This window comes from Salarias fasciatus, chromosome 19, assembly GCF_902148845.1.
Source record: "Salarias fasciatus chromosome 19, fSalaFa1.1, whole genome shotgun sequence".
Lineage (NCBI taxonomy): Eukaryota > Metazoa > Chordata > Actinopteri > Blenniiformes > Blenniidae > Salarias > Salarias fasciatus.
In genome coordinates, this window is record NC_043763.1 from 15,715,404 (window position 1) to 15,856,546 (window position 141,143).

The 141,143-nt window shown below is 42.9% G+C and overlaps 11 protein-coding genes and 1 pseudogene across 12 annotated transcripts in view; 1 reads left to right on the forward strand and 11 right to left on the reverse strand.

Annotated features, from left to right (window-relative positions):
- The window catches only part of eif4eb (eukaryotic translation initiation factor 4eb), a 6,288-nt gene extending 4,719 nt beyond the window's left edge, over positions 1 to 1,569 (reverse strand). Inside the window, exons 1-2 of the mRNA XM_030116612.1 lie at positions 1,399 to 1,569; positions 299 to 402 (exon numbers count right to left, since the gene is read on the reverse strand). Coding sequence (XP_029972472.1) covers positions 299 to 402; positions 1,399 to 1,563 — 269 coding nt within the window. The 5' untranslated portion in view covers positions 1,564 to 1,569. The remainder of the gene's footprint in view (positions 1 to 298; positions 403 to 1,398) is intronic.
- metap1 (methionyl aminopeptidase 1) lies at positions 1,530 to 14,544 on the forward strand. The gene is made up of 11 exons (XM_030116610.1): positions 1,530 to 1,678; positions 3,187 to 3,238; positions 3,370 to 3,479; positions 4,338 to 4,398; positions 8,737 to 8,828; positions 8,910 to 8,993; positions 9,779 to 9,917; positions 10,587 to 10,718; positions 12,281 to 12,424; positions 12,511 to 12,576; positions 13,117 to 14,544. Exons 1-11 carry the CDS (start codon positions 1,562 to 1,564, stop codon positions 13,281 to 13,283), a joined length of 1,164 nt encoding a protein of 387 aa, XP_029972470.1. The 5' UTR covers positions 1,530 to 1,561; the 3' UTR covers positions 13,284 to 14,544.
- Positions 14,545 to 15,832: 1,288 nt separating this feature from the next.
- LOC115406517 (alcohol dehydrogenase class-3 chain L) lies at positions 15,833 to 20,424 on the reverse strand. The gene is made up of 9 exons (XM_030116611.1): positions 20,296 to 20,424; positions 19,775 to 19,876; positions 19,303 to 19,444; positions 18,807 to 18,894; positions 18,511 to 18,730; positions 17,730 to 17,990; positions 17,458 to 17,593; positions 16,421 to 16,559; positions 15,833 to 16,178 (listed from the first exon to the last, which is right to left on the reverse strand). The coding sequence occupies exons 1-9, from the start codon at positions 20,311 to 20,313 to the stop codon at positions 16,154 to 16,156; spliced, it is 1,131 nt and encodes a 376-aa protein (XP_029972471.1). The 5' UTR covers positions 20,314 to 20,424; the 3' UTR covers positions 15,833 to 16,153.
- Positions 20,425 to 21,518: 1,094 nt separating this feature from the next.
- Positions 21,519 to 27,081, reverse strand: LOC115407324 (alcohol dehydrogenase 1-like). The gene is made up of 9 exons (XM_030117712.1): positions 26,996 to 27,081; positions 25,701 to 25,802; positions 25,360 to 25,501; positions 24,970 to 25,057; positions 24,512 to 24,731; positions 24,116 to 24,376; positions 23,741 to 23,873; positions 23,522 to 23,660; positions 21,519 to 23,413 (listed from the first exon to the last, which is right to left on the reverse strand). Exons 1-9 carry the CDS (start codon positions 27,011 to 27,013, stop codon positions 23,380 to 23,382), a joined length of 1,137 nt encoding a protein of 378 aa, XP_029973572.1. The 5' UTR covers positions 27,014 to 27,081; the 3' UTR covers positions 21,519 to 23,379.
- An 8,649-nt stretch (positions 27,082 to 35,730) lies between these two features.
- On the reverse strand, positions 35,731 to 41,519 carry LOC115407326 (alcohol dehydrogenase 1-like). Its single transcript, XM_030117714.1, has 9 exons — positions 41,449 to 41,519; positions 39,630 to 39,731; positions 39,369 to 39,510; positions 38,982 to 39,069; positions 38,524 to 38,743; positions 38,116 to 38,376; positions 36,204 to 36,336; positions 35,985 to 36,123; positions 35,731 to 35,874 (listed from the first exon to the last, which is right to left on the reverse strand). Exons 1-9 carry the CDS (start codon positions 41,464 to 41,466, stop codon positions 35,841 to 35,843), a joined length of 1,137 nt encoding a protein of 378 aa, XP_029973574.1. The 5' UTR covers positions 41,467 to 41,519; the 3' UTR covers positions 35,731 to 35,840.
- Positions 41,520 to 45,484: 3,965 nt separating this feature from the next.
- Positions 45,485 to 63,612, reverse strand: LOC115407327 (alcohol dehydrogenase 1-like). 2 transcript variants are annotated; one of them, XM_030117717.1, is made up of 10 exons: positions 63,595 to 63,612; positions 62,353 to 62,454; positions 62,091 to 62,232; positions 61,553 to 61,638; positions 59,478 to 59,495; positions 48,683 to 48,883; positions 46,787 to 47,047; positions 46,001 to 46,133; positions 45,782 to 45,920; positions 45,485 to 45,674 (listed from the first exon to the last, which is right to left on the reverse strand). In XM_030117717.1, the coding sequence occupies exons 1-10, from the start codon at positions 63,610 to 63,612 to the stop codon at positions 45,641 to 45,643; spliced, it is 1,134 nt and encodes a 377-aa protein (XP_029973577.1). In that variant the 3' UTR covers positions 45,485 to 45,640. The 2 variants fall into 2 exon arrangements, with proteins under 2 accessions (XP_029973577.1, XP_029973576.1); XM_030117716.1 differs by lacking the exon at positions 59,478 to 59,495 and having other exon boundaries at positions 48,683 to 48,902; positions 61,551 to 61,638.
- Positions 63,613 to 65,243: 1,631 nt separating this feature from the next.
- Positions 65,244 to 68,685, reverse strand: LOC115407142 (alcohol dehydrogenase 1-like). The gene is made up of 9 exons (XM_030117501.1): positions 68,668 to 68,685; positions 67,619 to 67,720; positions 67,311 to 67,452; positions 66,859 to 66,946; positions 66,481 to 66,700; positions 66,096 to 66,356; positions 65,770 to 65,902; positions 65,511 to 65,649; positions 65,244 to 65,280 (listed from the first exon to the last, which is right to left on the reverse strand). The coding sequence occupies exons 1-9, from the start codon at positions 68,683 to 68,685 to the stop codon at positions 65,244 to 65,246; spliced, it is 1,140 nt and encodes a 379-aa protein (XP_029973361.1).
- A 1,514-nt stretch (positions 68,686 to 70,199) lies between these two features.
- Positions 70,200 to 73,884, reverse strand: LOC115407321 (alcohol dehydrogenase 1-like). Its single transcript, XM_030117710.1, has 9 exons — positions 73,751 to 73,884; positions 72,319 to 72,420; positions 72,030 to 72,171; positions 71,747 to 71,834; positions 71,358 to 71,577; positions 71,014 to 71,274; positions 70,741 to 70,873; positions 70,491 to 70,629; positions 70,200 to 70,382 (listed from the first exon to the last, which is right to left on the reverse strand). The coding sequence occupies exons 1-9, from the start codon at positions 73,766 to 73,768 to the stop codon at positions 70,349 to 70,351; spliced, it is 1,137 nt and encodes a 378-aa protein (XP_029973570.1). The 5' UTR covers positions 73,769 to 73,884; the 3' UTR covers positions 70,200 to 70,348.
- Positions 73,885 to 78,908: 5,024 nt separating this feature from the next.
- On the reverse strand, positions 78,909 to 82,065 carry LOC115407322 (alcohol dehydrogenase 1-like). Its single transcript, XM_030117711.1, has 9 exons — positions 82,035 to 82,065; positions 80,885 to 80,986; positions 80,622 to 80,763; positions 80,431 to 80,518; positions 80,108 to 80,327; positions 79,744 to 80,004; positions 79,538 to 79,670; positions 79,154 to 79,292; positions 78,909 to 79,068 (listed from the first exon to the last, which is right to left on the reverse strand). The coding sequence occupies exons 1-9, from the start codon at positions 82,050 to 82,052 to the stop codon at positions 79,035 to 79,037; spliced, it is 1,137 nt and encodes a 378-aa protein (XP_029973571.1). The 5' UTR covers positions 82,053 to 82,065; the 3' UTR covers positions 78,909 to 79,034.
- A 1,610-nt stretch (positions 82,066 to 83,675) lies between these two features.
- On the reverse strand, positions 83,676 to 86,880 carry LOC115407325 (alcohol dehydrogenase 1-like). The gene is made up of 9 exons (XM_030117713.1): positions 86,846 to 86,880; positions 85,491 to 85,592; positions 85,242 to 85,383; positions 85,021 to 85,108; positions 84,713 to 84,932; positions 84,346 to 84,606; positions 84,129 to 84,261; positions 83,907 to 84,045; positions 83,676 to 83,812 (listed from the first exon to the last, which is right to left on the reverse strand). The coding sequence occupies exons 1-9, from the start codon at positions 86,861 to 86,863 to the stop codon at positions 83,779 to 83,781; spliced, it is 1,137 nt and encodes a 378-aa protein (XP_029973573.1). The 5' UTR covers positions 86,864 to 86,880; the 3' UTR covers positions 83,676 to 83,778.
- Positions 86,881 to 91,154: 4,274 nt separating this feature from the next.
- On the reverse strand, positions 91,155 to 95,108 carry LOC115407328 (alcohol dehydrogenase 1-like; annotated as a pseudogene).
- An 880-nt stretch (positions 95,109 to 95,988) lies between these two features.
- LOC115407320 (serine palmitoyltransferase 2-like) lies at positions 95,989 to 114,583 on the reverse strand. Its single transcript, XM_030117709.1, has 12 exons — positions 114,244 to 114,583; positions 111,350 to 111,544; positions 110,468 to 110,622; positions 109,865 to 110,013; positions 109,182 to 109,306; positions 108,301 to 108,394; positions 106,812 to 106,917; positions 106,322 to 106,541; positions 104,870 to 104,996; positions 103,675 to 103,810; positions 102,475 to 102,604; positions 95,989 to 99,283 (listed from the first exon to the last, which is right to left on the reverse strand). The coding sequence occupies exons 1-12, from the start codon at positions 114,379 to 114,381 to the stop codon at positions 99,164 to 99,166; spliced, it is 1,695 nt and encodes a 564-aa protein (XP_029973569.1). The 5' UTR covers positions 114,382 to 114,583; the 3' UTR covers positions 95,989 to 99,163.
- Between the last annotated feature and the right edge of the window lie 26,560 nt (positions 114,584 to 141,143).

Below are 141,143 nucleotides of genomic sequence, written 5' to 3' on the forward strand. Positions count from 1 at the left end.
TTACAAAAATGACTCTGTTAATCACAAGGGTTGCTGATCCCTGCCCCAGAGGTTACATGAGTTCCCAAATAGAGAATGTGCAGATTTTTCAGGCTCAATAAAGAGGAGGTGTTGGGTTTAAAAAAAAAAAAAAGGTTGGGGATCACTAGTCTGCTGAGGTGCACAGAGCTACCATTGATCCTCTGAGAGAGAGTGAGAGAGAGAGAGAGAGAGACCTTTGAACAGGCTGTATCTTTGGGACTGGCTGCTGTTTGTATTGTGATGCCCAAATGAAAGCAGCGGATGTGCAGAAGCTGACCTGTTCTGGAGGGGGTGCTTGATGTAGGCCTCTGGGTTCACTATCTCCTGTCCGCTCTCCCCAGCTCCATCCTCCTCAGGCTGGGGTGGACTGGGTTGATTTTCCTAGAAGGTGGGGGAAGGGGAACAGAGGAGAATAGGAGGGGGCAGTAAACAGTGAGAACATGGAGGATTTTTTGTGTCCTGCAGCTGCTACATCCAGCTCAGAGGTTTTCACCCACAACCAGGGTTGAGCCATGTGGCTGCTAACTTCAGTGGGGACGAAGATTAAAACTACACAAGAGAATGAGTGAATTTACAAAGTTATTGTTGTGTATTTTTAATCTCAAATCTGACATTATAAATCCCTTAAATAATCGCAAAATCCTCGTAAAAACGAACTGTTTGGCATAAAAGTCAAACATCTGTAAGGCATTTAAATGAAATGTGGAGGAGTCTATCAAGCTAACTTCAGTTAACAGTGCCTCTGTTTGTTTAGGGTTTCTGTGCCTTTATCCCAACGAAAACTTGTGAAACCCTATTTAATTCGGCTTGTGAAACACCTTAACTTACACGCCACAAAAGGTACATTTAAGTGAAAATCGCCGTGTAACCTCGCTGCTGAGACAGCTACATGTACGCTGTAGAGGTCAGCAGGGGCCAGTCTCCACCACTGACAGCTTCAATTCACCCTCAAACTACAGAGTGACCGATTTATTACGCAAAATCACACACGCCGAACTTTAGGTAAGTCATTATAAAACATAAAGGTCTTGGAAATAAGCTTCTCGACGACAGCGTCGCCACATAATCTTAGATTAACGCTAAACAGGCTGAATGTCTGAGTGCAGTTCTGCCCGGTGGCTCCCCTCGGCAAGCTGTAACGTCAGCCTTAAAGTTGGGACATCTCCGTATAAGCATTCCTCTTTTACGCCCGGGTCGTGGCACAGCAGACCTAACTAAAAACTCCCCGAAAGAGCGCACACACACCCGACAGCCGCTAACAATCTACCGGAGGCCGAGGCTGGACGTCAGCCGTCAACTTTAAACACGACATCGCCCCGTATTTAAAGCGAGAAGCGCCCCATATGTTTTGACATGTTATTTGCAGAAAGTGCTCACCGGTTCGGCGGTCGCCATCTTACAAATCTCTGTTAGGAAAGTTTCCGCTGATTGGCCGGAGCCGGGTCGACGTGACGGGGCCCCGCCGCGCACATGCGCCGTGCGCCGGCCGCTGGATGGCCGGCTGCTCGGCGGCGGCTCCACCCCTCCCGCAGACGAAGGCATGGCGAGCACCGAGGCTAGAAGGGAGTGTGAGACAGAGGGCTGCAGCAAGGACGCCAAACTCCAGTGTCCCACATGTATCAAGCTCGGTATCCAGGGCTCCTATTTCTGCTCACAGGTACCGCCGCCCCGCTCGGTTCGGACCGGTTCGCGGCCGTTTAGCCGCAGACCCGGGCCCTCATCACGAGGCTGCTAACTGGTTGCCATGCTAGGTGGACATGTGTGCGCGAGGAGCCGCCTCACAGCGACGAGCCGGGCGTTTATCAAAACTCAACTTTGCATGTTGTGTCGCGACATGTTTATTTAAAGTAAGGTGGAAATGGGCTGAATGTGGGCCTGTGTGTGCAGACTGCAGGCCGGGGGAAAGCGTTTAGCTTAGCCGACTTGCTAAAAAAAAAAAGATAACCCGGCTTTAAAAGTAGTGTTGCTGTCAGTGTGTGAATTAACATGTAGCTATCTGCTGCAGGAAAATCATGGGTTTCGAGGTATTTCGCTTAATGTCATCCTCTTTAACCCCCGCACTTGAACTTACTTTGTCAGCTCATGCAGAAATCTGCCCTAGAAGTACTTTGATCAGTCTTCTCAACAGTCCTTGATTTAGTCCAAACTGACAGTGCATGTATTTAACTCGACCTGTGAGTGTGTGCAGACTGCAGGAAGTTGCCAAAGTTCCCCTTGAAAAGGTGTCAGGTGCAGTTTTAGTCCTGGAAGCATGCATATTTAAACATGTGCAAGTTAACTCCTTGTATACAGTTTGCACAGGTGCATTCAGAGTTAATATTTGCTTGCTACGCTTGGGTTGCTCATTCTGTTGTAATGACAACTAGACCTCCTAAACTAGACTTGTCAGTTGAAATCGAAGGAGCCTTTTGAATGAGAAGTTCATGAGAAATTCTGCAAGAACTGCACCTTAGCTCACATGTTAACACAAGAATTTTCTTTACATGCTGTTTTACAATTAAATCGTGTTTCTAATAATTGTGTATTTGTGAGTTTAACATGAGTAACGGATTTAATTAAGTGAATTTTTTTATTTAAAATTTGAATTCCTCATGGCATCCATATGGTATTTCTCTCTCTATACCTTCACAATACTGTCAAGACACATTCTGACTGGTGTTTCTGAGCATCATAACTTGGGTGACCGTTTTACTTTACTTCTCTTATGAAACCAGCATTTCTGGCTCTAGTAGTGGTAGCTGTGGCTGCAGTTTTGGCTTTGCAACTTGACCATGTTGCTCCCCCCTTCTGCCGCTCGCTGTCCATGCAGTTACCAACACTTTAGCGACCGCTATGGTCTGATGAGTCTCCTAAAGTTCTGTCCGTAATATTCACCATTAACACATTTTTAAGGGATCTTGATTGATGCGTGTAACTGTAATCTAGTCAAAATAAGCCCTCTCTGGAGGGCCCATGTCAGATCTCCTCCCCATGGTCATAGAAGATTATATAATATCCCTAATGATGGTAAAACCGCTGTGTTGCTCTGGCACTGCAAAAAATCTGATCATATCACTCAAAAACTAAGCAGTGTCGGTTCATATTTAGATTACGAGTCGGTTGGATCGTTTTCAGCTTCAGTAGAAACAGAGTGAGAATTTCACTGCTGGCAATTTTCTTTTCCAGGAATGTTTCAAGGGAAGCTGGCAGTCTCACAAGTTGCTGCACAAAAAAGCCAGTAAGTATCGCCCGACGATGTCTGTGGCTTTATGTGCAGCTGTAGAAACTGTTTTCCATATTCATTTGAAGGCTGTGCAAGATATTTTTACAACCCTGTTGTTTATTTATTTATTTTCCCCTCCCGAATAGAGGAAGACAAGAACCAGAATGAATCTAAAAACTGTGTGGAGAGAGACATCAACACAGACCCATGGCCGGGCTACCGCTACACTGGGAAGCTACGTCCTCACTATCCTCTGGTAGGTTTGTCTTTTAAACTCATTTTTAAAGTAACGTCATGGTAAGGGGGAGGAATTTTACCTCCAGGTAGGGGAGTTTTAACACTCTTGGGATCCAAACGCAGGATGAAAGGAGGGATTGTACAGTAATCCAGTAACTGTTGTGCAGAAGACAAAGCTGTTTCCCAGTAATTGAAAGAATTGATCGATTAACTTGCACTCATGGAGCACTTTTCATGCAGCATAAAAAGCTGTGCGTGGTAAAGGCTCAGAGGATGCTGTTGTGGACACATGCAGTTCACTCCAAGTGAAAAATCCACAGTTTCGGTGTCTAATTTGGACGAATCCGGATGGTGTCCAATCGATGTGCACTGGGCATTTCTAGCTGAGACACGACTCCAAGGTCACCTCAGGACACACACGCCGGAGAGATTTAATCACTCGGTCGGTTTGGTAATGGCTCTTCGTATTGCCACCCTAATCCCATGAGGAGTACGTGAGGAAGAAGATGGATGGGCGGGTGAAAATTGAATTTAAATGGACTTTACTAATACAACACGTTCTGACTGCTTCAGCGGTCTGGACTCGCTTTACATGATCTGGCACTTTCATCCATTCACACGTACGTTTTTACGTTTTTACGTTCCTTCATGGGAACAGCAGTTCGTTAATTTCAGCACACTTTGTCATAACTACAGGTGGTGTTGTCATAACTACAGGTGGCGATTAGAAACTGGGCGAATACTGTGTGTGTGAAAATCCTTGTAATAGCATTAAAAGTCATATATTGTGATTTGCTGCAGGGTTTTTTTTCTTCTGTGCCGCTCTGATCAAGGTGAATTCAGTGGTGTGACCTGTCTGTCTCGGCCTTCTTTGCAGACTCCCATGAGGCTGGTCCCGGGTGACATCCAAAGACCCGACTATGCTGATCATCCCAGAGGTAACAGGTTATCCTCATTTCACGTCTTCCCCTAAAGCCACTGCCACCGTTTTTTTTATCTGCATCCAGTCCAGCGATATTATTGATTAAAAAACATTTCATTTTAACACATGCAAAAGGAGAATCACTCTTTATACTGTAAGTACTTCAAGTCTCAGTTTTTTTTTTTTCTTCCTTTTTGCTGATAGAGGTGTGATTTCATTTTGCCTGCTCAATAGAGCCGCATTCCGCTTTACCTCCTGAAATATCATTTTTGATTAATATTGGTTGGGTTCAGTTCAATTTGTTTTTAGATTTAATTCAATATGTGTTTGTTCAGCTGCAGTTATTCTGAATGAATCCATTCTTCCTAAAAATTTATAGAATTAACTTTGTGCCAATCTTTTATGCTGCTCTTCAGTTCATTATCTGTTGCAGATTAGTCCATTTAGTTTCTGTGGTTCCTCTAATCGTCCAACTTGTGGGACATTTGCCCCGAGCGAATGGCCATTCGAAGATATTTGTGGCTGGTTAAGAAGCACATAATGTGGTTCATTGTGTCTGCATGTGTGTTTTGTTTTTTTCCTCACTTTCTCTTCATCAGATAGGTTTTCTTTTTCACACAAAGCCAACATGTTTGGAGAGAAAAGCCAGATTTATTTTTTTCTTTTTTACATCAGGTCCGACAGCAGATGAATGTGAAAATCCTCGCTGTCTTTATGGGGAAAAATGCTTAAAACGCTGCAGTCATCAGTTAACCGGTACCATATGCCATCCAACAACACAACAATGGACTATTACAGGCTTGTGTTTTTTGGTACACAGGCTAATGAGCTGGTTTGGAGTTTTACAACATTTTTTTTTTTTCAAGTTTCTTGTAATTTGCTGGTTTTATAATCCAGTGTCACCCAAAGCAAAAGTTGTTCTCGGTTGCCACACAAATGACTCTTTCCCTCTCACATCCATAACGGGCGTCAGAAGTGTTCTGACTTGGATGTTTCTGCTTTAATATGCTGTTTGTCTGATGGTGTTGCAGAGCCGCTAAAGGTTTACCGAAAAACGTTTTATAAACTGAAACGTTGTGTAATTTCCCTGTGTTCTCAGTACTGATTTCGGCATCTACTCTGAACTAAACTCTGAAAGGTCGTTTTCGTGTAGGTGGCCAAATTCGTGAGCGTCACACGAGCAAAGAGCACATTGAAACTATCACAGCTGCAGCGGGCGAGCAGCCCATGAGGCGGATTCACCAGGAGGCTCAACCTGTCACAGTACAGTCCGGCGGTCGGGACAATGCACTCATCCATGCGTGTGTTTTCTATCACGTTTGCATGAATACACAGATGAGTCGATTAGCGTGTCGTCAGCCCGAGAGCGCCGCGCCGACAGGACAGTACGGTCGGCCCCGTGGGCCTCGCCGAGCTCAGATTAACACCCGGGCTCCTTCGTGTTGCAGGGTGAATAAATGTCTGCTTGACTTCGCAGCTGTGTTTTCGTTTCACAGCCGGCGATTTGCAGCTCGTGTGTTTCAATCAGTGTGGTTTGTCCAAGAAGCTGGAAGTTGTTTACAGATGCGAGACCACGTGTTTTCCGTGCGTGGTGTATTAAGGTGTCAACTTTAAAAGGTTTTTCTGTCGAAGCATTAATTAAGCCCTTTCAAAAACAGTTTATTGAAAACTGGTATGAATGACTGAAAATTAAACTTCACAGGCAGGCATGTGGTGGGATAATAGCTCTACTGTAATAAGGTAATAAACAAAACTTTTCTGAAACCAAAATGCAAAAACGATGCGTTTTCACTTGAAAAAATGTTGTGTAGATAAGGCCTGAATTTTTCAGGAACTTATTCAACCTGATTACTCTGAAAAGCAAAGCGCGAACCTCCTTTGTAGCGTCAGGTGCAAGGTGCCTTGTACTTTAGCAGCATTTGATATCCAGTGAGGTTGTTGAGAAATGTGTTGAAAAGACTTTAAGTGGCTCTTAATGCTCAGATTTTAGATTTCTTAAGAAATAAAGAACCTTTGCAAAGTCTGCCAACCTTGCACCTTCATCTTTCATTTTACTTAACTGTCTCAGTATGATCTGTGCTTTTAAAGAATGGTTTTATTTAGGAAAAAGGTAAAAATGAAGATAAATATCAAACAATTTACATATAGAATAGTTGCTGTTGAAGACCCACCCCTGTCAGATAAATCCTCTGCAAAAATCATATCCTGATCGCATCTATTCACTGCTCATACAGTATGTTGCTTTAAAGGTAAGGACTCACAGAATATGATTTTTTTTCCCCCTAGAGTGTTTATTTTAAAGCACTGGTTGAACAGCACTGTAATATCTCTGGTTGATCTGTGCCCGCTGTTGGTGCTGGAATTATTGAAGTGAAAAGTAAACCCGCTGACAGGTCTGCAGTCGCGCTGCGTTTCTTTATCGCCCGTCTACTTCTTTTTTTATGTAAACAATCACACATTGTGATCATTCTAACCTGCCTTAATATACATGTATTTTCTCTGGGCAAGTCATTCACTGTGCAACCATGGCAACCTCCACATCCCTGTCATCAGGCTGCATAGATCCTTATTCAGGTAGTCATGGTTACAGTCTCTTTTCACTCTCCTGTGATGCATAGTCGGTGAGTGAAGCATAATTGTAGCAGGCTGATGTTTCCCAACACATCCTAATCTCCATGCTCACCTGGAGCTGTTCTCTTTCTCAACCGCGGATGCCACCGTGACGTTTGCAACTCATAGAAAAGCACAAAAAAAATTGCATGGAGATTTTATTTTTGCACGTTTTTGCGTCCCTCGAGAGCGAGTGCATCAAAGCATCAGTAAGTCGAATTGACTGTTGCACTCCGCACTGTAGGCTCCGGGGGGTTAAAGAAGGGCTTTATTGAACTTGTACACAAATCGGTCTCATGTCTATGTTGCTAAGCAACAGTGCGTGTTCATCCAGCATTCATCTTGCGGAGTTAATAAATTATACATCATTGAATTGTTGATGACGCCCGTGTTTTGACCAACAAGTGTCTGTGTGCACTTTCCAGAGTAATAATAAGAACGCCGGGATCTGGTTGAGTCCACAGCGGTCGGCTTCGATTGATAAGGCGGCTTCCTGCGCTCAGCCCCACGCTCTCTGCCGTTCTCTAATAGCGCCCGCCCCTGTCTGTTCTCCCGAGTCCACAGTGTGAGCGTCATTAGAGCTTGCCTCAGCTCAGGTGCTGCAGCTTGTAGTGTCGTCTCTGCAGGAGCAGCTAGTTACCCGCAGCAGCAGCAGCAGCTTTGATATATTTGTTAGATTCTCAGGATTCGAGCAGGAAAACACTGCATTAAACTCCTCTATGAAAACACTTTGTGCTCAATCTGTTGGCACTCTGCGCTTTCAGGTCTGGTTTGCAAACTAAAAATGTTTAAATTTGGTTGGCGACAAGAGTGAAGAGTTAGAACATCATAATTTGATGATTCCAGTTCCTCCATACAATCAGGTCTGAGCATTTTGGGAGGAAACCCAAAGAGAAGATAACATGCAAGCTTAAATTATAAAATACTTTTTCACTGCCACAGCATTGCCAAAAGTACTTTATATTCTTATTTACATTCACACATCTACACACTGACGCACACTCAGTCCACCCATCGGGAGCAATTTGGGTTTCGGTGTCACACTCGCTTGGATTAAACCTGCAATTTGAGGACCGAACGATGCTCTACCAACTGAGCCAAAGAATGTTAACAACTTTTGAACCTATTAAAGAAATTACTGTTTGAAGTTCAAGTTTCCATGCCAACCAGGATCGTCCTCAAGCCCACAGCACAAGTAGGGACCAGGATAAGTGTTACTGTGCTCCTCACGTAACTCCTTGACATCTACAGTCCTTTAAATTTCCCTCTGATGAGACGAGAAAAATAATGTTGGCGTCACAAACAAAAAGAAATCGGCAGCTTTCTCAGTAGACTAGGCACCAGTAGTAGACTTTAGCCCTGCTTCATGTCTGAAAGACGTTTTTTTTGAGTGACTGAATGAGCTGTTTGCAGTTAAATTAACTGTGTACTGTTTGACCTGTTGAAGCTGCCAGGAGTCAGACACCACAGAAGGTAAAAGTTAACACAAAGGATGAATTCAGATGCCGTCTTACAGCGTATTCATTAGAACCAGCTAAAAGTTGAAATGTTAAGATTTGAACCGCCACCTGTGATGGAAGCTCATATTGAATCTGGAGGATGTAAATCCACCTGCGAGCATGTAAAAACCGATAGACTGACAGCAGCTGCTTCTGAAAGGGATGTAGCGGAGCGAGCTCATCAGCTTCGCTGGGTATTGACATGTGAGTGACGTTCGGTGTCTGTCCTTGTTTGCCTCCCGCAGGAATGTCTGAGTCGGAGCAGTTCTTGAAGGGGACGTCACAAATCAAGATCCTTCCCCCCGAGGACATCGAAGGCATGAGAATCGTGTGCAAGGTAGCGCCAGCTGCGGCTCCCCCGCCGTTAGTTTTGCTTTCTATTGCAGGTCGGTTTTTTGACACGTGTGTTTTTCTGCAGCTGGCGCGAGAAGTTCTGGACATCGCCGCTCTGTTGGTGAAGCCAGGTGTTACCACAGAGGAAATCGATCATGCAGTTCACCTGGTGTGTATACAGATGACACATAATGCATGAAAAAAATGATATTTTGCTGCAGTTAAAATGTGGGAAATCTCAGCGCAGAAAAACAGCACGTGCTGCAGTTCTTTTGGGAAACACTCCCACAGTGCAAAGCACAATCCACATGCTGTGTAGGGGGAAAAAAAAGCCATTAGAATCCAAAACAAATCCATAAACAACAAGCAAGACAAATCCTCAGTATGCATTTACAATTAATAACATGTCCCCGACTTATCAGTGTCTACACAAACCAGCAATCCCTTAAATATCCACTGAGCTTATGAGAATATTTATTACGCAGCAGCCTGAAATGCCTCAGCAAGAGGCCAGGAGGCTCTGCTGCTGCTGCTGCTGCATGCACGTCCGCGGTATTAGGATCTAAACAGGAGTGCACGGCAGAATAAGCTGCTTGGTATGGGCAAAGAGGATTTTGGAAAGTTTTTCTTGTTGCAGTCCTGTTCTCAGCTCTGCTACTCATTCCATAAATGTATATTCATAACAATTTGGACACCATTCAAAGAGAAGCGCTGTGGCACCACAGAAATAATGAACAGACAATCATCTACTTTCAGTGTTTTTGATAAATGAGTTCACACTGAAGAGATTAGAAACTTTAGGCTTGTGCTGACTTTTGACTTTCTATTCAACTTTGAATCACGCTGCTGAAGGTGTGGAATTACTTTTCACAAGAGGCGGAGTTTAACATTGTTCCTGTCAGCGTGTCTGGAAAGAAGAATTTTCACTCTTAACTGTGATCTTTGTTATTTCAGGCCTGCACAGCCAGAAACTGCTACCCCTCCCCTCTCAACTACTATAACTTCCCCAAGTCCTGCTGTACGTCCGTCAATGAAGTGATCTGCCACGGGATCCCCGACAGAAGACCCCTGCAAGAAGGAGACATCCTCAACGGTGCGCTCATCACACGACACACCCTCTCATCTCCCTGACGGCTCTATGGATGAAACTGGAAACTGCATTTTGAAAGCTTCCAGCCTTTTTATTTTATTTTTTTTCCCTGTCCAGTCATATTCTCAGTGTCCGACCAGCTCCTCGGAATAGTTACACTAAGTTTGGAAGATGGGGGAATGTTTTATTAATGAGAGTAGGGGGAAAGAACAAGTTCTCTTCCATGACAAATGGTTGTCCCAGCATCCTGAAAGAGTGTCAGCAGGAGTTTGGCCAATTTTAGCCTCTTTATGAATATTTCTGCGAAGGCGATGTCTTCCATCCGCCACTCCCCTCAGAGCGTCTGATGGAGCACTTGCCAGCAAGTCATCTCTCGCTGCGTGGCCCGACAAGACAAATAGTTTCATTAACCTTTACCAGTGGGGCTTTTGCTAGTCACATCGTCTGCTCTCTGTATTCTGGATTATAAGGGAAGAAAAATCCCCTGTTAGCTCATTAGTAGGTAATTTTCTCCAGATTTTTTTTTCCTTCTCTATTGAACATTATATTTGACCTTGTGAATGTTTTCTGGGAACCCGCTACGGGCAGGTTGTTCACCGCCGGTGTTAAACACAGCAGAATGTAGGTTGAACACAATGATTCTGACACACTCTTCTTCCCACGCTCACACAGTGGACATCACCGTCTACCACAACGGTTTCCATGGCGACCTCAACGAAACCTTTTTCGTCGGCGACGTGGAAGAAGGGGCAAAGAAGCTGGTTCAGACTACATACGAATGCCTTATGCAAGCCATCGACTCCGGTAGGCAGCAGCGGCTCGACAGACAGACGTGGGTGCTTTGTCCGCCGGCTCCGTGCGCGGCTCGTCCTTTTACTTACCTCCGCTAAATCACCGTCATCGGTGTGTGTGTGACGTCTGAGACGTGAGTAATGTATACACAAAAGCTGAAGTACTGAGGAGCGGACGTTAATTTGAAAGTGACGGAGCCCGAACGTCACACAACAAAAGATTATTACACAGAAAGTGATGCATATTCAGCCACCAGTGAGTGTAAATCCTAGTTTGAACAAAGCACAGCCATTATGATTTTTAATGCTTTTGAGTCATTCAGCTCCGGTATCCGATGCAGCTTTGCTGCCTCAACACTTCAGGATGTTGCTGATAAGTGTGTAATAATAACCGACGGGGTCAGTGCAAAGGTTTTGCTTAGTAACACACTCCGATGACTGCCAAACAGCTGACGGTCACCAGAGGAGGTGTGTTATGAGCTTCTGGAGTCATGAGACTTGAATTGTGCGGTTCTCTTCAGAAATGTTCCGTTGGGCGGCATTGAGCGTCTTACAGTCACTGGCAAACCGAGTTATTGTGGGTCGAATCTCGAAACCCCTTCAACTCCCCAACTGCTCAGGTTGCTTTAAAAGTGGCACCTGGAGTGAAACCTGTAGCAAATCGAGCAGCTGGATCACATCACTGAACACAAACCCAGAAGGGAAAGACGAAACCGTTGTAACGGAATCTGATGCGTGTATTCCAGCACAGTCCAGCAAGATGACACAACGTGATTCCACACAAAACACGACTTCAACACCTGACTGAAGCAAAACATTGTGTGTGAAGCCAAGAGGCAGCGTTAAAACAGCATTTTTAGAAAGGGGATTTTGACTTGCTCTTGGTAAAATATTATATCATTGAATCATGATAAATAGTGGAACCAGTAATCATTATGAAAATATTGCTGTAAAATCTTAAAAATCATTAAAATTCTTTGCTGAAGCCCAGACAAACAAAATACATCGGGAAAAGTATGAGAGCTGTGTGCCCAAAGCCGAAAGGCTTCTTTGTTATTTACCTCTTAATTAGGGACCGAGCTTCTTCGGGCAAGGACCTTATTGTATTTCCGCTTTGTTTTAGTTTCCCACAGAACTGGTGAAGAAGACTTGTGTTGTTATGGATTTATAAACTGTAATCAGTATTTTAACACCTTGCCACCTTTGAAACTGATGCTGTTGCATAATTTGTCCACCAGAGAGCACTTAGACATTCAATTTAATTGGGATTAGGAAATCCTGAAACAATAAAGGTGTTTGTTTGTTGTTGATTTTTTTTTTAAATGTTGTATTGGGAAAATTCTTTGATTAGCAGAAAATTGAAAATTCATATTTTTTTTTTTTTGGATGACTGAAGAAAGCCAAATAGTTTGATTAGAAGGAAGCTGCCTGCAGTGTAAATGTCTGTTAAAACAGGATTGTTTCTTTGCTTGAAATGTTAAAAACAAGTCAAATGAGTCCCGTAATTTTATTTCCCCCCACCTAATCATTCAAACTGAGTTCACTTTTACAGACCCTGTCCTTCTCCCCCAACAGTGAAGCCGGGTATCCGCTACAGGGAGCTGGGGAACATCATCCAGAAGCACGCCCAGGCCAACGGCTTCTCGGTGGTGAGGAGCTACTGCGGCCACGGCATCCACAGACTGTTCCACACCGCTCCCAACGTGCCACACTACGCCAGTGAGTGACGGCGACGGAGTCCGGGTTTGTTTTTTTTAACGCGTCCCGACAGACGTGTGATTGTTCTGCTCTTCTCCGTTTCACAGAAAACAAAGCGGTCGGAGTCATGAAGCCGGGTCACGTGTTCACCATCGAGCCCATGATATGCGAAGGTGAGAATCCCCGTCGCGTCGGATAACGAACACGGCGACGATTCCTCTGAATCTGTAAGACGGAGCATTAATTAAAAACTAGTCCACAGGCAGTATAACAAGAACTGAGCATGATCCTCATATATTAATGTATTTTTTCCCTCCTAATCCTGGATGATTAGTGGTGTTTATTTGGCTTTTTTGGGGAATTTGCTTTCCCTGTCTTTAGTTTAACTGACCAAAGCAGGATTCACACGGATTTCTCAGAAGACAAACAAACAAATACCCGTCTCAAAGTTTGTTAGTCGGCCAAAGCTCGCTTGGAGCCAAAAAAAAAAAAAAAAAAAAACCCCGGTCACATTCACACTCCCAGCTTAGATTTTTGAGACGAGCCGAGGCTGTTTGGCAGCGATGATCGGGATTTACAGGATTAAATGGCACCGAGAGCCAGTCGTGCTTTAAACCAGGTCATTATAGATTTAAACAGCACTTCACACCACGCAGGTATCCGGTCAGGTGCGTTACCACGTCTGTGTTTAATTGATGGCGTTTTTCGCTCAGGCGGCTGGCAGGATGAGACGTGGCCCGACGGCTGGACGGCGGTGACCAGAGACGGGAAGCGCTCGGCCCAGTTCGAACACACTCTGCTGGTGACGGAGACCGGCTGCGAGATCCTCACCCGCCGCCTGGAGGACAACGGACAGGCTCATTTCCTGAGCCAAATGTAGGCTGGACCGGAACGCACCAAGGACTGGACTTACTCAGACACACACACACACGCACACACACCCAGCACACACTTACGTACACACTCACACGCGCGCGATTGAAATCATGAGGCACCGCTCTTAGAGTTCAGTGTCACTGCTGCTCTCGTGATCCTTGGATTAAATATTGGTTCCTCAAAATAAATGGAAGTACTTGAATGTGTCTTATATCAGATGTGGATTTGCTTTATTAGTGAAAACTGTATCCTCTGGAGGAAATATCAAAGTATTTATGAGATTTAGGTTCCGCTCAGTGGTCAGGCTGGACATCAGACCTGTGTTCTGGCTGGTATCACTCTGCGTTCATGGCAGATTCGACTGGCACGCCACGCTTTGCTTCCGTTCTCCCAGCCTCTCCTAACTTAATCGCACGTTTTATTCATTTACCGGAGGAAGACTGAGCCGAGTCAGCAATACCAAGAGTCACAGGAGGATTCCGGCGAAGCAGTGTCGACAAGACTCAGCAGTTAGCAACTCAAGATTTAGACAGAAAATCTGAGGTCGCATGTGAAGCTCAAGCAGCTCCCCTGGATATCTGCAGCACTCCTGCCACACAGCAGCACGCCGGTGCAGAAAGTGTAAAAACACTCGCATTAGCACGTTGTTTATGGTACGACACGCCAAAACAGCTAAAAGAAAAAAAAAAAAAAAAAAAAGCAACTCGGTGTGTACAAAATGTTTTCTGACTTGCAGTGTTAGTTTAGCTCATCTTGAACTAAAGACACACCCAGACTGTCCTGAGAGCTAATTGATCCTGAGCAGCAGTGTTTTTACAAGTTCCAGCATGTGACTTTCAGTGTTAGTTCACTAGACCCCCCCCCAAAGTGTTTATATTAGCAGTCCAGCTGAGTTCCTCTTATAGGAACGTGTTCTTAATCAGCTGCAGCTGTTTGACAGCGTTTCTGCGGATATCCAGGCGGAGGAATCACTACGTAGTTACTAATCGCTGCACTTCTCAGTCCCGCTTTGAGGGAAAACCTCTGCGTTGTCCCAGTCTCCAACAGCCCTGGTGTAGCAGAAATCAGCCTTAACATGTGAATTTGAGAATAGAAGCATCGCCGGACGTCTCAAAGCATGTGAACCGGTGTCCCTCCTCTTCCCCTAAAAACTAAGCAAGAGGGCGCAGCAGTGGTTATCTCTACTGCTCAGAGCAGTAATGTGATTTCAGTTTCTCTGCCATCTTTGTATTTCTTCTAACGGAGTAATAAATGACTCTTCTGTAGCTGCTTGTGGTTGACTTTGTCCTTGAGGAGACTGCGATTTGCGCGGACTTCATTTCTCTAGAAATGAAGCCATTTCATTGATTGCACCAGATACGCACAACTATTGCCAGCTTTATAGTTTAATTGGCTACAGCTTAACAGCTAGCAAGTTGATAAGGCTGGTGTCAAATTACAGACATTATCAGCTTGTGATAGTCAACATAGCTTTTTATCCTGGATGACATATTGAGCTTTCCTCTGTGTGACAAACTAATAGAAACGAATAAATCCTAAAAATAAATCAAAGGGATTTTCTGATGAATGTGGACTGAACAGGTTTGATAACCTTCAAAAGTAAAAGTAAAACCCCTGTATTAAAGCGTTGTTGTTTTGCATTTACACTTTAACCAAAAAAAAAAAAGACTAACGTTCAATGCTCGGCCTTCTCTGCTTTTCCCCTTTACCAATAACCGTAAAGCTCTGCTGGCAACACTTCATAGGCTCAGATTATTTGGCAAGTTAACCTGTTCGATAAGCCAGCAATACTCTATCCAAGTATAATTCACTGGTAATAAAACGAAAGAAAGTTCATATATAATCAAATGGATTATTTCCTTTCCTGCCCTGCTATTAAAGATTCTCTTGTCACCACTGGTCCTTCTTGTGGGAGTTGTGCACCATCAGCCTCTGGTGAAATGCAGGTATAAACCACAAAATATCTCAAAACATTTCAGACTAATATATCTAACATACATCCCAGTTTCACTATGAGTGAGCTGAACTGGGAAAGTTGCGTAGAAATAAACTTTGAAGTTTAATGTTTTTGTTAAGGTGCAGAACCAAATAATTTTCCAGAAAATATAAAAAAATACAAAAATACGGTTGTCAGAGCTGGAAGAGGAAGGCCTTTGTGAGTTCAGAAATCATGTGCGGTTAAATAAACCCATCCATCTCCAACCCCTCAGTTCTTTGTGATCTCATTGTTCTTCCTCAACCAGATGCGCCGTCTGTTCGCCTCGGAGAAATCCGAACGGGCTCCACTACCACAAAAAGTGCGTAGGAGGAGGGATGACCGTGCTCTTCTGGGGTTCGTACTGTTCCTGAACCAAGCTGTTGTGAAACCCAGCTGTTGACCTGTTTATATCACATGTGTTGCAGTGAATTCCCCAACCCGGTGACAATTTAAACCAACTATTCACATCTGACTCTTCAAAGCCAGTGTGAACTTTCACCTCTCACATAGGTTTAGAACCAAATGTGCAAAATGTTCAGCTCCCACTGGGACATGAATTTGAGGATACTGAGTATCAAAACACTGTGAACTTCATGTGCAGCACAGTATAATCTGACTTCTGTGGCCGCACTGTTCCCAAAAAATGGATCCCTCAGCAGTTGCGGTTGTACGATATTATTATTCATTCACTCAAGATCAAAGAACGTTTCTGAATAATCCTGTTTGGTTTTCTGTTTCGTCCTCTCAGTTTTCTCCCAGTGAGTACTGTATACGCTTCTCTCTGACAGCACATTGTCCCAATAAGACAAACACTTGGGGAATTGAAAGATTTATTAAAGTGAGGCGAATAAACGTGTAAACAGCGCAGCAGATTGTCACGCTCTGCTCCTCCGTGTCTAGAGCTGAAGGACGACGCGGATGCTGAAAACAAGAGGAGAAAGCAAATGTCAGTTTTTAACAGCCCCAAATCCTTTACGCTAAAAGAAAAAGAATATATATTAGGCAAAGGCCGCTGTGCGATCCATCTTATCTCAGTTTTGTCCTCGACAGAGGGCGAAAGTGATTTTTGTGTGAACACAACCCAAATCCGGAGGGATGCTGCAGCATTAACCACTTTAACATAACAAACCGGCATGAGAGAGGAGATGAAATCCAGGATTTACCATTTCCCAGCGTGCATGAGATCGAACCCATTGGTGATCTTCTCAAAGGGCAGGATGTGAGTCACAAACTCGTCCACTTTCAGCTTCTTCTGCATGTATTCATCCACCAGTTTGGGGACACTGTCCACGCTTTTGTAACCTGTGAAAAAAATAACACAACCTCTTAAGTGGAATAATGCAATAACTTGAGCCAAATGTACACAGCTTGCAACAAAAGCTTTTAGCAAGTTTTTAAACTATTAGCAAGTAACTACAATTTGGACTTTATTGCATTGAAAAAAACCTTATTATTGCATTACTGACTGTCACAAGATCCTTCAGAGGAGGGGAGTGGTGATTGTTTTGTTTTTTTTTTCTGCCAGGTCAAGGGGTAATTAATAACAGTAAGCAAAGTCCGACTGCACCCGAGATAAATACTATCAGAGTTGCTTCTCATCTTACAACAAAGTATCATATAATTACTGCTTTACCCGATAAACCTGCTGAAGAAATCAGCTTAATTGGAATTTAGACCTCTGCAAATGGGAAAAAAACAGAAAAAAATTCTAAATCTAATAGTTTTCTGTTGGATTTTTTTTTTCTTTTTTTTTTTTTTTTCTGAAATTTTCCAAACTGCAGTTTGCATGTCAGGCCAGTAGCTGGTGCTTCGTTCTTATAGGCACCATTGCATGTGGAGAACAGTATGTGTAAACGTGTCGCTGCATGTGAGCCAGATGAGGGCGTGGTGAATGTATGCTTTGTCCGAGAGCCACTGTTCAGTTCAGAAGAGGGAGCCGCACAAACAGCGCTCTGGATTCCTCCATTGTTACTGTCGACTGACTGCTGCAGGACTCAGAGCTTCAGGAAAGTTGAATTGAGACAGAAACTGGGAGGGAAACGTTTGGAAAACAGTGGAAAACCTTTTCAAAAAGTTAAAATTTCATTGGGTCTGAACTTTCTTGACATATAAACAAACAGTGAAAACAACAAGAATCTGACTGTTATGAACCATCTTAAACTGGCATCTCTGACCATTCAGAGTGGTTAAACTGAAATACCTCCGAAGGCGGTGCCTTTCCAGGTGCGTCCGGTCACCAGCTGGAACGGCCGGGTGGAGATCTCTTGCCCTGCAGCAGCCACTCCGATAATGACGCTGGTGCCCCATCCTTTATGGCAGGCCTCCAGAGCTGCCCTCTGCCACCCGGAGACAACATCGCCGCACCGTCACCTCGCGCAGGAACACACTCACCAACGCAAATATCGCTGCACTCGAGAGTTTAGTCCACGTTCAGCGTGTTGATTTGATTTCCTTCATTTCGGACGAACTCACCATGATCGCCACGTTGCCTACGCATTCAAAGGAGTAGTCCACGCCTCCGTCTGTCATCTCCACCAGCACCTCCTGGATGGGCTTGCTGTGGTCTTTCGGGTTCACCAGGTCTGTGGCCCCAAACTCGCGAGCGGTTTTAAACTTGTCGGGATTGAGATCGATGCCGATGATCCTGCCGGCCCCGGCCGCTTTGCAGCCCATTATCGCGGCGAGGCCCAGAGCCCCGAGGCCGAACACGGCGCAGGTGGAGCCCGCCTCCACCTGCAGGGTGGAGGTGAGTGATGAGTGACAGGCACGTGTAGATATATAGGATAAATATTCATGGTACTTAAGCATTAGGTAGTATTTTAGTCCATCTTCAGTCAAGTAATGAAATCAATGTTGAGCAAATCGAGCCACTAATTTCAAACTCATGATGACACCTTAACAAATTCAATAGGATCCTCATAAGTAATGTTTAATTAATTTCCTTTCCTGTCGTGATTTTTTTGTTAGAATGCATGCTGTGTAAAGGCCAACGCAGCCAGTAGAAGTCAGCCTCCGGGCATGATAAATTACACGACTCCCATTAATTGCGAAGATACTTTGATATGGACCCAAAGGGACATTAAATATGTGACTTTGTTGTTCTCTTGTCAGAAGCATTAGCTGTAAAGTACACACACATTGATACTGACACTGAGACACCTCATGGAGTGGGGGACACTCTCGGACTAAAGGTCGGCTGCTTTGTTTTTGTATAAATGCAGATTAATGAGACGAGTGTGAGAGATTAACTAACCTTGGCAGTGTTGAGAGCAGCCCCGTAGCCTGTGGAGATGCCACAGCCCAGCAGACACACTTTTTCCAGAGGAGCCCTCTGGTCTACTTTGGCCAGAGAAATATCAGCAACCACAGTGTATTCGGAGAAGGTGCTGCAGCCCATGAAGTGGAAGAGGCTCTGTCCTTTGCAGGAGAAGCGAGTGGTCCCATCAGGCATTAGGCCTTTGCCCTGAGTGAGCCTACAGGACAGGACACACACTTTCAGAATTGTTTCCCGCATGAATAAAGCAGACAGGCGCACTCCGCTTCCTCTACCTGATCTTTTGACATAAATTGGTTTTGGGATTCTTGCAGAACTTGCACTCTCCACACTGTGGGACGTACAAGGGTATGACCGTGTCGCCTGAACAAAAAAAGCACATTGTCACAGGCTTATCGCTTACATTTCAGAGATCCTTGAACTCAGTAGGTACGGCATGCACACGATTATCATCTGATTATTCAGTCAGTCAGTAGATTTATGCAGGCGGATATCAGGAGGATAAGACTGTTGATGTGTGTTTGAAACACTGTTGATTTCATGTAGTTTTCATGCAGAGCGGCCTCCAGAGTTTCATCAGAATGGTTTGAAAAATATCTCAGGAGCCAGAGAGCTGATGCCACAGAAATGTGGAGTGAAATCAGATTACTTCCAACATTTCATGGAGTCTGCTAGACACTGAAAACCCAAGCCTGTTTGAGAGTCTCTAACCAGTTTTACTGGTTATGAAGCGCTCGTCTCTGTGCTTGCGAGAGGAGGAAAAAGAAGAACCTGGCTTAAACTTGGTGACTCCCTCTCCCACGCTCTCCACGGTGCCGGCTCCCTCGTGTCCCAGCACCACGGGGAAGACTCCCTCGGGGTCTGAGCCGCTCAGCGTGTAGGAGTCAGTGTGACAAATCCCCGTGGCTGCGATCTGAAACAAAGGACCGCGATCTGAAATCCATTTTCCCTCTGATGTACAAAAGGTTGTTCCGCCCTGTTGTTGCTCAGGGCAAATTAAATATACAGCGCTAAAGCAGGGGTTTGTTCTGACTACAGGTGGGAGGTGAAAAGTACACAGAGTACAGCGTCGTGCCTGATTACATGTATAGTTCATACAAACCTTCCAGATAAGGCTTTAGTGAGGAGTGAGTCAGGATATAAAGACGACATACAAGCAACGACAGCTTTCCATATATTTGAGGACAGCGAAGAAACTGTTGCTTGTCACTTGACGCATCCCTCCGATGTTAGAGTTCAGTACCTTGATGCGGACCTCGCCGGCTTTTGGAGGTTCCACCTCCACCTCCTCCATCACCAGGGGTTTCCCCGGGCCCCATGCCACAGCTGCTTTGCACCGAATCACCTAGAACAAGCATCCCAAACGCTTCAGCCGGTCAGTCAGAGCTCAGAAATCCTCTCTGGAAGCAGTTCCATCAGCACGTGGATCGTTTAGCTTTTCAACAAACTGTAAAGGACTGAACTTTGACCTTCTTGAGGTCAAAAAGAATAATGCCCAGCATGTTGCAGCAATGAAACAGATGCAACAGATCACAGTAAATAACACTGATTCCAAAAATCACACATAAAATTCTTTATAACCTGGTTGTGAAAACGAGGGGAAGCCTACTGTCTGTCTTTCCATTTACTGTAAACATGAACTCCACTCTGTAAACACTTGACTGAGCAGAGATGATCTTGGCAGTCATCGCAGCGTTTTCACACACTAAAATCAATCAAACATTCACAAAAGAAAACAACAAACAGATGTAGCAATGTGCCTACCTTCCCTGCGGTCGCCATGCTGTTCCACAGCCACAAGCCGACTCCAGGGTTAGACAGGAAGGTTGCTCTTATCAGTGTTTAGACCACTCACACAGAGGGACCCTGCCCCTTCCCAGAGTGCTCTCTCTCTCACGTTCCCTCCTCAGGAAGACACACAGGAACACACTTACAGACATGTGTTCTATTGTGTTCCAGGAGTTTTTTTTTCTTCCTTTATTTAAAGGCAGTCAAGGGTATCTGAAGAAATAATAGATTCGTGACAAGTTTATTCTACAGAAAATATGAATACATATAGGTTTCTCAGGGAAAGGAAAGCCCATCCCCGGTTATATAAGAGATACCAATGCCCCCTGTAGGAGAAACAATGTAGCTCTATTAGAGCCAAGCATGGAAGTCAAGGGCGCAGCATGTTGCTCAAAGAAAAAGTTATTTGATAAAGGTTGAGATGTTATACATTAAAAAAAAAAAATAATGAAAAATTAATAAATGAAAGAGGAAGAAGAAATACTGGAAATTTCCTGAGAAGAAACAGAGTATGCCGAGCAGGAAGGAAAGTTTGCCAACAACTGGAGTATAATTTTAAAGATATTTGTACTGCAAAAGAGATGAATACAAATATGATTAAACAGCTGCTTTTGTAGTATTAGAATAATTTTTCAAATCACAATAGATTGCAACTTTTAGAAGACACTTTTAATTCATGAGGTCCTGTAAAACATACGCAATGAAATACAGCATACATTTTATTTAATAAGAATTTCTTGTAAATAATAGTTTGTTTGTTTTTTTTTTCAGAGTTTATGGAGTGATATAGTGGTTGCAGGTGAAGTAAACACAGGTGCAGGACAACCATTACCAATAACCACTCAGAATTTACTGATTGATCAGACTTGAATGATAACTGATTTACTCAGAAGTTTTTTTAATTTAAGAAATTTTCTTTCTTTTCATACTTTAACAACTTAATGTCAAGATGGCTGACACCATTGTTGGTAAAAGAAACTCATTTTACTATCTAAAAGGGAAATCAAGAGTACAGGAACGCAGACAGACTGACAAACAGAACACAGAAGAAAAGCTCATTATAGGCTAAAGCCACCAGGTGACGACAATCACACACTCAGGCACAGGTGAAATACATGGGGGGAGGGGGACCAGGGAGCCTGGAATGAGAGACAGATCAAGCTTCACAAAGAACACCAAAGATTAACCCAGACACTTAATTCAATTATAAAACTTTATTCAGGAACCAGAGAAGTAAAGCAGTTGAAATACTGCCGTGTACACAACATCGTAACTCTTAATTGTCATCATATGCTATTTTTTGATCTACTAGTATTCAGACTCCAATTCAAAGTAGTGATGAAAGAGACGAGCTGCAATAAAGAGCAGTAATTATTAACGATGACTGTATTCAAATCGTCATTTTTTTAGATATAAGTACAGTACATTCAGCAAATGTTGAGCAGTTAGTATCTTTTAGAATGTGAGTCATCACAGTGACGTGAGTAAAAACGTTAATCTTGATTATAATCATGTTCTATCATGTCTGGTGGCCTGTTCTGTGTAATAAAGCGTTGCATGTACATATAGAATGGCGTCTGGTGTCTGGAGACAAGTCACTGCATGTGAGCCAGATGAGGGTGTGGTGAATGTACACTTTGTACTGTTCAGTCATGGAAAGTGGAAAGTGTGCTCTTTTGGATTACAAAAAAAAAAAAAAACTGACGACTATATCGACAATGGGGTGTGTGTGTGTGTGTGTGTGTGCGCTAAAGGAAAATAGAGTCCCTTTTGTGTGTCTTTTTTTCGTTGAAGGTTATTTTGCCATACTCTCCACACACTTTGTTTTCTTTTTATCAAGTCACTGAGACTGAATAGTCGATGAAAAAAATAGAAAAAACTAACAAATATTCTTATTTTAGTCCAGTCGCAGACATTTTTAGACCAAAAGATTTAAATAGTAGACTACATCATGTTAGGTGAGAACATGCTATACACTTGACTAAATGCACTCAGGACATCATGATGTTGTTACCAGCAGAGATCTCTTAAAATCAAAGCAAATATCTGGACACACAAACTGCAAAATCCATGGTATGAATAATACAAATGCACACTCGTATACTATGGCTGAGTTGGCAAAGCGGGTCATATCTCAGGTGAAAGTTTTCAGGTTCAGTCCTCCATATGTTGAAGTGTCCTTGAGCATTTGGGTGTGTATAAATGAGTGTACCATTGCAAGCCATCTTTACGACTGTTAATCAGTGGGAAAATACGATATAAGCTACATCCATCATTTGCCTGTCACAGTTTTTTTCATTGCCAATGACAGCGAGGGAAAACACGAGATACAGAGACGAGACCGGATTATTGATCTAACCACTGCTAATGCTTTTACATCCTTGGACTTGTGACCTTTCTATGTTGTACTGTACTTCTGTTTTCACTTATTATTGGCTGTGATAAGCTCCAACTGGAGGAGCTCGCGTCTGGATGAAATGGTTGTATACGATGAATGAAAGGACGGATGGCCTGTGTTAACTTTCTAATTAACGACTGACCTGTTCATGGCTGTATCCTGCCTTTCACCAACTGTTGGCTGTAATGGGCTCCAGGCCCTTGAAGCAGATAAAGGAAACATGTTCTTTCTTCTCTATCTTTCTCCAGTATAATGAGATGTGAAACTTGGCATAACTGTTGTTAGGCATGTAAGCCATCATTGTGAGTTTCATTTTTTCCAAATGAGTAAATGACAGAAAATTGGTGGTACATAGAAGAATACCATCAGTCTCAGCCAGACACGGTCAACTGTGGAGCCGCAGGCCACATACGGCCTTTGTACCTATTAATTGCAATCTTTGACAAATTACAGTATTAATATCAAGGAAAAAAATCAAATAGGAAATTAAAATTAGTGACACACAATTATTCTGTTTCATTTAATCACCAAATATGATTCTGGTCAAACGGAATGTGGTCGTCTTGTAGTAACAATGAGAAGTTGCCCATTTCCTGTCAAAGCCTCAGTCGTCCCATTTAGAACGGAGTATTGACAGAAGGTCCAGATTGAGAAGGTTTTGCTCATTCTGGAGAAATCCTCATCACAGTCCGGATGCTGTGCAACAAAAAAGGAGCAAAAAATTAGCACAATGGCACTTGTATTTGACTGGAGTTACTCTTGTGATTTTCTGACATGAGAAAACAATATAATAAAAGTCCTCACCTCTTCCCCTGCTTCAACAGTTCAATGGCATCGTTGATTTCATTCAAGGTCAAGTTGTGACTGATGAACTCGTCCACCTTTATCTTCTTGTCCATGTAGGCTTTGACCATCTGCTGCACGCCGTCCTTACTCTTAAACCCTGGGACACAGAATGTATGTGAGGCTGCAGAACTCATGAGCAATTCATGACAATGTAATGATGATTTGGGTTGTTCTCACCTCCGAAAACCGAGCCAGTCCATGTTCGTCCCAACAGAAGCTGAATGGGTCGGGCAGAGAAGTCGTGCACGTTTGTGAGGCCGACAATCACGCTGACGCCCCAACCTCTCACACAAGACTCCAAGGCACTGCGCTACATGGAGGAGGAGCACAACGTCAGCTGACTCAAACACGTCTTTAACATATGCTGAGATTAACCGAACGAATCACACAAAACTCTCTAATTTGATTTCATCTTCTGTTGTTATCAATGTGAAAATAAGTATTTTCTTTAACAATGATAATAATATGTATGAATAATGCTGACTTTTTTGTTGTCCCAATCAAGTTTTGCCTTCTGCAAAAGTATTGCAACGTGGATTCCAACCCCCCTACCATGACTCCAACATTTCCGATGCACTCCAGGGAGTAGTCCACGCCTCCGTTGGTCATGTCACTCAGCACCTGGCTGATTGGTTTATCATGATCCTTGGGGTTCACAAAGTCAGTAGCACCAAACACTTTGGCCTTGCCAAACTTGTCTGGATTGGTGTCAACAGCAATGATTCTTTTGGCTCCTGCAGCTTTGCATCCCATGACTGCAGCCAAACCCACAGCTCCCAGGCCGAACACGGCACAGGTGGAGCCCGGTTCCACCTGCAGGAAAGGAGACTTTGGTCAGTTTCAGACTGTGGAGACAGACAGATGATATTTCTCTTGAATAGAGTTTTGTCAAATGAACACGTGCACTAGTGTATGGCATCACATGACCTCGACATCCACACCAAATACCTTGGCGGTATTAACAGCTGCTCCATATCCAGTGCTGATTCCACAGCCCAGGAGACAGACTTTATCCAGAGGAGCACCAGGGTCGATCTTGGCCAGAGCGCTCTGCTTCACCACAGTGTACTCAGAGAAGGTGCTGGTTCTCGTGAACTGCGTCAACTTCTTCCCTTTGCAGGTCAACCGAGAAACCGGTTCTGGCATTCCCTCATAACGAACAATGGGTCTGAACGTGAAAGGTTAACAACATTAATTATGTCTGAAGGAGATATATGTCTAGAATAAAGTGGAAAGTTAAAGTTTAAAAGGGCATCTATCTTGAATTTCTTTGTTCTTTTTCGTTGATAGAATTCCAGAAACCTTACACACTGTTTATCTCCTCACTGAGGATTGATGGGGACAGAGTATGAGCAGCTTTGTGACGGAGACGAAGCAAACAGAAGAATATTATGTATTAAACTCACACAGAGTCGTCACACAGGTTGGTCTTAGGATTCTTGCAGAAGCGGCATTCACGACACTGCGAAAGAAATATCGGGATCACCTTGTCCCCTGAGAAACAAATTGAAGATATTGTTATGGTGGACATTTGATGTCTCTTCTGCTTCCTGTTTTATTCAGAAGTCTCATGATGTCTCTCAGTGTTTTAGGTTCTTGACTTCCCCTTCTTATGTCTGTTTCTTGCCCTGTCCTTGACTGACATGTGAATACTGAATAGAAATGTGTTAGGAGCTTTTGGAGGTTCCAGTTAAAAGTCTGCCAAAATCTAGTTTGCATTTATCAAATCTCCACAGTTTGCACTATATCCTTAATGCAATTTTAACCACTGCCCTAAAATCCACAATCAAACTGACCTTGTTCAAATTCAGTGACTCCGGGCCCGACGCTCTCCACGATGCCAGCTGCCTCGTGGCCGAGGACCATGGGGAAGTTCGAATCGTTTTTGCCTTCCAGAAGAAAGTAGAGGTCCGAACGGCACAGTGAGGAGGCCACAATCTGTCCCAAAAGAAGGCAACAACATGAAAACAGGAAGTTCAGTAACTCTTTCTTTTGTTTTAAATAGAATAGAATAGACTTTATTTATCTCACCATGGATAACTTTACCATTACAGAGGCTCATAGAACACAATATATACAAAATATTGATTACTATGTTGATTGTAGTCGTTTTTCATGTCTATTTTTTTTTTCTCACCTTAACACGAACTTCATTGGCCTGAGGCGGAGCCACCTCAATCTCTTCAATCACCAAAGGCTTGTTGGGCTCCCAGGCCACTGCTGCTTTACATCTGATGACCTACAAAATGCAGCAAAAATATAAGTAAAATATACTCATAACGATCAAGTTACTAAGATCCCTCAGTAAGAATATTCTAATACATGCATTAGAACCTGTTTACACAGAAATTATCTGCTGGAAATGGCATTCACTCCATGGTTTTGTGTTCAATATGGAGTGGCTGAATAGAGCGATGAGCGACCACAAGCACAAAATGCAATGTGATTCCATGCAGATGGACGTGTTGGTGGACAAAAGTATCCAACACGGAGCACTGCAGAAAATAAAGATGAATTTGTCCCCAAAAAACTCAACACAAAAACCTTGCTGTTGCTTCTGAAATGTTTGCTCGGCCGAACAGAGAGACAGATTTCCCAATAAACTGAGCAAATAAAAGCTGTAGGGGGGCCAGCGGAGGAAATGCCTGTCATTACCAGAACAGCAGCATCTGTGGTGAAGGAAGATTTGATTTTCCTGTGTTTTTCAAATGTGTAAAACAAACAAACAAACAAACAAACAAACAAACAAACAAACAAACATGTCTGCTTTTACATGTTTGCCTGTAATATCTCGTTTGTGCTTGTTTTTAAACAGACAACCCTTTAGTTCATCAGTACATTCAGGTTAGTTGGCAAATTGTTCAATAAATGTTAGTTTGCTTCAACAAAGAACTTGCTTTTCCTTGAATCAATAAGCCTGGAAGCTTTTGGGCTGCAGGTTTTCAGGTCATGTAAACAGATGTTGCGTAACTGAATTGGAAGCTGTGATGGATCACAGCTGGGAATCAAGAAATGGAGTTACGGTGCAGTTTAAAAAAGTGAAAAAAAAAATTTAAAGGAGCAATTCCATCATATTTGTGAGAAATACTTGAACACAATTCCTTGTAATTCCATGTCTTATTGAAACATATCATTTATTTTAACCTTGGAGAGAATGCATTCATAAACCTTCCAGTCCCGTCTTTAAAACCACATCAGTTACAAAACATTTTAGTTTATCGCTTTTTTTTGTCACACTAGGTTTTTTTTTTTTTTTTTTTAATACTCTAATAAAGCAAATTAGTTCTGTCTGTGTGTGATGAGTGTATCATCAAAGAATGTCACACCATGCATACAGCAGCACTGTGTCTGCATTACTCGGATACCTTAAAAATATCAGATGAAAATATGCAAACAGAGTTTCCAAACACGATTCATTTCAAGTGTTCTTACCTTTCCTGCTGTATCCATTTTATTTACAAGTATCAACTTCCCAAAGTTTGACTGAACTGAAGTGAGGGCTGACTGCAGCACAGAGAGTGAAAAAGTCTAACTGTCTGAGCGTACGTTTTATTATCTGAAAAGAAAAAAAAAAGAAAAACAGATGGGGGAGGTTTTGGGATTCGAGCCTGAAGCAATCATTGGTTGTTGCTGTTACTGATTATATTGGGCATGTTTTCCTTGAGCTTATCACAGTGGGAACTGAATAAGACAACCCGACAACTATCATGAGATTTCATCAGCAATAGAGTTCTAATCGCTGAGTAGTTTAATCTTTCTTCAGAGTAAAAATCCAATTATCGATGATCATCTGTGATTATGGTGTTTCTGTGTCTCTGGTTTCAGGCTCCTCTCCTCATGATTGCTGTTTCCCACCCTGATGTTGTTCACTTGTGCCTGATTGTGTGATCCCAGTCACATGGTGCTCTGGGCTTTTGGCTGTTCGCCTGTGTTCTGTTTGTCTTCACCCTCTGAGCCACCAGGCTGGAGGAGCCTTTTGGAGTCAGTCTGGGACACATGAGGCTTGAACTTCATGTGCTTCCCTTCAAAGAAAGATAATGATCCCTCAAATCAGCTCCCTTCTGGGTTCAAATGTGTCCGTAGCAACCACCCACCCCAGCGACAAGGGAATCGTACAGTGGCCACAATGTTGCTCATCAAGCTGAAAGAACATAAGCCAAAATGAATAAACTGAGGTTTGTGCCCATCAACTGATCGGAGAATGTGGGAATAAAGTGGACATTTGTCGCTATAAAAGTTGTCAAAACACAGGTAAGTCTTCAAACTATCTTGAAATACAGCGATTTTCATCGAAAATGGAATGGATGTCCGCCATGTTTTTCATCGGAGCAGGCAGAGAGATGGCAGTCACGTGACCTGAAGCTATGCCCATAGGAAAGACTGGGATGCTGAAACGTGGGGCTGGAGCACACTCTCGGCATTTACCGTGACAAGTCTACAATATGTGCTGTGGACCAACATAGGTATTACCAGGCACATAACTGGTACGCAGGTACGCATGCGTGACAAAAATCACTGAGGCGTAACGTCACTTTATTTCGTCACACCACGCGCCTTTGCGTACCTGACAGTCAGGTTACAAATTACACACGTGATGGTGATTAGAATGTAACCTGAAGTACATTCACCAAGAGATACAGTAGGAGCACGGGCAAACTTATCATTAGGCAAAACTGGGCAGTTGCCTGGGGCCCCAAGTTCCTGGGGGGCCCATAAAACTCCTCATACACTTATGGTTAATACAGTTATTACTTATTGCACACATTAATTATGTTTTGATTGAAATCCGGTTGCTAAAATGCCAGCAGAATGCTTATTGTATTATGTGTGTCTCGGGGCCACCCTTCAGTCTCCACTACATTGGATCAGTCCATCTTACTGCGCATGTGCAGAGAGGATCCAGGAAGACAGCAGCAAAACATACGAAAACAAACGGCGCGAAGACAAGAGAAGAGCAGAGAAGAGAAAAGAACAGAAAAGAAAAAGACGATGAAAAGAAGCTACCCCAGCGGTGCTGAAAAAAGGAGGAAAAAGGAGAAAAGCAGAAAGCTGCTCTCAAAATGCCACAAAGTGACCACATACTTCACCGCGGCAGCAGCTCGCAGCAGCAACCACAACGGTTTATAGTGGCCACGGCCCCAATCCAAGTCGGCCCCAACCAACTCGACCCCAGCCCCCAATCAACTCGGCCCCAACTCCTGATCAACTCCGCCCCCGACCAACTCGGTCCCAACTGTTCCAATGGAACAGGGCACAAGAACAGTCGCATGTTGTTTTTTATTTTTTACTACTGAAAATAACATGTGTTACAATGGCTACATGTAAAGGATTTGTGGGAGGTGGAGAAAAAAAATACCCCTGCCAAAAAGTGTCCCCCCCCGTCCCCCCCTAAACTGACGCCTATGTGCAGATGGTTTTAATGAGACAGATGTTGCAACTGAGGCTTTACTGTTTATGGTATTTATCATGTTGAAACTTAGTATGAATCAAAATAAAATACAATATCCACAACAACCGGCAAGTGTAACGGCGACGTCGACACCTGTTTGGGAGGGTCAGTTGTCGACGTGTGGAGATGAGCAACTAGTGAGTATCAAAATGGCGTGTGTGTTGTCTTCTCATTTCAGAGGGCCCCATTCCTGCCTCTGCCTTTGGCCCCAAATTTTTTAAATCCGCCACTGAGTAGGAGGCGGTATTCACCTAAGTTGTTGGTCGCCACCCGCCATTATTCCAAAGAAGGAGACGATACACATCTCATCTGCATGTGCCAAGTACAACGGAGGAGTGAACTGTGAGAGATGGCAAAAAAACAACAGACTTTAAGCAGCTTCTTTGGTGTCTCACCACCACCAACAACAAAGAAAAGGCATACTGAGCCGGAGCCCAACAAAAGAGTTTTTTCTGAAAAGTGGCTAAAAGATGTGCTGCGGACTGAAATGTGGTGCAAGATTTGCCGGTCACATCCACATCGAGCAGACAAAACAGGTGCGTTTTATAAAGGCTCAAAGAATTTCAGTCATCCTTTATTTGACAAACATGAAAAGAACAAAGAGCACGTTAATGTGGCGCAAGCTATTGCTAATGAACAAGCTAGCCGAGAAGAAATATCCAATCGCCCGCTTGCCAGATGGCGAGACAGGCTGAATGAAGAACAACGGCAAGTTCTGTGCAATATTTTTCTCCTCGATTTCATAAAGCTGAACATATACGTCCCATTTCTTCCTATTCTGAGGATATTCCTTTACTGAAGCGGCGAGGAGTGAATGTCGGAGGTGTGTATCATTCACGTGAAGGCGGCTCACGGATAATCAGCCAGGAGTTAAGAGCCAAGTTGCAGTCTGCTGAATTTTGGGGGCTGCCTTTTGATGGTTCTGAGGACATCACAAAAACCGATCAGGAAATCGTGTATGTTGTGTATGTGTCCAGCGACAGAGAGTTTACCTTGGACTTCCTTGGACTGATTAAACTGGGTGCTGATCGGACCGCGCAGGCCATAACTGACGGACTTGTGAGGCTTTTCCAAGATGCAGGCTTGGATGACTGGCCTGTGTACAGACGGTGCTGCTGTTAACGCCGGTGTGTACACCGGCGTTGTGCCGAAACTAAGGCAACTTGCTGCGGTTGGAGACTCTCTCGTGCACATTTTGTGCACCGCACACACACACTGGAGAACTGCACAAAGTCAGCTGATCGCAGTGTTCCTTACTGTGAGATATTTAATTGCTCTGTGATCAAGCTGCTGCAGTTTTATTTACAGAGAGGTGGAGCAAAAAACACTGCTGCTCTGAAGAAATTGTGTGAAGAAAATGGGATCTCCTTTGTGAAACTGGGTAAATTTCATAATATCAGATGGTCTGCATGGAGGCATGAAACACTGTTAAAAATATCAAGACTATTGCCAGCCATTAAAATACACCCGGCTACACAGCAAATTTTCCAGTGTTGAATTAACTCTGAAAGTGTTAAGAGTGGTCTCGTATATACACTGTTGTAGTGTTAAATGTAAGTGTTAAAATATACACTTTAAAGTGTTGATTCTAAGAATTAACATTGTATAGAGTTAAATAGGAACACTGGTCAACAGAGAGGAATATTAATATAGCTCTACAGAGTGTCAGTATTAGAAAATTAACACTGGTCAGTGTTGAGACTTTAACACTACAAAATTGTATATATGAGACCACTCTTTAACACTCCATCCATCCATCCATCCATTTTCTACCGCTTATCCGGGGCCGGGTCGCGGGGGCAGCAGTCTCAGCAGGGATGCCCAGACTTCCCTGTCCCCAGACACTTCCTCCAGCTCCTCTGGGAGGATCCCAAGGCGTTCCCAGGCCAGCCGAGAGACATAGTCTCTCCAGCGTGTCCTGGGTCTTCCCCGGGGTCTCCTCCCAGTGGGACATGCCCGGAACACCTCCCGAGGGAGGCGTCCAGGAGGCATCCCAAACAGATGTCCGAGACACCTCAGCTGGTTCCTCTCGATGTGGAGGAGTAGCGGCTCTACTCCGAGCTCCTCCCTGGTGACTGAGCTCCTCACCCTATCTCTAAGGGAGCGCCCAGCCACCCTACGGAGGAAGCTCATTTCGGCCGCTTGTATCCGGGATCTTGTCCTTTCGGTCATGACCCAAAGCTCATGACCATAGGTGAGGGTGGGAACGTAGATTGACCGGTAAATCAAGAGCTTCGCCTTTCGGCTCAGCTCCTTCTTCACCACGACGGACCGATACAACAACTGCATCACTGCAGCCACTGCACCGATCCACCTGTCAATCTCACGCTCCATCCGTCCCCCACTCGTGAACAAGACCCCAAGATACTTGAACTCCTCCACTTGGGCTAGGGTCTCTCCACCAACCTGGAGGGGGCAAGCCACCTTCCTCCGGTCGAGGACCATGGCCTCGGATTTGGAGGTGCTGATCCTCATCCCTGCCGCTTCACACTCGGCTGCGAACCGCCCCAGTGCATGCTGTAGGTCCGGGTTCGATGAAGCCAACAGGACAACATCATCTGCAAAAAGCAGAGATGAAATCCTGTGGTTCCCGAACCGGACCCCCTCCGGCCCCTGGCTGCACCTAGAAATTCTGTCCATGAAGATTATGAACAGAACCGGTGACAAAGGGCAGCCCTGCCGGAGTCCAACATGCACCGGGAACAGGTCCGACTTACTGCCGGCAATGCGGACCAGACTCCTACTCCGGTCATACAAAGACCGGACGGCCCTTAACAAGGGGCCGCGGACTCCGTATTCCCGGAGCACCCCCCACAAGACACCACGAGGGACACTGTCGAATGCCTTCTCCAAATCCACAAAACACATGTGGACTGGTTGGGCAAACTCCCACGAACCCTCGAGCACCCTATGGAGGGTATAGAGCTGGTCCACTGTTCCACGACCAGGACGAAAACCGCATTGTTCCTCCTGGATCCGAGGTTCGACTATCGGTCGGATCCTCCTCTCCAGTACCCTGGAATAGACTTTCCCGGGGAGGCTGAGGAGTGTAATCCCCCTACAGTTGGAGCACACCCTCCGGTCCCCCTTTTTAAACAGGGGGACCACCACCCCGGTCTGCCAATCCAGAGGCACCGTCCCCGACCGCCACGTGATGTTGCAGAGACGTGTCAACCAAGACAGTCCCTGCACATCCAGAGACTTAAGGTACTCAGGCCGAATCTCGTCCACCCCCGGTGCCTTGCCACCGAGGAGCTTGCCAACCACCTCAGTGACTTCAGCTTGGGTGATGGACGAGTCCACCTCTGAGACCTCGGCCTCTGCTTCCTCCACGGAAGACGTGGCGACGGGATTGAGGAGGTCCTCAAAGTATTCCTTCCACCGTCCAACAATATCCCCAGTTGAGGTCAGCAGCTCCCCACCTCCACTGTAAACAGTGTTGGCGGAGACCTGCTTTCCCCTCCTGAGGCGCCAGACGGTTTGCCAGAATTTCTTCGAGGCCGACCGATAGTCCTCCTCCATGACCTCCCCGAACTCCTCCCAGACCCGAGTTTTTGCCTCCACAACTGCTCGGGCTGCAGTTCGCTTGGCCTGCCGGTACCCGTCAGCTGCTTCGGGAGTCCCATGAGCCAGCAAGGCTCGATAGGACTCCTTCTTCAGCTTGACGGCAGCCCTTACTTCCGGTGTCCACCACCGGGTTCGGGGGTTGCCGCCACGACAGGCACCGGAGACCTTACGACCACAGCTCCGAGCAGCTGCTTCGACAATGGAGGTGGAGAACATGGTCCACTCGGACTCAATGTCCCCAGCCTTCCTCGGGACATGAGAGAAGCTCTCCCGGAGGTGGGAGTTGAAAGCCATGCTGACAGAGGGTTCCGCCAGACGTTCCCAGCAGACCCTCACAACACGTTTGGGTCTGCCAAGTCTGTCCGGTTTCCTCCTCCACCAGCGAATCCAACTCACCACCAGGTGGTGATCGGTCGACAGCTCTGCCCCTCTCTTCACCCGAGTGTCCAAAACACGTGGCCGGAGGTAAGATGACACGACAACAAAGTCGATCATTGACCTCTGACCTAGGGTGTCCTGGTGCCAAGTGCACTTATGGACACTCCTGTGCTCGAACATGGTGTTCGTTATGGACAAACTGTGACTAGCACAGAAGTCCAATAACAGAACACCACTCGGGTTCAGATCGGGGAGGCCGTGCGATCCAATCACCCCCTTCCAGGTCTCACTGTCGCTGCCCACGTGGGCGTTGAAGTCCCCCAGTAGAACAATGGAGTCCCCAGTCGGAGCACTGTCCAGCACCCCTCCCAGGGACTCCAAGAAGGCCGGGTACTCTGCACTGCTGTTCGGCCCGTAAGCCGAGACAACAGTGAGGCACCTATCCCCGACCCGAAGGCGCAGGGATGCAACCCTCTCGTTCACTGGGGTGAACTCCAACACATGGCGGCTGAGCTGTGGGGCTATAAGCAAACCCACACCAGTCCGCCGCCTCTCACCGCAGGCAACGCCAGAGAAGTGGAGAGTCCAGCCCTTCTCGAGAGGTTGGGTTCCAGAGCCCAGGCTATGTGTGGAGGTGAGCCCGACTATATCTAGCCGGTACCTCTCAACCTCCCTCACAAGCTCAGGCTCCTTCCCCGCCAACGAGGTGACATTCCATGTCCCTAGAGCCAGTCTCTGTGTCCGGAGATCGGGTCGCCGGGCACCCTGCCGTCGGCTGCCACCCAATCCACACTGCACCCGGCCCCTACGGTTCCCTCGGTGGGTGGTGAGCCCACCGGAGGTCAGGCCCACGTCGTCCCTTCGGGCTGAGCCCGGCCGGGCCCCGTGGGCAAAGACCCGGCCACCAGGCGCTCGCTTACGAGCCCCAACTCCAGGCCTGGCTCCAGGGTGGGGCCCCGGCTGCACCATACCGGGCGACGTAACGACCTTTGTTCTTTTTCTACTCATAGGGGGTTTTGAACTGCTCTCAGTCTGGCCTGTCACCCAGGACCTGTTTGCCATGGGAGACCCTACTAGGGGGCATAAAGCAACCCCGGCAACATAGCTCCTGGGATCATGCGGGCTCTCAAACTCCCCCACCACGTTAAGGTGGCAGTTCTCGTCTTTAACACTTTCAGAGTTAATTCAACACTGGAAGATTTGCTGTGTACCAGTGATAACAGTGAACTGCAGCATATCTGCACAGAACATTTTCAGTGTTTTCTGACCAACATGCTTCACATTGGTAACATTTTGAAGACCACATCCTTGAAGTTTCAGAAGGAAAATCTGACTATTGGAGAATGTAAAGATGAACTCATGGTGGCCATTGGACAGTTCACCCTTCTGCTTGATGGTGAAGCACCAGTCTCTGGCAAGATAGTATTAGTATTTGATCCCTCAACATGGCCTCAGGAAATGCAAGACCTCCACCGTTTTGGTAGCACAATGATCTGCAGCATTCTTCAGAAATATGAGGCCATCTTGCAACTTGACAGAGACACCACTGTGAGGGAATGGATGCACTTAAAGCAGGCAGGAAAATGCCTGGGAGCCTCCTCTGTGCATGACTTGGTTCGAATAGTAAATACAAGTAACCCGGACATGTACGCCAGCATCAACAAGGTGGTTAAACTGTCTCTTGCACTGCCTTGAAGCAGTGCAGCTTGTGAGAGGGGATTCTCACATCTCAATGTAATAAAAAACAAGTACAGATCTCGTCTGTCATATGCTCGTCTGTCAGCCCTGATGCACATTCACCTGTCAAAAAAGACCACAGAGACATTTGACCCAAAGCCAGCTGTTGACCTGTGGATGGAGACAGCTAATCAGAGGCTCATCCAGAGACAGGGAGAAGCATCTGCAGCAACTTTATCATCTGCCATGCAGGAAACTGAAGCAGAGGACAGTGGGGGCGACACTGAGGAGGACAGTGAGGAAGACTGCACTTATTAAGACCACAGGGTGAGTACCAAACACGATCTCCTGGCACTCTCCTGAGTAACTCACTAAAAAAATTATGTGCACCCCTGGCTATTACACAATTTCGAGAGAGATTCGGTTGTGCTAATGACATCCAAGGAAAACGTGAGACACAGAGACAACACTGACTTATTGATCTAACCACTGCTTATGCTTTTACATCCTTGGACTTTTGCCCTTTCTATCATGTACTGTACTTCTTTTTTCACTTATTACTGGCTGTGATGAGCTCCAACTGGAGAAGCTCTCGTCTGGATGAAATGGTTGTATACGATGAATGAAAGGATGGATGGCCTGTGTCAACCTTCTAATTAACGACTGACCTGTTCATGGCTGTATCCTGCCTTTCACCAGCTGTTGGCTGTAATGGGCTCCAGGCCCATGAAGCTCTACTCTTAATAAAGCAGATAAAGCAAACATGTTCTTTCTTCTCTATCTTTCTCCAGTATAATGAGATGTGAAACTTGGCGTAACTGTTGTTTGCATTGTAAACCATCATTGTGAATTTCATTTTTTCAAATATGTAAATGACAGAAAATTGGTGGTACCTACAAGAGTAACATCAGTCTCAGCCAGACACGGTCAACTGTGGAGCTGCAAGCCACATACGGCCTTTGTACCTGCTATTAATTTTAATCTTTGACAAATTACAGTATTATTGTCAAGAAAAAAATCAAATAGAGAATTGAAATTAGTGGCACATAATTAGTCTGTTTCATGTAATCCCCAAATATGATTCTGTTAAAACGGAATGTGGTCGTCTTGTAGTAACAATGAGAAGTTGCCCATTTCCTGTCAAAGCCTCAGTCGTCCCATTTAGAACGGAGTATTGACAGAAGGTCCAGATTGAGAAGGTTTTGCTCATTCTGGAGAAATCCTCATCACAGTCCGGATGCTGTACAACAGAAAAGGAGCAAAAAATTAGCACAATGGCACTTGTTAATATTTGACTTGATTTCTTCTTGTGACTTTCTGACATGAGAACAATATAATAAAAGTCATCACCTCTTTCCCTGCTTCAACAGTTCAATGGCATCGTTGACTTCATTCAAGGTCAAGTTGTGAGTGATGAACTCGTCCACCTTTATCTTCTTGTCCATGTAGGCTTTGACCATCTGCTGCACGCCGTCCTTACTCTTAAACCCTGGGACACAGAATGTATGTGAGGCTGCAGAACTCATGAGCAATTCATGAAAATCTAATGATGATTTGGGTTGTTCTCACCTCCGAAAGCCGAGCCAGTCCATGTTCGTCCCGAGATAAGCTGAATGGGTCGGGCAGAGAGGTCGTGCTCGTTTGTGAAGCCGACAATCACGCTGACGCCCCAACCTTTCACACAAGACTCCAAGGCACTGCGCTACATGGAGGAGGAGCACACCGTCACCTGACTGAAACACGTCTTTAAGATAAACTGAGATTAACTGAAAGAATCGCACAAAACTCTCCAGTTTAACTTGATCTTCTGAAATGAGCTAAGTGGACTTCGTGACCAGTCCAAGTTGTATTCTGTCCTCTGGCTAACTGGGATTAGCTCCAGTGCCTTGACAATCTGAACAGAATACACAGGTAGTATAGGAAGGATGAATGGAAATTGTCTCAGTTATTTTTGGCTTGGTAATTGAACCCTTGAATTTATGCACAGGACAAGTTCAGCAGCAAGGAATATTTCTTAAACATTGCTCATCTGACATGTTCCAAACTAAAACTTGTTGCCAGCTCCATCATAAACACTTTCCCAAGCGAAGAAAGCTCTTCTTGTTTAAATGGATGACATTTCTCAGAGGGGAATTCAACCAGTGGTGACCGCTCTAAGACTGCAAGGGACGCTCAACTTCCCGTAAAATGTCTAAAAAAATAAGGGGTCCAATATTTACTGTTGTGTGTACATTTCATTGACTAAATATGCGCTACAATGTGTTCATCTTCTGTTCAGAATCAGCTACTTATCACAGGTCATTGACTTGGCTTTTTTCTCACTCATCCTCACAGCGGCATGGCACTTTAATAGTCGGACGCCAGACGTCCATGCGGAAGCCAGAGTGGGTTGTTCCACTGCGGTGAAACTGGACGGTCATTGGATAAATGCTGGGCTTGTCCCGCCCATTGGATGCCCAGCGTCTCTGGGGGTCTATGGGGCAGTGGGCTGGCCATGACGCTGGGCTTCTGCATGGTGATTGGATGATCTGTCTGAAGCTTGATTGACAGCGAAATGAGCAAATCAGCGATCTCGAAGTAAAAAAATTCACGACAGCGCTTCTCAAGTTTTTCATTCTGTTGTTCTGAGTTGATTCGAGGCTTTACTGATCCTCAGAGACTTTGTGTTTGTGAAAAATGACTAGCGTTGTGTTTGGTGACTCTTTTAGGTCACTCTGCAGTTTCTGTCCCCAACCAGCAGCTGCGGAGCTTCAGAGCTTCTCCCCCGTCTCTCACTCTCAGGCGCTCACACAGCGCTCCAGCCTTGCGCAGCAGCTACAGCTGCTCACAAGCTGCACACAATGGCAGACAATGTGAATGCTGTCGACTGGGTTTTGGCGAAGCCATTTGATAGTTTTCCTTACTAAGAGAAAATTTGCGTTAAACCGCAGGGCAGATCAACTCCAAAGACTGAGTTGGTGCAAAAGGCCAGGAAAAGTAACAGGTCTTTTAATCTGTCCTGGTATGACAAAGTAAGCTGGCTGACTGGCAGTAAAATGTAGCCTACTGTTGGCCATGCCTCTTGATGAAACCCTCTCAGGGGTGTGTTGTCTGGTCAAAAGTGGGCTTGGGGATCTGTCTAACTTTGACAGGGCATACAAAAGGCATCAAAGCAAATAGAATTTACATACAAATAAACAGACACACATTACAATGTATGGTGAAAATGAGCTTCCCCTCCTTGGAAGACCAGAGGCCGCCACTGAATTCAACATTGCTCATGTCCTTGTTATGGGATCAATAGCAGTAAATAATGGATGGACAAGGAACTGATCTGTTCTGAAGGGTCAGAACCTTTAAACAAATGTTGTGTTGTCAGTGTGAAAACAATTTTTTTTTTTTTAGAATGATAAAATGTATGCATAATGTTGACTTTTTTGTTGTCCCAATCAAGTTTTGCCTTTTGCAAAAGTATTGCAATGTGGATTCCAACCTCCCCTACCATGACTCCAACATTTCCAATGCACTCCAGGGAGTAGTCCACGCCTCCGTTGGTCATGTCACTCAGCACCTGGCTGATTGGTTTATCATGATCCTTGGGGTTCACAAAGTTGGTAGCACCAAACTCTTTGGCCTTGTCAAACTTGTCTGGATTGGTGTCAACAGCAATGATTCTTTTGGCTCCTGCAGCTTTGCATCCCATGACTGCAGCCAAACCCACAGCTCCCAGGCCGAACACGGCACAGGTGGAGCCCGGTTCCACCTGCAGGAAAGGAGACTTTGGTCAATTTCTACCATTCCAGACTGTGGACACAGACAGATGATTTTTTTCTTGTGTAGAGTTTTGTCAAATAAACACGTGCGCTGGCGTATGTCAACATATATTGACCTTGACATCCACACCAAGTACCTTGGCGGTATTGACAGCTGCTCCATATCCAGTGCTGATTCCACAGCCCAGGAGACAGACTTTATCCAGAGGAGCAGCGGGCTCAATCTTGGCCACAGCATTTTGCTTCACCACAGTGTACTCAGAGAAGGTGCTGGTTCTCATGAACTGTGTCAACTTCTTCCCTTTGCAGGTCAACCGAGAAACCGGTTCTGGCATTCCCTCATAATGAACAATGGGTCTGAACGTGAAAGGTTAACAACATTAATTATGTCTGAAGGAGATATATGTTTAGAATAAAGTGGAAAGTTAAAGTTTAAAAGGGCATCTATCTTGAATTTCTTTGCTCTTTTTCGTTGATAGAATTCCAGAAACCTTACACACTGTTTATCTCCTCACTGAGGATTGATGAGAACAGACTATGAGCAGCTCTGTGATGGAGAGGAAGCAAACAGAAGAATATTATGTATTAAACTTACACAGAGTCGGCACACAGGTTGGTCTTAGGACTCTTGCAGAAGCGGCATTCACGACACTGCGGAAGAAATATCGGGATCACCTTGTCCCCTGTAAGACACAAATTGAAGATATTGTTTTGGCGGACATTTGATGTCTCTTCTGCTTCCTGTTTTATTTAGAAATCTAATGATGTCTCTCAGTGTTTTAGGCTCCTTGGCTTCTTATGTCCATTTCTTGCCCTGTCCTTGACTGACATTGAATACTTAATAGAAATGTGTTTATGAGCTTGTGGGGGTTCCAATTAACAGGCTGCGACAGTCCACTTCTCATTTCTCAAATCTCCACAGTTTGCACTATATCCTTAATGCAATTTTAACCACTGCTCTACAATCCACAATCAAACTGACCTTGTTTAAATTCAGTGACTCCGGGCCCGACGCTCTCCACAATGCCTGCTGCCTCGTGGCCGAGGACCATGGGGAAGTTGGAACCGTTCTTGCCTTCCAGAAGAAAGTAGAGGTCCGAACGGCACAGTGAGGAGGCCACAATCTGTCCCAAAAGAAGGCAACAAAATGAAAACAGGAAGTTCGGTAACTTTTTGTTTGTTACAAAATATTGATGACTGTGTTGATTTTAGTTGTTTTTAAAGTTCATTTTTTGTTTCTCACCTTGATGCGAACTTCATTGGCCTGAGGCGGGGCCACCTCAATCTCTTCAATCATCAAAGGCTTGTTGGGCTCCCAGGCCACTGCTGCTTTACATCTGATGACCTACAAAATGCAGCAGAAATAAGAAATAAAATAAATGAATAGAAATAGGCGAAGCTCTCGATTTACCGGTCAATCTACGTTCCCACCCTCATCTATGGTCATGAGCTTTGGGTCATGACCAAAAGGGCAAGATCCCGGATACAAGCAGCCAAAATGAGTTTCCTTCGGGTGAGGAGCTCAGTCACCAGGGAGGAGCTCGGAGTAGAGCTGCTACTCCTCCACATCGAGAGGAACCAGCTGAGGTGGCTCAGGCATCTGTTCAGGATGCCTCCTGGACGCCTCTCTCGGGAGGTGTTCCGGGCATGTCCCACCGGGAGGAGACCCCGGAGACGACCCAGGACACGCTGGAGAGACTATGTCTCTCGGCTGGCCTGGGAACGCCTTGGGATCCTCCCAGAGGAGCTGGAGGAAGTGTCTGGGGACAGGGAAGTCTGGACATCCCTGCTGAGACTGCTGCCCCCATGACCCGGCCCTGGATAAGCGGTAGAAAATGGATGGATGGATGGATGGATGGAATAGAAATAAATAAAATATACTCATAAGGATCGAGTTACTAAGATCCCACAGTAAGAATATTCAAATACATGCATTAGGGCCTGTTTACACAAGAATAATCTGCTGGAAATGGCATTCACTCCATGGTGTTTGTGTTCAAAATGGAGTGGCTGGATGGAGCGATGAGCGACCACAAGCACAAAATGCAATGTGATACCATGGAGATGGACGTGTTGGTGGACAAAAGTATCCAACATAGAGCACTGCAGAAAAAAAAGATGAATTTGGCCCCCCAAAAAACTCAAAACAAAATCCTAGCTGTTGCTTCTGAAATGTTTGCGAGGCCGACAGAGCTACAGCTTTCCCAATGAACTGAGCAAATAAAAGCTGTGGAGGGGCCAGCGGTGGAAATGCCTGTCATTGCCAGAACATCAGCATGTGTGGTGAAGGAAGATTTGATTTGCCCGCTTTTTTCAAATGTGTGAAAAAAACAAAAAAACCAAAACAAAATATCTGTCAACATAAAATAATTGTGTGACCTTTATTCGAGCTGCTTTTACATGTTTACCTGTAATATCTCCTTTGGGTTTATTTTTGCGCACACAACCCTTTAGTTCATCAGTACATTCAGATTAGTTGGCAAATTGTTCAATAAATGTTAGTTTGCTTCAACAAAGATCTTGCTTTTCCTTGAATCAATAAGCCTGGAAGCTTTTGGGCTGCAGGTTTTCAGGTCATGCAAACAGATGTTGCGTAACTGAATTGGAAGCTGTGATGGATCACAGCTGGGAATCAAGAAATGGAGTTACGGTGCAGTTTCAAAAAGTGAAAAAAAATTTTTTTTAAAGGAGCAATTCCATCAAATTCCTGAGAAACACTTAAACATAATTCCTTGAAATTCCATGTCTTATTGGAACATATCATTTATTTTACCTTGGAGAGAATGCATTCATAAACCTTCCAGCCCGGTCTTTAAAACCACATCAGTTACAAAACATTTTAATTTATCGCTTTTTTTCACACTGGGTTTTAGTTTTTTTTAATACTCTAATAAAGCAAATTAGTTCTTTCTCTGTGTGATGAGTGTATCATCAAAGAATGTCACACCATGCATACAGCAGCACTGTGTCTGCATTACTAGGATACCTTAAAAATATCAGAAATATTAGATGAAAATATGCAAACAGAGTTTCCAAACACGATTCATTTCAAGTGTTCTTACCTTTCCTGCTGTATCCATTTTATTTACAAGTATCAACTTCCCAAAGTTTGACTGAACTGAAGTGAGGGCTGACTGCAGCACAGAGAGTGAAAAAGTCTAACTGTCTGAACGCACGTTTAATTATCTGAGAAGAAAAGAAAAAAGAAAAACAGATGGGGGAGGTTTATTGATTTGAGTCTGAAGCAGTCATTGGTTGTTGCCGTTACTGATGAAATTGGGCATGTTTTTCTTATCACAGTGGGAACTGAATAAGACAACCCGACAACTATCATGAGATTTTAAAAGCAATATAGTTCTAATCACTGAGCAGTTTAGCCTTTCTTCAGAGAAAAAATCCAGTTATTGATTGTCATCTTTGATTGCTGTTTCCCACCCTGATGTTGTTCATCTGTGCCTGATTGTGTGATCCAGTCACATGGTGCTCTGGGCTTTTAAGAGACTGTCTACCTGTGTTCTGTTTGTCTTCATCCTCTGAGCTACCAGGCTGGAGGAGCCTTCAAGTCAGTCTGGGATACCTTAACATGAGGCTTGTACTTGATGTGCTTCCCTTCAAAGAAAGATAATGATCCCTCAAATCAGCTCCCTTCTGGGTTCACATGCGTCCGTAGCAACCACCCACCCCAGCAACAAGGGAATCGTACAGTGGTGGCCACAATGTTGCTCATCAAGCTGAAAGAACTTAAGCCAAAATGAATAAACTGAGGTTTGTGCCCATCAACTGATCGGAGAATGTGGGAATAAAGTGGACATTTGTCGCTATAAAAGTTGTCAAAACACAGGTAAGTCTTCAAACTATCTTGAAATACAGCAATTTTTATCGAAAATGGAATGGATGTCCGCCATGTTTTTCATCGGAGCGGGCAGAGAGAAGGCAGTCACGTGACCTGAAGCTATGCCCATAGGAAAGACTGGGATACTCAATCGTGGGGCTGTAACACACTCTCGGCATTTACCGTGACAAGTTTATTACCAGGGGTTCACATAACTGGTACGCAGGTACGCATGCGTGGCAAAAATCACTGAGGCGTAATGTCACTTGCGCCACCACGCGCCTTTGCGTACCTGACAGTCAGGTTACAAATGACACATGTGACGGTGATTAGAATGTAACCTGAAGTACATTCACCAAGAGTAGGAGGCAGTATGCACCTCAGTTGTTGGTCGCCACACGCCATTATTCCAAAGAAGAAGACGACACACATCTCATCTGCATGTGCCAAGTACAACGGAGGAGTCAACTTTGAGAGATGGCAAAAAAACAACAGACTTTAAGCAGCTTCTTTGGTGTCTCACCACCGCCACCAACAAAGAAAAGGCATACTGAGCCGGAGCCCAACAAAAGAGTTTTTTCTGAAAAGTGGCTAAAAGATGTGCTGCAGCTTGAAGTTAATGATGAGCGGACTGAAATGTGGTGCAAGATTTGTCGGTCACATCCACATCTAGCAGACAAAACAGGTGCGTTTTATAAAGGCTCAAAGAATTTCAGTCATCCTTTATTTGACAAACATGAAAAGAGCAAAGAGCACGTTACTGTGGCGCAAGCTACTGCTAATGAACAAGCTAGATGAGAAGAAATATCCAATCGCCCGCTTGCCAGATGGCGAGACAGGCTGAATGAAGAACAACGGCAAGCTCTGTGTAATATTTTTCTCCTCGATTTCATAAAGCTGAACACGTACGTCCCATTTCTTCCTATTCTGAGGATATTCCTTTACTGAAGCGGCGAGGAGTGAATGTCGGAGGTGCATATCATTCACGTGAAGGCGGCTCACGGATAATCAGCCAGGAGTTAAGAGCCAAGTTGCAGTCTGCTGAATTTTGGGGGCTGCCTTTTGATGGTTCTGAGGACATCACAAAAACCGATCAGGAAATCGTGTATGTTGTGTATGTGTCAAGCGACAGAGAGTTTACCTCGGACTTCCTTGGACTGATTAAACTGGGTGCTGATCGGACCACGCAGGCCATAACTGATGGACTTGTGAGGCTTTTCCAGGACGCAGGCTTGGATGACTGGACTGTGTACAGACGGTGCTGCTGTTAACGCCAGTGTGTACAACGGTGTTGTGCTGAAACTAAGGCAACTTGCTGCGGTTGGAGACTCTCTCGTGCACATTTTGTGCACCGCACACACACACTGGAGAACTGCACAAGTCAGCTGATTGCAGTGTTCCTTACTGTGAGACATTTAATTGCTCTGTGATCAAGCTGCTGTAGTTTTATTTACAGAGAGGTGGAGCAAAAAACACTGCTGTTCTGAAGAAATTGTGTGAAGAAAATGGGATCTCCTTTGTGAAACTGGGTAAGTTTCATAATATCAGATGATCTGCATGGAGGCATGAGACACTGTTAAAAATATCAAGCCTATTGCCAGCCATTAAAATACAGCTGGCTACCAGTGATAACAGTGAACTGCAGCATATCTGCACAGAACATTTTCAGTGTTTTCTGACCAACATGCTTCACATTGGTAACATTTTGAAGACCACATCCTTGAAGTTTCAGAAGGAAAATCTGACGACTGGAGAATGTAAAGATGAACTCATGGTGGCCATTGGACAGTTCACCCTTCTGCTTGATGGTGAAGAACCAGTCTCTGGCAAGATGGAGGCCAGACAAGACAGATACAAACTGTTTCTAGTGGTGATGCTGACAGAGACGAGACAAACCTACTCGGGAGGTTAATTGAAGAGTTTGAAATCAGATATGACTCCCTCAAGTCATGTGATCATTTCTTAGTATTTGATCCCTCAACATGGCCTCGGGAAATGCAAGACCGCCACCGTTTTGGTAACACAATGATCTGCAGCATTCTTCAGAAATATGAGGCCATCTTGCAACTTGACAGAGACACCACTGTGAGGGAACGGATGCACTTAAAGCAGGCAGGAAAACACCTAGGAGCCTCCCCTGTGCATGACTTGGTTTGAATAGTAAATGCAAGTAACCCTGACATGTACACCAGCATCAGCAAGGTGGTTAAACTGTCTCTTGCACTGCCTTTAAGCAGTGCAGCTTGTGAGAGGGGATTCTCACAACTCAACATAATAAAAAACAAGTACAGATCTCGTCTGTCATATGCTCGTCTGTCAGCCCTGATGCACATTCACCTGTCAAAAAAGACCACAGAGACATTTGACCCAAAGCCAGCTGTTGACCTGTGGATGGAGACAGCTAATCAGAGGCTCATCCAGAGACAGGGAGAGGCATCTGCAGCATCTTTATCATCTGCCATGCAGGAAACTGAAGCAGAGGACAGTGCGGGCGACACTGAGGAGGACAGGGAGGAAGACTGCACTTATTAAGACCACAGGGTGAGTACCAAACACGATCTCCTGGCACTCTCCTGAGTAACTCACTAAAAAAATTATGTGCACCCCTGGCTATTACACAATTTCGAGAGAGATTGGGTTGTGCTAATGACCTCCAAGGAAAACGTGAGACACAGAGACAACACTGACTTATTGATCTAACCACTGCTAATGCTTTTACATCCTTGGACTTTTGCCCTTTCTATAATGTACTGTACTTCTTTTTTCACTTATTACTGGCTGTGATGAGCTCCAACTGGAGAAGCTCCCGTCTGGATGAAATGGTTGTATACGATGAATAAAAGGATGGATGGCCTGTGTTAACTTTCTAATTAACGACTGACCTGTTCATGGCTGTATCCTGCCTTTCACCAGCTGTTGGCTGTAATGGGCTCCAGGCCCATGAAGCTCTACTCTTAATAAAGCAGATAAAGCAAACATGTTCTTTCTTCTCTATCTTTCTCCAGTATAATGAGATGTGAAACTTGCCATAACTATTGTTTGGCATGTAAGCCATCATTGTGAATTTCATTTTTTCCAAATGAGTAAATGACAGAAAATTGGTGGTACCTACAAGAGTAACATCAGTCTCAGCCAGACACGGTCAACTGTGGAGCTGCAAGCCACATACGGCCTTTGTACCTGCTATTAATTTTAATGTTTGACAAATTACAGTATTAATATCAAGAAAAAAAATTAAATAGAAAATAAAAATTAGTGACACACAATTAGTCTGTTTCATTTAATCCCCAAATATGATTCTGTTAAAACGGAATGTGGTCGTCTTGTAGTAACAATGAGAAGTTGCCCATTTCCTGTCAAAGCCTCAGTCGTCCCATTTAGAACGGAGTATTGACAGAAGGTCCAGATTGAGAAGGTTTTGCTCATTCTGGAGAAATCCTCATCACAGTCCGGATGCTGTGCAACAAAATAGGAGCAAAAAATTAGCACAATGGCACTTGTATTTAACTGGAGTTATTCTTGTGATTTTCTGACAGAGAAAACAACATAATAAAAGTCATCACCTCTTCCCCTGCTTCAGCAGTTCAATGGCATCGTTGACTTCATTCAAGGTCAAGTTGTGAGTGATGAACTCGTCCACCTTTATCTTCTTGTCCATGTAGGCTTTGACCATCTGCTGTACGCCGTCCTTACTCTTAAACCCTGGGACACAGAATGTATGTGAGGCTGCAGAACTCATGAGCAATTCATGACAATGTAATGATGATTTGGGTTGTTCTCACCTCCGAAAGCCGAGCCAGTCCATGTTCGTCCCAACAGAAGCTGAACGGGTCGGGTAGAGAGGTCGTGCACGTTTGTGAAGCCAACAATCACGCTGATGCCCCAACCTTTCACACAGGACTCCAAGGCACTGCGCTACATGGAGGAGGAGCACAACGTCAGCTGACTCAAACACGCCTTTAAGATACACTGAGATTAGTCGAAAGAATTGCATAAACCTCTGTAATTTGATTTCATTTTCTGAAATGAGCTAAGTGGACTTGGTGACCAGTCCAAGTTGTGTTCTATCCTTACCCATGGAGAACTGGGATTAGCTCCAGTACCTTGATAATCTGAGCAGAATATAATGTAAGAAGGACGAATGGAAATTGTCTCAGTTGTTTTTGACTTGGTGATTGAAACCTTGAACTTACGCAAAGGAGAAGTTAAGCAACAAGGAATATTTCTTAAAAATTGCACGTCTGATATGTTACAAACTGAAAGTTGTTGCCAACTCTTTCATAAACACTTTCGCAAGTTAAAAAAGCTCTTCTGGATCAAATGGATGACATTTCACAGAGGAGAATTGAACACAGCTCATGTCTATGTTCTCAACTGCAGCGGACAAGGAACTAATCTGTTCTGAAGGGTCATAAGCTTTACATGGTTTAAAAATGTTGTGTGTGAAAATATTGAAAAAGTATTTTAAGAATGCTAATAAAATTTAAGAATAGTGTTGACTTTTTTGTTGTCCCAGTGAAATTTTGCATCTTACAAAAGTATTGAAATGTGGATTCCAACCCCCCTACCATGACTCCAACATTTCCAATGCACTCCAGGGAGTAGTCCACGCCCCCGCTGGTCATGTCACTCAGCACCTGGCTGATTGGTTTATCGTGATCATTGGGGTTCACAAATTCGGTAGCACCAAACTCTTTGGCCTTGTCAAACTTGTCTGGATTGGTGTCAACGGCAATGATTCTTTTGGCTCCTGCAGCTTTGCATCCCATGACTGCAGCCAAACCCACAGCTCCCAGGCCGAACACGGCACAGGTGGAGCCCGGTTCCACCTGCAGGAAAGGAGACTTTGGTCAATTGCCATCATTCCAGACTGTGGACACAGATGATTTTTTTCTTGTGTAGAGTTTTGTCAAATAAACACGTGCACGTCGACCAAGGTGGTGTAGTTGGTGCTGTCTTTCTTGATCTTAAGAAAGCGTTTCACACAGTCAATCATAATGTGTTACTGGCTAAATTAAGTCAATTTAATTTCTCTATATCCACATCCACTTGGTTTAAATAATATCTCTCCAATTGAACTCAGTGTGTGAAAATCCATAACTCAATGTCCAGCTACAAAAACCTTATGTTAGGTGTTCCACAGGGATCAATCTTGGGCCCAATCCTTTTTAGTCTTAACATCAATGACCTGCCGTCCGCGTGCCAGGGCTGTGAAGTACTCATGTATGTGGATGACACAGTCATTTTTGTAAAAGGTAAAAACCACGGAGAAGCTGCTACACTACTCACAAACACCATGGTCACCGTAAGTGAAAAAAAAGTATACGAAGAACCTGAAGTGTTATTTGCTGGACAGAGAATACAAATAGTGAAGGAATACAAATACTTAGGCATCATGATTGACTGTAATCTCACATTTAAAAATCATGTCTCCAAAATCTGTAGAAATGTAAGGTCTGCTTTGGCAAATTTTCATCATCTTAGAAATCACATGACTACCAAAGCTGCAAAAATGTACATGTTTTCTCTTATTTTATCCCATATAAACTATTGCTTAGCCACTTGGTTCACTACTAACAGGACTACCTTAACACTGGTCATATCTTTATATAAACAAGCTCTCAAAGTCTTGGATAAAAAACCCAGAGCATACCATTACTGTGCTATATTAAAAAAATACAGACTGTTAAGTTGGGAAAATCTCATTATTTTTAAAAACTGTTGTCTAATGTTCCGGATACGTCAGCGCTCTGCACCACCTCCGCTTTGGGACTTAATACATTTTTGATCCCCTACGACTGGAACTAGAGGAGCAGTCAAAGGTGACTGTAAAATTCCTCTCCTAAGGAGTTCATTTGGACAGTCTGTGTTCTCCTACAAGACAGCCCAAGAGTGGAATAAGATCCCACAAAGTATCAGAGAATCCAGCTCATACATCTCCTTTAAAAACAAACTCAAGAATTGGCTAATCGATCGTCAAAGATGCGAACATTGAATTCTACAGCCGCTGGTCTTCCTTTTCGCTGATATTGAGCATTGAATATGACTGTACCCGAATGAATATATGTTTTTTAGAAATTTTATATCCTAATGAGTAAATTATTTATATGTTTTTAGCGAGAATGAGCATGAGTTTGGGTCACATAGTATGATACTATGCATATAGCTGTTTATTTTATGTATATTCTGTATTTTTATTGTTGATCTGTATGATATTTTGCCCTTTGCATTTGTATAGTGTATATAAGTTTTATCTCTTCCCCACCAGGCACTGGCCTTTTAGTTCTGGCAGGGGGGACAGCTGATGCAAACTAGCCTTTTGGCTAACTCGGGTGCATTTACATTTATTTTTTATATATAGTGTTTATTAATGCGCAGTGTCCCTCCGAAACAAATAAAGGAAATGGAAAAAATGAAACTGGCATATGGCAACATATATTGACCTCGACATCCACACCAAATACCTTGGCGGTATTGACAGCTGCTCCATATCCAGTGCAGATCCCACAGCCCAGGAGACAGACTTTATCCAGAGGAGCAGCAGGGTCGACCTTGGCCACAGCGTTCTGGTTTACCACAGTGTACTCGGAGAAGGTGCTGGTTCCCATGTACTGAATCAACTTCTTCCCTTTACAGGTCAACCGAGAATCCGGTTCTGGCATTCCCTCATAACGAACAACAGGTCTGAACGTGAAAGGTAAACAAATTAATTATATCTGAAGGACATGTAGGTCTAGAATAAAGTCCAAAATCAAAGTTTAACATTCAAACTTCCTATTCAATCGAGAGAGGGGCCAAATGGCCCCTAATTTGCAATGGGGCAGAGGTCTCGCAATGTTACACGGCGAGAGTTGGAAAGTCGTGCTGGTACCTGCTGCTCCGGTGTTCTCCTCCTTCGAATACTCTGCCTCACTGCTGCGTGGACCCTCTCCTGTAATTGTTGCTACCATCTACCGCCCACCAAAATATAATAAGGACTTTTTGAATGACTTTTCTCACCTACTCGTTCATTCTCATCTCTGTCTCAAAATACAATTATTCTCGTTGATTTCAATATTCATATGGACAATACCACTAATCCTCTCTCTAAATATTTCTCATCCTGTTTAGAAAGTTTTGGCTTGCAACAATACATCAACTTCCCAACTCACTGTAAAGGTCATATTCTGGATTTATTCTGCTGCTTTGGTATCACTCCTTCTGACTTTACACCTCACACGCTGCCATATTCTGACCATATGCTAATTACTTTCAATACTAGCCTCATTTTATCCAAAACTGTCCTCCCTCGCACCATTTCATTCCGCAATATCAAAATGGTAAATGGACTACACTTATATAGCGCTTTTTCATCTGCATTAGCAGAGACCAAAGCGCTTTACACTGCAGGATCACATTCACCCATTCACACACACATTCACACACCGGTGGAGGCAGCTGCCATGCAAGGCGCCCAGTCCATCCACCGGGGGCAATTCAGGGTTCAGTGTCTTGCCCAAGGACACTTGGACATGCAGACAGGGGGAGACGAGAATCGAACTAACAACCTCCCGATTGTCAGACGACTGCTCTCCCCATTGAACCACAAAACATAAATGTTGACACCTTTTCCTCGGACATTAATAAGTTGTCAAGCACTCTTGTCAATAGTCCGATAAGGTTCATTAGGCCTTTTTTTGTATTCATGGTTTGGATTCATATACACAGGCCAGAGGTTATTTTGCCTACCTTGACATATTTCGGCTGCCAAGCTGCAGCCTTCCCAGACTGTGAACCGGGCAGAGGGGGGCGTATCAACTTTCCCATATCTGGGACACAGTACTGAAGAAGTCGGACTGCAGATGGCGCTGTCATCCTACTGCACCCAGTAGGAAGCTGGCGCCAAAACCTGTATAAATCAGCCGACCAGACAACATCACGTGACACTTCTGAGGAAGGCTGCAGCTTGGCAGCCGAAACATGTCAAGGTAGGCAAAATAACCTCTGGCCTGTACACTTGTCAATGGCTTACCTGATGACCTGTTCTCCCACTACAACAATAGCCTCCATGCCTTCCTGAACAGTCATGCTCCACTAAAAACCAGATCCATCTCTTTCACCCACTCTCCACCCGGGTTCACCCCTGCCCTCCGTCAGCTCAAATCCCAAGGACGACAACTGGAATGGCTTTACAATAAAACTGGACTCACCATACACAAAGAAATGTACAATAATCATGTCAAGCTTTATAAGGACCATATTTCCTCAGCCAAATCTGCTTACTACTCTGGTCTAATTCACTCCAATCAACAAAACTCAAAAACTCTGTTCTCCCTTCCCAACAACATCACAAAACCTCCCGACTCTCTCCCCAAGCACGTGCAATCTACTGATTTCTGTAACTCCCTCATGTCCTTCTTTGTTTCCAAAATCTCTGATATCCACCAGCAGCTGTCTACATGTGGCACTGCAGTCTCTGGAGTCTCTACTGTTCCCAACTTGCCCATCATAACCCCATTGTCTAGCTTTGTCCTCCCCTCAGTCCAAGCCATTTCTGAATTCATTCTTAAAGCCAAACCCTCCACCTGCCAGCTTGACCCCCTCCCTACAGTTCTCATAAAAACCTGCTTATCTTCACTTGCGCCCCTCCTCACCAACACCATTCATTGCTCTCTTACTTCTGGCACTGTCCCTCACTCATTCAAAACCGCTACTGTCACCCCTATCCTGAATGTAGCCCCGTAACCCTGTTTATTGTTTTGGAATTGTTGAGAGAAGTTTTATTTTGTGATGGGTACTGTTACATTGCATCCTGAAGAGAAATTAAGTTTGAATACAGTGTATTGTTCACCTGAGTGTATTTTTATTTTTTTGCCATTTACCTTTAAAAGTGTTTGTTTACAGAAAGCATTGTATTTCTCTGTGTGTTTGATTTTATTATTTATGGGATTTATTTGTAAGTTGATACCTACCGTTACGGGAGAGCGAATGAGCAGTGAGAGAGTGGGTCATGTGATCGAGAGAGAGAGCGCATGCAGTTCCGGGTATGCACAGACGGACGAGCGAGTGAGAGTTGAATGAAAGAGAGAACCTTGAAAACGGATCGTAACAGACAATCCGGGACATCTTATAGTTATCAGGGGCCCAACACCCCTGGAGTGACTGTGGGAGAAGCCTGTGGAACGGCTGCGGCAGTCAACACGCCTGGGCAGTGTCGTTCTGCAGTGAAGACTAGCTGTTAGCTTGCAAAGCTAGCGGCGCCTGCAGTGCAGTGGGTTGCTAACCCAGCCAGCCGCTGCGAGAGTGGAAGAACGTGGACTTTTGATCGGAGTGGATTATCAGGACCATTTTTCTTCCTTTCTGAGACTGTGGATTATTCTTGGACAACTTTGTGCTCGTTCGGTGGATCTGTGTGGAGCTTGGAACTTTATAGAAGATCGTCTGAGACTGTGAGTAAGCTTTTCCCTTTGCCACGAATGCCATCTAGTGGACAACAACGGAACAGGCCTGCAACGTAGGGTGGGGTTTGTTTTCTGTTTTCATTTAGATGCCGGCTTAGTTTATTAATGTAAGGTTTTTGGATATTTGATTAAGGTACTGAATTCATCATTTCATATTTGATCATTTAAGAGTGAGAAAAGACTGAAGGTTTACATTTCTAAGTTTAAATAGTTCATAATTTGAAGGTGTCGAATTCATGATTGTATCTATTTGATTGGTTTTATTTCATTGAGTGTACATATTTTGTGATTTGAAGGTTACATGATTGATTGCTTGAAATAGTGTTGTTAAAAGTCACACGTGACTGGGTTTGCCTCTTTACAAAACAATTTATTTGTGTTACATTTATTTCATTGTTGGAAAAAACCGTTGTGGTGTTATTCTCGTAATTTTCCTTAAACCTGATTTCAAAAACCAATTTCCTTTCCCCTAATTCATTTTTCTAACTAAAGAATCTCTAAAACGCATGTGATATTGTCTGCCTCAGTTATTTAAAAAAAACCAAGTTGTTTACATACAAGTTCATAGTTGGGGTGATTTATCAAAAACATTAGGAATCCCATAAAGAACTCGTAGCCATCCTGTTATATAGGATAATAAGGGTTACATAAATGGAGGCACCGTGCTGGGATTGGGATGTTTGATTCTTTGTGTTTGATATTTCATTCCCTGTAAAAAGTTAAAAACAAGTCTCTAAAAAGTAACACAAACTAGCAGCCAAGCTAATTTAAAATGGCAGTCAGTGCAAAACACAAGATGTTCTCAAACAAATTAAAGAACTGGTGTCGAGGAGAGGGGCTCGATGACGCTCAAGCACTCCTGACTGTTGTCCCTGAAGATACAGAAATAACCAAAGTTGAAGATGTCCTGCAGACTATAAAGTGCCTTGGAGTTGTCCGTGTGAGGGGCAGAATGTTCAGTGATGCTGGAGATGAACTCATGGTACTCTGTGAATACCGAGGAAAAGTGACAGATGCACAGTCTATTCCCCCTGAAGTTGTTCCAGAGGAAGGAGCAAAAGCCTGGCCAATCTACACCGTAACAGAGAGCTCAGTAGCAACTGGCGATGATTTCAGTGCTAAATTGACGTCCCTGCTTGCAGCTGAGGGAAGATCCATGGAGGATGTGCAGGCTTTGTGCGCAGGGCCAGAGTCAGCCCCCTCTTCTGTTGAGTCCATACTCCGTGCTGTTGGCGACCTTCTAGACAAGACAGGGAAGCCACCTCCTGAGAGTGGAGGATACCGGCGCCTGCGTGTTTTCTCTGGAACAGTACCTACTCCAGCTGGAGAAGAGCAGTTTGAACACTGGATGGAGCAGGCCTACTTGATGGTGGAGGAGAGTGATTGCCCACCAAAAGAGAAACGCAGGAGGATAATGGAGAGCTTAAAGGGACAGGCACTGGAAGTGGTGAAAGCTGTGCGACTATCTGACCCAGATGTCACCCCAGAGAAATGCTTGGAAGCGCTAGAGAGTGCATTTGGACTGGCTGAATCAGGAGACGACTTATATTTCTCTTTCCGTCTGCAGCGACAACACCCGGGAGAGAAACTGTCAGAGTTCTTAAGAAGGTTGGAGCGCTGTCTGTCTAAAGTCGTGCAACGAGGTGGTCTTCCCGCAAGCAGTATGGACAGAGCGAGACTTGAGCAACTGCTTAAAGGGGCAGTAGACGCCGACTTGATGTTAATCCAGCTGCGGCTGAGGGAGAAAAAAGACAACCCTCCTACATTCCTGCAACTGCTGCGCGACATACGCACAGAAGAGGAATACGAAGCCTCTAAAGCTAAGCTAAACCAGTCTGTGCGCTCAGTCTACGCCAAACCACAAGCTGAAAGCAAGTCAGAAATACAAACACTAAGAGCTGAAATTAAAGAAATTAAGTCAATGTTTGCCACACTAGCGACAAAACACAAACCAGTCACTGAAGAAAGGGTTGAGTCGCCTGTTGTTCCAGTGAAAGACACAGAAACTAGTCAAGATCCTGAAGTAATTGCCCTCAGGAAACAAGTGAAGCACTTAACACAGAAAATGAACTCCAAAACATTCACTGCAGCTGCGGCCTCATCAGCAGTGATGACTGTTGGCAGCACCAGTCCCGTACCCACTACCCGTCCTGCACCCAACACCTCAACCAGAAGATCAACTGACACAGCTGACTACATCTGTTATCGGTGTGGAGAGAACGGGCACATCGCCTCAAAGTGCACTAATGCTGAGAATCCAAGCAAAGTGATCCAAAAGCTCATTGGAGCCCTGAAGAAGGCTAAAACTACTGGTTACCAGACCCCCAGTGCCGGGGCTGAAGTCCGGAAGAGTGCACTGGATTTCCACAAGACAACAGACCTACCAGAAGGCTTGATAGGGCCCCCGTCCATGGAGCCACTAAAAGTCAATGGCCACCTATGTGAGGCACTGTTGGACAGCGGCTCACGAGTCAGTATAATCTTCGAGTCCTGGTACAAACAGTATCTGTCCGATGTCCCGATACACCCCGTGAGCAAGTTGGATATTTGGGGCCTAAGTGACTCGAGCTACCCCTACCTTGGTTACGTAGTGGTTGAGATTGAGTTCCCTAAGAAAGTGGTTGGAGCTCCAACCATCATGTCAGTCCTGGCATTGATTTGCCCTGATCCCGCAGGTCCCGACAAGACACCTGTGATCCTGGGGACTAATGCTAAGGCCAGCCTTCCCAAGCGACTAGCCCAGTTGTGTGACGACATGCCAGGGTCGCACGTGGCTCGAACTATGGCCGTTCAAAACACCTGCAATGAGTCCTCAAAACCGCTACAGGAAGAAGGCACCAATGAAGTCGGACATGTAAAGTGGCAGGGCCCTGGTCCCTTGATAATACCTGCTGGGTGCAGTCACCAAGCCATTTGCAAAGTGGAAGCCACTGAGCCACTACCAGATGAAATCCTCATGGTCGAAGCTTCCTCCCAAAACCCCCTTCCTGCTGGTGTGCTTTTGCAGCCCATGGTCATTCCAAGCCATGCGGTAGCTGTAAACAGGTTCACTGTACTTCTCCAAAATGAAACCCTCAAAGATGCCACCATACCTGTGGGGTCCATTGTCGGCTGCCTGTATCCCACAGATGTTGTTCGCAAACTGTCAAAGCAGCAGCCAGCCTCTAAAGAGTTTGATCTCAGTCTGTTAGACTTCGGGGACTCACCTGCTCCTGAAGAGTGGAAAGACAGACTGCGACAGAAACTGTCTGAGAGAGCCGATGTATTCTCCCTCGATGAACTAGATGTGGGGCTAGCAAAAGGCGTAGAGCACACCATTCGCCTGGCAGATGAGCGACCATTTCGTGAGCGCTCTAGGCGCCTTGCACCTGCAGATATTGACGATGTACGGAATCACATTCAAAAGCTGCTGGCTGCCGGCGTCATTAAAGAATCCAGAAGTCCATACGCTTCCCCAATAGTGGTGGTGAGAAAAAAAGACGGAACCATAAGGATGTGCATCGACTACCGCACCCTCAATAGTCGCACAATACCTGATCAGTACACCACTCCAAGGATAGACGAGGCTCTGGACTGCTTAACAGGAAGCAAGTGGTTCTCTGTCTTGGACTTAAGGAGCGGCTACTACCAGATCGCCATGAAGGAGGAGGACAAGGAAAAAACGGCTTTCATCTGTCCTCTGGGTTTTTATGAGTTTGAGAGAATGCCGCAGGGGATCACCGGGGCTCCTGCAACGTTCCAAAGATTGATGGAAAGGGCAGTCGGAGACATGAACCTCCTCCAAGTCCTCGTATACCTGGATGATCTGATCGTTTTTGGAAAGACACTAGAAGAACACGAAGCAAGACTCCTCAAAGTCCTGGACCGGCTCAGGGAAGTTGGGCTCAAGATTTCCCTCGACAAATGCCGTTTCTGTCAGACCAAAGTCAAATATGTTGGTCATATTGTGTCAGCGGATGGTGTTGCCACGGACCCCAGCAAGGTTGAGGCCGTTACCACCTGGCCTAGACCCACCGACCTAAAGACACTACGATCTTTCCTGGGATTTTGTGGGTATTACCGCCGGTTCATCCACAACTACTCAGCCGTGGTCCGTCCCCTGACTGAACTGACAAAAGGGTATGCTCCCTCCCAGAAGGGAAGGAAGCCAACGAAGGGCACAACTGATCAAGTCTACCTGGATGAGCGCGAACCATTCGGAGAGAGGTGGGATCAAGCATGTACTGACGCATTTGAAAGCATCAAGCATCGTCTCACTAATGCTCCAGTTCTGGCCTTCGCTGATCCAAGCAAGCCATATGTGTTGCACGTAGACGCCAGTCTGGCGGGACTTGGCGCAGTTCTTTATCAAGAACACCCAGAAGGACTCAGGCCAGTGGCTTTCGCCAGCCGAAAACTGTCGTCTTCGGAAAGGAACTACCCTATACATCAGCTCGAGTTCCTGTCTCTCAAGTGGGCCATTGTGGAGAAGTTCCACGACTACCTGTATGGAGCTCGCTTCACGGTCCGAACAGACAACAACCCGTTGACCTACGTGCTCACCACGGCTAAGCTGAATGCTCATGGACATCGGTGGCTATCAGATCTCTCAGTGTATAACTTCGATATCATATACAGACCAGGAAAGAACAACGTGGATGCAGATCTGCTGTCAAGGCTGGAACCCGGAGAAGGCTGGGAAAATATATCCCAAACTGGTGTCAAGTCTATATGCCAGCAGGTCGGTGTCCTTGGATCCCCCAAAGCCTCTCCAAGATATGTAGAGCAGCTTGGAGCATCACCTGAGTGTGTGCCAGATGTGTATGCATTCCCTGCACGGGTACAACTGAACACACTGGGACAGTTGTCCAGACAAGACCTAATCCTGGCTCAAAGTCAAGATCCTGTGATTGGACCAACCATCCATGCCGTGAAGCAAGGGAAGTGGCCAGACGATGTGGAGACTAATCCTGAGATCTCAGCTATGAAAAGGCAGATGGGAAAGTTTGTCATAGACGATGACTTACTACACCGTTTAAGCCAAAGCCAGACTGGAGAACAAAGTCGTCAGCTTGTCCTACCATCTGAGTTCAGACCAGTTGTGCTAAAGTCCCTTCATGATGACCTCGGTCACTTGGGAGCCGAGAGGACTACTGACATGATAAGAAATCGGTTCTACTGGCCAAAGATTGCTGCCAGTGTCGAAGAGTATGTCAGAAACTGTGGAGAGTGCATCCTGAGGAAAGCTCCTGCACACAAAGCTGCTCCCCTACATCAAATAGTCAGCGATGGGCCTCTAGACCTCGTGTGTATCGACTTCCTCTCCATGGAGCCAGACTCGAAAGGAATCAGTAATGTGTTGGTCATAACAGACCATTTCACAAGGTACGCCCAGGCCTTCCCTACAAAGAATCAAAAGGCCCTTACAGTCGCCAAGGTCCTCGTTGAAAAGTACTTTGTCCATTATGGATTGCCTTCTCGCATCCATTCAGACCAGGGCAGAGACTTTGAGTCTCGATTGATCAAAGAACTCCTGAAGCTAATGGGCATAAGGAAGTCCCGAACGACCCCTTATCACCCTCAAGGTGATCCCCAGCCAGAACGCTTCAATCGGACATTGTTGTCCATGCTGGGCACATTGAACCAGGAGAAGAAAAGACAGTGGAGTCAACATGTTGTGCACCTGGTGCATGCGTACAACAGCACCACAAGTGACGCCACGGGATACTCCCCGTACTTTCTTATGTTCGGGCGAGAAGCCAGACTTCCCGTTGATATGTGTTTTGGCATCCAGTCCGAAGACAAAGTTGAGCGTCAACACTCGTCCTATGTCACCAAGCTAAAGCAAGACTTGCAGAAGGCCTATCAGCTGGCTGAAGAAGCCTCAAACAAGTTACACATGCGCAACAAAAAAACCTATGACAAGAGAGTCAGATGTCGAAATCTAGAGCCTGGTGATCGGGTGTTGCTCAAGAATCTGGCCTTCACTGGGAAACACAAGCTCCAGAACCGCTGGTGTGATACTCCCTATTTAGTGACAGAGAAAATGCCAAACCTACCCGTTTACAAGTTGAAGCCTGAGGACGGGAGGGGCAAGTCGAAAACCCTGCACCGAGACCATCTATTGCCTATTGGAGAGCTGGTGCGGATGCCTGAGTTGCACAAAGATGAAGATTTGCCCTCCAGGCCTAAAACTCGTGCACAAGTTCGGAGCAAGAGTAACGTTTCTGATCACCCAGCGCAACCCGAATGTGAATCTGATGAGTCTGAGTTGGAGTACCCCCAGCGTAGGTCCTACCGCACTTACCTGGAAGAGATCTGGTCCAGAAAGGTGAGGCCGCCTTCAACGAGGCACAGCCAAAGTGACGTCCGGATGGAAGAAAGTGACAGTCCTTCTGAGTCAGGGAGTTCCAGTTCCTCTGAGCCAGAGCCCCCTCCTCTTAGAGAACAGACACATCATTCGGCACCAGACACTGAATCAGATCCTGAACCCGTTTCCAGTGATCCAAGTGATAGAAGGCGGTCTAGTAGTGCTAAAACAGGAGTCCTTCCTAGACAGACTAGACCTAAAAGAACACCAAAGCCAGTTATGAGACTTACTTATGATAAACCTGGTAGAGTCAGTGAGGAACCCCTTACCATTGTGCATAGGGGAGTTGTGATTAAGATTGGGAAGAACTAAAGTAAGCTTCCATACATGCCAGTATGTTCCTTCAAGTTTTTTGAAGTTAATTGAGTCTGATGGGGACATCAGACGTTTAGAAGGGGGAGTATGTAGCCCCGTAACCCTGTTTATTGTTTTGGAATTGTTGAGAGAAGTTTTATTTTGTGATGGGTACTGTTACATTGCATCCTGAAGAGAAATTAAGTTTGAATACAGTGTATTGTTCACCTGAGTGTATTTTTATTTTTTTGCCATTTACCTTTAAAAGTGTTTGTTTACAGAAAGCATTGTATTTCTCTGTGTGTTTGATTTTATTATTTATGGGATTTATTTGTAAGTTGATACCTACCGTTACGGGAGAGCGAATGAGCAGTGAGAGAGTGGGTCATGTGATCGAGAGAGAGAGCGCATGCAGTTCCGGGTATGCACAGACGGACGAGCGAGTGAGAGTTGAATGAAAGAGAGAACCTTGAAAACGGATCGTAACAGACAATCCGGGACATCTTATAGTTATCAGGGGCCCAACACCCCTGGAGTGACTGTGGGAGAAGCCTGTGGAACGGCTGCGGCAGTCAACACGCCTGGGCAGTGTCGTTCTGCAGTGAAGACTAGCTGTTAGCTTGCAAAGCTAGCGGCGCCTGCAGTGCAGTGGGTTGCTAACCCAGCCAGCCGCTGCGAGAGTGGAAGAACGTGGACTTTTGATCGGAGTGGATTATCAGGACCATTTTTCTTCCTTTCTGAGACTGTGGATTATTCTTGGACAACTTTGTGCTCGTTCGGTGGATCTGTGTGGAGCTTGGAACTTTATAGAAGATCGTCTGAGACTGTGAGTAAGCTTTTCCCTTTGCCACGAATGCCATCTAGTGGACAACAACGGAACAGGCCTGCAACGTAGGGTGGGGTTTGTTTTCTGTTTTCATTTAGATGCCGGCTTAGTTTATTAATGTAAGGTTTTTGGATATTTGATTAAGGTACTGAATTCATCATTTCATATTTGATCATTTAAGAGTGAGAAAAGACTGAAGGTTTACATTTCTAAGTTTAAATAGTTCATAATTTGAAGGTGTCGAATTCATGATTGTATCTATTTGATTGGTTTTATTTCATTGAGTGTACATATTTTGTGATTTGAAGGTTACATGATTGATTGCTTGAAATAGTGTTGTTAAAAGTCACACGTGACTGGGTTTGCCTCTTTACAAAACAATTTATTTGTGTTACATTTATTTCATTGTTGGAAAAAACCGTTGTGGTGTTATTCTCGTAATTTTCCTTAAACCTGATTTCAAAAACCAATTTCCTTTCCCCTAATTCATTTTTCTAACTAAAGAATCTCTAAAACGCATGTGATATTGTCTGCCTCAGTTATTTAAAAAAAACCAAGTTGTTTACATACAAGTTCATAGTTGGGGTGATTTATCAAAAACATTAGGAATCCCATAAAGAACTCGTAGCCATCCTGTTATATAGGATAATAAGGGTTACATGAAAAAGCCTGGCCTGGACCCATCTAATTTCAATAACTTTTATCCTATTTCCAACTTACCCTTCCTCTCTAAAATCCTCGAAAAATCTGTAGCCTCTCAACTCCACAATCATCTCATCACTAATAACATCTATGAGCAGTTTCAATCTGGCTTCCGTCCCTTACACAGTACTGAAACAGCACTCCTCAAAATTACCAAAGACCTCCTCTTAGCTTCAGACTCTGGTTTAATTTCCAATCTCATCCTCCTTGATCTCACAGCATCATTCGACACCATTTCTCATAGCACTCTGCTTCTCAGACTCTCATCTATTGGCATCACTCTCACAACCCTGGCTTGGTTCACCTCCTATCTTTCTGATTGCACACAATTCATTCAACTCAAATCTCATAAGTCCAACACCTTCTCTGTCTCTGCTGGCGTGCCCCAGGGTTCTATCTTGGGTCCCCTTCTCTTCATCATTTACATTCTCCCGCTTGGTCACATCTTCCGTAAACACAATATAAATTTCCAATGCTACGCGGATGACACCCAGCTCTACCTCTCTACCAAGCCATCTTCAGCACTTCCTCCAGCCTCCCTTTCCCTCTGCCTACAAGAAATTAATTCCTGGTTCAGTCTCAATTTCTTGAAACTAAATAGTTCTAAAACTGAAGTCCTCCTTGTAGGCACCCCCTCCACTCTTTCCAAATCTAACAGTTTTTCCCATTTCCATCCACAACTCGACTGTCCCTCACTCCCCTCAGGTCAAGAGCCTGGGTGTCATCCTTTATAGTACACTCTCTTTCCACTCCCTCAACAATAACATTACTCGGTCTGCATACTTTCACCTGCGCAACATCTCTCGTCTCCGACCCTTCCTCACTCCTCAAACCACTGTCATCCTTGTCCACAGCCTTGTCACCTCCCGAATTGATTACTGCAGTGCACCTCTCCTTGGTCTCCCCAACAAATCCCTCCAGAAACTGCAGTTCCTTCAAAACTCTGCAGCTTGCCTCATTACACGGACTCCCAACATTCACCATATCACCCCCGTCTTACAACAACTCCACTGGCTCCCAATAAAACAGAGAATTAACTATAAGACACTTCTCATTACATTCAAAGCACTCCGTAACCTGGCCCCACCTTACATATCTGACCTTCTCCACATCACCAATCCTGTCCGTTCACTCCGCTATTCCTCCAGCCTTCAGCTTTCTGTTCCCCCTGCCCGCCTCGTCTCCATGGGGTACAGAGCATTCAGTCGCTCTGCTCCCCAGCTCTGGAACTCACTCCCTCCCGACCTACGCACCATTGACTCCCTGCCACTCTTCAAAGCCAGACTCAAAACTCACCTGTTCAGACAGTCCTACATCACCAACGGCTCATACTCACATCCACCATAACAATGTTGTTGCTTTCTGTTATTTCTGTTAGGCTGTTATTAATGTTCTTAATTTTTGTCAGTCTTTTAATGTTTAGTGTCCTTGGGTGTTTTGAAAGCTGCTTTTTAAATAGAATAAATTATTATTATTATTATTATTGTTGTTATTATTATTATTAATTATAACTGAAGGAGATGTATGTTCAGAATAAAGTCCAAAATCAAAGTTTAAAAGCGCATCTATCCTGATTTTTTTTTCCGTCTTTTCCCGTGGATAGCTTTCCACAAACCTTGCACACTGTTTATTTTCTCAGTGAGGACTGATGTGAGTCCAGACAATGTGCGGCTTTGCGACAGAGAGGAAGCAAACAGAAGAATATTATGTATTAAACTCACACAGAGTTGTCACACAGGTTGGTCTTAGGACTCTTGCAGAAGCGGCATTCACGACACTGTGAAATAAATATTGGGATCACCTTGTCACCTGAAAGACACAAATTGAAGATATTGTCATGGTGGACATTTCATGTCTCTTCTGTTTCCTGTTTTATTGAGAAGTCTCACGATGTTTCTCAGGGTTTTAGGCTCTTTGACTTCCTGTTCTAGTGTCCGTTTCTTGCCCTGCCCTAAACTGAATCTGAATACTGAAAAGAAAGGTGTTCATGGGCTTGTGAAGATTTAGACTAATAGGCTGCCACAATCCAGTTCACATTTATCAAATGTACACAGTTTACACTATAACCTTTTACATTTTTACTAATTCTGTACAATTCAGAATCAGTGGCATATTTGAAGTTTACAGGTTTTAGTTTGAAATAAATTGTAATTACAGTTTTAGTTTTTTCCCCCTGAATTTAAAAGCAATGAACAATTTTGAGTATAAAAGGGGAGATCATTTAGTGTCTTGCTGCAATAAATGAATGATTTCAAACTGACCTTGTTTAAATTCAGTGACTCCGGGCCCAACACTCTCCACGATGCCTGCTGCCTCGTGGCCAAGGACCAACGGGAAGTTGAAATCTTTCTTGCCTTCCCGAAGCAAGTAGAGGTCGGATCGGCACAGTGAGGAGGCCACAATCTGTGCCAAAAGAAGGCAACAAAATGAAAACAGGAAGTTCACTGACCTTTTCTTTTGTCATAAATATGGATTACTGTGGTGATTTTGGTTGTTCTTCATGTTAGTTTTTTTGTTTCTCACCTTAATTCGAACTTCATTGGCCTGAGGCGGGGCCACCTCAATCTCTTCAATCACCAAAGGCTTGTTGGGCTCCCAAGCCACTGCTGCTTTACATCTGATGACCTACAAAATGCAGCAAAAATATTATAAGTAAAATATACTCATAACGATCAAGTTACTAAGATCCCTCAGTAAGAATATTCTAATACATGCATTAAAACCTGTTTACACAGGATGATCTGCAGGAAATGACATTCACTCCATGGTTTTTGTATTCAAAATGGAGTGGCTGGAAAGAGTGATGAGCGATCACAAGCACAAAATTCAATGTGATTCCATGGAGATGGACATGTTGGTGGACAAAAGTATCCATGATAGAGGACTGCAGAAGAAAATAAAGATGAATTTGGCCCCAAAAAACTCAACACTGTTGCTTCCAAAATGTTTGCTTGGCCTAACAGAGTGACAGATTAATGAACTGAGCAAATAAAAGCTGTGGGGGGCCAGCGGCGGAAATGCCTGTTACTGCCAGAACAGCAGCATCTGTGGTGAAAGAAGATTCGATTTGTCCACTTTTTTTTTTAAATGTGTAAAAAAAACAAAACAACAAAACATGTGTCAACATAAAACTATTGTGTGACCTTTATTGGAGCTGTTTTTACATGTTTGCCTGCAATATCTCGTTTGTGCTTGTTTTTATAGACAGAACCCTTTAGTTCATTGGTCCATTCAGGTTAGTTGGCAAATTGTTCAATAAATATTAGTTTGTTTCACCGAAGAACTTGGTGTTCTTTGAATCAATAAGTCTGGAAGTTTTTGGGCTGCAGGGTCATGCGAACAGGTGCTGCATGAAGCTGTGATGAATCACCGCTGAGAATCACGAAGCACATTTATGGAGCAGTTTAAAAAAGTGAAAAAAAAAAAAAAAAACTTTAACAGGAGCAATTCCATCACATGTTCTTTTGGAACATATCATTTATTTTACCTTGGAGACAATGCATCCATAAACCTTCCATTCCTGTCTTTAAAACCACATCAAGTACAAAACATTTTAGTTTGTTGCTTTTTTTCCACACTAGGTTTAGGTGTATTTTAATACTCTAATAAAGCAAATTAGTTCTTTCTGTGTGTGATGAGTGCATCATCGAAGAATGTCACATCCATACAGCAGCACTGTGTCTGCATTACTAGGATGCCTTAATAATATCAAATGAAAATATGCAAATAGAGTTTCCAAAAAAGATTAATTTCAAGTGTTCTTACCTTCCCTGCAGTATCCATTTTATTTGCAAATATCAACCTCCCAAAGTTTGACTGGACTCACAGCACAGAGGGTGAATAAGTTCATAAGTCAGACTGTCTCAACTCACGTTTTATTATCCGAGATTAAAAAAAAAAACTAGATGGGCGAGGTTTTGGGATTTGAATCTGAAGCAGTCATTGGTTGTTGCTGTTACTGATTAAATTGGGCAAGTTTTCCATGAATTAATCACAGTGGGAGTTGAATAAGGCAACCTGAAAACTATCATGAGATTTTATGAGCAATAGAGCTCTAATCAGTCTGAGTGGTTTAATCTTTCTTCAGAGTAAAAATCCAATTAAGGATGACCCCTTTGTCACAGAAGCGTCTTTGAGTGTCCAGAAAAGCGCTGTATAAAACCAATGCATTATTATTATTATTAGATATGTTTTGTCTCATCTGCGTTTGTGGTGTTTCTGTGTTTCTCGTTTGAGGCTCCTCTCCTCATGGCGATTGCTGCTCCCCACCTTGATGTCGTTCACCTGTGCCTGATTGTGTGATTCCAGTCGCCTGGTGCTCTGGGCTTTTAAGGGCCTGTCTGCCTGTGTTCCGTTTGTCAGTTCGTCTTTGTCTTCTAAGCCACCAGGATGGAGGAGCCCAGTGTTGAAGTCAGCCTGGATTACCTTAACATGAGGCGTGTACTTGATGTGCTTCCGTTCAAAGAAAGAAAAGTGAGAAAAGAAGCTCGTCTCAGCCCAGTAATAATCAACATTCAAATTGCAGTGTGTGGAGGGAGCCACATGAGACAATCCTTATTTTCCTGGGAGAGCAGTGTACGCGTGTATGAACTTTACATTTGAAATCAAGGATGTTTTGATTATGCATCAAAAACTCCTTCAGAAACATATTGAAGCACTGCAAGGAGATAAGTGACCAAAACAGAATGAAGACAAGGTGACTCACCAAGTAAAACAGGCGGCTGCCTTTTAATCTGTCAACCTTCCTGTTTGTACAAGTTTGTTTTTCTTCACAGATTAACCAATACAATACTGACCTAGAACACATGAACCCAGACTGACTGCTCACAAAGTTTTTTTGTTTTTTTTCACAAATTAAAGAAAAATAAAATCTTAATCCTTTTCTACACATATTTTTGACTCACAGCACAAGTGAATGTATCGTCAGTGGAGAATGCACCACTTGGCAAATAACAGCAAGTGTCTCAGAAAGTGGATTTGAAACACTTTTTTCCGTAATCACGAGCGTGCTTCTCTTTTTGTTTTTGTTTTCTCTGTGAACACTTTTGACAAGGCCAATTGTGGCCCAGGTGGTAGAGCAGGCTGTCCTCAAATCTCAAGGGTTCAGTCCCAATCTCTGCCTGTCCACGTGCTGATATGTACTCAGGGAAAGACACAAAACTTTAAATTGCATCACTGTTTGAAAATAAAGTGAGCACAACACTTATGTCACCGTGAGTGTGAGTTTTTATGTGAGTGGGTGAATGTGATAGATTTTGTGAAGTGCAATCAGACTGCAAACAGCATGAAAATCTACCAAGGAAAAGACGCATTTATTGTTCACGCTTTGTTCAGACATAATGTTAGTAGCATGCACTGTCTACTGTAATGCAGTTTGGTTAAATTACTGTGTCATCATGGAAGGCAGCACAGCTCTATTGTTGTGGAGAAACACTCAGGACTGTCCGGATGCTGCAGAACAAATAGAACAAAGGAAAGAGTCAGAAGATCAGCTTCTGTTGTAAACAGTAAAAAAAAAGAAAAACGAGCTGTGCACAATAGAGAATCTGTCTGTGCAGAAGAAGAAAAAAACCTCCTCAACATTATGAAGCTCTGATCAGGAGCTACTGAGACGGAATATTTTTGCAGCCAGAATAAGTTTATCATCATATGTATCACAAGATTCAAAATAATGAGCATACCCGATTCCCTGCTCCATCAGTTCGATGGCGTCGTTGACTTGGTTCAAAGTCATTTTGTGAGTAATGAACTCCTCCAGGTTTAACTTCTTGGCCATGTAGGCTTTCACCATCTCAGGCACGCCGTCTTTACTCTTAAAGCCTGAGCAACAAAATACACATGAGCTATAAATGGAGAAATGTATGTAGGGGATGGAAAAAACACTGCAAAACCTAATCCATGTGACTTAAATAGTCACACTGTCATTCATCTTTTGCTCACCTCCAAGCTTTGAGCCCTTCCATGTTCTTCCAGATAAGAGCTGAATGGGGCGGGCAGCAAAGTCATGCATGTCTGTGTAGCCAACGATCACACTGACGCCCCAGCCTTTCACACAAGACTCCAACGCGCTGCGCTGCATGGAGAGGAAACACCATGTCAGTGTGCCGTCATGTTGTTGTAGATATGGTGTTATACCACGGTAACATAAATGAATTACATATGTCAGCACCTCTTGTGTTAATAAACAACAAATAAAAAATTATTTAAGCATAAGAAAGCCTGTATAATTAAAAACAAAGAACAGGAGGAAAAAAAAATCTTCATACCATGACCTCTACGTTCCCAACACACTCAATGGAGTAGTCCACTCCCCCGTTGGTCATGTCACTCAGCACCTGGCTGATGGGTTTATCGTGATCATTGGGGTTCACAAAGTCAGTAGCACCAAGCACTCTGGCCTTGTGGAACTTGTCTGGATTGGTGTCAACAGCAATGATTGTCTTGGCTCCTGCAGCTTTGCATCCCATGACTGCAGCCAAACCCACAGCTCCCAGGCCGAACACGGCGCACGAGGAGCCCGGCTCCACCTGCAGGAAAGGAGACATGCGATCCCCTTTGGTTCAGAAAGTTAAATCCCGGATTGATTTGTGAAGTCTTTGTCAAACGCTATATTTTTTCTTTGCATTGTCCAGATGAAAAGAGTGTTCCCACCCTGGCATTGTTGAGCGCTGCTCCGTACCCGCTGCAGACTCCACATCCAATGAGGCAGACTTTGTCCAGAGGAGCCTCGGGGTCGATCTTGGCCACGGCGATCTGGTTCACCACAGTGTACTCAGAGAAAGTACTTGTGTTTGCAAACTGCAGCAGCTTCTTACCCCTGCAGGTTAACCTGGAAACTGGCTCTGGCATCCCGTCCACATGAGCCAGGGGCCTGAGAGACAAAGATTAACTCTGTTTAAAGAGCTTGGAGTAAAACTTTGAGTGCTTGTCTTGTCATGTTAGAGCGTCGTGGGGACTTTGACAAATGTTCAGTCGGGAACATCGTTTCCCTCTCACGGCAATATGCACGACGTGCTGAATGTAACTCACGCAGATCTTTCACACAGGTTCGTCTTAGGACTCTTGCAGAAGCGACACTCCCGACACTGGGGAAGAAACACAGGGATCACTTTGTCTCCTGAAAGACACAAACAAATGGACAATGTAGATAGCGCTCAACCTATGCAATTCAACTCATAATTATTTTCTCAAATGAGGCTTAAGTAGGTGAGAAGTTGGGAATATAAAAATCTGAAGAGTTCACAGAGCACGGAAATTAGTCCATATTGTTCGGTGTGAAACTTGTTATGATTATTTGCACTTATGAAAAATTAACATGAATTACTGTCTCCTCCTCTTAAAAAAGAAGATTTTCAGTCCTACTCGGGAACATCAGCTGGGCGGTTATGTTCCAGTCTTTCCACTGGTTATGCATGTGCCCAAAACTAACAGCGAGCCACTGCAGAACAAAAACCAAAAGAGGTGGACCAATTTAAGCTCACCTGGTTTGAATTCAGTGACTCCAGGTCCGACGCTTTCCACTATGCCAGCCGCCTCATGGCCGAGTACCATTGGAAAGGTGTACTTAGTTGTACTCTCTGAGAGAAAGTACAAGTCTGTACGGCACAAAGCAGTTGTCACAATCTGCACCAAAGAAGCAAAAAAACAAACAAAAAAAAAAGGTTTCATCAATTCATCATAGAGAAAAGAAGGATGGAGAAGGACTGGAGACCAACGAATCATATTTATGTCCTTTGCAAGCACACTTCAGATAGTTTGTTTATAGCTTTGACCTGTTTGTTATTCTCACCTTGATTCGAACCTCATTGGACTGAGGTGGAGCGACTTCTATCTCCTCAATCACCAAAGGCTTGTTGGGCTCCCAGGCCACTGCTGCTTTACATCTGATGACCTACAGAAAGAAACAGGAACATTACAGAGAGTCGGAAGACTCTCATGTGGAAACCAGTATTATTTACTTCTGTACAATTTAATTGGATCTTATTGAGATTTATATTTTTAATCACATTTTACTTCACAGGTATATACATTGTAAATCACTTTGTGAACGTTCAGCTGTTCCCTGGAAATCTATCTGATGGCTGAAATATATTGATCACAATGCAACTCCCCCACAACACTGAAGCCTCCATACAGTTTACAACACTGAGTTACACGGTTACGGGGGAGTTGTTTTATTGTTTTTGTCAAAACGAGGGATGTGGTTATGCAGTAATTGTTGTGAAAACCCCTCTAAGTCGCCATAATTTGATTACATGTGAATGCATGGAGCTTGTGGAGTGTGTGATTGATTTTAATTTTGCTTGGTTTGTGCATAGCCTCTTTGATGACATGCTGCTTTTAAAAGCTTTCGCATGATCAGAAACTATAGACATCTGTACATATTGCTTCATAGTATTTGTTTAACTGACTGTTCTCTTCTCCTTCATGCCCAACCTTGAACGTATATCTGCTTATATAACGTAGAGCCAGTGTTTTCCCACCACCCTTGGCAAAGAGAAATCGTTTTGATCCATTCTTGATCCTTTTGCAGTTGTTGAGTCAATGACACATTTAAGCTCTTTTCTGTTTTTAACAGAAATTTCTTTCACAGTTCCAACAGGTGATACTTATGAGTCAAGCATGTTATCACACACGCCCCATACATTCACTATCCACACAAGCAGATAATCTCTACAATACACGCCTTAAGCTAATATGTATTGTGTCATTTTATACAGGCTTGGTTAAATACACTCATCCAAACATGCATGTACATGCAGATTGCATTAGGTTTTGACAACAGTATTCTAACACATGTTAAAATAAGCCGCAGTGCATTTACTGAGTTTTTCTTACCTTTCCAGCTGTGGACATTATTGTCACAAAGATCAGGATCCCCAAGTTTTTCTTGACTGGACTGTAACCGGAAGACCGAGTGAGAGTAAACGAGAACAGGGTCCTCATATACGTGTATTCTGGTAAACATTCGGGCAGTAAAGGACTTTGGATACAAGTTTGAGGTCAACACTGGCTGTTCCCCACATCAGAACAACCACTGGAGTTGGGAGTTAAATGCATCATAAAGGTTTCCCCCAGGGTCCCCACAGCACATGGCTCAGATCGCTCTGTTAAATGGGTGTTGTGATTTGATAGTTTGTATTAAGACGTGCACTGTAGACTCACAGTACAAAAATGAAGCCTCTGTGGAATTTCACTGGTGTTCCTACATACATTCCTTGACCTGTCTTTGCTTTGCGACCGGATGCATTAAACTGCAGAAAGAGGCCAGAGCTGAAAGACACCATGATGGTACTTGAGGCCGAGCACGGAGAGCAACATTATGAACTGCAAAAAGTGTTGAAAGTATCTGTGGCGTCTTGCATTGTGTACTTGTGTGTTTCTATTTTCTGCACTTCTTGCACAGCATAATCAGTTTTAAAATCTCAGACACAGGACCGAATTTCAAAACCTGTAGTATTTCACTATATATATATAACAAAAGGTGCTGGCAAAGAGGATAAAAAAATACACACAAAAAAATGCTCACAGGATCAAAAATGATCATAAACTTGGAAAACATGGAAACCTGCTCCCTTCCCTGATCTTTTGTGCAATTTTATGTCACCTGAATGTAAGTGATTTGAGTATATAGACGTGGGTGTGTGTGTGTGTATATGTATATAAATGGGGGTGGGAGAGACACAGTTTTTAATTGCTGTAAAGGGCTTCATGTTGCTTTTAACTGTCTGAAAGGCATTAAAGGCTCATTTTGATTTATGTGATGACAGAACAGGGCAGAACAAGACAGAGCGAGACGTGAGGGACGGGAGAACAGGTGAAACCAGTCAGGGACAGAGGAGACAATCACAGTGAGAAGGGAGGGAATAGGGTCTGAAATGAGAGGAGAAACCTAAAGCAACACATGAGTCATGAAACACTAAACATTAACACACCTAACAAGACATAATACCCAGAATGGAAATGTCTCAAGTTTTCAGACACGTCTTCTCGATGTCAGACACTGAACTGCTGCTGCAAATTGTGTTTGAGGTGTGCAAAGCCACAAAATAAGGTGATAATAACCTTGTTGTGTATCGAGTGTTATTATAAGTGATTATATGGTCTCACATTATTTCATTTAGAGGGCTTGTTGTTTGACTGTAATATCCTTTTTTATTGCAGATTCTTGAAGAAGCAGACAGAAGAACCTCGGAGGGATAAATCCAGGAGTCCGTGACTCCGAGGCAATTACAACACAACCTGCAAAGTGAAGCAAACAGGCTGCCCACTGTAAATCATTGCTGGGAATGTGTAGCTAGCAGTTAAAACTTCCACAGAGCTCGACAAAACTTGCTAATAAATAAACACACAGACAAAAATCTCACAAACCCAAGTGAATTCTTTATTGTGCTTCACAAACGCTTCATTTTTTTTTTCTTCCTCACAATCAACATCTGCTCATGTTTAAATTAATTACTATCTGCATCTGGAATGCTGTTTTCTTTGGCTTTGTTTTCACAAAAGCTGCACGGCGATTTTACTGTGGTGAAACACTCATGACTGCTCGGATGCTGTGGAACACAAAAAAAAGAAAGAAAGAAAGAAGTGAGCAGATCTGCGTGGGTTCAGGCTGCTGTTTGGTGAAAAGAGATGTAGAAAGCGTGTGAGAATAAATCTACCATTTGCCGTGCCTCATCAGTTCAATCACATCGTTGATTTGGTCCAAAGTCACGTTGTGAGTGATGAGTTCATCCAGGTTTAACTTCTTGTCCATGTAGGCTTTCACCATCTCAGCCACGCCGTCTTTACTCTTAAAGCCTGAGCAGCAAAAAGCACACTCACTTTAAAGAAGCTAAATGACTTGACGCCAACACTCTTTAGTTGATCTGTAATTCATTAAAGAGGGATGAATGTTTCTATTTAACTCACCTCCAAAGACTGTGCCCTTCCACGTACGACCGGCAATGAGATGACCCGGCGGGATTGCTACGTCGTACATGTCCGTCCATCCCACGATCACACTGACGCCCCAGCTGGCGATGCACGACTCCAAGGCACTGCGCTAGATGGGAAAATGACACGAAACAGGTTCATATCCACGCTCAAAATCCCCAAAAGGTTACTAAGGGGCTTCGAATGAGTAGGTAAGTTGCAAATAATTGATAAATTATTGACAGATATATACTGAACAGCTTTCCTTACCATGACCTCTACATTCCCAACACACTCAAAAGAGAAGTCCACTCCTCCATTGGTCATTTCAGCCAACACTTCGCTGATTGGCTTATCGTGATCCTTGGGGTTCACACACTCAGTCGCACCAAGTACTTTGGCCTTGCCAAACTTGTCGGGATTCACATCTACAGCAATGATCCTTTTGGCTCCTGCAGCTTTGCATCCCATGACTGTAGCCAAACCCACAGCTCCCAGGCCGAATACGGCACACGAGGAGCCCGGTTCCACCTACAGGAAAAGATAAATTAAGCAATTTTGATTGCAACTTTCATCAATCAAAGGATATATATAATTGACAAACACATACAGACCTTAGCATTGTTCACTGCTGCTCCATACCCCGTGCAAACCCCACATCCAATGAGACAGACTTTGTCCAGAGGAGCATCGGGGTCGATCTTCGCCACAGCAATCTCGTCAACCACGGTGTATTCAGAGAATGTGCTGGTTCCCATGAACTGATTCACTCTTTTGCCCTTACAGGTCATCCTGGACACCACGGAAGACATAATTTCCTGACGAATCCTGGTCCTAAAAAAGACATTTATTTTTATGTTAAAACAAAGGTCCCACTAAAAATCCTTGACTAAAATCATGTCAACTTCACAGTTGATTGCATTTTGAAATTAGATGTATGACTGTTTAAGAGGAGTGAAGAATGGTGAAAACATGAAGCAAATGGAAGGAGATCAATGCCCACCATGCTACTTCACACTGATTGGTCCTTGGACTCTGACAGAATCGGCATTTCCTGCACTGGGAGAGGGTCACAGGAATCACCTTGTCTCCTGTTAGACAAAGCATCGGACACAAGCTTTGAAAATTTAAAATAAATCCTACTTGCTGGTTCCTGTATTTTCAGGAATCTGGGACGATGTTTACGTCTTGATGCTAAGCTAAATATTAACATGAATCTTTCTCCTTCCAGATATGAATAAAGCAAATACTAGTGTGTTTCTACACTGAAAAACTTCACAACTGACCTGGCTGAAATTCAGTGACTCCCGGCCCGACGCTCTCCACGATGCCTGCTCCCTCATGGCCGAGGACCGTTGGGAAACCCCCTATAGCCATGCTCTCCAAAAGATGGTACAGGTCTGTGTGGCACACAGCTGTTGCCACAATCTAAACCAAAGATAACAACCGCAGCCACTAATGAGTGTTTGTTCACCGTTTTCATCCAACTTGTAGAATCAATTATTTGACTTTTCAGGTTGCTGTAGAAAAGACTTTGACGGTAGAGCTCTGGAAAGAGTCATTGGCGGCTCTCACCTTGATGCGGACCTCATTGGCCTGAGGTGGGGCTACCTCAATCTCCTCAATCACCACGGGCTTGTTGGGCTCCCAGGCCACTGCTGCTTTACACTTGATCACCTAAAACAAGCAGTAGTAAAATATCTAAAAGAACCGATAGAAATGCTTTGTGGCGGTGGATATAGCAGTAATACATTTCTGCTTGTTACCGTTCTATCATAGGAATTCAAACTTCTCTTGATCACAGTATTGTGTATATGCAAGCTCCACAATCTTCACTGATCACATGAAGTCAACGAAACCCAAAGCGAAAGCCTCCCTTAAGGCTATGGCATTACCATCATGCAGTGGGACTGTTTTGATATTCTCTTTTTGATCTCATTGAATGTATCAAAGAAACACAAATATGGGATGATTGCCAAGATATTTTAGAGATAAATATGTTGGTCTGTGGTAAAGCTCCTGGATTGCTGAGGAAAACAAGCCAAATCCATCCAATAGCACAAAGGATGTAGTTATTTTTAAGTGACTAGCAATGAGTTAGAATAAAATCAAACTGAAAAACTGTTCAAGAGAGCTGAAAACTACTAAATTGGCAACATTTGTTTGTGCATCATGTTGAGAAAGTGTCAGAAAATAGCAACAAACAGCAGCGAGAAACACTTGATCAATGGTCATCAAGGTTACTGAAGACCGTGCAAATTAATTTCAGTGAGGACTGATGATAACTGACTCCAAGGTGCATTTTTCACTATGCATAAAATATGTTGTTGTGCTTGCATTTCTTTATTATGCATGGACATCCTAATGAATATGTGAAGTATAAATAAAACATTAACTGTAGACTGGAATGCATCATGATTCAATTCAATGACGCAGATAGAAGAAGATCAAATAAAATAACATACTAGAATGAGAAGACTCCCCTACGACCCTGACTCCTCATCCTCATTCTGCCTCTCTGGTGTTGACAGAAGATAGATAGGAGCCTGGGAGTCACCAGAGGCAAAACAGTGAAACGCACAAATTAAATGCTCCCTAATAACAAAACACATGAATGACAAACACTTAATTGCTGCCTCAGCTTTTTATTGTGGGGGCATTATTCGAAAAAAAAATTGTTATTGATTATTTTCACCTAATTTTTTATCCTCTGTTTTACTGGCCTATATTGGATTTCCTGTTCTGATGTTGTTGCCAGTGTCCGCAGCTGAACCGAGCCGACAGGACGCTCCAAAAGCTGCAAGCCAAGTTAAACAGAACATGAGATATTTATCTGAGGCAAAGGGTGATAGCTGGAGTTACGTAAAGTAGGAGATTGCATAACGTATGGAGAGTTCCCGTTCCTCCTCTTGGTCCACTCAACAGACAAAAACTAACAAATCAAACTGTATGCAATGCAGTGGCGAAGCGTGACACAGATGTACAGCGTTAGTTCAGGCGGTCATACCTTCCCGGCTGTTGCCATTTTTAGCTTTGGAGATCAGGTTTCAGAGGACCGACAGGAGCTACTCGACACTGAAGCTGCAGCGCAGTGAAGACACTAAGGTGCTTCGCAGATTTGCAAAATGGAGCCGTCCTCAGTTATCGTGTTCTCACATGACTTCTTATCAACAAATGGACGACTAGTATGCAAGAGGTTATAAAAACGGAGGGGGGGCTTCCAGCTCTAACAGAAGACAGAATCTGTCAGAAACAACGAGGAACCGAAAGCAGACAGAGACACGGAGGGTGTTTTCAAAGAGTTTATTAAACGTGGAGTCGAGGCTGAGGAGTCCAAAAGGCAAGACGGAAAACACAAACAGTAAGTCCGGAAACAGAAGATCACAGAACACAAGGAAGCACTCAACGTCTGCATGCAAGCATGGCACGACCATCTGGCGCTGAGCACACTGAAAGGGGAGGATTTTATATTCAGAGGGAGGGGAGCAATGAGAGGCGATAGGGTAATTGGAAGTGTGGATCCTTCACAGAGGCAAACACAGGCGATACACAGACACAAGGTGGGGCTAAAATACACAGACTTCACTGATCGGTGGAGTGTAGACCACTGTTTATATCTTGTATCATGACGCCTGTTTCTGGGTTGGAGAAAGTAGGAAACAAGTGAAAATGTTCACACAAACAATTACAAACAGGAAGTTTCTCTGAAATAGCAGCAGATGCAGTGTGTTCAAAGTCTGCGGTCGTCAGTGTCTGCCAGAAGTGGTCTGAAAGCGATTCATTGGAGATGAAGATGCCTTTTTTGTGCACATGGAGGGAGAGCAGGTGTCTGTTGATCTGATCCAATAGATCTCGTGACTCAAATCGTTGCAGAAGTTGATGGTGTTTTTGATACTGGACCTCAGTTTGTCGTCTCTGGAGCTGCATGTATCCTGTTTAGGGTGGCTGGGTGCTGGAGCCAATCCCGGCTAAGTACTGCAAAAGGCAGGGACATTTAAGGTTTAAAAATTAACCTCGCCCCACTCCACTACTCTCTCATCCAAAAATAAACAAACAAAAAAAGGCTCTCCCTGTGTTCTTATTTCTCTCAAAAAACTCTTGTTTCATGGGATTTAACACTTGTTTTTACCACAGCCAAACGTCAGGTCATATGGAATCCATACCTGGATTTGGTAGACATGTTTTGGCAGTGAGAGGGACGCCTACACGTGACTGGATGGTCATTCATTTCCATATTAAATCTTAACTCACCATGAGTTATTTCATGTGCAATGAGGAAAACTCATTGGCCTCGTTTACGTTGGCTCAAAAATCCTCCGTACAATCAGATTGTAAGGTGAATGGATTGTAAATGTGTCATGTAAACACCTGAACTTATCCGCTTTACTTGCAAGGGTTACCTGCAAGGAGAGAAACAGCTCATCCACATGGTAGCTTCCTTTCCTTTGCCAAGGGCAGTTCTCTCACAGCGATTTATTGAACAAAGGGTGGGAATGACATATGTTTCCTTGGTAAAGATTGGTTTCAACATCCTGTTTTGGAAGCATAAAGCAACAGTTGCAGCAGGAAAAGGATAACACGTACTCAGTCAGCATATGACGCACCCAGTAAGCACAGATATTACACACCCAGTATGCATAGATATGTTGCACCCAGTAAGCATAGATATGACGCACCCAGTAAGCATAAGTAAGATGAACCCAGTAAACCTAGGTAAAGCGCACCCAGTAAGCATAGAAAAGACGCACGCAGTCTGACTGCAGGCAGTTTACTCAAAGTTCCTCTCACTGAGTCAGCTTTCAATTTCCTGAGCAGTGTTCAATACAACATTAACAATGAAAGCATTCAGCAATGATGATCAAACATAATATTTCCAACACAGCGGAGTGGATTAAATGGAGGATTGTTCATTCTGTGCATGCGTGGTGACATGCGCAGTGAACAGGAAGCAGGAAAGTCAAAAACAAGCACAAGAACTCGACGGTGGTTGAGAAATGCTATTTTAATAAAAATCCTGAAAGAACAACATTGCAGAGGCGAGATCACCGCAAATCATGCAGCAGTAAGTTGTTCTAAGTGCTCTGGGGCAGGCGACCAACTCCCATGTTAACGAGTGACGGATTTCTGTAAACACATGTTGGTAACAGCAGATGTTGAAATAAGACTCACAAAAGGCATTAAATATAGATTTACTGTAGCTGTAGATAGCCGACGTTCGCTACAGCGACAACAAGTTTCAGTCGGGTTTCCAACATCTGTTGGTCACAAGTAAACAGGGAAACCAGTTAATTCGAAACATCGGCAGGTGGAGCAGAGCCCCGGTCAGTGCACACACCGGGACGTGTGAGCAGCGTATGATACGCTTAAGTTGGAACATTATTTGAGCAGATAAAAACACATTGCTCTGCGCTGAGGACTGCTGGCTGCAAAGCTAAAGATCAGGACCTGAAAATTCCGTGAGCAGCTTTGTGCGCATGTTACAAATATGTCGTCCATTTGGGAGGACTCCGTACAATCCGCTTCACCCGGGGCCCTTGTAAACGAGTACTGAACGTGAATCGCTTTGTATGCTGTCCATGTATACACATGCGTTTAATAGTATTGTTTTCAATCGGATTGAAAAAAACACCCATGTAAACTGGGCCATTGAAAGATCATACATCATAGTACAGGTCACACTAACTTACAGTCAATATCGGGTCAGATCAGATCTCAGCTATGTGGCGTGAGGAGATACCAAGGACAATAAAGAGGCTACAGGTGCGACCATATCCGTTCAGTGTAATCAGTGTACTTTCACTGGACCCTGGGAGGTTGGGTGTGAGAAACTGTTTTATTGGTGGACTTTGGTTGGACTTGTTGCAGTTTCCTACCAGGAATGATAGCAAACACTAAGACACTCTCCATTTTCATCACATGCAACAATGGAAGCTTATAAGAATACTTCATGCACAGTTTAGCGTACACTCGGTAGATGTCTATTAAATCAGCTTTTTTCCAATAACAACTTGTGACCATAAGACTGTGAATAAATCTGACTTTGCAGTTTCATATTCAGAGAGATTCAAGGTCTGAATATTTGTAAACATCTGGGAATAAGTAAAGAACATTGGACTGAGCTGTCCAAGCCAATTATAAAAGCCAGTTTTCATCTTAACTGGTGTGTTTAGAAGTGCGATGAATAAAATCCTTCCTGAAAGTCTTTCGCTACGAACACATCTCATTTCTCACTTCAACAGAGGGCAGCAGTGACACATGCGGCCGCCACAGTCCAAGCCCACTGGGACACGAACACTGCACATTAACATATCAAACATCTTCAAAATGGATCTGAAATCAAGGCTTGCATTTTTTTTTCCCGTATTTGCATGAGATCAAAACCAGCAGTGATCTGCTCAAAGGGCAGAATGTGAGTCACAAATTCATCCACTTTGAATTTTTTGTTCATGGAGAATACTCCCCCGTCAGCGTGAGAACAATGCTGAAACTCTGGCATGCTGGGAAAAATGTAAATAAGTTCAATTAGATAGAGAGGGTGTCACTGCATTCACTGCTCAATGCATGTAGCTGCTTTACATATGAAGCATCACATACAAGAAATGAGTTCACAGCAGAAATTGCATCATTAAATTTTCTTACCAAGTTTATACAAGTTTGTTAAGTTGAATATGACTCAAAAACATCCTGAGCTGTCTTCTTGTCTTCGGCCAAGACTGTAAAAATCCACACAGATGGGGAGAAACTCTTCAGCTTTTATGTGTGCTTGGCCCACCATCACACAATTTATCCTCTTTGTTTTCTTTTTATATGCTCATATCTTGGAGATAATCTGAAGCGACTGTTGTCAACTTTCCCCTGTCCGTCACTGTGAGGCTTAACGACAGGTCTGATCCCAAAATCTTTAAACTTTACTACCTGCATAACACCTTCACACACACACACAGAAATAAAAGTTTGATCTGCAGCGAAGGATGAAGGATGGACACTGTGTCTGTTTACATGCAAAAATCTCCAATGTGATCACCAACTTACACGAAAGTTCAGAAGGTTTCTGTCAAAGTGACGGCAGAATAGAGAAAAACAGGCAGATTGGTGGGATCTCAGTGTGATGTTTCCAACAACGCAATCAATCCACATTCTAACCATCACTTCGTGTCATTTGTTTTGGATAAAAAAAAAAAAAGAGTAATTACTATCTTATAGAATTTGCCTGGGTGAGTTTATGCAGATTGGGTAAAGACATCTGGAAAAAGCAGCTGTTTGAGGCGGTTCAGGAGATTGATCATTGTCGAGGTGCCTTTCTTTTGGAGGATCTCTGTCCAGCTGGAAGTGGACGCTGCCAAATAGAAATACCAGAAAGATTATGTGTCTCTTCTGGCCTGGAAATGTTTCAGGAGGAGCTGACATACTTTGCCAGAGGAATCTGTGTTACGGAGTGCAGGGTTTAACCTTCCACCACTTCTCTACTACCGTAGGGTGGGGGAACACACACAGATGGAACGCTGGATCACACACACGCTGATACATAATGTTTTGAACAGTCTGTCCATTTAAAGGTTTGTGCTTTTTGTGTTTTTATGATACTCAGAACTGTAAGAGAAACAAATTCTACTGCATCACTAAATAAACCAACCCCACATAAGAAACAGAAGTGTTTATCCTTGGTTTTATGATTGTTTTAATTACACTTGCATGTACAGTGCATTCCAACTCACTATAAAATATTTTCACCCCTTGTTTTTACACAGTCTGGTTAGTTTCAAACAGTGTGAAGTCAAAGGAGGACTTCAGTCTTTCACAATTACAGATCAGGGTTTAGTGGGAGTTGATAACACAAATCTGTTTCATATTAGAATGCGTATGAGTGTTTTAATTTGATTATTCTGTTCTACGTGAGGATCATGAGGGGTAAAATATGGTTTTATGTTATAAATACATCATCAAAATCTGTAGAAAACTGAGAATCCATCCGTGAGTGTAAACAATAAAATTTCTTCCCCTGCCACACTAAACATGAAGATGTGTTGTGATTTCATATCAGTCGTGCAAATCTTTCCAATCTCAGTGAAGCAGCAAAATTAGAAAAACACACACAAAGAAATTGATTCATCTGTAAACACCGTTTATTTTCCTCGGTTTGCTTGTTGTTTTTAAGAACAATGTACATTGTTACACACAGTTTGATTACATTGTGCTGATTTTTGAAGGCTAGTAGGCTAAATGCCTTTAATGATCATGTATAATTAATTCTTCTTGTTGAGACGTCAGCTCCAGATAGAACCTTCAGGGCCTTACTGCGGAGACACGCTGACAATAGTCCGGATGCTGCGGAACAGAAACACAAGTTAGTGTGGTAAAAAAAACAAACATTTGATTAGTCATGAGTAAAAGAGAAGGGATAGGAGTTTACCATTTCCCATGCTTCATGAGTTCAATGGCATCGTTGACCTTGTCCAGATTCATCTTGTGGGTGACGAACTCGTCCAGCTTCACCTTCTTCACCAAGTAATCTTTGACCAGCTGCGGTACGCCATCCTTGGATTTAAACCCTGGAAACCACAGAACATCACGTTACCCAGTGAGGAAACAAAAAACATCTTTGCAATGCTCTGAGCTTATAGGAACTTTGTTGTTTGGGAAAACATAAAATAAAATGTTACTTTAATCAGTATATCATATTATTAACGATAATGTATGTACATTTCTTGCGCAGTCTGTTCTCCATTGGCTTGACCTTAATTTTTATAAATTTGTTGGGATAATTTTATGGAGGTCATAGTCATGTTTGTCTCACCTCCAAACAGAGAGCCCTTCCAGGTTCGCCCACCGATGAGCTGGATGGGTTTCGCTGAAAAGTCGTTCATGTTTGTCCATCCGACGATCACACTCACACCCCAACCCTGCACGCAACACTCCAAGGCACTGCGCTGCAGGAAGGAATAACACACTGTCAGTGGACTCATAAACGATCCACAGCAGACGGTTTTCAGTGAGTCTTACCATGACCTCCACATTCCCGGTACACTCGATGGAGAAGTCCACTCCTCCGTTGGTCAGCTCAATCAGCACTTGGCTGATGGGTTTATCGTGATCTCTGGGGTTCACGAAGTCAGTGGCGCCAAACACTTTGGCCTTCTCGAACTTGTCGGGATTGATGTCGATGGCAAAAATCTTTTTGGCACCTGCGTTCTTGCAGCCCATGACCGCAGCCAAGCCCACGGCTCCCAGGCCGAACACGGCGCAGGTGGAGCCCGGTTCAACCTGCAGTCAGACAGAGGCGGAGTTGGACGTCTTTCTGCCCCACGCTGTGACAAACACCATTCTTCCCACACCCTATCACCAACTACCAAACACACACACACACCGCGGCAGTATTGACAGCTGCTCCATATCCAGTGCTGATCCCACAGCCCAGGAGACACACTCTATCCAGCGGGGCAGCAGGGTCGATCTTGGCCACGGCGTTCTGGTTCATCACAGTGTACTCGGAGAACGTGCTGGTTCCCATGAACTGATACACCTTCTTTCCTTTACAGGTGAACCTGGTGTCTTCAAGCGACATCACATCGGGGCGAAGAGCAGCCCTGAACAGAAAACGAGTCGAAGCTTTTCAGTAAGGATGGCACATACGTACCACAAGATTGTAGCATTCAACGGTTGCACAGCAAAGACACAAAAAAGGCTCACCATCCTTCAGTGCAGTTATTGGATTTGGGATTCTTGCAGAAGCGGCATTCTCCGCACTGAGCGATGAACAAGGGGATGACTTTGTCTCCTGAACGACAAACAAATGTTTGTATATCAAACAACTTTCAGACCAGTTTATGAAGAGCACAAAAAGTAAATAAAAGTGACCATGTCGGTGAACTTTTACTGACCTGGCTGAAATTCAGTGACTCCAGGACCAACACTCTCGATGATGCCGGCTCCCTCGTGGCCAAGCACTGTTGGGAAGCCATCCTTATGCATGCCCTCGAACAGGTGGTACAGGTCAGTATGGCAGACGCCCGTCGCCACAATCTGCATGAAAACAGCGACATCGGTTTCTTCATAATGCTGAAGCAGTGGGTCGGTTTTTCTGGATCAGCAGTTACACCGTCATCTTCCAGGACAGCGCGAAATCCGGCGAGCGGTTTCTCACCTTAATGCGGACCTCGTTGGCCTGAGGCGGAGCCACCTCGATCTCTTCCATCAACAGAGGCTTGTTGGGCTCCCAGGCCACGGCCGCCCTGCACTTGATGACCTACGGTGACAACATCTTTTCCTTAACTGTTTTGACATTTGTTTATTTTTACCTCCATGATTGCTAGTTTCAAACAGTATATTTGAATCGTAAATGTACCTGTACACACCTGTGATTTGAAGGCTGCTGGTTTTGCTTAAGGTGTGACCATTAGCTTTTCTGCTTAATTGGTATCTTTTGTGCCAAAAAATCAGATCTTTATTCTCACTGACCAACTAAACTGGTGTATTTTCTTTACATATAGAGAATTATCTGGTTAACACAAGAGTTTTGTTAAACGCTAGTACAGATACAGTGTTTGTCGCTCATTTACTGATGTGATAATCAAGAAAAAATGAAAAAATGATTCTTCCGTCTTAATTTCGGCTTCATCAAAACTGTTTTCAACAACGTGTCGGCGATGTCCATCCAGAGCAAACAAACCAAAACAATAAAGACACTGAAAAAAGCAAAGCAAAGCATCTGAGTTTGTGTGTTGAATTTGAGGTCTAAGGACGGCCGCAAATAACAACAAAAGAGGATCAGATGTTTTATTTTTCATTCATACTCTGTATTCCAGCAGTATATCCTCTTTTGACCTTCTCCATGGTTGTTTTTGCCAAAATACTCTTACACAATCCTCTCCTGGAAGTTTTTATTGGTGTGTCGAGTCAGATCAGTCGTTGCAGCTTCTCCACAAAGTCACCCCCATGTTTTTGCGACGGAGGAAGAAGTAACTTTAAACTCTAACTAGTGTGAAATTAAGATGCAGGCACACAAAGACTTCAGATTAAAAATAAAATACTGAAACTCTTTTGACATCATTGAGATGTTTAAACTTTCAGATCACTTCAACAAAGACAAATGAGAAAAATCTTTGAAATCCTTGCACTGTATATTTCATGATAACATCATCACTGATGCATAAATCAGATATATTAATGCAATCTTTGTAACCTTGATTTTGTCATCCTAATAAGCTGCATTATTTTCTGAAGTCACAACAGTGAACCATCACTGCTGTGCATGTGTGTCTTGGACAGCTTCCAACAGTGATCCGTGTACCTACCTTACCAGCTGTGGCCATGTCTGCTGCAAAGTTGAAGCAAAAAAAAAAAGGAGAGGAGATAAGAGGAAAAACAATATCTGCAGGAACAGAAAATGAGGGAGAAAAGACGTGGATTGAGCTTTAAATACTGCAGTGGGAAAGGCGGTTCTGCAAACACACGAGGGGCAGGGACTCTAGATACGTTTGATAGTTACTTTTATTGCTGAAACCACAAAAATGTTCACCTTCAGAGAAAAAAACATACTAACCAGTGATCATAAGGGTGTTGATTAATTAGCACATTTTGAAAATGAAAAAAGGAGTAAAAGCATATTGTTGAGGCTATTTGATGAATCTGAATGTATTTGTGATGTATGTCTATGACTGTGTGTTTATTGGGAGGACAATGAAAGTTTTATTGAAAAAAGCAGGATTGGTCAAGAAGCCGGATGTCAGGATGAGAGTCGAGGCGGCACCTTGTCGATGATATTAATGTCACAGTTACATCATATGGAGACATCAATTACAGTTATATAACTGAATTAACTCGAACAGTGTGTGTGTGTGTGTGTGTGTGTGTGTGTGTGTGTGTGTGTGTGTGTGTGAGTATATGTGTGTGTGCCCAAGGTTTGTTGTGGGTGGGATCTTAGCAACACCCTCAGCACACGGTTGGTCAGGTTGGGCCAAGCCCAGTCTGCTCAGACACCAGGAGGAAGGCGGTGGAGGAGGAGGAGAAGGGACACGGACACAAGCCACCAGCCAAGAGGGGGCAGCACCACCCTGACAGCAAGAGTGGATCCTTCCCCTGGGGCCAACAAAAGGAGAAGGTTACGACCTTCATAAGAAATAAGTGGAGAGAATTCCATGATCAAAAAAAGTGTAGTTTTTCCAGAATTTTTCCAAATTTTTATGATTTAAATGTTGATGGCTTTGGGGTATAAACTGTGTCAGTTCAGTCTCATCTTACAGAAAAAAAATAATGATAATGTAAAGTCTGTCCACTGTAGTGGATCTGATAGTTTATTGAACCTTATCAGAAAGTGTTTTTGAGCTGTTTGGACTGAAAAATAGTTGGGTCTTTTTAGTGAGGTAAATGAACCCCTGAAAGTAAATTTACCCAGGTGAAAATCTACCTCAGGTCAACTCAACCTGGCTGTGCTGAATATTGATCATAAATTGGGAAAAGCTTTGAATCTTGGCCAATTAGTCCACCGATTTACCAAAAATCATGCTGGAATGAACAACTGGAAGACAGAGTTGGTGCTCTGTGTAATGTCTATTATTCTTTGCTTATTTTTTGGCAGTTTGTGTGTATTTTTATAAGCAACTAGTCCCAGCCTTTACCTCTCGTCAAAAGCTGGTTTAGAACCGTCACTCTCTACTTGAGTTCAGGCCTCAGCAGATGGCGTATTGCACACACAGTATCAGTTTATAATGCTCCGGCTTACGGCTGTAAGCTCTCAGGACAGTTTTGATTAACATCGGGACATCATTAACATACAGATAGATGAATCAATGGATAGTTTTTCATTATGATACATTCCAAAATAAAAATAAAAAAACACACACACAGTTAGACATGGATATGACTGTTGCAACACTTTATTGTTCCTTGGTCTTTTTTTATACCTGAACACAGATAGTGTCACAATCATTACTTGCACTAAATCTGCAGCGATACTCAGTGAATGATTAAAGGAGTCCTGGAATGTCACGCCGAGACGCACGGAGCGATTTCGCCATCGCTCACAGTAACTTGATGACCTCACTCTGGACAGACTGCCATAAGTGTTCGGATGCTGCAAAACAGAAATCAAAACACACATTAGAATGTTTCTGTTTCTTCATTTTAGCATTTATAAGTCATGTATTATGAAAAGTGAGGAAGCGTACCATTGGCCTTTCTTCATGAGTTCAATTGCGTCGTTGACCTCATTCAGAGTCATTTTGTGGCTGATGAACTCCTCCAGATTCAACCGTTTAGCCAGCAAGGCTTTCCCCAGGTCAGCGACGCCATCCTTGGGCCTGTATCCTGAGGCCCAGATAATTCACACGTTGTTTTAGCAGCGCCACTTACAGCATGAGCTGCTCAACACACTTCATGGAGGGTCTCACCTCCCCACAAGGAACCCTTCCATGTTCGTCCAGAGATGAGTTGAGCAGGTCGGGAAGCGAAGTCATGCAGGTCCGTGTAGCCGACGACCACGCTGACACCCCAGCCTTTCACACAAGCCTCAAACGCACTGCGCTGCATGCAGAGACGTCACATTTTCAAACATCAATTGCTACATCAAGCAGACCAATCTTGAAACAGTTTTCCTGATTTCTTTACCATGACTTCCACGTTCCCCGTGCACTCTATTGAGAAGTCCACCCCTCCATTGGTCAGGTCGGCCAGCACTTGGCTGACGGGCTTGTCGTAATCCTTCGGGTTTATAGTGTCAGTGGCGCCAAGTGCTTTCGCTCTGTCAAACTTGTCAGGATTGATGTCGACTGCAAAAATCTTCTTGGCCCCTGCATTCCTGCAGCCCATGACGGCGGCAAGACCCACCGCTCCCAGGCCGAAGACGGCGCAGGTGGATCCCGGTGTCACCTTCAGGAAAGGAAACAATGATCAGTAAGGCACTGCAAGCATAACAGACAGTCTACGGGTTTCATTTCAAATACAACAGCACATGTTGAACTCTTTCCAGGTTTACCTGAGCAGAGTTGATGGCAGCTCCATATCCGGTGCTGACCGCACAGCCGAAGAGAAAGACCTTGTCCAGTGGCGCCGCAGCGTCGATCTTCGCCAGATCATTCTTGTGTACCACGGTGTACTCAGAGAAGGTGCTGGTTCCCATGAACTGATACACCTTCTTTCCCCGACAGGTGAACCTGGTCACCGCTGAGTTCATGATGTCGGGGCGTTGGGACCACCTGCACAGAAAATGGATTCCTTAGAAACAGAATAAACGAATGCTTGGGAGTCAAACTGAACAATAAGTGTTTCAAGTGTTTTCCTCACCATCCTTCATCGCAGTGGTTTGATCTGCCGCTCTTGCAGAAGCGACACTCGCCGCATTGGGAGATGGGCAGGGGAATGACTTTGTCCCCTGAATTTCAAAAGCAGGACAAATCGATTTTAAACCACGGTACAAGGAGACAAAAAACTAAAATGTGACTCTCAAACCGGACTGAGAGAAACAGCTTTAAATGCATCGATGGCCCTTGTGAGCGTCTACAGACCTGGCTGGAATTCGGTGACCCCGGGACCGACGCTTTCTACGATCCCCGCTCCTTCATGGCCGAGGACAGTCGGGAGGGCGTCTGGATGCTTGTTGTCATACAGCTGGTACAGGTCCGTGTGGCACAGCCCGGTCGTCACAATCTGCATTGGAGGAAAACAGAGATGCTCACTGTGGACAATGGAGGTATCTTCATATCGGTGTTTTGCATTCACTGTTTATTGGAAGAGTTTGGATGACAGTCACTGACCTTGACGCGGATTTCGTTGGCCTCAGGTGGGGCCACCTCGATTTCTTCTATCACCAAGGGTTTGTTGGACTCCCAGGCTACTGCTGCCTTGCACTTGATCACCTGAAGAGAAAACAACGATGAGAGATAAACAGTGACTCTCTGTCTTCCTTATCGCCATCGCGGATGATAAGATAACCCTTGATAACACGATGGTGCAGTAGTAATGACGACTATTTGAACGTGTAGCAGTGTTTACTGCTCTGATCTGACGCCCGGTTCACGGATGGTCTCACAGTTCACTTCACCTTGCACCTGGATGTTTAAACGGCAAATTATCTGTTACTTCCGTGCCCCCACGGGTGGAGTTGTGTTTGAATGATAAGAACAAAGGTGGCGTTGCCGACATGAGGCAATGGAAAGCAAACTCGATGAAAGACTAACTGAAAACAGCTGTTATGTCAGTGAGAGTTTTTTTTCATGTTATTTCAAGGCTGCTCGGTGAATAATCTCTGCACGGACGGCGGGAGGCCTCGAGTAACCTCGTCTTGTCAGCTATAAAGTTTTCACCAAAGAGTCACGATGAGTTCAAGTGAGGTTTGATTCTTATAGTTGTTTCTATTAGTAGATCTGTTCACTCTGGACGGGTGAAGTGGCACTCAGTCACAGATTATATGTTTACAGAGAAGCTTTCAATATCCTGAGCTGCAGCAGCCACATTGTTTTTATGACTTTATTATTATTTTTTAACCACCTGATGAAAGAGCAATCTATTAAGATGTGAGGAAATGCGCTGCTCAAAGGTCATGAAGAGACAGTTTAGAAAGTGTTTCTGAATATTGTGCTCAAACCTGCCAATACTATCTAATGTAATATAAAGTAGAATTAAACAAGGTGCTAATTTATTAGTTTGTCTCTTTGCTGCTCTGAAAGACAAAAAAAGCAGAAGTTTTCTCTCTCTCTCTCTCCCTCTCTCTCTCTCTCTCTCTCTCTCTCTCTCTCTCTCTCTCTCATCCCGACCACATTTTTCCCAATGGTATACTTTCGTTTCATAACCTTGTTGGAACTCACCAGTGGTTTCACGGTATTTTTCTTTGCCAATACTCAAAGTTCGCTTTCAGTTCAACTTCTATTTTCATGCTGAGCCAAATCAGTTCATGTGACAGAACTTCAAAGTACTTGTTTTTGATTCAGTAAATAAAAAATAAAAAAAAATAAATAAAAAACAATAAGGTGGATTGAGAAGAATTAGCGTACAGATATGCAATCACTAGTAGTAATTATTATTGATTTCTCATTCTAAACCAGGATGTTAAGCCGAAACCACTGCAGGTGTGAGCTGGACATCCTTTTTTTTTTTTTCTTCCTGCACCTACCTTACCAGCTGTAGCCATGTCTGCTGCAGAAACGAACCAGGAAGAGAGCAGAGCTAAGAAGAAGGAGGAGTGATGAATGAGAAAATGATGAGGAGAATATCTGGGCTGCGTGTTTAAATACTGCTGCTGGAGAAGCTGTTATGCAAACACTGGTGGGGCAGGGACCTTGGATGTCTTCTATTGCTCTGTTTTATTGGTTATCAAAATTGCTGCAGTCATCTCTTTGAGTCGGGTCAGGGAAATGTTCAGGTTACAGATATTGACATAAGATAAATAATGAGGACATATCTTTCAGAGAGAACTGTGGGAATGTGGATAAAAAAGAAAAAGGGAAAGGAATGAACATTCAACAGGAGCACAAGTTGATGAATAAAACTGGATGAACTAATAAGAAATGATTATTTTTTTCATTTCATGCATTTTTTTTTTTAATTCATAGACATCAGTAGTTTAATCCACGATATAAGTGGTTTCCAAATTCTAAAGCCCTGCAGACCCCTCTCCAGTGTGTGATCAGTCTGACAGGGGGACAGGATGAATAGATGAAGGATACTGTAATAAAATGTAACACGTGATAAAAACGGCGAGGGCTACGTTTGGGTAACTCCACGGCCACAGGGGCCAAGTCCTCAGCTGTGACTTTCAGGGGGCAGAGACGCCTGAAGCTCACTGCAGGGCCGCAAAGGAGTTTTGATAAAATAACTTATCATGATTTTTGGGAATGTGGCTTTGTTTGAGAATGTGAAACAACAGAAGCCTGAAGGTGAGTTTAATCTTCTTCACAGACTTTTCCGATTCAGATTTATATGGCTGCAACAAAACGTAAAGTTCAAAAAAATCTAATAATCTCACATGCTGTTGAAACAATACTAACTTCCCTTTTTTATCGAACTGATTTTCAGCCAAACTGGAGCTGTTTTCCATTGTGAGGTTTCAACTACTGAGAATCTTTTGTTTAACTTGCACAGAGTATTAAGAAGATTGATGTATTTAAAAGTATTGCAGGAGGGAAATGTTTAAAATACCACTTTAGAGAAAATGACAAATGAACTGGGACTTGCACTCTGGGCTGGATAGTGGTGCAGTGGTTGGTTCTCATGCATCACAGCCTGGCAGCATTTTCTTCATGAGGTTAGTACTCTCTCTTTGTGTGTGAGTGGGTTTTCTCCAGGTACCTGGTTTCCTTCCACAATTCAAAAGCATGTATTTGAGCTGCTCGAGACTTAGAATTGCCCGTAGGTATGAACGTCAGTGTGTGTCTGTAATACAGCCTCGGTCCAGAAGACATTGCGGCATCTCGGGTTATTACAGATTATGTTTTTTTCTTTTGACACCATCACATAAGAGAAGGAACTCATTTTGTTTCAGCAAATCTGTATCGCTGGATATTTGACGGTTCACTCACTGCTCCCTTCAACATTAACACTTTGCATCACGGTCTTTCACCTTAATGTCCAGTGTTACCAAAGGTTTCCTGGGACAATTATTCCTCTGCTGCCTGACAACTGATTACCTACAGAGACAGTAAAATGTGTGGAAGACAAACTGTGACTCCACATTTTCCTTATTGACATTCTTGACCTTTGGAAGATGAACCATCACTATGACTGTGCAGTATTTTCAACAGACCTAAAAGAGGAGCTGCACAGTCGAGTATTTTACTGCTCTATAAGCAACACGTGTGGCTTATCATTTAGGTTTAGAGTTCACCTACAGCGTTTAATCGGTGAGAAGTAGGTGGTGTGATCCTCGAGCAGCTATAGGAGGCGAACTCCATGACACAGCAGCTGTGTCAAAGAAGAAGAGTCATGTGCTGCACCTTGGGCACAGATCATCTGCCAGTCATACAGTAGAACAAAACTTGATGTGGTTAACTCTTTAAAGTTCAAAAAGAGTCATTTTTCCAAACATTATGTAAGATCTGTCATTTTCGAGATGCTCGGAAGTCAAATGCGTGTTAGTGTTGTTTCCTAAGTCCTAACTGAACTCCTCATGCAGAGCACATGGTTTTCGGCCCAGATTCTAACAGCCTACATAAAAAAATAAATATGTAGGGCTTCTAAATTTGGGTACTTAGATAGGCTTAGATCAATATTTACTAACAAAACGGTTTTAGACGTACTGCATGTGCAGCTGGCCGATTTTCAAAGTCATGCCTGGATTTGGCAAGAGGTACTGTACTTTTTAATACATAGTAGTACAAGATAATAAGGGCAATAACTCATTCATGGTCTTGATTAAAGCAGTAAAACGGATACTCAACAAAGACTGTTCTGTTGTAAAGAAGTGCTGTTTACTGCAGGTGTTTTATTGACCTCAGATAAACCACGTACGTGCCTGTTGGCATAGCTGCTGCTTGTTCAAATAACATTTGAAAAGAACGCTTAAAATCAGGGAAATGAATGCAGATCATGTTTATTAACATGGTTATATGCATAGCAAATGCGAATGGGTTAATTGACTCCAACTCTGGACCAGTAGGTTTCTTGAATTCAATCTCTCAAAAGCAATCGGTCTAAAGATTTTTTTTTGTGTGTAATTTTACACAAACGTCATTCAAGCGTAAACTATGGGTTAGTTTTGTAACCTTATCGGATGTCATCGTTGGCTTGTGGCACGTTGCCAGTTCCCTCAGTTGCGCAAATCGTTCAATAAGGGTGAAACTTTTTTGCCGAGTCAGACAAGTTCATGTGACGTATCATAAAAGGTACTCTGCTTTTATTGGCGTAAAAAAATTGAAATTAAAATTAAACATGGTTTGAGTGAAATTAACTTGCAGATATACAACAATGTCTCATCAAGAGAGATTATGGAACAATCTCCTTTACAGCACCTTATTCATGTTTTAGGTTCCTACAATGCGTGGGTGGAATGTGGCCTACTTTTTGCGGCGGCAGTGACATTAAACCAACAACTCCACCTTATCTGTGCCTTATCAGTAACGTGTGCAAAAATCAGGAGATGAGGAAAAGATTTGGGCGTCATGTTTACATACAAGCTGCTATCAAATACTCGGAGCTGGAACTTTGGACTTTGCTCAGCTTTTATTCTCGTTTTATCATTGTTTTTATTAGTGCTCAATATTGCTGCAGTCATCTCTTTGAGTCAGGTCAAGGAAACAATTGAGTTTGAAATGTTGTTGGTTTTTTTTTATATATCTAGCATCTTGGGCCAGCAGTGAGATAGATCTAAAGGTGCCAAAAGTCTGACAAACTCTTTATTGATTTATTAATCATTGAAATAAGTAAAAGTAATAACCATTTCTCAGGCCTGGTCTTAATTTAACAACCTGAAAGAAGACAGTGGCCCTATGGGAGAGGAACCTGCAGGTTTCTGTATCGCCACAGTGACCCCATGTGGTCCAGACTGGAGTGAAGATGGATGGATTCAGAGTTAATGCTGTGATAAAAGATCGAGATCAACCGGGGACGTGTTGAGGTGACTGAATGACCAGAGGGGCAAGTAGCCACCAGGCCCGAGGCCCCAGACTCTCCGGGGGGCAGAACACCTCCAGCTCACTGCAGGGCAGGTATTTAAAGGAGGTTTGATAAATCAATCTTTTAAATGATTTTTTTGCAGTAAATTTGGTTTCTATTTGTTTGTTTTGTGTGTGAGTGTGTGAGTGTGTGCATCACAGGCTTCACACACACTTAAATATCTTGGTTTGTTATTCGTGCATTTGAAATAACTCTGCACATTAAGTATGGACAGTACTTTTAGGTTCGCTTGAGCGCGAGAGATGAGTTTTCTCTCCTGGACCTGAGGCTCTGCTGCCCCTGATAATCCACATTACATAACTTTAACAAGGTATCATGATGGTACCCGAATGTAAAAGTGTTTCAGGGGGAAAGCGTCTAAAACTCCACTGGGAACAAAGATAAATTGATCCAGATGTATTGAACTGACCCGTGTGCAGCACTGTACTGCACTGCGAAGCTTGTTGTCATTCTGGCGGCCATTGAACCTTCCTTAATTGCCCTGTGTTAGAAGAAGCATAGATCTCTGACCAGTACAAATAAAAAGCTAACAGAACCACTTGAAATTCAACATTGTGCAGCAAAGGATTTTAGAACTATGGCAAATTTTCTTTATTACTGTTTTTGTGACATCCGCACTACACACTCGTCTGTTGTGACCTTTTCTTTTTCTTTACAAACTTTTGCCGCTGTGCAGATGAATCCCGACTCCCCTCACCAGAACTGCCTGCACTAATCTGCCAAATGGTGTTTGTTACATGATTTAAATCTCGGAGCAACATGCTGCAGCACACTCCACGGTTTCAGCATCGCTGAAAGTAATCTCAACGGTCCTATTGTGGGGAAACATTCACAACCGTTCGGACGCTGTGGAACAGAAACAAAATGCAAATTAGAGATGTTCTAATCCCTTGAGGTCGTGAAGGGGAGGAGTAGGAGTGCAGAAATGTACCACTGGCCGAGCTTCATGAGTTCAATGGCATTGTTGATCTGGTCCAGAGTCATGCTGTGAGTGATGAACTCATCCAGCTTCACCCTCTTGTCCAGATAGGCTGCTACAAGCTCAGGCACACCCTCCTTAAGTTTATACCCTGAGAACCACAAAATGAACAAGACGTACACCTTGAGCGTCACAATACCAGCGCCATGATCTCTCTGCAAACCCTACCTTACGGCACGCTTTATCACTTTAACATATTCGGTATGCCTCCTCTGTTCCAATAGAAATCTCAACTGTATAGCAGAAAAGTAAATTAATTCTCTTTAACCAACCACACAAACCCAGATCTTCTGAGAAGTTATTAATAATGAAAAATGTGTGTGTGTAACCATGTGTGTGAGCATACATCCTAACAACAGAAGTTCGGTTTGATCATAATGAATAACTGCTGAATGAAGAATGAATATTGAAGGCAGAGATCACATATATGATTCAGTAAGACATTAAATAGTAAAGTGAGATACAGAAGGAAGGGTAGGAATAAATAATCTGCTGCTTTGCTGTCATGACGCATGTGTGGTTTGAGCAGATTTATCTACGCTGCAGCCGGAGGGACATGGGTACAATATATAAATATGGAAATTGTTATAGGCTGCATGTCCGAAATAAATGAGCATTATCATTATCAAATAATCTGAAATCAAGTTCTGAATGAGCTGTGCAGTAGAAACCATGTGCACACGCTTCTATTTTTCACATCTGGGCTGTAAATGTGTGTGTTTCAGTTCCTTTTGGCATTTCGTGCTCAGGTTACATGAAACGCCGCTCCAGCGTCTGCTCCCTCGGTTCCTGAGCTTCGCAGAGCTGCCCATGAGGCAGCCGACATCAAATGCAACAAAATACCGTGGTATTCTGCATAAACCACCTGTTACTTTGAATCCATGCATAATGGCACTCACTCACTCGCCTTTTGCTTCATTTGAAGCCATCCTGGCATTTTGTTTGTCTGTTTGATGTGATAGATTCTTGGGAATATCTCGGCCTCACCTCCCAAAAAGTGACCCTTTCCACGTCCGTCCGGCGATGAGCTGAAGTGGTCGGGCGGCGAAGTCGTGCACGTCCGTGCAGCCGACAATCACGCTGACGCCCCAGCCTTTCACACACGACTCCAACGCACTGCGCTACATGAAGGAAACAACACAAAGTCAGAATATTCGTTCAGGGAGCTGCTTCTCACTGAGAAAACAGCATTTCCGGTTTGCCCTACCATGACTTCCACGTTCCCCGTGCATTCTATAGAGAAGTCCACTCCTCAGTCGGTCATGTCAGCCAGAACGTGGCTGATGGCTTCATCGTGATCCTTGGGGTTCACCTCATCAGTGGCACCGAAGACTTTGACTTTTTCAAACCTCGTCGGATTGACATCGATGGCAATGATCCTTTTGGCTCCTGCGTTCCTGCAGCCCATGACCGCAGCCAAACCCACAGCTCCCAGGCCGAACACGGCACAGGTGGAGCCCGGCTCCACCTGCAGGAGAGGAGACTGTGGTCAAACACATTATTATGGGTCGCTTTAGAAGCATTCTATAAAATCTGAATCAGAGGTTTAATACTAGGCGGCTTTGGAACTTTTCTCCAACCTCAAACACTGATATGCCGCATTAGTCTATATTTTAGTCATTCCTGGGTTGACCAACAATTCTTCAGACTTCAAAATGTGTTTGTGCTCTGATTTGAACTGTCAACTGTGAGACCTCGTCTCGACAGGTGTGTATGCCTTTCCAAATCATGTCTGGTCAACTGGATTTACCACAAGTGGACTCTTGATTAAGCTGTAAAAACATCTCAAGGATGACCAGTGGGGACAGGATGCATCTGAGTTCACTTTCAACCTTCATGGGAAATGCTGTGAATACTCATGTGACTTCTTTCTTTTTTAATTTCGATAAATTTGTAACTCATTCAAAAAACATTTTTTCACATTGTTTTTATGGGTGGAATATGGAAGAAAAAGTTTTTTTTTCTTGAATAAGGTTACAACATACCAAAAAGTGGAAAGTGATTCATTGTGAATGCTTTCTGGAAGCACGATAAGTCTCACAGACTTCGAGAACAAATATTGCTGATGCCCTTGAGCATAGGATGGGATTTAAAAAGCTCGATGATTGAAATAAGATTAATATTAACGAGTCTCCACACTGAAGAAATTCATCAGAGCAGACCTCACCTCAATAGCATGATACCTCAAAAAGATATAAAACTCTTCCAGGGACTGTGTGGCAGTCTTTCAGCACATTTAATCAGTCTATTGTTTTTTTGACCCCAAGTCAAAATGGCTGAAGGTGTCGTCTCTCTGTATTCTGTCCTCTTGTGCTTCCAGTTTGTCTTTTCCACCCCAAACTGCCTCTGGCTGCATCTCATTGTTCCACCTCACCCAGTTCACGTCCCCAGTGCCTCGTCTTTTCTCTGATTACCTGATTGTCTTGAGAAACAAGATAAATATCAGGATTCTTCTTAAGATTCTTAGCATAGCAAAGGGGGATCGACCTCCCTCCTCAGGATTAACCGTTTCCACCTGTGCTGCCGGCTGAGGCCAGTCAGACATGAAATTCAAACAAATCTGGATGCATTGACGACACAGCCACATGCAGAGTGGAGTATTGTCAATAATCGCACACCTGAGCAGTGTTGACAGCTGCTCCGTACCCAGTGCAGACCCCGCAGCCCAGGAGAAAGACTTTGTCCAGACTTGGAACTCGGTGACACCAGGACCGACGCTTTCTACGATGCCTGCTGCTTCGTGGCCGAGCACCACTGGGAAGCCATCGTTATTCATGCTCTCAAACAGGAAGTACAGGACTGTGTGGCACACGCCAGTTGCTGCGATCTACATAAAGACAGTCAAATGAAATGTGTCTTTTTATGGCTGCATTGCCAAACTAACAAACCACTGAACTCTTTCTCAGAAGAATTTGGAGAGCCGTGTCTCACCTTGATGCGGACCTCGTTGGCCTGAGGTGGAGCCACCTCAATCTCCTCCATCGCCAGAGGCTTGCTGGGCTCCCAGGCCACCGCTGCTTTACACCTGATGATCTAAAGGGGAATCAACATCAGTATTTTCTGCAACTCTCTTGTCTTTGGTATCTTGGGATACATGGATAAATTTACCTGGCAGGATGAGATCTTTTCCAGTGCTTCTCTGTTTCAGCCAGCAACTTTTGTTTCTCACAGTTTTAAATGAGCTTTCCTTGAAATAACTCATTTTTAACACTATTTTTAAGAATTACAACAACTTTAACAATTCAGATAACCCACTTGAGTAGAAAAAAAAGAGATTTAAAAAACATTTACATGAGCTTGAGTAAAGACATTTTAAACTTGTCTTTGCAGTTCACTGCGCTGAATTCAGTTTTGAATTTAAAGTACAAATGTTACCAAGTGAAGCAGTCATCCAAAAGAAAAAAGTGTGACAAAGGTGCATTTAGCTCTGTCTCTCTTTCCACAATCACATTTTGGGACACTTGTTCACTGTTTAGTTTCCAGCTGAGTGTCACATTAACCAAAACCATGAATGTTTCGCATGACACACATCCTGCATCTGTGCTGCGGTGGCTGATGCACAGTCACATTGACAAGATGTCCAGTTATAAACAGACAAACAGCAACCGTCTTCAACCACAGAAACCATGTCAATAATAGCACCATTTAGAGTAATATCCTGAGTTTAAGGTCACTTCCTGATCCAATATCTCTTCTCTGCCATCACAATGAAACGCTGCAGCTGTACACACACACACACACACGCCTCCATGCTCCATGTTCCACCTACCTTACCGGCTGTGTCCATCTCTGCAACAAGGATGAGGTGAAGTGAGAGGGCAGCAAAGAGTAGGGAGGATTAGGAAAACAGGTTTAAAGTTATGCAAACATTCAAGCGGGGGAGGGGGGGGGGACTTTGAACACTTCAATCCTGAAAATTTACTATTCCAGATGAACAATTTCCTGAATGTGTGCAGATGTAACTGATTCGTGATCAAATGAATATCAGAATGTCGTGCAGAGGGGAAAAAAATCCAAGAGAGGACAGTATGCAAATCACACAATTTCATTTTATTTATTCTTTGAATGATCTACTGATACACTGTATGAGGGCGACATTGAATATATTACCGGTTTTGCTGATGTGTTGCAAAAAGTGTTTTTTTTTCTTCTCTTTTTTGGTTCTACAATCAAATGCTTGGCAATTAGTCAACAGGGACGACACACCCAGCGCTAAGCACGGCAAGTACCGCCGGAGACCAGGTCTGGGTCAGACAGGACTTTCAAAGACGAACAATTCATGTCATCATATTTACCATCTTCAGAATTCTTAGAAAATCATTAGCTTTAAAAGGCACTACTGTACACAGGAAAGAAAAAAAAACAGCCGCTTCACATCTCACTCACACCTCCTGCGAAATAAACCCAAACATCTCATTTTGAAAGGATTAACATCTATAAAAGTTCCAGGCCTCATTCCAGAGAATTTCAAGATATTTTACACCTGCAAAGGGAACTCTAGTGTGCATCTTTTATTTCAGTAACAAAGCAGATTGTTAACGGAACATGCTCTGGTTTTCACACTTGTTTAATAAGTACCACCTATTCTCAACGGCGCAGTACAGATTAGATTTATATTAAAGTCAATCATGAAGACATCAACCCGTAAGGTCGTGGGGGTGTTTTACATCATTAAGTTTTGATATTAAATTATGATTTACAGATTTGCTTTGAGCATTTGACGACTCTCCTTTGTGCAAACATGAGAAAAAATACACCAGGAATAAAAACACATTCTGCGTCTGTACGAGCTAATTGTAGCCGAGCGTTTATCTAATGGACAATCATGTGTGACCCAAGTGTTTTTCAACAGCAAAACCAATTAAATTTACATTTTTAAAATAAGCATTCCCCATTTACAGTAACTGATAAGTACAACAGTGCATTGAGGCCACAATATGGAAAACAAAAATACATATACAAATATCAAATGTATTTTTAATGAGGCAGAAAGTTGAGAGCTTAAGAATGGAGAGAAAAAGACTAATATAATGAAAATGTTGACGAAAACACGAGAAACGGTCAAAATGTTAAGTCAAGACAGACACAAAAGAGAACTGATTTAGAGTGTTGAGTAAACAGAGGTTAATAGTTGATGTTGAGGTCAGAAGGTCAACAAAAAAACGAGGAGATGAGGACAAAGCTGTTAGGATGAGTGATAAAAGTCAACAATCACTGAAAGGCTTTGAATAACAACAGCTCTTCGTTCACATCCCCAGAACAAACTGGAAATGTGTGGAGAAAAGCAACAAAAAGAATTTCAAGAAAAAGTTCTGAAAAATGAGGCAAACTGTTAAAGCAATTAACTGGTATTCTCACTATGTTTTCATCATTTTTTTTCCCCTAATTTGTGGTTTAAAAGTTTCTCAGCGATTCTCTTGAAAGACCACCAGCTGTGATGCAGAGCACCTTTAGTTTAGCAAAAATAAAATAAATTGCTGTGCATGCATCTGTATGGAAAGCGGGTGCTGACACAATCCTCAGTGTTCAGACACATGCAGGTGTTAATTTACCGCTGTGAGTTTTTCCCGTTTTTTTTTTTTTAACAGCTGCCATCGTAACAGAGTGTTGTCGTCCCCAAACCTCAGTGGCATAAAAAAGTGAAGATAAAACTCGGGGTTCAAAAAGCAGCAGCAGCGCGCACACACACACACTTACATCTGAAAGCGTGGAGGCGATCGTCAGACACACACTGATTACAGACACTGATGACTTCTGGGTCGCAGCACAGAGAGAGCACTTTGTTTCACAAGGCATTCGAACAAGGTTATCAGACACGGAGCAAAGACAGAAGCAACCGCCAGATAAAAGAAACCGAGACGGGCGACGGCAGATGAGTTTTCCTGCTGTGGAGCGAACAGAGGGTTTTCACAAAAAGATTAAAATGAAAGAAAAACAAATACCGGGCTGTTTTTGAGCGTGAGATTGAAATAGCTGTGATCACACTTCACTAATATAGGAAAATACAAACTATTGTTAGTAGGGATCTCTGGCCACAAAATTGCAAAGATGCTCAGTGGTTGGATGGATGAGTTGCTCTGTTGGGTCGAGACAGTTTAATCAAACTAGCACTAGTGTCTTGGATAATGAGCCTCGCTGCTCCTCGCATCTTCTGGCACGGTTTCTACGACTGAACCAGAGTTCAGGCAAACAGAGTTTTCGTGGCTTTTATGAACAAAAACATCACTGTGAATAATTCAACTCGAACAGGCAATAAACATTTAACTGATCATCTGCGCGGACCCAGACGAGTGTTTGGCATCGCTGGAAGTATTTGTTTTTCCGCCGTAATTTAAGAGAGAGCATCAGAACCACCTCCGTCTCCGTGGACTAATTATGAGGCGTGAGCCGGCAGGCAGCTCGCTTCGTTTAGCCTCCAGACAAGGAGCTGGAAGAAACGGCGAGCTGGACTCTCCCAGGCTCCTCTGCATTTTGATTTTAAACACACTGCGCTTTAAAAGACACAAAATGGGAAAACTGTGTGTTTCTAAAAGAAAAGGAGTTCGGTATTTTTCTTTTTTCCAAGCTAATTGTCAGCAGGCTCCACATTACAAACCACACTTTGCACTATAAAGGTAGTATTGCTTTTCTCAACTCAGTGTTTCAAGTCATTCCTCCAAAAATATCTCTAAATCACCTGAGAGACATCTTACTATTCGCTGTTAGTGGGACAAGAATAAATTCTGTTTTAAATAAGTACAAACTTTATTATAGTAGCAGAAAATGGGCTAATGACACATTTAGATTTGGATTAGTGAACAAACTGATTTAATTCAATCATTAAAAACTCCATTTATCCAACTTTTATACGACTCGAACCAACTGAGAGTTCACCTTCACCTGAGATCGGCTGCTCTCACGCCGAAGACTCTTCAAATCAAGCGTCGATTTATAATATCTTCATTGTTTTTGTAAACGTTGGACAATTTACCATTACTTGGTCCAGATTTGGTTTTCCTTTATATTCAATTTTCCACAAATATAATTGCGGTTACGTATCTGGAAAGTATAATGGGAATGGCATTAAGGCTTAAAATGTCAAAGACACTTTATATAACAAATAAGAAGCACAAGAGGTGCAAAATAGTCACTGTAAGTTTTACCTTTCCTGCTGAAATAAAAGCTTTACAAGGAGGGTTCAGGGAGTCACAGACTGGAACTTTAAAATAGTTCTGTTCCATAAATGCAACAGTGAAAATCATAAAAATCAGATACAGCAGGCTCATATGGCTGAAGGCCAGTGACTGGGATGGTCCCGTGCAAACAATGCAACACCCAGCACCTTCTTCTATGGCGATCATAGCTGATCTGAAAGGTACTGCACTAAAAAATAAACTTGGTCTTTAATTAGTGGTTATTTATTAAATTCACTTTAAAACCCAGATGTGTGCATAATATGAGAGCTATTTAAGGTCTGATGTTCCCTTTGCACAGGGAGCAAAATGAGCCTCAGCAACAAGCACGATGAACACAAAACATATAAACCCAGAAGACGACAAAAAAAAATGGACAAAATCTTAAAAAAAGCATAAAAAAATACACTAGTAAATGCACGGGGACTATTTCCAGTGTATTCGCCACAAGTTCTGTGTGTTCAGGTAAGGCAAAGTCCAATCAGACGGTCACTGTGAGAGCTTTCTCCTCGGAGATTACACGATGGCGAACTTGTGACAAGGGAGATAAATGAAAATCTCGCCCCTTCTGGAAGACTTACGATCCATCTTGACCTGCTGTTTTCTGAGGTGGGTTTTTTTTTTTTTTTTCTTAATCCGGTTCGCACCACTTCAGAGGAGGAGTGGTTCATCAGTCGTCCACGTCGTCGTACATGTTGTCGTCCAACGGGCGAGCCGACGCCGGCTGTATTCTCTGACGGGAGTACTTGAGCTGAAGAAGGTCTCCTACCTCGCTGATGACACTCAGCGCCTGTGGAGACATTCACATGATGAAAAGACGCTGTCAGCATCGAGGCCAATGCGTCTGGAGGAAATCTAAAGACGCAGTTTGTTACGGCTAAAACATTGCAGCCTTGGAAGATGAAATCACAAACTTAGGTACCAAACGGAGAGGAAAACATTGCGCATTTCTCTTTGCTCGGAGGTTATATGAAGACGTCTTGTTCAGGCAATGAGTTCATACAGACATGTCGCGCCTGCAGTGAACAGCGTTCACTTTGGACAGGATCAGCTTCACAGGGTGGAAAACGTTTTCCAGATATTGTGTGGTCAATGAAATGGAATCAAATCAAAGGTTGTTTCACGCCTGAATGTATAAATCAGAGAGAACTGTAAATGTACCGATTCCTACCAAAAAGTGCAATTAACTAAAGAGACACAAATGACTTTAACAAGACTGGCACTAGCAATACTAAAGAGGGTAAAAGAACATCATCCAATGAAGTGCAACTGAAAACTGAACCAAGTGGCACCACATGCTTTTGTTTTTTATTACCTAAGTCGTGTCTGAATTTCGACTAAAATGCAGGGATGATCAGTTTGGTTGTTCAGAAACTGAAACTGGTATAAGACTCTGAAAATCAGGTTGTTCTTCCTGCTCCAGTGTTTTTCGGGGGCTCCCATTTTTATAAAACTACATTACTACGACATCGTGTGTAAAGCTCCAACTTTATGGAGACTCTGATCATAAGCAGCTTGGAGAGCCAACATAAAGTTCACTATACAGATCTATCAGCACCCTGGCAGTGCTGTGCCCTTTCCCAGATGACATTCAAACAGTTTAGGGAAACCTGGTGTCTGTGATTTGTTCTGACTTAGATACTGATGAAGTCAAGGGATAAATGCAATAAAACCAAAAGGATTCAGGTCTTATGTGTGAATATCTGTGGGTGCATATGTGAAAGAGAAATCTTAAGTGCAAAAGCTCAGCGCTGGATAAGAGGAACACACAAATCCATGTGACACTTCAAAGTCTGAGGGAGGGATAGAGAGAAAAGGGACGGACAGAGACGTCCACATTATGACAGATGAAAGCGCTGCTGGACGGAAATACTCCGACCGCTCGTCTGCAGATTATTTTGTTCTATTTTGTGCAAGAGGAAGAATAGGAATGGAATACAAGGTCCGTGGATATACAGCAGTGAATCCTAAATCACCGTCAAATGAGTCATCCACAAATAGATGGAGGGATCCAGAGTGACCTCTGGATGAGACGGTTTCCTTCAGTGTGAAAATGAGGAAAAGACAGAGGAGAATCTAAGTTTGAGACGATGACTCAAAGTTAAAGAGCGGTCAGGTCTGCAGTGAGCTCATTTCAGCTGAGCAGAAGAGCCCTCTTTGGGAGAAGTGGGAGGCTTTTTGATGTATTGCCAAGAGCAATCAAAGCTGAACCAGGCTACACTTACACAGAGCAACAAAGCGAGTAAAGCAAACGGTTCGAGTCGGGGTCTGAACTCCAAGCGCTCGGAGTACAATGCAAATTAACCTGCGGGGTGACTCCGCTGGCAGGATGCTGCCGTTTGAAAATGGAGCCACTTAAATCGAACTTTTCCCGTTATATTGTTCGTCCCACAGTGACAGACGCATCCTTTGACAGGCGTCCTTGGGAAGCCAGGCGCAGAGCTGGGAGGGAATGAGCGATGAGAATCTGCTCGATGCACACACTGGAGGTCAGGAGACACCCTACCTGTGTCCCACCTATCACACACACTTTCCATCCATTAGACTGCGCTGCCTCCCTCTAATGTCATCATCATCGCCTTTCTTAGTTTCAAACAGCCTGAAGGTCAGGATATTATTTGGAAGAGGGCCTTAAGTTTGAAGGAACAGCGTGTGGGCTTTATTTGGAACTGACAGTAAAGAAAACCAACCATGCAACTTCTCCTAAGAGAGAACTTTCTTTGTCACATGTGACAGATGTTTGGGAAACATGTTATCTGTGAAATAGATCAATGCAAAACCTGAAATGACAAAGGTTTTTAAAGTTTTGGAAACCCAAGTCAAGTGATGTGGAATAAGGTTTACATTTTAAATGCAAACATTTGTGGTACCTGGTTGCGCAGTTTATAGATAATTCAGTAGAATACGGTTTCTGTTTAGGTTACAGATGTAAACCATGTCCCCCCCACAGCAAGATTTATCAGGATGATGCAGAATAATAAATATTTCAAGTATGGTAGAGTAATGAGCCACAATTCTCTAAAACCCTTAATGTTAACCAATATTGTGTATGAATGTTTTAAAACATTTTGTGTGAGGAAGTCTCTCTCACTCACCATCTTCCCTGGTGAGAGTGTGTGAACATGCAGAAACTCACACGTGAGCTGAGCAGTAATGTCAACATCGTTCATCTGTGGCATTTGCAGTATGTGAGGCTGTCTGAGAAGAGCGTAGTTATTCCTAGTCCCAGAGAGGTATTACTGACAAAACCCAATACATATGGCAGGTCTGCTTTCTCTCAGAGCTGCACACACTGATGAAGGTGGTCAATTAAAAAACTGGAAGAGCAAATCCAGGAATATTATATTCAATTTCATTGTCAGTCGCTCCAGCAGATGATTCCAAAATGTTGGCAGTGTTACTCTGAGGGGGCATCACTGAATACTAAGAATCCCCCCAGGCTGAAGGCCTCCATAACCACTCAGATGTGAAACACTGGCGTTTGCTGCCTTCGTTTAATTATGTAATCCTGCTGGCCACTATAGCTGATGAACCACACGTCGGAAAACTCACAGAATCGTAATGTGTGTGCAAGTGCAGTCATTATCCACAGCTTCCTTGAACGACTCTTAGCAAAAACACTGGTGAGTCTTGCGCTGCGAGGCTTGGAACCAACATTTCTTACTAATTAAAGGAGTTGTAACAACGAAGAGAGTGTTTCTCACTTAACAGCAATGGCTGCAGACAGTTCTTTGTCTCGCGTGGGCAAACAACAGTGAGATGAGTCTATGCAAGACTAGTCAACATCAATACATGGGCAGGTGTTGCTCCTGCAGTCTGCAGGAGGAGGAGGTGAGGAAAAAAAGAATGTCCCCCTGCGATTAATGAAGTATTTCTAAGCTAATGTCAACTACATGAATTTACTAAAATTATCAAAAGATAAGAGCAAAGTGGAAAATATGATTTCTGGAAAAAGATCAAACCGTGAAACTGTCGTCTTACCCTGTTGAGCATGTCTCTAGTGTGGGCGGCGGAGATGCAGAAGCGTGCCCGTGACTCGATGATGGGTGTGGCGGGGAAACCCACCACCACCACCCCGATGTTTCTCTTCAGCATCTCTCTGCCGAACGCCCTGAGTGGGGAACGTAAGGAAGAGACACAGAAAAAAATTACTCCATCACAACTTTTGGAAGGGTTGGACATGATGGTGTTATGTTTGAGTTTTTTTTTTTTTCCCAGAGCATTTTCTTTTTGGCATAAGAGATGCAAAAAATTAGATCTGCATACAGATGGACGAGTAATACAGGAGAAACATGCACAATAAAACAGTAAAAATGGGACAAAAAAATGGAAAGAATAGCAAATGTCTTCACGACAAACAGACACTAAAACAGAAAAGCAGCAAAAATGTCAGAGATTTTAATGGAAGCTTCTCTTTGGGAGTGTGGTGCATCCATTTTATTTATTTATTTTTCTTTTTTTCATTTAATTAGAGCAAATAAATAACGCAAAATATCTGCATACAGCCAAATCCAATAATACCAGTAATGAAGGTACAAAAAAAAAATCAACAGAAAACATACAGGTCCAATATTCAATTTCTTTCATTTGTACTCAAAATGAATAAGAAATATTTGGTTTATAAAACCAAAGAGTTTAGCCTGTGCACTACAAAAGATGGTGGAGGTAACATTATGCTGCATCTGGCATTGGAGAGACTGAACAGAGTAAAAGAACGTTTTTTGAAGAATAAAATGACATTTTAACAGAAATGTGTTATCGGGTGTCATAAAACTTCATTTGAGGGGTTTTTAATGTGGTCAGTAGTGTGGCTTGACTAAGATCAACTGCAAGTTACTGGAGTTGAAGACAGGAAAAGAGACTGAAAGTAGCATCAGACATGTGCAAGACAGAGAGAGAGAGAGAGAGAGAGGGGGGGGGGGGAGAATAAAGATGTTTAAAGAAAATGTTTCCTAAATGTTAACATATCCATTGTGAGTTGACATTAGATATTGAAAACAGCCTTGTTAGGACTTTGAGCAGGACTATTTCAACAACCTCAGAGCAGTTAAAGGTTACAACCTCAATTTCTTTCTGCCAGACCCCAGAGGCACCCGGTCCGTGGTCAGGAAGCACTGAATTTATCGATAAATATTAAACGCAGCAGCCAGCTGGAAGGTTGTGGGCTTGTGAGCCGCTCACCCGATTTTGGCCGGCATGTAGAGCATCATGGGAATGACGGGGGAATCATTGTTCCCGTAGATGATGAAGCCCATTTCTCGAAGCCTCTTCCGGAAGTAGACTGTGTTCTCTGCCAGCTGCCGCACGCGATCGCAGCCTGGGAACGACGATGAAGAGAAACTCAGAAAGAGGAGTGCTGACAGCGCACGCCACGCAAGCCAACCACACGGCAAGCCTCCATTCTGAAAACATTCATATTTAATACTCTTTCCATTGTTCACTGGTGCTCTCGTCTTTTTTCTAGGTCGTTTTTTTTAGCAAGTTGAACATCTACTTAAAGATTTTAGATTGTGTGCTGATCAAAGTTGACTTGATCTGTTGGTATTTATGATCACAGGACTGACAGACCGACACAACTGTCTTTTATAGGTCGATATTAGATCTTTCTATAAGATGAGTAAAAAGGAAACAAAAGCTGGTTTTGCTGAAGCTCGGTGAAAAACAAAAGCTGACATAAAATTGGAAACAACAGCTTTGATGAAAAGCTTTGAATCCATTTGAAAACCACAGCAGTCAGGCGCCACGGAGGGATCAGGATTTCACTCTTTTCCTTCAGTCTCCCATCAGGGATCAGAGATTCCCGGGTTTCTAGGAAAAGCTGCAGTCACAACAAAGCAGACTGAACCTGTATGACAGCCCCTCATGAGAAATTAAGCACAGGACACCTGATGTCAAAAACCTGTGTTGAAAAACTGTGCCAAGTTGTTCCTGTGTTCTACTAGTCTGCACTGACACCTGCTGGCTCAGCGTGGTAATCACAACAGCTGAACGTGCCATAAAATTACTTTTTTATGTACATTGGTTCTTTTTATGCTTAATGAAAGAAAGTTAAAAAAAAAAAGAAGTGAAATTTACAAGAACCATTTTACTAACAAGATTTCTCACTTTATTTTCAATTTCAAACCGTCAGTTCCATTCAGATGCAGAATAAAATGTCTGATATTGTTTGAAACTGCTCCTGTTTAACATAATTTAAAAAGAAGTGCAAGTACGAACATCAGAAAAAAAAGTTCTGTTTTAACCAGTTGTGCTATTGAATACAAACAAAACAAAACATAATAAAACTTTCCTACAAAATTGTAAGTTTTCAATGCTTTTGAAGTGTGTAAATAAATCATTGGAGCATTTCAACATGGCTGTCCACACTTGCACTTACCTATCGTCGTGCCATCTTCTCCCATAATGCACTTCATAGAAGTGATGATTTGCTCCACCACAGGAGGAGACATGGAGGTGGCATAGACTGCACTGTGAGAGTGGGAGCGCAGGTAATCGATGAGCTCCTAAACCCAACAGACACACAGGACACGGGAAGAGAAGATCATGAGTAACACTGCTCCACTGCATTCTCGTTCAGCACTGACGGTATCAGACCTCCAGGAGGCGCCATTACCTGCAATCACAAGGTGGCAGCCAAAGAATTGGAAATGTTTCCTGCTTCTGTGTTTCACCTTATGATCGATCACTGATGGCTACAGTGTTATAGAGGACTTGAGGTACAACAACAAGTCAATTCTAAAGAAATGTGACAGTGGCTCAACTCCGTTTCAGGATTCTTGGGGAGGTTACAGCTGGCATCAGCCTCGGATCAGAAATAGAAGATTAATTCTCTCCTAAATGGAGCCAGGTGTCTGGAGTGTGGTGAGGATGGAGCCCGTGGGTCGCATTCATCCACAATTATTATAGATAGTCCCTGTTTTAGCTTCCAGACTCATCAGGAGACACAGGGGGGATTTTACCATAAACAATCAGGGTGAGACTAATGTTAGCTTCAGTTCTAATTTAAATTAGTTTACAGCCAGTCAGCAAAACACGGGGCTCAGCTTGCAGCACGCAGAACTGAACCATTCATTAACAGGACTGGGCCGTCTCTGTATTTTGCCACTGGATAGGTTGAGCCGTGAGCCGACCGCACACAGACTGCCATGAGTAGCGTGAAGGGTGCTTTAATGCAAACCTTTCTACCCTTTATTATATCCCTTCATAAGCTGTGATCATGTAGCTCTAATAAATAAGAAACAATCAGGTTCAATTCAATTTGTTTTTTTAACCTCAACAACAATCTTCCCGTGTGTGTGTATTAGTTTGAAAGCTATCCAGCTAATAAACACAACTACTGTATAATCTGCTTCCTGTTATTTAGCAGACTTACTCATTTTGTCAGAACAGTTTTTAGTTTGTTCAGGAAAGTGCAACACTTTAAAGTATAATGGTTTAATGTGGAATTTATTGAAGGGGGAAAAAAGGCGGTTTTGCATACATTTCAGGGCGTCTGTGGAGCAAAACTCTTAATGATAAGCTCAATGGTATGTCATGCAACTATGCTAGAATGTGTGGAATGCGGCGTACACTCGGTGCAAGGTAGTAGATCCACATTGTTGGATGAATCGACATCTTTCACGTCACACTTAAAAGCTGCTACTGCAACTCTGGCGCTTCACATACTGCAGGTGCTCCCCTTAAAAAATACTTGTTAATATGTCAAAGATGTGGAGGAAAAAAAAAAGACTTGTTGGCTTGAATTTGTTGTTTTTTTTTGTGCGTGTTCATTGTATTTTATAGATTTAAATAAATGATTGACACATGACAGCTTTACTGTCACACTCACCCGTTTCCCTGCAATGTATCCTCCTGCAGCACCAAAGCTCTTGGTAAAGGTGCCCATCAGGACGTCCACATCGCGCGGGTCCAGGCCGAAGTAATCCACCACCCCTCGGCCCCGTGGGCCCAGAGCCCCAATGCTGTGGGCTTCGTCGAGGTAAAGGTACGCTCTGTAGCGCTTTTTCAAGGCGATCACCTCCGGCAGGCGCACGATGCTGCCCTCCATGCTGCAGGGAGAGAGAGAGCAGTGAGTGGGTGGCGTTAGAGCAGCATGTGTTTTGGGTTTCACTTTCTGAAGCCTTGAATGTATTAAAGTTCTGTGTTACAAGAAAACGAAACTTCTCTTTATGTATGAATCAGCAGAAAGGGAGAAAAGAGTTAGGAAACCAAGCAGCGACTCAGGTCTAACAAATTAATAAGCATTGATACTGCTGAACCTTCTAAATCCTCCTAAAGGAACAAAACTATGCCAAACTATCTTGTTCACATACGCATACCTGTAAATTCCTTCAACAACTATGAGGATTTTCTTCCACGGCCTGTGAGTCCTGGGCTGGCCGTGAACTATGGCTTCTCTCAGCAGCTTCTCCAGGCTCTGCATGTCTGGAAAAACAAATCAAAAGTTACAATTAATTAGGAGGGTTTCCATTTGAACACTTGCAGCTTGCCGACAGTTTCACAACACCCTCAAAACGAGGCGTTGGCGAGGTGACAGTTGCGCCACACTTTGTGTCATTGCAGCAAAACTGAACTCAAGAGTCTTTATCATCATCCATCAGTCATAGTTTAGCTAGCAATGACAGTGTGCTTAGCAAAAAAAAGTTAATTTAAACATATACTTTGGACTTAAATAGCAAATTAAATGTGGACGGAAATTAAAACGCGACATGTAATCGTCTCCATTCATGGCACAGAATTCTATTCTAATGACGTTGCACTTTCATTGCATGGTAAATTTACATCATACAGCTGTTATTTGAACAGGATTTAATTTGACAAAAGATATTTAATTAGCGCTGGCCCACGGCATCGGGGCAGAATGAATCACTCCACCCTACAGCTGTTTGAATGGTGACATGCTAACAGAAGGCTGACTATATACATCTGTCCTTTTCTCTGGTTGTATATAAAAGAGAAACCTCTAAATGATTGCAATGATTTGAAAGGAGCAGAAAATAATAATAATAATAATAATAATAACAATAATAATACAGAAACCAAGCACAGAATAGACTTTGTATTGTTTAATTGTGGCATTATTTTTTAATTAAAAAATAACTGATGAATGAAATGAATGATTTGTGCTGCAGTTGTATGAACGGCTGTAAATATATCTATGACTGGATCGCAACCAAAAAAACAAACGGACAGGCAAACCAATTTCAAACCAACCGCTACGATCGAGTTCCTCATTTGATTCTTTGTGGTTTCTCGGTAGCTGGTAATGACATTTACCTGCTATCGGAGAAGCTGAAACAAGCAGCTGAGGCAGTTAATGACTCAGTATCACAAGGCTATTAAGATTAGCTGCCAATTCCACAAACATAACTAATAAGTATCAAGCACAAAGCTACTTTACCTCGATATTTAACAGGATCTGACTCAGATGGATTTTCACCGAAACATGGCTCCTGCTAAACACTACAGATTATGTTCTGTCATTGCTGGCAGTGAGGGGGACAGCACAATCTGCAACACTGTGCTGGTATTTATAAAAGGCACAGGAGTATAAAAACAGTATAAAGTCTCATTTCACTGTGACTGCAGTCAGTAACTGCAATGCTATTTATCATGTTTATGGGAGTAAGAACACATTCCTCTGAGCTGCGTTCAAACATTTTATTTAAATGTCAAAGTCGGGACAGCATCCATTACCAAGACATTCAAAGTCCATAATATTCCCATTGAATGGCTCCAGCCAGACACGAGGACGCATGTAAACAGAGACGATAAATGACCAATAAAGCAGCTAGGAGACAGACTTACTGTTGTGTTTGAAGACCCGGATGGTGGACCCGGAGAGTCTGGCTCCCAGGACCAGAGAGGCGTGGTTCAGCTCGTCACTTAGGATCAGGCATCCCTGCAGGACACCACAATAATTCATTCGTCCACCATTTGTTTATTTTTAATCTCTCTTAAACAGCACCGCGCACACACAAGACCACCGTCCCGGCTGATGAGTCAGACATTAAATGCATCATTACATGTTTATGTACAACAACATCCAGAAATAGACACTCTTCTGTTGTCAATGCTGCGTCAGGCTCCAGGTTATTTTGAGGGAATTTATACAAAAATGTACTGAATGATACTGAAAATGTCAGATAGTGTACCCAGTAAAGAATAACAAATCTGTAAGATTTTAAGAAAACACTGTACACACCGCTGTAGTTTCTATATAGACTCAAATGCTGCACCCTTCTGACAAGCCTGTTTTCATGTTTTAGCTTCAACACAAGCTTTCAGCGGCATGACGTCAGTTTGCAACAGTGGAAAGGTGTGAAGGCTATACCTGCCAAATAACACCAGCAGCAACGTGACACGGCAGACGAGGCTGGGCTGAACTCTGCTGCTTTTCACATACAGTGCTGATTGCTCAATCCAGCAGGAAGTGTTTCCTCCTGACATGAGGACTGGAGGGAGCTACTGATGACCTGCGATACCGTCATGTTATGGAATGTTTTTGTTAAAGACTGCACTCACATTTGTTTTTTTTTGTTTTTTTTTTGCTGGGTAGTGAACTCTTTCTTATCTTTGGCAAATATGAGATGTGTAAGTGCGAGACAGAAAAAAAAAAGGAGAAAAAAAGTGATCTGGCTGCAAAAAAATAGAGAATAATCCCTAGGATTCGTCACTTATGCTCTTACCTTCCCAACCAGTGCTGGGATGTTCATGGAGTTGGTAGCAAACCCCATCCCGAACGCCATGGCTGACTCCAGGCCCAGGAACTTGGCCACCAGTTTCTCCATCTCCTCGTGTCTGTCCAGGTTGCCTGAGGTCAAAAGAAATGGTTTCCTCTTCACAAACGTCTGCCGACATAAATCACTGGGAAAAACCACTTACTGGCTTCCTTTGTATGAGGCGGGAAGGAAATCAATACCATGCTCATTTCTATTAAATGCAAAGCTAAAGTCAGAGTCTGTCAGCTTGACTTAGAAATAAACGCTGGAGAGAGACAGGAACGGCTAACTCGCTTTAGTTTGAAGTTAAAATGCTGCATAGATTTCTAATGCTGCCTGTTAGAACATTTAAAGGGCAGGTGGAATTGTTTTCTTCTTCTGTGTGTGAGGCTGTAATCCGATTGGTTGCAGATTTATAGTTTGTATTCAAAAGATATTCCACGATCATCCATCACGTCCTGGCCGCCAGCCGAATATTGACCCGCCACGCAGTGATGTCTGGTACTAATATATCCTGGTTCTTTAACTCCTGTAGGTTGAGAGTGGGAACTACCTAGTTTTTTTTTTTTTTTGTAATTGCAATAATAAACATCTATCTTGTATAACTTTTTACGAAATTCAAGCATCAGTGTGTGGTTCTGTGTTAGTACCAATCTCCTGCCTGGTGCTCGCGACTCCAGCGCCGTACGTCATGGTGATCTGGGCTGCGGCGTCGGCACACGGGCCCTGATTCTCAGCGAAGCCAAGGTAATTATACGAGCCCAAGTTAATCACATCTGGCACAACGCGACCGGTGTATCTGCAGGAGAATGAACAGACACAGGAAAGCAATCAATGAGAGGAAACTAGCGATTCGAGAAGCAGACTGGTATCACTTAGGGTGAAATGTGGGAGAGACAAATAAAGAAATTAAGTGAAGGGAAGTAAAAGGTATTTGAGGGAGTGGTCTTTAATTCAGTGATTTTCATGGAATGTGATTTTTCTGCCATTATTATTTTATCACTGTAAAGTAAGTCAAAAATAGCAAACCAGCTGTTGCTTTTAAAAGTTAATTTAAAGTGTTTTATATATATTTTTTGATGATTTTTATTCAAAAAGATGAAGAACTTAAAAAAAGTTTAGAATAACAGAAAAAAGTAAGATATTGGCTTATTGCAGGATGGTATAAACTTTTGTATATGAGCCTCTAAACACCATGAAATTACCTGAAAAATAACAATAGTATGACACTGCAGAAAAAATATGAGACTAACTTAAAGGTCCAGTTGAAATCGTGGGAGACTCGTTCCATCAGATCCATCTTCTCTCCCGGGACGCTGCAAATCGGCCTGTTCCAGTTGTCTCTTATCCGCATGTAGAGATTTCTGGTGTAAAAGTTTTCAAAATCCTGATAGAGCGGAACAAAATCCTGCACATGGAAGAGCAAAGAGAGTGCTTCAACAGATAAGTGAAAGACTTATCCAGAAACTGAAAGCCAATCGCGCTCCAGCAAAATGTTGAAAACGGAGCAGGAAGGAATTTAATCTGTGGAATTACAACCTTTAAAACAACATGAGGGAGGGAGCTGGTGTTGCTCAGTTCTGGGAGAAAACATCCACAAGGATTTACTGACTTCCTCGTGTCCATCGCCACTGGCTTCCTTTCCTCAATAAAACTAAATCTTTGAAACAATGAGTTTTCCTATCAGGCCTTATGTAACATGTTGAAAACAAGCGGTGGGTTCAAGGGTGTGTCCCAGTGTGCTCAGCAAATGAAATATGACCACTGCACTTTGCTAGAGAGAAAAACTAATGAGCAGGACGCTGAGGCTTACAAGATGATCTGCTGTTTTCTTCAGTAAAAAACCACAACACTGATTGAGAAGTGAGATATGAGAGGGGCCACTGCAGCTCCGGTGCATTGTGGCGTGCAGATAGCGCTGTGGTTTACTCTGGTTACCAAAGCAACTCGGCCCAATTTTCGGTTATCGTCACCGTTTTCAACATCCAGGAAACGGCTCAGCCTCCCAGCTCAGTAACCCAACAAAACCACAAAATAATTATTTGGAATTTTGCTGCTGAATGCATGGTAACTGCCCACTTTAGAACAAAGCAGAACTCTTCTGAGTCCTCGTGATTTTTTGGGGAAGCTCTCACCTGCTGCTCCTCCCTTTCTCGAGCGATGTGGCAGCGTTCAATCTTCCAGTGGCGGAGGAAGTCGCGGAGGTAGCCGAATATGGTCAGGATGCCGTATCCCATGTAGGTGAGCACAGCCACCAGCATGGGCGTCTCCTCGAACGACTCGATGAACGGCCGACTGTACAGTCTGTCATGGCGTGAGGCTGCATGGACCTGCAGGAATCAGGAAGCACAGTGAATGAATCATCCTGCAGAGACACACACTGTCTCTTTTTCTTCAACTTTTTTTTCATGAATGAGAAAAGTAATTATTTTCATCGAGAACTGGTAAATATAAACCTCTTTCCAAGCTTTTGCACTTCACAATAAATCAAGTTGTACTCATCCAGACCTCAGGGCATTTTGAAAAGACACATTATACTGTGCCGAGTGTTGAAATAATATGCTGATAATGTATTCTGAAACATGCCAACACCAAATATTTGATCTGGATCAGCGTTAAGATATAAATACTCCACACAGTTCACTCCCTGCCTCAGAATGTTGATGGTGTGTCTCAGGTTGGGTTCACACACAGAATTTACAAGAGGAAATCAACTGCTTTCAAACAGCATTAATAAGGCATTAGCCGAATGGCATTTGCTAAATTAAAATCATTACCACCACAACCTCATCTTATGTACCCACATAGACAGGACAGTCATAAGCTTCAATTGATTCACCAGACAAGTTACTGTCAAATTCTGGTTTAAGAATTCAGAGTGACTGACATTGAGAAAGAAAAGTAAATTTACTGTCTTTGAAAGAAAGGATCTGCTGGGATTTTCCCATTCAGACATCGTTCCCTATGAATAATGTGACATAAAATATATCCACATAGCAGAAAGGTCAGATTGCCTGGACATGAAAAAAGGTTAGAGAAAAGTTTAACAGCTGGTTTAAACTTGACATTTTCAGATGAACACATGACACAGTGAACCTGGAGAAATGAACTACAGCAGTAGACTCTCCCTGTCATCATCCAAGAACAGAAAAACTGGTACTATAATTTAGACCAGAACTGGATAAAAGAAGACGAAATAGACAAAAAAAAACCAAACTGTCTATTGCTCCATCAAATCTGGATATGTACCGAGTTCATATGAACTGCTCCGATTGTGCTGGTGACAAGATGAGTGAATGGACCCATCCCTTATTGTACCAACGGATTGTTTTGAATGGACTTGCTGGTTTTCAGCTTCACTAAAATATCTCTTTGCTTTTTATTTATTATGGTCATACCGCCTTGCTGATGCCCGATTCTGTCAGATCTCGAAAGCTAAGCAGGTTTAGGTTTCACTAAAAAGCATCTTTTTCACTCATTGAACAAGTCTGTTTCCAGCCACAGTGACCTCCTCCTATATTTTCCCATGACAAATCAAATGAAGTTCCATGTTATATTGCATATAAATAAACATCCTACAGCTTTGGTATTGAGAGAATAGGAGTAGTTGATCTTTTGCTATATGAGGCTTGTTTGTGAGCAGGTAGAAGATAAGACCACAGAATTAGGTTCTGGTGCAGGTTTTCACAAACCACCTTGCAGAGTAAACTGAGAGGGAGGATTTGACTGCCAAATAAGAAAGAAACAGGTTGTCGTGAAGCTCATCTGAACACGTACATACTTTTTCCATGTTGACAACAAGCACAGAAAGCCAAACCTCGCAGGAATTGTGCAATTCGCCATCATGTTCATCTGGCCCTGAAGGCCATTAGGCACTGCATGTGACCAGTCATGCGTCTCTCTCGCTCTCTCTCTCTCTCGCTCTCTCTCTCTCTCAAATTCCTTATAGTGCAGCAATGCTGACATCTGTATGAACTCTAATCAGCTGAGGTTCCGGCACCAGGCTCTCTGACCAAACTATGCCAGTTAAAGCTCAGTGTATTCTCGGCACCACATTATCTCGTGATCAGGATAACGAGATAACAAAAACTAACAAACTGTCTGCAGAATAAGTATACAAAAAAGTAAAAGTAACATCTCAATAACACATTTCTGCAAGTCAAGACATGATTATACTTTATCCCTTGGGAACCTGATGACTGGAACAGACACACAAGGATGGATATTCAATTAGCCTCTTTGGGAAAAGAGGCGGCTGCAGTCTCAGTGGACAGCTTGAAGCAAACAGGTGCACTAGTTCAATGTTGCTCATCACAGCTTCACCTTCTTGCAAAGGGAAATTCCCTCTCCACGTGAACCAAAGTTTGTCATCATGTGCAATGCACTACACTAACTGAAATCAGTGAGGGGAAAATTGGAAATTCCACTTAGGTGAAGGGGATAACCAGATCATAAACTGTTTTCTGCAAACTTTATGCACTTTTAGGCTGTGAGACTACAGAAGCAGATGGCCAATCGTCCCAAATTGAAGAACAAGTATTACATGTGTATTACTTGTGTAAATAACTTCTGGTTCATGTCAACAGAGTTGTCACGTCCGCCTTTATTTTTTAACAGCCTTCCTCTTTCAAAAAAAGAGTAGTTTGAAGCAAGTCATGATGAATTTTATGAATCCACGTGCAATTCATGAAAATAAGAGTATGCCGAATTAAAGAGGGAGTCGTAAAGATGAAGAATGAGCAAGACTTCAGAATATGGAACGTAGACGACACCAACAATGCGAAGAAATTCTGTGAATCACACCATTTCTAATGGAGTTTGGCGGGTACTCTAGGGAGACGTCCGCGCTCGGTGACAGCAGACCGTCTCGGGTGACAGCGGCGTGGTTCGCTCGGCTAACTTCGTGTCACATCGGACAAAATCGGACTAATGGACGTGACACTGTCGGGGCGCGCGCTCATCGATGCTGCCCCGGGCTTCCACCATCCCCTGTCCGCCCCGTCCCGTCCCATCCCATCCCGGGCCTCACCTCCTCCTTCTCCTGGGGCGGCCACTCATGGGAGCGGTGGAGGCTCTTCACCGAGCCGTTCCTCTCCGGCTTCAGTCCGTTCCTGACGCGCTGACACACTTCCCCGTTGGCTGCTTTGGTCCCGGGGCTCTCGGTCATTGCTGGGCAGCGGTAGTGGAGCCGCGGCGGTAACTTGCATGTAGGAACACACGGCGCCTGTCTGCAGTGCAAAGCGGTGACAATATCCGAGGGAAACACACGCTCCGGACCTCCCTCACTCACCCGCACACTCACATACACACACACTAACACACACACTTACACACACTCTTCGAAACCTGAAAATCCTGACGCCAGACACCGGAAATCAATCGTAAACCTTCAACTGTCTAAGGGGCGGGGCCAGGCAGGGGCGGGGCTTAATATAGGTAGACACGCCCACTTCATGTTTGCCCTTGTATTAAATAATAATAATAATAATAATAATGATAATGATAATAATAATAACAATAATGATAATAATACTTTCAATGAGAAAAATCCTGATTCAGCTCCATATACAGCTGTATAATAAAATGTTCTAAGAATAGTTTTAAATGCAGAAAAGTAATTTCATTACGATAGGACTCAATAAAAAGCTGTCAGACAGCTGCAGCTCATCAAGTAGATTTACTTGGTTAATATGAAAGCTCCAGGCCTGTGAGATCCGAGGAAGAGGTGTTCAAAGAGTCAGGAGCAAACAAGGTGATACAGCTTTCACTCTTAACATTCCTCTCCTGTGGAATGGACTTCCTCAACAATTATGAAATGATGGCACTCGTTCCAAAAACACTATAATTTGTGCACACTTTTAATCAAAAAATAGGTTTTTCTCCTTATTTCCTTTGTATTAACAGCTTTTATTGCATTGATTCCCCTTTCATGACTTTCTTAATCGATTTGTCTTAATGTCTTTAATCATATTAATTGCACATGACTAAGAAATTGTCTTTATGTCCATGTGAAGGACTGTGAATTGTCTTCTGTCTGAATGATGTGACATGAATACATTTGTCTTGCCTATATGTTAAGAACAGTGTCCTGCCACATTATCACATTAAACGCTCAGGGTCAAACGGTTTGCTTAGGTACCCACAGTGGTGACCATAACCTTGGATTTGAGCCTAAAAATCCCTAATACAAGCCTGCTTGAACTTCTACTTTTATAGTTAAAAAAAGACAAAAAAAAAAAAAAATCCTGCTCAAACAAGTAAAAACTAATTTAGAATTAATCATATATCATCAGTTTTATTCATCTTCATTAAAGGGATGTTTCAAAGGGGAAAATCATGACAGATTTATATAATAATGAACATTATGTGTTTGAGTTGAGGCCTGACAGTTCTGTATGGAATTTGTATGTTCTCTCTGTGCATGCGTTGGTTTTCTTTGTGCACCCTGTTTTCCTTTTACTGGCTTAATATATGTAATTGCTGGCTGTCTGCCACTCTGTATCTGCCCTGCGATGAACTTCCTTCACCCGTTGGGTGAGAAACCAGTTTCTGCAGCACTCAACCTGACACTGGAAATATGAGCAATCTCCTACAAAGTCTATATTTTCAATTTGTTTTGTCCTTTTTTTACACATTTGAAATTAATAAATCTGAGTCGTCATCCAAACAGAAGATATTGAAATAAACAATTTTTTGAATTCAGTCATCAAAAAGTATTACAAGTAGTTTTTATCCAGGTCAGAAACTGACTCATACATTAATGAAAAAACTCTTATTTCCCCCAAGACGAACAGATGACGCTGGAAATATTTTCCAAAACATATCTTTTCAGGTTTCATTACAGAGCTCAAGGCATATTCCATATTTACAGACACAAGAGAATCACATGATTTTTGGCAAGAAACACAACAAACAAAATGTGATATTCCACTGAAAACCCCTCAGTTTCGGGAGTGATCATTCACATTCAGCGCTGTCAAAGTGCCCCGAGGCCCGGGACATCAGGGTCACTTGACAATGAAAATGAGTTGGAATTTTTTGCCAGCTTTTCACAGCATATTCTCATCTAAAAGAGAGGGAAACCGATCTCATCTTATAATTGCTGTTGGTCACACATTGGTCATTTTGCAGCATGTAACATTTGCAGAAGCCCCCTGACTGTTCATAGATTTTGTTATTTATTTAATAACAGCTACACTATATGTTATTTTATACAGACTTTTATATATCTGTTTTTTGTGGGATGTTTGGGCTCCTGCTTTACCATACGAAGTTACACAACTCATTACATTTGACATATATGAGTGCTTTCACTTATTATTTGAATTATTTACATTTAGGATGCAACCTTGACACTGTTATATTATTTTGCTATTATGATTTTTATTGAACATGTACATTCATATAAGCTACATGTCATGCTGTCATTTGCCTAAACTTTACACTGAAACCAAAAACTAGCATAATATTTTGCTAGCATGCAAAACTAGAAGCAGTTTCACTCATAAATGTATTTTTTTTTTTTGTCAGATTAGACCTCAGGCACCTCACCCATGGGGTCCCTTGGACTGAAACACTGCTGAAAGGAATTGCAATCTCAGAAAAAAACAAACAAGCAACAACAATACGCACTCACTGGTGCCAAATCTTAAGTAAAACATCAAGTTACTGCCATCATTGTCATTTTTGACGTTGCAGTCACACAGTGGAAATCATAGACTTGCTGCTCCCTCTTGTGGTGAAAGGTTGGAACTGCATATATTGGCAACTCAGAGAATCATCAAGCTGCCTGCAGAATGATTACCTGCATGCATCAATCAGCTGTAGTAGAGCAGACATGTGTATTTGGAAGACTTGTACTAAGCTTTAAAGACCAAAATCAGATGTGCATTTGTTTTAATTCAGATTAGATATATCTAAAAAGGAACTCTGCTACTTTGGAAGTTGAACTGCTCTCCACCAGCCATCTCAGTAACAGCCTTGCCTTGAATAACTTTTCTTTCTCATTCTGGCATTTTAAAACGGTGAAGAGTTTGTTGTATCCCAAACGACTAGAATACAACAAGAAAAACATCATGTAAGCATTATCAATGAGATTAAATATACAAATGAAAGTGGAAAAGGTAAAAAAAATGTTCACTATAAGTTGCATAAACTTGCAGTTAAGATTCTGTGAATTTTGCTTTATTTATAGGCCTACCCCTGTGAAATGGTGTTATCAAAAGCAAATGAAATAAAAAAAAAAAATCAATCAGCTATTACAAAAAGTTGTTCTGAAGTAAAAATGTATAAATATCCCCAAAACACGAGTACGACAAACACACTTTTGATGATTAGTGTAATCATTTAAGCACAAATGATGTGAGTGAAGCCACCTGGTCATTTTCAGCCTCTGCTTTACGTTTATTGTCCACTTGATGGCGGAGAAGAACAAATGAACCGAACTGATTGATAAAGCCTCGTCAGGTGTGTCAGGTACCCGGATGAAAAACTTCTGCACGTGCCTGCCTGCCGACCCAAGGTGTACTGCTGGTGATGTTTTCGGCGTTTGAACACGCAGATGGAGGAAATCAAATGCCACGTGTTTTGACAATGCTACAGAAAACCCACCAACACTTTCACTGCTGTTAACACTCCACTTTGTTTCTGATAAGAGAAGATGAAGCTTCTTTTGTCGCGAGCGAAACCCCGCAGGAGGACCGTCTTCTTCCAAGGTAAAATTCCTCATGTTCTAAATGAGAGAGCAAAGACTTTTTAAAAAATATTTTATAGAAGACAAAAGACAGAAATTGAACGCACTTGAAAACGTCAGATGCTGAAACTCGACAAAGCTCCCCGGTTTGTCAGAATGAAGCCAAGGCTGAGTAAATCCTTTCTACATCAACACTTGAGTCATTTTCAAGTAGATTCCTTTGAGTTTGCATCCTCGGCTCATTGCAGCCTAAATGCCATACATTGACACATTGTTCACCAACTGAATGTTGGTGAAATTTGACCCTGAATTTTTATTTATTTATTTATTTTTTAAATCTATGTTCCACTCTTCATTTCATCCTGGCTCTTTTCTTCTTTGAGCTGTTAATGGCTAGCACATCACACATTTATCTGACCCTGCTTTGAAATATCCAGTGCACTGATTATAAATTCACATTTCAGTTGATCTTTAAAGTAGCTGTGAATAACAACAATATGAGCAGGCAGAACATCATGCAGCAATGATTGGAGTTTCTTTCCGGCATACATTGGAGGACACTTCATTAAAGTGAGCAATATTGAAATGCATGAATCTGAAAAGTAACCTCCAGCTTCTTGACTCTTTGTCTGCCTTAGATGTGAACTTGAAACTGTTCAAAGAGTCCAACTTTGGCAGTTTGAGGTCCTTGATGCTGAGCGATGACATTGATCAGCTTGTCCTTGGCACCAGGGGGGAAAGTCCTCACCCTGAGCTTGGATGGCGACGCCAGAAAGACCGAAGAGGTTCGACCGACTGTTTCAAAGCAGCTCAGTACAATGAATATACATGTTTTTACATCTTCGACCTTCAAAACTCATTTTTACCTCCTGCAAAAACATGACAGCTTCATTTTCAGCATTAATTATTTTCTCCTCCAGGTCCACTGGACAGCCGGCTCAGCAGAAATATGTGGATGCCTCATGGAGGGTGAGAGCACCGAGGTAGGACAGGAATAATTAGGGATAGTTTGCTATTACTGGGCTTCCTACTTACCAAAAAGAGCTTCCAGTATTCTGACAGTTTTAATTCTTCCAACGGGAATGTGATCGTTTCATCAGCGTGATACACAAGATGAAAGACGGCAGAATGCTTCTGTGTGAGACACACACTTTCAACGCATCATGCGACCGCATGGTGAGTTTATGATCATTCCTATGAAGAATGAACTTGAATACAGTGTGAATACACTGTAAAGTTATAGGGAGTCAATTCATCTAAGCAGCAGCTGTCTGACAATGAATAGCAATGTACGGTTATTTTAGGTATCTTGCAGTCATGTTATAGTGAAACTTGAACAATTGTCTGAAGTGTAATCAGAAGTGAAATGGAAGGAGTAAAGTGTCTTTTGACCCTGATCTAAGCTTTTCCTCACTGATGGACGTTAAGTATACCCCTGTCTTTGTAAAACTCAATTTATGCTTCCTAATTTAAAAATTCAGAGCATCTTCGTCACTCCACAGGAGACACTTTGTATTCTGCTCTCTTGTGAAACGTTCTGGGAACAAAAATGTTAACATGTGCTCACATTCTCGATAATCTGTCCTCGGAGCCCACTGTGATTTCCATCAACCTCATTGGAGCGAGCAAATCCAGCCGTAATGGGGAAGACGACCATGTGTTCCTGTTCGTCACAGAGAAAGCTGCAGAAGAACGTCGGGACAACCTCCAGGTCTCGAGGTCCGCCCGTGTGTGTGAGGTATGTCTCTGAAGTTCTTTCATTCAGAAGCTTAAAGCTTCACGTGTCTGTGGTGTTCCAGAGTGACCTTAAGGCAAAAAGATTCTTCAGTCCAAGTTTAAAAGCCCGGCTCGACTGTCCCTCCGGAGACGTTGTCTCATCATAATCCCTCGTGCAGGATGTTTTTTTTTCTCGTCCAAAATCAAACTAACTGGAAGGACTGAATCTTTTACGCCACATTTACATCCAACCCGTAAGCGGCATGTACTCGCAAGACGATAAAGAGATCCCTTAATGATCCCCTCGGGGAAATCATTTCTCTGCATTTAACCCATTTTCTTGATGGTTAACCTTAACTACATAAACTGGGATGAATGGGCTGCTGCAGTGCAGCGCCTGGGGAAGCTGAAGCAGCACTGCAGCAAACTCGGGATTGAAACACGGTGCTGAAAGTTGTCACATCTGGAGGTTTGACACCTGCATCAAATCCCTCAGCCTCATAGATTTGAAGAAATGCATCAGACGGAGTAGTGTTGACAGTAATGAACCGTCACCTGTAGTGTAAAAGCAGAATAGTATCACTATATACTCTGTGGGACTTCATAAGAATAATGATGTTTACAAGTGTGCTCAGTAGAGATTGAGGAAGGCGGGGGGGTGACATACTCCGGGTACGGATGTGCTAAGCGCACACCGAACATACCGAGAAACGAGCGTCTTCCATCTGCTTAACTGTATGTGATCAAGCAACATAGAAATATAGATTGTTTTTACATGGAACTGTGTTCACAATATGAGATCAGTAATCAAAGCATGTTGTTAACATTCCTGCAGGCTTGAAGGCCGCTTCGCTTGACTTCTCTCCGACTCCACTGTGACTTCAGCCTCAGACAGCAGCAGCTACTCTGTTTGGACATCCTCAGATTTAGGTAACACTTTTCTGATCAAGCCTCGGGAGTCTTTGAATATTGCTAAGGATAAATCTGAAGGAACTGTAGTCCCCAGAAGAAAATGTATGCATTTAATACTAATACCTATATTTAATACCTGCATTTTCAACGGGAAGCACTCTGGAGCCGTCAGCAATTCTGCTGTCTGCGCATACAAACTATCAGATGTCAGTATGGTGTCGAGTGGGAGGTTTCTGGATGAGAGAAATACTGGAATCTGGGGGCATAAGTCATTCCCTCACGCTGGTTCAGTATGTATAGAGTAACATAATTTAATTTTAGCTCCAATTTAGAAATATCTGATGACACCTGTTTCTATTCTATACTTCTTCAAAAAAACCGTGGCATTACTTTCCCAGTTCACTGAAATACAAATGAAATGTAACTCTTGCATTGCTTTTGAGTTGTATCTTTTATATTTGTAAGCTGTCAGATGCTGACCAATTCAGCTTAAAAAAGATGCTCAGTTATAATCTTGATGCTCATGGTTCTGGGAAAACAAGTTTATGAATGAGGAAAGAGCTATCCACATGCAGACAAATGCAAAAATGCAAATTTTTTAAAAGAGGAGCCTGTGTTTTTTCACAGTTGTTGCAGATACAAGCTACTGCTCCTGTTTATGTCAGTTGGAAGTCTTTCATGTCACTGAGTTATTTCAGGAAACAGGAAGGGTGAGCATTATGGCAGCTTTATCAAATACTAATCAAACAGTTGCCTGATCAGATGGCAGAAATGCTCATTAGACAACTGATGACGTTATTACCGTGATACTTCAGGAAGCCTCGCATGTGTTTCAGAGTCTGGTTGACTGCAGAAGGCTGTGAAGTCAGATGGTGAGGAGAGACACGTCATTGAGGAGCTGCTGCTATTTGAAGGCCAGATGCCCGTTAGATTCTTGAAGTTCTCCTCCAAAACAGTGAGGTCCACTTCATTGTAGCTTATGCAAATATTTTTGTTTTTTCTTTTTCCGACATGACTGGAACTCGCTGTTATTTCTGTGAAGTCACCTGCTTTGCAGGTCGTGCAATAACTGCATCCTTGAAAGGGAGCCATATTGTGGCTGGAACCAAATAAGATGACCAGTATTCCATTTTTGTAGAAATTCAGTGTTTGATGAGGGTCAGCTTGAAGATTTCAGTCTTCCAGTCACCAGGATGTACGCAACTGCTTATTGTAAGTTCAGTGGTTCGGTGCTCAACCTACCAGCACAAGCATGTTTAAATGCGCTTTAACAGGACAATAAGCCGTGCCAGCATCCTGTTTGTTTGATCTCTCCAGTGACAAACAGACCTTTATCAGGTTCAGGACACCAGCACCCTTTGTCAGGAGCCTGAAGGTGGCTTAGAATCACCTTGGCTGTCTTTCCAGGCTCACTGCTGATTTGCATTTTCCTCATATTCATACAATTGAAAGCAAGAAAGAAAAACCATGGTAACAGTGAGGTTAGTCCAGCATAAGGGGCGACGCAGGGAGGAACATCAGCTTCACAGGAGGTAGCACACTCGGAGAACATTGTGAAAGGAGGAGATGGAGGCAGACAGTAAGGGCTGGACCACCAGCACATTTACACATCGACTTAAATCCAGGGTAGCAGGAGCATTAAAATAGAAAAATGAAATTAAAACAGTCACTGATGTGTGTTTACTAAGAGTAATGCAAACCTTTTTTTGTTTGTACTCTACTGGTGCCATTGTTGATTGCAGTTGACTCTGTATAGAGGCTAAAATAATAATTATAAATAAAATTTGATTGATTGAATAATTGATCCAAAGTGATCCAAAAGATCTGTTTTTTGTGATTTTTCATTGTTGCCTTTTGCAGTTATTTATCAGGGAATCTGCAAACTTTACTTGCCTCAGCTGAGCTCGTCATATCCAACATAGTTCCTGAGTTCAGAGGTGAAAACACATTTCATATTTTATTGTTGTTTTGAAATAGTACATATTGACCCACACTGTAAACCCACTACAGAGAGATTTTGGAATATGGACAACACACCTCATGCCCAGCCTCTTCATGGCGCTGATTGCCTGAAGGAGCTCAGACTTCTCTTGGGTCCATCTGGATCGTTCTCTCTCTCCAGTTCTTCCCTTGCCTCCACGGTGGTCGTCCTCAGGCTGGAAATGATTTCATGTTCAGCCAGGAGGTGGGACCTCTCCTTCTCAAACTGTTCCCGGTGAGCCTTCAGTGCATTTTCCAGCTCTTCATGCAACTTCACAACTTCTTCCACATTTAATGTGAGTGTCCTCGGCTATAGATCGGCTTGTTTGAGGTCAGTAACTTTGAACGCTTCGATACGAAGCCTGTCGTTTATTTTTTCATCCAGCAACAGGGCTGCCAGGTCTTCTTGAACCTGGTTTTGGCATGAGATGTTCCCTCAGCATCTTCATTTCAGTGAGGTGTGCAGCCTTTTTTCTTGACAATGTGGCTGTTGCTTTGTCTTTACTGTCCAAGACAGTGTTGAGCTGTTGTTCCTTTATTTCAATGGATCCTGGCTCGGTCCGCAGACTTCCGTCTCCAGAATCTGTGTGAGTCAGCAGCTGTTTTAAACAATCAGGACATCTTAAAACAACTAGTAGCCCCTGTCTGCTGTTGCTCAGTTGTCCAAGGTTGATACTTTTTCCTCTTCACTGTCACACGTTGGGTTTTTACCACAGGGAGCTCCGCTTGTTGTCTGTCAGGCTGTATTGTTTGAGCTCTGATTGGTGGAATTTCACGACTCTGAGACTTTGCTGCTCTTCAGTATTGAACAAAGTTTCACCAATAGGACATGGAACTCCTTCTCCTGTTGGCTGCCTTGATTAATTTTTTTTTTTTTTTGGGGGGGGGAATCATCCTTGGTGGCCTAAAAATTCAATCAGCGGCGCCCCCTGTTGTTGTGGAGTATTAAATTAAAACTTACCACGAATGAAAAGACAGCCATCATGCTGTTTAGGCGCATCAATGAATAAACAATGTTGTTAATTATATCCAGAGAAGAAAAGAGATGACGAGAGAAGTGTGTGACACAATTTATTACATTAGATTGATTTGCTTCTGACAAAATGAGAATTGGGACAGGTTAAAGACCTCTAGACTAACTGATCTGTGAAACCGCTTCAGATGTCTGATGTGTGATTTTCTTGTTCAGTTTTAGAAGCTCGACAATTAAAATGAGTACAAACATCATTTTCGCATGCAGATGTTCTGACACGGTACCCTTTTCTAATAAACTAGATTGCTCACTATTTGTATTTACAGTCGTGAGGAGCAGATACTTGGAACTCGCATGTATATTTCCCTTTAAACTGTGTATGGATTAATATGAGATACAAGCAGTAAACATGCAGTGTTTTGAAGTGCAAAGGAACCTGCGAGAAGACTATGAGGAAAGTACCAGAGGGTTTAATGTGGGATTAGCACATCCTCAGTTCTGTAGCTTCAAAGCTACATGGATGCTTGTTAGAAAGGATGCAAACTGGGTCAAATGGACTTTTTTGCTGTGGCGTCGTAACAACTCGAACTGTGGAGTCTTAGACATTACCGTTCTGATATAGTTACAGCAGTAACTGTGAAACTACTTTTTTTTTTCTTTTTTTTTACGTTTTACTTTTTATTACTTTTTATTGTCTCATACTAGCTGTTGCCAAAGCTGTCCGTCCCTGGGAGAGGGATCCCTCCATACTGTGGTTCTCCCCAAGATTTCTTCTTTTCCCACTGGGTTTTTGGAGTTTTTTCTTGCCGGATGTGAGGGTCTAAGGCGGTGGTTGCTTCGTTTTGTGTCGCTACTGTGAATTTGACATATTATTATGCTTATTCACTGTTTTTATTTTTACCAATCAATGTAACATCTTGAAGCCCTCTGAGGCAACTGTTGTTGTGATACTGGGTTATACAAAAATAAATTGATTGATTGATTGAAACTGAAACACATTCCCATCATGCAAACATTGAGAGACATCTACTCCTTCCATGTGTGTTGTGCAGATTATGTGAATAAGACAGGTGCATTGTTTTATCTTTTTTTTAGAAGCAATCATCAAAACAGTGAGAAGAAAAGATGATTAGTTTATTTATTCCCTCTTTTCTAAAGTGGCCTTGAACTGTGCACTGTGGTAATAGAATAATTAGTTCACAGGGGAAAGACCAACTGTCTGTTGCTTCTCCCTTTTTGTTTTTTTTCCCCCTTTCTCCCAGGTGCCTTGCTTTTTCTCGACCATGATACCTTTCCATTTCTCCGTTTCTCTCTTTTCCTGGAACCCTCGTAGCCTTGCCTCTGCCCCGAAGGCAGAGCTAAGAATGGCAGAGCTGTTTTTTTCTTTCGGGAACATTTTGTAGAGAGTCAACCAGCATATCATCGGAAAAGAGGAGGAATGAAAACATGTTTACAAGGAGTGCAAGCAAAGCAACATGGAGAGGAGAGGCAAAACACCATATTGTATGGAATGAACACAAACAGTGATTAGAATTTAATTAAAAACAGATTCTGAATGAAAGCAGGCAGTGCTGGATAATAACAGTAATTTAAGTCTGGGCATATATAAGCTTGACTAATCGATGCAAATGGAGACACAAAATCAGAGCGATTATCAGTGTTTTAAAATGATTTGAATCTGAAAATGTCCTGAACCCTGGACACACCTTCTTGGTTGCAGTTTATTGCAGACTGACAGCCTCTAGACTGCTTTTGTATCCAGCTAAAAGCTCCGTGCACCTGTTCACTCTTAGTTTCTGACACTGTTCCCTTGTGATGTGAACAAGCTTTTCTTTTTTTGCAGAAGTTATTTCTGCAGTGGCAAATTTCAGCTCTCCCCAAAAGCTTTTCTGTTAGGTCAGGAGTCTTTGTTGTTTGCTTTAAAACAGTCATTCTTTTCATTTCCTTCCTTGCTCTTGTTGATCTATTCTACAACGCAGAAGATTAAAACTTTTTTTCCTCCTCATTGGTTAACATGTCTACTCTAGAATATCTTAATTGTAATGATTCTTCTTTTTCCTATGTTGCTTCCGGTAACAGTGCCAAAGTCATGACCATTAATAATTGTGCCAGTTGAATGTTTTTTTTGTTAGTGAATATTCAGTGATTTTTTTTTTTTTCACCCAAAACATAAAATTAGGGTTGTCACAAATCATGTGCAGCATTGAACTGAACATCTGCGCGCATATACGTACCTGCATAGATATACTTCAAGGATTTCTGGAGTAACTATTACATATTTTAATGTGTACATATCTGTGAGATATCTGATATTTTATGAGCGTCAAACCAAAAGCATGAACCTCTTTACATTATTTTATCAAATAAAGCACACACAGAACCTTTGCCAGTGCTTATGAAGTGTAATACCACTTTCTGCCGCTAGATGGCAGACACACACAACAAATCGTCAGACCTGGACTTTGGCTGCTTGAACGTCTATTCAGATTTTAAATGCAGCTCACTAATTTGATGAAGTGTATGATGAACTCAAACTGTTATTGAAGTTCCTCAGGTGCTTGTCTCAGTTTGGGTCTGCAGGAATACTGAGGGATGTGACGGATGAGCGCAGGTGTGTTTTTATTATATGTGGAAAGGACACAGTGTATATCACTGCTGCAGCCTTGTAACAAAATAGAGCAATGCATGAAGTACTTAGGATTGAGTTGTTGCTCTTCTTTTTAAATATTCCACAAATGCACATTTCCAAAAATGTTATCTTGATTTGATTGACAATCAAATGAGAAAATGCAAAAGCTAACCAGTGGCCCCTACCGGTAAGAAAATAAATTACATTTTAATTGGAGGCCGTCTCAATGGGTGGAGAAGTGAGCAAAGCGCTGCAGTGTGGTTAAAAATAAACCAGGTTGTATATAGGTCATTAATATATTATCAAGTGAAGACCTTGGTGCTTTACAGAAAATAGGAGTGTTATAGGTAAATATAAAAAATAAATAACTGCACACCGCTTCTGACAGAACAACATGATTTGACATCAGAGTGCATGTTTTTATCCCAGTCAGGAGCCTTTTCACATCCTCTAACCCAACAAAATGACAACAGGTGAACATGAGGCAAACGGTCAGGACACACTGTTCTGGAACAAGCTGTTCGCTCCGGCACTTTGCTCTGCTTTCTCTGGCTTTTCTCCACTAAATGATAGACCGCCGACTCGATGCGTTTTTGTATGTCACTGAGGGTTTATTATCCTCATTTTCAAAGACGCTGTCATTCTTGCTGTCTGCCAAGAGTAACGCTCGCCCTGTCTGTTAATGGTAAAAATGCTATTTTGTTTTTTTGTTGTTTTTTTTTTCCATTCAGTGTTTGAATGCAGTTTTGAAATGCATAGCAGGAGCTCTGTGTTCACATTAGGGTTGGATAGAACAAAGCCTTCTGTGATTGCTGCGTCAGTGCAGGAGCTGTTGTGGAAGTCTGAGCATTCGCCTGAATCCTGGAGAGTGCCAAACAAGTGAGCATTCTAGACCTCCGGTATTTTATTTGCCAAATCATGGCATTGTAGCCCAAAGGGGGGGTGGGCACACCCAGAAGAACACCCAGAAAAAGTAACATTCAGAATGAAAGTATGCAGCGGATTTGTAAGGCCCGGTTTACATGACACTTCAAGTGGAATAGGATTTTTTTTCGTGTTTTTGTTTCGGACAATTTTCAAGTGTACACAATGACATTTTAAAAACGATGCATATTCATTGTTGTTATAGCTGATCGACTTGTGCATGAGGCGCTGAATAACGTTTATGACAGGCGAGCACAGTAGCGGTATTTTCAAAAAGTTGCCTTTTCCCCCCCTTTTGACGCAGAGACAGAGTAGGACCATTTACACAAAGTTCCACCTTTTGAGCAGTTTTCAAAACGTTACTTTTTCAGTGGCTCCAAGGTCTGCTGTGTAGGTCTCATAACCAACGCTACATCTGGCCAAGTGACTCTGGTAAATGAAAATATCTGGCAATTCAGTCTTACTCAAGTACAGAGAGGAATAAAAAAAAAACTTGTTTCATTAATCTCTAATAAAAGCAACAAGTTTGCTTTGTTTGAGATGTATAAAAGGAACTGCAGAGGAAAAGGTCAGTATTTGATTGCACAATGTGTATGTGATACAAATATTCTTAAAGTTTCTTCAAGATTAATTGCAAGGATTAATCACACTTTAGTTTCTAAACATATTGTAATAAATCAAATAACCTTTATGTCTTTTAATAAGAATACATTTAAAAGTATTCTGCATAGAAGTTCTTTTATAAATGGATTAAAGTGGTCCTTTGAGCTCTTGATTAAAAGATTCACCCTCTTACGGTCTTTATTCTCACCGTAAAGCTTCAAGGACCCCCAAACTTATTTTTCTTCAATCAGTCAAAAATGTTGCTTTGATGATGTGTAGCTTTATCGTTTTTAATCACAAGTTGTATTTTGTTGCAGTTATTATAATTTGTATCTTTGTAGTCAATGCTCCAAGCCACAGTAATGCTCTTGTAATGTCACGATGTTGAGCAGTTGCACATATCTGATATTTAAATGTCAGTCACCGCAGTGACGGCTGGTTCTTTGTGATGAAATAATCAATGTGGAAAAGCCCAAAACATAAATATGAACAGTAAACAGCTGGACTTTAAAAACTAAACTTAAAATAAACACCTCTTTGCAGAGCATTCCCATGTGCCTGCCATACCTCGTACTCTTCTCTCCAGAGATTATTCACTTGCTGATGAGGGCAGGTCAGCGACGTCTCTCTTCTATCAATGATAGATTACAGTGATAACTTGAATCGGTTTTAATAGTCAGAACTTTACTGGTATTAAAAGCTGATTTCTGCACCAGTGGAACCCATGGGAGCAGACCTTTACCTCTGGACAAAAGGAATGGACTTAAATGAAGATGTAAAGGAAGTGTGAAAAGCTTTACTATGCTTTGCTGCACTTTTTTTTTTTTTTTAAAGTCTGTTCCTGGTTCACACCACAGTGGTTCCTCTGTTCAGGATGTTACATTAATTATAACACTGCACGCCCCTGAAATGTAAAAACCGCAGAGTGACCCTCCCTTTGAGTACCACCTGGTAATATATGCAGACGTGTCTCGGGACAATAGAAACCCCGCTCCACCCTCTCGCCCACCCCTTTGGGTTTCACGTCAGCCTCTGCATGACCTCCCTCAGCTGATATTGGTACGGTCCCTAATTACCATCGGGCAACCCCAGGGGCTGCTTCTGTTTGCTTCTCGGCCTCCTGGGATGACTACGATGGATGTTAAGCAAATTTTAATCAGGCATGTTCATGACCAGCCTTTTTATGATCATATCACCATACAGGGCGCCTGCTTGGAACCTGAATTTTATACAGCTTTGACCTAACGGGCCAGGTCCATTCTGCTGCAGAAGCCCCCTCAGGATAGCACATTAATTTTAAACAGACATGTCCTGGTACGGCTTTTTTTATGGTTGTATATAAATATTAATAACAGGGCAATAAATTGCAATTGGCTAATTTAATGAAAACCTAAATAAACATACAGCTGACTTGATGACCGGATGTTCCTCAGGCAAAGGCCAGTAAAAGCTGCCTGTTTTTAAGACTTTCACCTCTTTGAACCCATAAATGACATTAATGGTGAACACTGTCTATTAAATGGTCTTTTTATTGGTTTGAGACACACCCCTTGTTCTTAACCACTTACATGTGTAATGGGAAATTATCTTATCAGATTCATAGTCACATTATATCTAATTGACCATCAACATTAAAGATTTTAGATTTCTGTCTCCCATATATTGAATGTGAGGACTGTTTTGTCAATCTGTTGTGAAAGTGACAGCTGGAGCACAAGACTGAAAAGACTGACAGAGTTTCTCTTTTTAATAGCGAGCATTGTTTGCATATGAGCCAGTCATACTTTAATTTCCTTTTCATAGTTTAGGTGAAATATGAATGCCCATTTATTGATGTCAGAGAGAAGAGTGTGATGCGTAAACTATGACAAATAAACTGTGTGACAGTTCATATTTCTGCCATAAGATCCATACCTGTCCCGACTCCATGTTGGAGATAAGGAAGTAATTCTCAAAGCACAAATGCACTCTGGGCAGCCACAATCTGGACCGATAGCCCAACTGCTATCATTCCATATTCCAGAGCCGTAACCATTGCCATTTAATTAACTGAAAGCAAAAACTGTGATAAACAGCTGGGAGGCCACAAATGCAACTCTAATAATGATCATATTTTTTGTCCTCACCACTGCCACATGCATAAATTCCCCACTTTGGAGGTTTGCAAAGAGATCTTGCTGCAGGTATATAATGAACTCACAGTGGAGACTCTTACAAACAGCTAGAAGCAACAAACAGTACTTCGGTGTCTGAAAATGTTTTCTTGAAACTTGGAAAAATCTCTCCATGTAAATAGCACCCTCCACCCTAAAAATCATGACATTCATCTGTGGACAGAAGGACTAAGCCGAGTTGATCAGTAGTGCAAGATTGTTGTCTTGAGCTATCAATGTGCCCACAATGCACACTGCAATGGACACTTATTTGCATGAGTACATTTCCTGTACCCTAACAGATATAGTTAAGATTTTTTTCCCCGAAAATCACATTAATGGCCAAAATAAATTCAAAACATGTACTTTGAGACAGCATCAACCTATAAGTCTCTGGAGGAACCCTGAGGGAAGGTCCTGCTGATGGAGTTGTCTCTTTTCACTTCGCTAAGTGAGGGACAGGAAATGTGAAAAAAGGGGCAGGGACAGTGATGGGGAGAAAAGTAGGAGAACATGGGAAAGCTTCTAGGGAGAAATTGTGGAGGAAAGGGAGAACAAATAAGAGCAAGGTTGGACCACGATCAAACACTGCCTGCCTGTACCTTTCCCCCTCCCTACAGTCGCTGTGTGTGTGTTTGAGGAGACAGAGACAGGTGATACATGGCAAATAGCTGGGAAAATAGGATGACCACACACAGCTTGAAATGAGATTTTCCACAAAGGTTAAAGTCTCACACTGACTCGGAGTGTTTCATGATTGAAAAGCTCAGGACATAAATGTACCAGCTCTGATTTCTGCTGGATTTGTAAAAAAAAAAAAAAAAAATCATGTAAATATAAAACAGCTAACAACTAATATGAAAATAATCCTGATGTATTACATGCACTGGGATGAGGGAGAGCTCCTTCAGGCATGCTGGTGGTGGTTTAAGGTAGTGAGCTATCACGTTTTCTTCCACTGCTTCCACTCAGGGCCACATGTTGCCTTGCTCAGAGATCCGTCGCTGTGCAGCTGCTGTCGGCTCCACGGGAGCTATCCGAGGTGCTGAACTCACTTTGCACCAGCTGGAAGTTTTTGGCAGAAGCAAGAGCTTCTCAGCCCTTGACTCGTCCATTATCACATGCACTTGCTCATGTGCTAGTCCATTTCTTTCTTTGGCCTCCTGCTTAGTGACTCATTTCCTTTGGATTTTTCTGCCATGTTCTGTTCCACAGTTTCAGTGAAACTCACCGTTGGTGTCAAGAAGAGGGACATGATGCAGCACTTTTGGGATCAGCTCACCAAACTGAAAACGATACCTAATTACTGTGTTACCATTAGAGGAAAAACCTGCAAGTCTTTCACAAATGACCAAATGACACCAGGTGCTAAGTCAGTGCTGTAGTTTATATTCTTTAAATAATACGAAAAAGAGCACAACTCACAAACTGTTTGTTCCAAGCGAGAGATTTGCGAAGATGCTCTCACAGACTGACATTTCCAGAAGCTGTTACACTGTCGAAATCTTGTGCTGCCGTCCTGCAGCTGTGCACCCCGTATTAACCACTCACACACCTATTCACATGTCACTCACATATTGTTTTCATTGTGCCCATCTCATATTGTGCCTATTTCCTATTACATTTAGATTTCATTTTATTCTGTTTAGTTCCTCACTATTTATATTTTGCTGTTTACCGGGCTTTGAGAACAGAATTTACCAAGAAATATAAAACATGTTTTGACAGTAATAAAATCCTTGAATCCTAGAGCTACTCCAGCTATTGTTCAGAATCTTTCGAGTTTTTTAGTGAATGATCATCGCCCAGGTTTGTGAATGTGGTCACTACTGCTTTGTTCCATTGTTCCTCAAGAAGGTTCATTGAAAAAAAACAAAACAAACACAAAAAAAAACCTATGTATAAGACAAAAGATACTATTCTTTCCAAACATGACTGATGTTTCACACACACTCCCTACAGAGCAGAAGTGGTTACATCCAAAAGCACCAGCGACCTAAAAGGCAGGTTATATAATTCACACGAGTACCACAGGCCCACAAACTCCTGAGTTTACCTTGTTTGTTCTCGGTGACAAACAGCTTCATAAGGGAAAAAGTCAACAATTGGCTCTGAATTTTGCGAGCAAGTGTAAAATATGTGTGGAATGGATGCAACATTCCTCATCCTACAGTGGCTTGTTTTGACAAGTGTGACAAATGGAGTAACTGAGATGTTACTCCTGCAGATTCTCTCGGAGCCACTGAAAGATACATTTGCAGGGGATGGAAGCCATGGTACATAATGAATGCCAAGTCAGAGCTGAACATCCCCACTACAAATATGAATTCATAGTTTCATCTCGCTGTGAAGCCGTATCTGCTGAAAAGTTCTTCTTTTAGGCAAGCGAATGTTTAGTGAGCGCACTTGCACTGTTCATTTGAGTTTCCTTCAACTCAATATGCAATTCATTAAATAGAATGAGTCAAAATTCTTGATTGAACTAGAAAATTGTCACAAAAATTCACATTTTTCAAAGCAAGCTCCTTCCATTTAAAGGAATATTACTGCTAAATATTTTTACCTCCATTTACCCCCAACAATTTCCACATTATATGATAAACAACAACTTCAAATCCACCATCCACAATCAATCATACTGGAATGGTATATTAATCCTTCCACTCACGGTTTATAAGGACACACTTAAACTTGAAAAATGGCACAGTGATCAAAAGATGAGTGTGATGCCTTTGTCTCCACCTCATTCCAGTTTTTCTTCCTGCATCTTTTTGCCTTCCTCCCTGATTACGTTGCACACACTCTGTCCCACTTTCTCCTCAGTCTCAAAAATGAGACAACTGCCTTACTTTGATCCTGCATTGCAGCCTTTCTGTTTCCCACTTAAATGGAGAGCTCTCTGAAAACCGCCACTTTTTAAGTGACTCTTAGTTTACCAGAGAAAAGTGTGAGCACCCCTTCCCCCGGTGGGAGGCTGTAGGTCAACAGTATTTATATTGTAATTGCAATGGATCTCAGGGCTCTTTAGCCTGTTGTGTTGAAGGCATTGGCGAGGTAATTTTTTTTTCATTCAGTATGAATGCATGAAGCAGCTGAAAGCAAAATGCTTCATTTTTATAGTCAGTACCTGAGTGCTCAGGTGAAATGAGAAAAAAAAAAAAAAAATCATTTTTAAACTTTACCTGTTGAAATGTTTGAGAAAAATTGAATCTCAGGTAGAAGATTCATTGTCTGATTCTGCATCAGGAGTTTATTAAAACTGCCTTTTAGAACAAGTTTAAATTGGCACAGGGTATTTTTTTTCTTTACATCATTGATTAATACCAGTTTCCCCTCAGTTTTGAGCTACTGACCTCTTCTGTGCTGCTCCATGGCACAAGATCATTTGTGTCGTGATCTGAAAAAATGTTTTTTTTTTTCTTAGCTGTGTATGATGACTGTCTAATAATTCTTGAACTGATCAATGTTCATATTGTATTCATTATAAAATGATATCATTAATATATTTCTTTTTCCAGTTTTAAATTGCTCTTTGTACATTTCAGTACTGAGTTCAGATATTTTGCTTTAGAAAGGAAGTATTTCCAAAATACAGAAGCTTCAAATGCCTCAACAGAATCCTCAAAATCACAGATAAAGTGCTTCTGAATGCCTCTCAGAGGCCGCACGTAACGAGCCTCTAACATCAGTTTGAGCCAGTCACACACACACTCATGCACACACACAAGTGGAGATGACTGCGCTTGGGAGCGACTCGGGGTTCGGCGTATTACTCTACCATCATTAGACAGAGGGCCAACCCGCTTTCACCGCTGAAGCTACAGCTGCAATGTTAATTTTTATGATCGCAGAATCCTCTCTGTGATTATGGTCTATGCTGTAGCACAGAAGCAAGGTTCAGGTTAATGGCATCCATATTTGACATTAGACCACGGGCCGATGGCACATGTGAAAGCACTTTCCATACTAACAGGAGCTCCTCCACCGCGCATGATGATGTGCTGCAGACGGGGATCGAGAATCAAGGATCCCCGTCCCCTGAGGATCAAACAGCCACACTGTTTGTCCAGACGTCTTCTGTCTCAGCCTTTGATCAAACACCAGAGATCGCCGACCACTAAACTAACATCCTCTCTTCACTTCTTTGGTGCAACACCAAAGTTCTCTCAAACACCAAAATATACCAAACCATGTCCCCGTGCTCAGCGTACACAATGAACTACTTCACAGTTTACTACAACTCCAACTTACTATAACAAAGCCTGTACTCTGTCAAAATGTTCCCAGGGAAATAATTAAAAAAAAAAAAAAAAAACTTCCTTCAAAAGGTCAAAGTGTTGTTTTCAAATACTTCAGTCTGGTGTAAGTGAGCCTCACCGTTGTTGGCAGGTTCATTTCAGAACCTGACAGGGACGGGTTAGCTCTTTCTCTTTGTAATTTTAAGTGGAACAGAGTGAAGCAGGCTTTCTAATGAGGAGCCACTCAATCTAGCCTCTCGCTCATCCTCGAAGGCATCCCAGCCCGCCACTCCATGACTGTCTCGCTACTGAAAAAGCAAAGGAAGCATGCAGAAACTGTGGACATATTTTTTTTTCCCCCCTTGTTGACTCATTTTGCGCACTATCAATGTGCGGGAAAACGTTTGACAGTGTGACAAAGAGTAAATGCAGTCGCTTCACGCTTAGGCCTGATTGTCTAACGTCAGGCTTGAAGAATGTTAAACCGTCTATTCAATCGAATAGATTGCACTTTCAGTTTGTATTTTACTAAGAAAAGCACCAGGATTAACATCAAAAAGGAGCATTCAAATAAGGATTTTTGCTCTAGACACTTTTCACACAAGGAGAATCAGCTGGAAACAGTTTCACTTCAATATTCACTGGTTTGCGTTCACCTTGACGGGATCGGCTGCAGTGCTGAGCTCCCACAAGCGCAAAACCTGGAGCCAGACTTGTTGGTGGAGGAGATTTACGAGAAAAGAGAAAAAACACCGATTGAAGAGTTAATTCATCATAAAATTCAAAAGTCACCGCAAGTCGGATGAAAAAATATCTTTGACTAAAACAGCAGTGTCTCCGCTGCAGGCTGAGTCAGTTTGCACCAAATTTTATGTAGACGGTACAAAAACGGCCACAATTACACAAACAACACGGGCCTTTGTGGAGGTTGTAAATCACACTGCGCTTTGTGCATTAATCTGTTGGCATGAACTCCGCTCTTTATTTTACACGGTCTGATAGACACGCCAGAGATTCCACATTCATGAAGCTGAACTGTAACAGCCTTGGCCTGTCTCTCCGTCCATCCCTCTCTCTCCCTTCCTCCCCTCCCTGCCTGCTTATTGTTTGTTTGTCTCTGGGCCTGGCCTCTCCTTCAGCTGGATGCTCCTCTGCTCCAATCAATCGTCTCGTCAGCTTGGCCCTTCACTGACTGGGACCTTCAGCCACCCTCGCAACTCTGTAAGTTTTGCCAGTGTGGCGAGGAGCGCTCGTACAAGGCCATTAGCAGAGTTATGCTCCTTGTTTCTTTTCTTGTTAGTTGCATTCTGAATTCCATTTTCTTCTGTTCTGGATCTGTTTGTGTCACTTCATCTCACAACCTGCTTTCTATATTGTGATCTGTGATCAATAATAAACCTTCTCTTACCTTATATTTTTGGGTCCGATCTACGTATCAAACACATTAAAATAATTTCAGAATTGAACTGCACTGATAACTGGTGAGACATTTTCTATTGAGTTTAATCTCTTCATGAACAGTTCTACAGGCCGATCATGGGCTCCTGTAGAAGCTTATAAGAGTAAATCTGTACACACACCTAACCTTTACTCACGTAACGCCGGCTGCAGCTGCTGGCACAGCTTTGTGCCTGAGGGAGTCCCACGATAAAGAGCCAGATGACTTTACCTCTACGTGCTGATGATTATGAATCCGTCCCACTGTCCTGACAGCTTCCCCAGCCTCGCAGTTTGCGATGATAATGTTGACGTTGGCTGCATCCTGGCATATGCGTGTGTTTTAAATATTTAAGGTCTGTAAAAATACAGGTGCTACAAACGGCTCGATAAAATGAATCCACTTGACATCCCGTTGATGAAACTTTAATGGCTGCGAGCTGAAGAAAGGGGATGCACGCACGCGGCCTGGCGTGTGTGTATGTGTGTGTATGTGTGCGCGCGCGTGTGTGTGTTTCTGTTTGTGAAGTCGTCGGACACCCGGCATATTAAACTTTCATGGCCGCTCAGTTTCTTTCTCTCACAGCATGTGAATGACTGTGCCACTGCGTGTCTGTGTGTGTGTGTCTGTGTGTGTGTGTCAGTGTGGTCGAGGGCCAGCGGATGTACACGCCATTTGTTAAAGTCCATGCGCTGTGTGTGTGTGTGTGTGTGTGTGTGTGTGTGTGTGTGTGTGTGTGTGTGTGTGTGTGTGTGTGTGTGTGTGTGTGTGTGTGTGTGTGTGTGTGTGTGTGTGTGTGTGTGTGTGTGTGTGTGTGTGTGTGTGTGTGTGTGTGTGTGTGTGTGTGTGTGTGTGTGTGTGTGTGTGCAACCAGGGTGGATGACTGTGTGTGTGTTGTGTGCATGTGCAATGAATATTTGATGCGCTGCTCAGTATTCATGAGGGAGAAAAACGGAGAGAAGCAAAGAAAGAGGAGGAGACAGAGACGGGGAGAGGGGAAGTGGGGATGAAGGCAGATTTAAATCATCCAACAACAACATATGCTCACAATGACCACAACACTCATGTCCAATAATGTGACTCAGGCTTTGGCTAAATTGGGATGAAACATGAAAACACAGCAGGAAAAAAAAAAAAGAGGATCTTGAAGTTCTGACATTTAACTTGTTTTCATTAAATGGACATGAGAATTAGTTGGGCAGGAAGTCTGAAACCGCTCGATTTCAACTCAACAGATCTTTTGAGAATTAAGTTTCAAAGCCGAATGAAAAGGTCAGGACAAGAACAGGAGTTCATAATTGAATAACATTGCAAGAGTGTTAAATAAATAATCCCTCGGCATGATCAGTGCTAATGAAGCATTCAGTGTCTTCACACAGGAGCAGCTCCGGACTTGAAACGCATTGAAGTGAACTAGTTTTCGGGATATCCTTATTTTCCACTCACGATTTGAATACAACTTCAAAAATGTACATAACCAAGTAGCCGCAGCACAAAGAGCTACAAATAATCATCATAATGCAGACTGACAGGAGCAGGAAGTGCACATCAGTAACTTTCAGCTCCACAGCATGAAGGGACAGAGAGAGAGAGACACAAAGTCATTGACGAGCAATATCAGCATTTCTGATCCACAACAGGAGGAGGAACGGCATGCAATGACAATAAGGATGGCCAGACGTTTAAAGTTGGGGTAGTTTAGCAAAAAACTATTTATACACTGTTGTACACAAGTCTGGTCTTAAAAGTAGTGAATTTTAATAAGGTTCTAGATTTTACTGGAAGGCAATGAAAAGAAATTCACATCAGATAAATACTGTGTGATCTCTTCTGCTGGAAAACAAACAGCCTTCATTAAAGGAATAAAAGTTGAGTAATTGAAGCACTCAACTCCAAATAAAATTTGTGAAGGGCATTTATTTTTTCCACGCTAACAAAATAATAAAATTAAATGTAGTCAGCAAAGGGCTGCAGTACTTGAAAATAGGTCTGCGTGATGCGTACAGCAGTAACACCCAGAGAACCTCAACAACAACAACAACAACAAATACTCACAGCTAATGTAGAACATCAAAATATAAACACAGTAATTCAAATTACTGTACACCAGATTAGCCCAGACTTTGATACTGCAAGAACATCTCATTTAACTTATTTTCTTTGTTTTATTTACTCAAAACAGGGAATAGTAAACATTTTTACTGCCTGGTTAGAAGACAAGTAAAAAAACGATCCTTTATCATTTTGTTTAAAGAACATTTCCTTCAGATACACTGAACTGTTGAACAATTGGGGAAACAAGCAACTGTCTTTAATGTTTGTCAAAGTGCAAAACTTGTGATCTGAAGCACTGATCATGCAGGAGTTCAACAGAGAGTGGACATTCTGAGACTGACTTGAACTGAGAATCGTGTCCAGTGAATTAGGCTCCTACATTAGTTTGTATTTGAGTCCAACACTGAAGGACCCGGTAAAGAGTTGTGCTTTAATGCAACTGCGGTGACTGTCACGCTGCATTAGCACTGCTGTCTGCTTTCATTAAGCCAAAGGTGGAGAAGAGCCTTCCAATCACCGCAGCGCCACACTTTAACGGCGTGGGATTGAACATGCGTTCCTCCTCAGGATTGTGTGAAAATGAGACTGTGTGATCTGAAACCGAAGGCAAAGCTACACTCTGGCTTTGTGGAAACAATCGACATTTCAACTGTTTTGAGATTCTGCAATCTGTTTCGTGCGTCTGCCAGTTACATTTCAGAAGTGAATCCTGCAGAGCTGAGCTGGATTCTCCCATCTGCATCAGAAATACTATCCAGGGATGAAGAAAACAGAAAATACATGGAATACAGTTTTGTTAAATGTTTAATTATAATGGCTAGAATAGTATGTGGTTAATAAGTAATTTAAGATCCATAAATCGTCTGCATGTCTCACTTGTGGAGTTACATCAGAGCTTATGTGACATTTTTATCCAATCTATTCAATCAATAATTAAATCTATAAACTCTTATTTTCAGATCACATCCTGTGTGTGTGAGACATACATCATGAGGCTAAATTAATCTGACTTTTTTTTTACACCTCCACTTGACTGCAGCACTGTCAGATCACCAGGTAGAAGACCACATCTGAATTCTTAAGTTGACATTAAGCAGAAAAAACGATCTGCGCAGAGCCTTAACTACTGCTGAGGAGTTATGTGACTATACCACAGAAAAGCTCCAAAAAACGAACAAATGAAAATTAAATGTTCCCCGTGGGATGATTGTGTTATTATACTAGGGAAAAAAAAGGGCAGTGTAACAACAAAGAAATTTAATAGAATATAAATAAGGCCAGAGCAAATTGGATGTGTGTGTTGTTAAAGTAAAAATATGACTATGAAAACAAAATAGATTTTCAAAAAGCAGGCGAGTGGAATGTTTGTTAAATACAAACACAGTGTAGGCAAAATAACAAAAAGGAACAGAAAAAAAAAAAGACTAAATGCTTTAATTTCAGTGCCACAGCTCCGGAGTGCAGCGAGCCGGGCGGTCGTTATCACAAAATTAAACTGAAGCGGGCAAATCAATTGATGCAGAGTGGACCTCATCGCCCTGAGCCGCAGCCTGTACATCATCCAGCTCATTACACAGACACTCACCAAGACCATTCATCTCTTGGCACCCAAATATCGACTTGGAAAAACTTAATTTACAAGCCAAAGTCATCTGCAACCGTCTGCCAACAAGCTCATTTAACTTGCAAGTGTGCAAACATTTGCAGTTCAAATCCATGAGTTCACGGTGGGCGGGCCGCGGTGGACTCGGAGCTATCAGCCCTGTTTTCCGCGAGAGGCGAAACCACACCGGAAAAGCTCGGGGGTTTTCAGTTGAGTGGATCACAACTCAACTTATCTTCATGACACACACCCTTCAGAATGTCCTGCTGCACTGTCCGGCGAGTTGCGTCCCGCTGAGACGGGAGAGTCAGAGACTCCAGCTGTATTAAAGACACACAGGCGGAGGCTCTCGCCAGCCTGTGAGCTACAATGGAAGGTATTTTTATCTTTTTTTAAAAGACTGCGGCCCACTTCCGTGCAGCGCCTGCTACATTTTTAATAAAGCGACGGCGTGAGCGCTGGGCACTGACGAAACGGGACCGGGTGTCACTGCTCGAGGTGAGATTAACGTAATGTGGCTGAAAAGCAGAAACATTTCAGAAGTGCAAGTACATGAGCGCAGTATTTTTATTTTTATTTTCTTTGCAAGGCGTGAAAGGTTATTCAAAGCCAAGGTTGTAAAAGTCGAGCTTTGAACTCCTTTGAGAATAAACTACTAGCTCTGTTTACTTGTGTATATTTTAATACATAACTGTTGATGGGAAGCTCATTATATATCTAATGCATATAGTCCAGTTGAACTGTACTCAATACTCAATAGTAGTAAAGATCGGCAGTTTGGAGATGGAAGAAATGACCAAAGCATAAGTTTATTCATTTTGGAAAGGTGTGTTTTTTTTTTCTTTTGTAAAGCAAATGAACTGTTTGCTTTGAGAACCGTGTGAGCGCCACACATTAAAATGACCAGCGTGTCAGTCCCAGCCCAGCAATGCTGCTTTTTTGCCGCTGCCTTTGACTCTTTCCCCAGATTTATAAGCACAGTTATTATGAAATGTAAAAAGGGTTTCTGCTCCAGCACAGTGCCGATTCTGGCCGGAACAGCGTTTGAAAGCCTTCCTGGTGGTTTATTACCAACCACATCACACAGAAACCTTGAGCAGTCCTGCTTCACGTGGGACTCCAGGGTAAAAAAAAAAAAAAAAAACACTCCATGATTACAGACCCTGGGCTACGGACTCCGGCGCCGCTCCAGTCTTTATTTAATTAACTGATTTTGACCTGAGATCAATTTGGCAGCCTGCTGGAACTCGGCACCCTGACGCGTAAGTGCGATCGCCGAGTAGCACCACTCGCACTCAACTACTAATGGCTGTCTTTTCCGCCCGGGCATGCCCTCTCCCACACATGCACGCATGCAGAGTAAACCAACCGACTGCCGAAGCGAAGTCGCCGGCCTCGCCTAAGAAAATGGACATTTAATTGTAGTGCAATCAAGACTGAGAGCCTAATGGGACTTTTATGGCTTTCTGTTGCTCCACCACTCCCCTTCCCCTGCCGCTCTTTCTTACTTCTTGTAATTCTTACTCCTTTGCACTTTGTTTTTTTGTTATCCTTTCACATCCAGCAGCGGAGAAGAAATTAGCGCTTTTTTTGTACCGCTGCTAAAATGTGCTGGGTTATTTATTTATTTATTTTTGACATCTCTGCTTCCCTCTCAACCTCCACATTTCAGATCCAATCAGCCAAAATCAAGGGCTGCATTTGGCAATAAAAGCAACATTTTCATTTCTTATCTTGTAAATGCAGTGTTCCTCCAGCCAGTGCTTCTTGATGTGCATGCTCACTGTGCACACACAAAACAAGATTTTTTTTCTTTTTTTTTTTTCTTCATGTTTTAATGAAACTTGTTAAAAGAAAACCCCAAACTTCCAAGCAAGCAGAAGAATAGAGGGAAATGGGAATGTTTTTGTGCTCGCTGGCTGATAAACAAGACTGATGTGTGACGTCGATAGACACTGAATTCGGTTTTGTTCCATTTGGAAGAAGATACAACTCAAGCTCTGTTGATGCCTG

Bases quoted from the DNA above. Each gene is read 5' to 3' on its own strand.
- metap1 (XM_030116610.1), top strand. From the start codon at position 1,562: ATGGCGAGCACCGAGGCTAGAAGGGAGTGTGAGACAGAGGGCTGCAGC. The intron at 9,918-10,586 runs GTGCGCTCATCA...ACGCTCACACAG, and splicing joins AGAAGGAGACATCCTCAACG to TGGACATCACCGTCTACCAC. The intron at 12,425-12,510 runs GTGAGTGACGGC...TCCGTTTCACAG, and splicing joins CAACGTGCCACACTACGCCA to AAAACAAAGCGGTCGGAGTC.
- LOC115406517 (XM_030116611.1), bottom strand. The intron at 18,895-19,302 runs GTTCTTCTTTTT...TTTTTTGTTCAG, and splicing joins AGTCACCAAGTTTAAGCCAG to GCGACACGGTCATACCCTTG. The intron at 16,560-17,457 runs GTATTTCAGTTT...TTTTTTTCACAG, and splicing joins GAAAGGCACCGCCTTCGGAG to GTTACAAAAGCGTGGACAGT.
- LOC115407324 (XM_030117712.1), bottom strand. The intron at 25,502-25,700 runs GTGAGAAAAAAA...CTTTTGGGACAG, and splicing joins CCAATGAAGTTCGTGTTAAG to ATTGTGGCCTCCTCACTGTG. The intron at 23,661-23,740 runs GTGAGAACAACC...TCTGTGTCCCAG, and splicing joins GACTGGCTCGGTTTTCGGAG to GGTTTAAGAGTAAGGACGGC.
- LOC115407326 (XM_030117714.1), bottom strand. The intron at 39,070-39,368 runs GTCAGTTTGATT...TGTGTCTTACAG, and splicing joins AGTCACTGAATTTAAACAAG to GGGACAAGGTGATCCCGATA. The intron at 36,337-38,115 runs GTAGGGGAGGTT...TCCTCCATGTAG, and splicing joins TTGGAAATGTTGGAGTCATG to CGCAGTGCCTTGGAGTCTTG.
- LOC115407327 (XM_030117716.1), bottom strand. The intron at 62,233-62,352 runs GTGAGAAACAAA...CTTTTGGCACAG, and splicing joins CCAATGAAGTTCGAATTAAG to ATTGTGGCCTCCTCACTGTG. The intron at 48,903-61,550 runs GTGAGTTTAATA...TTTCACGTTCAG, and splicing joins AACCTGTGTGACAACTCTGT to ACCTGTTGTTCGTTATGAGG.
- LOC115407142 (XM_030117501.1), bottom strand. The intron at 67,453-67,618 runs GTGAGAATAACA...TCTTTGGTGCAG, and splicing joins CCAATGAGGTTCGAATCAAG to ATTGTGACAACTGCTTTGTG. The intron at 65,281-65,510 runs GTATGCTCATTA...TTTGTTCTGCAG, and splicing joins CTGATGGAGCAGGGAATCGG to CATCCGGACAGTCCTGAGTG.
- LOC115407321 (XM_030117710.1), bottom strand. The intron at 71,275-71,357 runs GTCTGTATGTGT...CTTTTCCTGTAG, and splicing joins CAGCAGTGAACAATGCTAAG to GTGGAACCGGGCTCCTCGTG. The intron at 70,383-70,490 runs GTAGATTTATTC...TGTGTTCCACAG, and splicing joins CTGATGAGGCACGGCAAATG to CATCCGAGCAGTCATGAGTG.
- LOC115407322 (XM_030117711.1), bottom strand. The intron at 80,764-80,884 runs GTGAGAAACCGC...GTTTTCATGCAG, and splicing joins CCAACGAGGTCCGCATTAAG to ATTGTGGCGACGGGCGTCTG. The intron at 79,069-79,153 runs GTAAACTCCTAT...TCTGTTCCGCAG, and splicing joins CTCATGAAGCATGGGAAATG to CATCCGGACTATTGTCAGCG.
- LOC115407325 (XM_030117713.1), bottom strand. The intron at 84,607-84,712 runs GTAAACCTGGAA...CCTTTCCTGAAG, and splicing joins CTGCCATCAACTCTGCTCAG to GTGACACCGGGATCCACCTG. The intron at 83,813-83,906 runs GTACGCTTCCTC...TCTGTTTTGCAG, and splicing joins CTCATGAAGAAAGGCCAATG to CATCCGAACACTTATGGCAG.
- LOC115407320 (XM_030117709.1), bottom strand. From the start codon at position 114,381: ATGACCGAGAGCCCCGGGACCAAAGCAGCCAACGGGGAAGTGTGTCAG. The intron at 111,545-114,243 runs GTGAGGCCCGGG...TGATTCCTGCAG, and splicing joins CGCCCCAGGAGAAGGAGGAG to GTCCATGCAGCCTCACGCCA. The intron at 110,623-111,349 runs GTGAGAGCTTCC...TTCCATGTGCAG, and splicing joins GAGAAAGGGAGGAGCAGCAG to GATTTTGTTCCGCTCTATCA.